This window comes from Bos grunniens, chromosome 3, assembly GCF_055505025.1.
Source record: "Bos grunniens cultivar Pamir isolate PY7600 chromosome 3, Bosgru_T2T1.0, whole genome shotgun sequence".
In the NCBI taxonomy this organism is placed as follows: Eukaryota; Metazoa; Chordata; class Mammalia; order Artiodactyla; family Bovidae; genus Bos; species Bos grunniens.
Window position 1 is genome coordinate 50324210 of NC_141167.1, and position 144179 is coordinate 50468388.

The 144179-nt window shown below is 38.2% G+C and overlaps 1 long non-coding RNA gene across 2 annotated transcripts; it reads left to right on the forward strand.

Moving 5' to 3' along the window:
* Positions 1–44361: 44361 nt before the first annotated feature.
* On the forward strand, positions 44362–114749 carry LOC147375606 (uncharacterized). 2 transcript variants are annotated; one of them, XR_015161398.1, is made up of 4 exons: positions 44362–44513; positions 70137–70202; positions 97881–97956; positions 114424–114749. It is a non-coding gene; the product is annotated as an uncharacterized LOC147375606 (long non-coding RNA). The 2 variants fall into 2 exon arrangements; XR_015161399.1 differs by lacking the exon at positions 70137–70202.
* Positions 114750–144179: the final 29430 nt, after the last annotated feature.

Here is a 144179-nt window from a genome sequence, read left to right on the forward strand (position 1 = left end):
TCCAACTTTTTCCCTATCAAAGAAAAACTATAGAATTTCAAATTTTAACATTTTTAGAGCTGGTTTTCATCAGGTATGAGGCTTGATGATGTGATTTCCAATGTGAAAAAAAAAATACCTGCTCTGAAGAGATTACAGACTAACAGAAGGAGATGAAACTCACAGTTAATTACAAGTCACTGTAATTTATCTGAAACCATATAAAATTCCAAATGTATTATTTTCCTACATTAAATATTAAATATTATAAACTTATATCAGTCAACCTATGATTATGCTAAAACAGAATGATTAAAATGCTGCTGAGTCATAGAAGTAAAAAAAACAGTGTGGTTCCCCAAAATAAGTGAATATTTCATTTTATAAAATTACAGACCAAGCCATGAATCTCAAAATTTTGAATACAAAAAAGAAATTAGAACTTTTTAACAATAAAGTTCTGGTAGTTTGGTACACATTTCCAGATGGAAGATGCTGAGGGTCCACCATGTTGCATCACCATGAAATCCAGAACATGAGGTTGGAGTTTAGGATTTGAACTTGGGGATCAGGAAAGCATGAACACTTAAAAAGAAATCAGGAAGGCAGGAGCATTCTCAGCAGCAGCCCCAGAAGCCTGTGTCAACTACTCTCCAGCCTAGAATTCTGCTTGAAGACACACAAGGCCTTGGAAATATGTTCTTGCTGCCTTTCTGGGTGAGATGCTCCACCAAAACAAAAGAATTAAACCCCAAAAAGTGGGACATCTTAGTTCAGGAGAGGGGCCCAGCAATCTTGGAAGAAAGAAACCCATTTAAGTTGGAGCAGGAGATGGAAGCTTACAAAAAAAAGAAAAGAAAAGAACTGGCATCTGGTTATACAGAAAAGGGTTTTCTAATTTAATCAGAGAATTTAGGGAAAAGTGGTAAGAAGATTGTTAAAAAATGAAAACTTAAGGCAGGAAAAAAAAAAGCAGTTGTGAGAGGAGAGTTGACTATTGATTATGCACATGTGTTATTTAAATACAAATAAAAGTTAACATGAGGGCATTTCCAGATGACAAACAGATGAGGAAAAAGTGGAAACAGTGACAGATTTTATTTTCCCAGGCTCCAAAATCACTGTGGACAGTGACTGCAGCCATGAAATTAAAATGCATGCTTGCTCTTTGGAACTAAAGCTATAACCAACCTAGACAGAGGATGAAAAAGTAGAGACATCACTTTGCTAACAAAGGCCTGTAAGTCAAAGCCATGGTTTTTCAGTCATCATGTATGGATCTGAGTGAGAGTTGAACCATAAAGAAGGCTGAGTGCCAAAGAATCGATTCTTTTGAACTGTGGTATTGGAGAAGACTCTTGAGAATCCCTTGGATATCAAGGAGATCAAACTCATCAATCGTAAAGGAAATCAGTCCTGAATATTCATTGGAAAGAATAATGCTAAAGCTGAACCTCCAATACTTTGGCCACCTGATGGGAAGAGCCAACTCTTTGGAAAAGACACTAACGCTAAGAAAGACTGAGGGCAATAGGAAAAGGGGGCAACAAAAGATAGGATGATTGAATGGTATCACCAAGTCAATGCAGATGGATATGAGCAAACTCTGGGAGATAGTGAAGCACAGGGAAACCTGGCATGCTGCAGTCCGTGGGGTCTCAAGAGCCAGACACAACTTAGCAACTGAACAGCAACAGGTGAGTCAGCAGTAAAGACTCTGTCTGCCAACACAGGGAAGGAGAAGGAAATGGCAACCTACTCCAGTATTCTTGCCTGGAAAATTTCCTGGACAGAGGAGCCTGGCAGACTACAGTCCATGTGATCACAAAAGAGTCAGACATGACTTAGTGACCAAACAATAACAAACTATAAAACTTAGGAATTTATGGAATACCCTCTGGAGTCTTCCTTCAACACATATGTATAAATATGTGCATGCACAGACATTTGGACTTTTTTCATGCTAAAAATTTATTATGCTTTACTCATTCAGAGATACCAGTCAGTGTTTCCTAATCAAAGTAAAGACCATGAAAAAATAGTATGCCTCAGAACTTGGTAATGACTATTAAATATATACTTTATAATATTATTAAATGGTGGATTCTAGCTGATTAAGCAAAATCCTCTTTAAGATATATTACCCAGCTGGAATACGAAGCGTTTATAGATTTAATTAATTTTAACTGAATTTTAATGAACTATATTTATTAGCTTATTTATTTTTTAACACCATAAACATTCTTTTCCTCATCTGTAACTCAAAAAATAAATAAATAAAGGCATCAGTTCAGTTCAGTCACTCAGTCATGTCTGACTCTGCAAACCCATGGACTGCAGCACAACAGGCTTCCCTGTATATCACCAACTCCCAGAGCTTGCTCAAACTCATGTCCATCTAGTTGGTGATACCATCAAACCATCTCATCCTCTGTCATCCCCTTCTCCTCCTTCCATCAATCTTTCCCAACATCAGGGTCTTTTCAAATGAGTCAGTTCTTCGCATCAGGTGTCCAAAGTATTGGAGCTGGAGCTTCAGCTTCAGCATCGGTCCTTCCAGTGAATATTCAGGACTGATTTATAATCAAAGTTAAAATGTATTTTCTTTTATTTATTTATTTTTTGATGAATGTATTTTCTTTTAATATCTGAAGTATATTTTTTAGTTCTCAAATGTTTAGAATTTTTTTAGATCATTGTTGTTATTTAGTTCTAGTATAGAATATATTCTGTATGAATTTAATCTTTGAAAATCTGTGGATTCCTAAGAATTCCTAAGATTTCATTTTCTTCCACACTGTCCTTTAAAAAAATGTTTCATGTGTGCTTTAATAGGCTTTAATAGGTGGTGTATTTCACAGATTTTCGGTGAGTGTTCTTTAACTATCCAGTGTTCTTTAACTACAGCACACATTAACTCTGTTGTTCAAATTTCCTGTATCCTTATTATTTATCTATTGGTAAATTTATCTACTGAAATCTGGTATTTATCTGGTATGTATCAACTGAAACAGACGTTTAAAAATAAAATGGACAGAATGATCTCTGTTCCTTTACAAGGCAAACCATTCAATATCACAGTAATCCAAGTCTATGCCCCGACCAGTAATACTGAAGAAGCTGAAGTTATATGGTTCTACGAAGACCTACAAGACCTTCTAGAACTAACACCCCCCAAAAATGTCCTTTTCATTATAGGGGACTAGAATGCAAAAGTAGAAAGTCAAGAAACGCCTGGAGTAACAGGCAAATTTGGCCTTGGAGTACAGAATGAAGCAGGGCAAAGGCTAATAGATTTTTGCCAAGAGAACACACTGATCATAACAAACACTTTCTTCCAGCAACACAAGAGAAGACTCTACACATGGACATCATCAGATGGTCAACACTGAAATCAGATTGATCATATTCTTTGCAGCCAAAGATGGAGAAGCTCTATACAGTCAGCAAAAACAAGACCAGGAGCTGACTGTGGCTCAGATCATGAACTCCTTATTGCCAAATTCAGACTTAAATTCAAGAAAGTAGGGAAAACCACTCGGAGAAGGCAATAGCAACCCAGTCCAGTACTCTTGCCTGGAAAATTCCATGGATGGAGGAGCCTGGAAGGCTGCAGACCATGTCCAACTCTTCGCGACTCCACTTTCACTTTTCCCTTTCATGCATTGGAGAAGGAAATGGCAACCCACTCCAGTGTTCTTGCCTGGAGAACCGCAGGGACTGGGGAGCCTGGCAGGCTGAATCTATGGGGTCGCACAGAGTTGGACACAACCGAAGCGACTTAGCAGCAGTAGCAGCAGCAGGGAAAACCTCTAGGTCATTCCAGTATAACCTAATTCAAATCCTTAATGATTATACAGTGGAAGTGAGAAATAGATTTAAGGGAATAGATCAGATAGAATGCCTGATGAACTATGGAGACAGATTTGAGACACTGTATAGGAGACAGGGAGCAAGACCAACCCCAAGAAAAAAAAATGCAAAAAAGCAAAATGGCTGTCTGAGGAGGTCTTACAAATAGGTATGAAAAAAAGAGAAGCGAAAGGCAAAGGAGAAAAGGAAATACATACCCATTTGATTGTAGAGTTCCAAAGAATAGCAAGGAGAGATAAGAAAGTCTTTCTCAATGATCAGTGAAATGAAATAGAGGAAAAAAATAGAATGGGAAAGACTAGAGATCTCTTCAAGAAAATTAGAGATACCAAGGGAACATTTCATGCAAAGATGGACACAATAAAGGACAGAAATGTTATGAACCTAAAGAAGGAGAAAATATTAAAAGAGGTGGCAAGAGTACACAGAAGAAATGTACAAAAAAAGATCTTCATGACCCAGATAATCACGATGATGTGATCACTCACCTAGAGCCAGATATCCTGGAATGTGAAGTCAAGTGGGCCTTAGGAAGCATCACTATGAACAAAGCTAGTGAAGGTGATGGAATTCCAGTTGAGCTATTTCAAATCCTGCAAGATGATGCTGTGAAAGTGCTGCACTCAATATGCCAGCAAATTTGGAAAACTCAGCAGTAGCCACCGGACTGGAAAAGGTCAGTTTTCATTCCAATCCCAAAGAAAGGCAAGGCCAAAGAACGCTCAAACTAACTGCACAATTGCACTCATCTCACATGCTAGTAAAGTAATGCTCAGAATTCTCCAAGCCAGGCTACCACAACATGTGAATGGTGAACTTCCAGATGTTCAAGTTGGTTTTAAAAAAGGTAGAGGAACCAGAGATCAAATTGCTAACATCTGCTGGATCATCAAAAAAGCAAGAGAATTCCAGAAAAACATCTATTTCTGCTTTATTGACTATGCCAAAGCCTTTGACAGTGTGGGTCACAATAAACTGTGCAAAATTCTGAAAGAGGTGGGAATACTCAACCACCTGACCTGACCCTTGAGAAATCTGTATGCAAGATAAGAAGCAACAGTTAGAACTGGACATGGAACAACAGACTGGTTCCAAATAGGAAAAGGAGTATGTCAAGGCTGTATATTATCACCATGTTTATTTAACTTCTGTGCAGAGTACATCATGAGAAACGCTGGGCTGGATGAAGCACAAGCTGGAATCAAGATTACTGGGAGAAATATCAATAACCTGAGATATGCAGATGACAGCACTCTTATGGCAGAAAGTGAAGAAGAATTAAAGAGCCTCCTGATAAAAGTGAAAGAGGAGAGTGAAACAGTTGGCTTAAAACTCAACATTCAGAAAACTAAGATCATGGCATCTGGTCCCGTCACTTCATGGCAAATAGATGGAGAAACAGTAGAAAATGTCAGACTTTATTTTCTTGGGCTCCAAAATCACTGCTGATGGTGACTACAGTCATGAAATTAAAAGACACTTTCTCCTTGGAAGAAAATTATGACCAACCTGGACAGCATATGAAAAAGCAGAGACATTATTTTGCCAACAAAGGTCCATCTAATCAAAGCTATGGTTTTTCCAGTGGTCATGTATGGATGCAAGAGTTGGACTATAAAGAAAGTTGAGCACCGAAGAATTGATGCTTCTGAACTGTGGTGTTGGAGAAGACTCTTGAGAGTCCCTTGGACTGCAAGGAGATCCAACCAGTCCATCCTAAAGGAGATCAGTCCCGAATATTCATTGGAAGGACTGATGCTGAAGCTGAGACTCCAATACTTCGGCCACCTGATGCGAAGAGCTGACTCATTTAAAAAAACCCTGATGGTGGGAAAGATTGAAGGCGAGAGTAAAAGGGTATGACAGAGGATTAGATGGTTGAATGGCATCACCGACTCAATCAACATGAGTTTAAGTGAACTCCGGAAGTTGGTGATGGACAGTGAGGCCTGGCAAGTTGCCGTTCATAGTGTCGCAAAGAGTTGGACACAACTGATTGAACTGAACTGAAAAATAAAATATATCATACTATGACTTTACATTTGTATACTTCCCCTTGTGGATCTGTCAATTTTTTGCTTAAGCATTTGAAATTGAGAATAACTATATCTTTTTGATTATTCAGACCTACTATCATTTTGATTTGATCTGACTTTAACATTTTTGCCTTAAAGGCTTGTTGTAATCTAACATAATAACCAACTTTATCTTGATTAGTTTTTGCATGGTATATATCTAATTCTTTTTTTTTTTTTTCTCACTATTCCACTCCACTCAGCGTGTGTGCTCATATACTCAGTCGTGTCCGACTCTTGGCGACCCCATATACTGTACCCATGTACCCACCAGGCTCTTCTGTCCATGGGATTCTTCCAGCAAGAATACTGACGTGGGTTGCCATTCCTCCTCCCATACATTTTCCTGACCCAGGGATCAAACTCATGTCTCTTGTCTCTGGCATTAGTGCCATCTGGGTGGCCGCTTGGAATGCAGAATCAAATCTCTGACCAGGGACCACACCCATCCCCCTTGAAGCCTTAACCACTGGACTGCCACAGAAATACTATTCTTTTTAATTTAATTCTTTCCTCTCAACTTCAGGGGATTCTTATGCTTTCAACGTGTCACTTGTTTAAAAATGTATATTATTTATATACATGTATATGTATATATATGTAAATAATTCATTGCGTTTTTTGAAAAGGTCTGGCAATCTTTAACTGAAAGTTTGTCCACCTGCCTGGAATGTAATAATATTTACTTTAAATAAAAATCTGATGGTTTACTTACTCCTTATCTCATTGCTTTTATATTATTTTTCCTTTTTTTTTTCTTTCAAGCTTATTGAAAATTGTTTCTTTCTTTTTTTCTTTTTCTATTTAGTCATCTCATGATAACCTAAGATACTACAGAATGTATCCTTGACTTGTAAAAATTTGGAGTTGATTGGTAGTTCCTTTTTCTTCTTATTCTTCATACACTATGAAAGAAACACATATCTCTTACTCCACTTATTTCCTTTTCATCTTACGCTTTTAGTGCTATGAACTTTATTTTTCTATATACGTTAAACCCTAAAAGACTATAGCTATTGCTGTACAATCAACATCTTTTCAGTTTAACCCACACATTTATCATTTTATTTCTTCCTTTCCTTCCCTCCCTAAATTTTCCTTCTTTCCTTCTTTTTCTTTCCTTTCCTTTCCATCTGGAGTAATTTTCCTTCTGACTGAAAAACATATTTTAGAGTTTCCTGTTGGATTTTCCAGTCTGGGGTGTGCTGGCCATAAATTCTAACTCTCACTTTTGTTATTCTAAAAAGTCTTTATTTTGCCTTCATTTTTGATGGATATCTTTGCCGATTGTTAACTTTTAAGCTTATATTTATTTTCTTTCACTGTGTAGAGCATATAAACATTTTTACTAGCTTCTTGTTTCCTTGCTGATGTGGAATAATCAATTGACTGCTTTTTTTTTTTTTTTTCTTTTTTCTAGCAGCTGCATTTTAGATATTTTTATTTCTTTGGTATTCAGAACTTTCACTGATATGGATCAATATGGATTTCAGTCTATTTTCTCTGCTAGGAATTCTTTGGGCTTTCTAATTCTTTAATTAGTTCCAGGAATTTTTTAGCCATTATATCTTTGATTATGGATTCTTTTATTTCTCTCTTCTCAGCTGGATCTCCAATCAAACCTATATTAGATCATGTTTGTTGTAAGATTTTATTTTTTGTGTTTTCCCTCTTTATCTGTGCCTGTGATTCACTGTGGATAATTTTTTTTTTCTCCTCCTGTCTTTTTTGGTCAGCTTTGTGCAATAGAAGGAGAAGGAAATGGAAAGCCACTCCAGTATTCTTGCCTGGAGAATCCCAGGCATGGGGGAGCCTGGTGCGCTGCCATCTATGGGGTCGCACAGAGTCGGACACGACTGAAGCGACGCAGCAGCAGCAGCAGCAGCAGCAGCAGCAGCAGTGCAATAGAAACTGTCTGCATTTATTGAAATGTTCTCTATTTGCATTTTCCAATACAGTAGCTCTAAACATGCATGACTATGGAGCACTTGAAATGTTGCTAGTACAACAGAAGAGTATAATTTTTTCCTGAATATAATTTTATAAAATTTTTAGTTTGAAATATTTTTAGATTTACAGAAGAGTTGCAAAGTTGGTATAAGGACTTTCTGAGTAAGTTTCATCCAGCTTTCACTAAAGTTAACTATGAAACATTGATCAAAACTAAGATGTTAAGTAGTAGTAAAACAGTATTAACTAAGCTACAATCTTTACTTGATTTTCACCATTTTTTCCATTAATGTCCTTTATCTATTCTAGAATTCATCCAGGATACTATGTTCCATTTAATTACTTTATCTCCAGTCTGTGAATTTCTTACATGTCTTTGTCCTCCATGACCTGGGCACTTTCAAAGAGAACTGGCAAGCTATTTTGTGGAATGTTTTATTTGTAGGATGCTTTTTGTAATTGGATTGTGAATATGAATTTTGGGGAATAATATTGCACAGGTGGTACACCCTCCTCATCTCATCATATAAAGCAAGTTGATACTGATTGCATAGCTAAGGACGTGCCTGTCATGTTTATCCACTGCAAAGTTATATCTTTCCACATGCTTTGTGTTAGAATACAGACCAAATACAAGGGGAAGAGTTAAGTCCTACCTCATGGACAGAGGTCCATCAAAGAATTTGTGGACATATGTTAAAGCCATCAGAGTAATTAATAAATTGGGGGAGGTGAGTAATACATTCAGAGTATGCAACAATCCTGTTATTCCTTAGAATTTCACCTACTAATGTTAATATTAATCAGTGGTTCTGTCCTGCAGCAGTTATTACTATGATATACTAATGATGATTTAAAATTTTCCTTACTCCTTCTGCATTTATTAACTGTATTGCTTCTGTAAAAAAGAGTTGTCCCTTCACATATGTTTATTTATTCATTCATTCATTCATTTGTTCACTCACTTATCTATAACAGTATGGACTCATGGGTATTTATTTGTTTTGTTTTTGTACTGCATTACTATTTATTTTGTTTCCATTGTTCTAGTTTTGGTCAGAAGGAGCTTTTCCAAGTTAGCTTGCATGTCATTTGACATACCCCATCTGTGTGTGTGTGAAAGATAGAGGGAGGGAGAGCGAGAGAGCAAGAGAGAGATAGAAGGCTCTTTTTTTACTTTCTGGCGTTATAAAATGTTCTAGACTAATGACAGATTGAAATTATAATGGGTTAATATAGTTCAGTGGGCTTCCCAGTTGGCTCAGGGTAAAAAATCTGCCTGCCAAGCAGGAGATGCAGATTTGATCTCTGGGTCAGAAAGCCCACTACATATCATTCCACTATTCTTGCCTGGGAAATCCCATGGATAAGGGAACCTGGCAGGCTACAGTCCATGAGGTTGAAAGGACTGGACATGACTTAATGACTATACAACAGCTGAAATACAGCTCAGACATACAAAAACAGAGTTAGATGGCCATTGAATGTCTGATCTTAGGTGGATCTTGAAGACCAGATACTCACCACTGAAAACCTGAACTTTCTTTGAACTACATCAGATGCAAGGACACCGCCAGCCCAGCCACATTCAGAACAACACCTGCCAGCTGCACCTTTATTGTCTCAAGGTCTCCCTTTGTAACTATATACTCATTTCAGACCCCAGTAAATCCTAAATTAGCAAGCACCCTTACTACTGGCCAGCTCTAACTATAGTTCCTGTAATTAACTGTATCCTTAGAGCTTGCCTTTATAAGCCTCTTTCATTTTGTAGTCCAGCAGAACATAATTCAAGTGCTTCTTGAATCTGTGTGTCCCAGACTGCAGTCCTAACAAATCCCAATTACACATCTTTTTATTTAAATCAGATTTCTGTCTCTGAAATTTTGTTTGATAATCTCATTTTCTTTTTTTGTTTGTTTTTCCTGTCCCAACCCTAGAATCAGACATTTCTTTCAGGATCTCTAGCTCCATTTAATAGAGAATTGTATTCAGGAAAAAATTTGTAATGAACATAATTTTAATTTGAAGTAGCTATTTCTTATTAATGTTTACCATATTAGACAGCATAGTACTAGATCATCCATTCTTTTTACAGTTTTTCTTAGTCAAAAACTATCATTCCCGTATCTTATCATTACCAGTAATTGCAACCCTCCATATATCAATATTATGCCATAATCTGACCATCATCTCTTTTTGCCCAGGTCACTCTCTCCAGTACCATGACTCCAACTATCCTTTATCACCTTGAATCTATTATAGAATTAATAGAAAAGTCTTAGAATATACTTTTCACTGCATCTATCTTAAATTTCCTGATTAGTTATCATAACTACTCCCTTGAGTCATTTGTTCCTCTCTCCATCATACTCTGAACTCTGCCATCTTAGCACTCCTTCCATGAAATTTAATGTAGAAAGGAAAAAGATAGCCATCACAATGACCAGTCTCATTTTGAACATGAGATTACAAACTGCAGTGCTCCAGGGAAACATTACACATATTGCTAATCTACTTTATCATTCTTTGAATGACTATGTACAACTTCTTTTCTCCAATAATTCCTTTCCCATTTTTAATAATTCCTACATCAGTTCTACCAGGATCATTCCTCAGAGAACTTTGAAAAGGTTGTATAACTTTAGAGAGAAATTTCTTGGTAGTGGCTATACCAAGTCTCCAAATTCCTCAAGAATTTTCATTATCCAAGATTAGTATGGACATTGTGATGTTTTTTCCTTAGAGAAATAGAAAAGATGAATCTCAGAAACAACTATTAAGAACTGAAAATTAATGATTTTTTTTTTCTGGTCAACTTGTATGTAAATCTTTTTCCTTCTCATATAACTCTAGGTGGAAGGAAGGACCACCACAAATAAAAGTTTTATATTCTCACCATTCAAACTGGTGGAATTTCACAGAAAGATTTAATTTGATTTAGAAAAAAATCAATTTGACATTTCTTGAACTAAGATGTAGTGATGGAAAATTTATACCTGGCACATATATGGAATGATACTTCAGTTCAGTTCAGTTCAGTCACTCAGTCATGTCCGACTCTTTGCAACGCCATGAATTGCAGCACGCCAGGCCGCCCTGTCCATCACCAACTCCCAGAGTTCACTCAAACTCACATCCATCAAGTCAGTGATGCCATCCAGCCATCTCATCCTCTGTCGTCCCCTTCTCCTCCTGCCCCAAATCCCTCCCAGCATCAGAGTTTTTCCAATGAGTCAACTCTTCACATGAGGTGGCCAAAGTACTGAAGTTTCAGCTTTAGCATCATTCCTTCCAAAGAACACCCAGGACTGATCTTCTTTAGAATGGACTGGTTGGATCTCCTTGCAGTCCAAGGGACTCTCAAAAGTCTTCTCCAAGACCAGAGTTCAAAAGCATCAATTCTTTGGCACTCAGCTTTCTTCAGAGTCCAACTCTCACATCCATACATGACCACTGGATAAACCATAGCCTTGACTAGATGGACCTTTGTTGGCAAAGTAATGTCTCTGCTTTTCAATATGCTATCTAGGTTGGTCATAACTTTTCTTCCAAGGAGTAAGCATCTTTAATTTCATGGCTTCAGGCACCATCTGCAGTGATTTTGGAGCCCCAAAAAATAAAGTCTGACACTGTTTCACTGTTTCCCCATCTATTTGCCATGAAGTGATGGGACCAGATGCCATGATCTTAGTTTTCTGCATGTTGAGCTTTAAGCCAACTTTTTCACTCTCCTCTTTCACTTTCATCAAGAGGCTCTTTAGTTCTTCTTCACTTTCTGTCATAAGGGTGGTGTCATCTGCATATCTGAGGTAATTGATATTTCTCCCGGCAATCCTGATTCCAGCTTGTGCTTCTTCCAGCCCAGCGTTTTTCATGATGTACTCTGCATGTAAGTTAAATAAGCACGGTGACAATATACAGCCTTGACATACTCCTTTTCCTATTTAGATCTGAAAATTTTCATTCACCACATAATGACATCACAGATAGAATAAAACTCTAGCATGGGGGCTAACCAATGTAAAACAACAGCCATTACCTGAGAGAGATCCACTGTGTAAAGGTGAATGGAGCTCCCAAAACTCACTAATGATTTGGTGACTAAAAGAAAACTTTAATGATTCTGAGTCTGCAAAAATACATCAAAATGCCAACCAAGATGACAAGGGAAATTTTCTCTTCAAAATGGCAAAGAGTATGAATGCTTCCTTTTCAGAACTTTTTTCACAATACTAATTTCTGTGTAATTCCCTGTTTTCTCAGTCACTCTGGTGTCTGGCCCTTTGTGACCCCATGGACTTGTAGCCCACCAGGCTCTTCTATCTATAAAATTTCCCAGGCAAGTATACTGGAGTGGGTTGCCATTTCCTTCTCTAGGGTATCTTCCAAACCCATGGATCAAACCCATGTCTCCTGCAGCTCCTACATAGGCAGGCAGATTCTTTACCACTGAGGCACTAGGGAAGCCTGTAGCCAAAATAGAGATACACAACATACTTAGTCTTGACTCATTCTAGTGAAAAAAAAAAACCAAAAAAACAGTGCTTGTTTTCCTAATTCTGAACTTAACACTAAGTTTTGCATAGGTGGTAGAGAAAGTTGTTCTATCTATTTTAAAAAGTGACAAATTTCCCCTGAATCAAGATATGTTTTAGGAATGAAATGGCTACCATGGGAGAAGAGTAAGTTAAACATTAAATGGGGCACATAATGGCATTGCTGCAGCAATGGTGACTCTCCAGGGCTAAGCAATGGTGACAACTGATAGAGTGTCTAATTTTCCCAGACTTGGTGGCCATTCATAGTCACAGAGCTAACAATAGTTCACCGACTCTAGCTGAACAGCTGAATATATTAGAATAGGCTCCTGGAGTTAGTAAAATCTACATCATTTATACTTCAGATCAAATATTTGACCCAATGGTGTTGCCCTGGAGAACTTCATACTATGGAAGTATGTACCTCTGGTACATTAAGACCAATAGGTGGGAGGACAATGTAAGTAGCATTCTCTGCTTCTAGCTCAGTCACACTGCACCCCACCATGCTCCCAAATTCTCTCAGCTACTAAAACTGCTGGGGCCAGATGGGGGAAAGATGGGGGTGGGGAGAAAGGAGAAGAAAGATGAGAGAAAAACGTTGATTGATTGCCTCCACAATAAGGCCAGTCACACACAGATAACTTCAGTGGAATCAGCCTAAGCCTTGTCACCTGAAGACTTCTACCAGCAGAAAGTCTTAACTAAATAGTTAAGCTTTTGAGAGGTCAGGTGAGAGCAGCTTTCTATCTGCCTCTCAAAAGTTTGCTACTCAAGGTGTTGCCCATTGATCAGCAGCATGAGCATCACTGGGAGATTGCTAGAAACTCAGAATCTCTCAGAGGTCTCAGAGGTATTAATATTAAAATAGAATCTGAATCTTAACAAGATCCTTAGTTATTTCATATATACATTAAAGTTTGAGAATGCTTTAAAATGTGCATTCCAGAACAAGAGAACCTGCATATCATCTTAACTATTAAAGGCTCTTGATCATCTATGCATTTGGTTGCCTAGTGCCTAAGCGACTTGGAGAAAGAGAATAGACTGTGTAGCAACATGGCCCAAAAGCAAACCAATGTCAACATTTTTCAGAGTAGCACTAGTTTATGTCATGGTGATATACAAACTCAGAAATCTCAATGGCTTTATGCCATAGTAATTGGGGATTTTTGTTTTTTGTCACACATGTTGCAACTCAGCATAGGAATAGTGATCTTCTGCTTTATAGGGTTGCCATTTGGAACAAGTGGTCACCAAAGTCACTGTGGCAGGAAAAGATGAAAGTGGCTCACTAGCTTGTTATTATCTTAGCCTAAAAATGACAAACATCAGTCCTGTTTATGAGACACTGGGCAGAACTGGTTAAATAGTGAAGTTCATGAATATTTAGTGACTGCTGCTGCAATCTCCCTATGTGCTCTCATAATTATCATTTAAAAATTTTGGTTCACATTTTCATGTTTCTTCTATAGCAGCTCAGATTCATTAAAGGCCATCTGTTTTGGTTATTCTGCTTATTTTTCCTCTCACTTACTATTGGATTCTTGTTAGAATATGTGTTTTTGTTTGTTTGTTTATTTGTTTTTATAGGCTTACTGGGGCTCAAGTCCAGCTTCTGGGATATCTTACGTGGTCTCCAGTGAATTATGGAAGTGCAAATGCCCCTGCCCTTGTGAACTGACATGTCTAAGTCATCAATATATCAGTCTCCACTTGTCACCCAGCAGAAAGCTCTCAGTTCCACCCAGACCCCCAGACTCAAAGGAAAATTGAATTCAGCCCATCTTTGCAATTTCTTTTAGTTCTTCATGTACCATAAGGACACAAACACATTAAATTCCACTTCCCATCATCATCCAAGATAATTTGCGATCTCTGTAGACCAAGCTATTTCTAGAATCTTCTAGGTACCAATGCTCACTCCTTGGATTCTTGGATGCTATCTCCCCAGGCTCTTCTTTCATGAAGACATGAACTCCTGAGCTGGGCTTCCCTGATGTCTCAGATGGTAAAGAATCTGCCCACAATGTGGGGAACCTGGGATTGATCCCTGGGTTGGGAAGATCCCCTGGAGAAGGGAATGGCTATATTTTTGCCTGGAGAATCCCATGGACAGAGGAGTCCATGGGATCACAAAGAGTTGGACATGGCTGAAGCTACTTAGCATACACACACAAACTCCTGAGCCAGCTTTTCCTACCAGTAACTGGACAGACTGGCCCCATTAGCATTACCTGCCTGTTAAGCCTTGCTGCCACTGCTCAGCACCATAAAGATATACAGTAATATGAGGGAACTAGGGTGCACCTAAATTATAATTTACCCAGAATTTTTACTTTCTCATTTCATAGGAAACAAACTTAGCTTAAGATATTTTATACTCTTTGTACTAAGTCAATTAGGCAGTAAAATGCAGAGATTAGAGCCAAGGTTAGTGGCTCCAGCTTCCAAGGTATTTGTATTGAACAGGTTCAATTTACTCACATCAGCTTCAGTATCAAGGACAGGTAAATGGGAAACAGTCTATACTGGAATCACAAAAGCAAGAGGAACACACATGTATCCATGGATATAGTTACCTCAAGGTCAGAGATGGGGAAGTGGGGTTTGAGAATCAGGTCTTGACAAAGGGCCTTCTGGCTGGTGTCCTTTGAGCCAATAGAACAAGACCAAGTTTGGTTCAGAAGTAGTTTTATTTTTCATCATAGAATGGGAAAAGTGCACATTGGCACTCAAGAGTACAAGCTCTCCTGGAAAGGCGATGAGCAGGGTCTTGTCAGCAGGGAAGGCGTGGAGTCCTTGCATCTTAAGTACAGCTGTGATACAACAGCTTCATAAGGATCTAGTCAGTGGGGAAGGAGTGGAGTTCTTGCAAGTTTGGTACAGCCTCATTGCTCACAGCTCTTATTCCAGATTGCAATGTGAGAGGTGCAGCATTTCTGCAGACAGCTCACCACCACATTTTTGTATTGAAGAGTCAGTTGGGTGTATCCACTTTGCACTAAGAGTCCTGGTCTGCAGTACCAGGGGGCAAGGTCCCTGCACCCTACAAGCAAGTGAAACTAGATGAAACACAGAGGAAAAGAAAAGGTTATATTTTATTTTTATTTCCCAGAGTATTGTTAATGGGCTTTGCTGGTTGACAAATCCTTCTTGTGTTGTTTGTCCTGCTCCTCATTCTTGAGAGGTGCTCTGGGTTCAGGTCTGTTTTTTGTAACTATCTCTGCTGATTTGAGGCATCATCATAACTCAGGGAGAGGAGCAGTACTTCTCCCCAGCTGCCTTTAGATGTCTTTGATTGTTCCCAGGCCTTAGCCCTGAGCATTTACCCTGACAACCATTTGTCTAACGTTTTGGACACAAAGGGTACCAGACAGTTTAAGATGCATGACCCAAATATTAGAAGAGAATAATGGTCACATGTCAGCTTTTTCCTGAAAATGAAGGTATTCAGGTTTATTAATTTTTTTTGCTGTAGGCAAAAGTATGCCCTGATGCTGAGGCTCACTGCCTTGGCCTAAATCTCCCTGGTCTCACTTTTGTTGTTTTCCAGAAGAGAAGCTGCAAATTAGAGTGGAGCTCACAAGCATAGTCAAGGGGGTCTGTTGCCCTAGGTTAATTCTCCCAGGGTTGAGGCTCTGGAGCCTCTTCACTCAAGTGAGATATGCCTATGGAGTGATCTCATGTAACTTCAGACATAGTGGATGGTTAGAACCACCAAGTGAGGTCTATTTCACTTAGCAGTAAGCTGATCTTAAGGGCTACTGTTTCTTCAGGTTTTCAGCTTTACCCAGCCTCCTGGCTGGGAGGGGTGGAGGGTCCGAACAGTGGATGCAAGCAGCACCTGGTTACCATATTCTGTGAGAGGTTTAAAGATTTCTCCTACCTGGAGGGCATACTTGAGTTGTTCCATTTCAAGGGGAGATATGGGATTGGTTTACCCTTCTCTTGGTTGTGGGGAATGGGTCTACCTTATGGGAATTAAAATGGGCTTAACTTTAACTTACTCCTTGGGGCTAACCACCCATGGAACAGGGCAATAGAAGCAACTTAATCGTTTTCTTGAGTGTCCTGGCATAGCTTGGTTAACACTCATTTCAAGGTCTGATTGCATCTCTCTACTTTCACTTGAGACACAAATGCTGGATCATCATTACTTTGCAGGGATCCTGGGCACCCAAACCTGAAGATTATAGTAATATCTTAGCCACTTCAGCTGCTGTTTCTGTTCTAGCAGAGAATGCTTCTGTCCATCTAGAAAATGTGTGTACTAGGACCAAGAGTTACCTGAAATTTCCCAGTAGTCCCGACAGGCAGAGAAACCAATCTTCAAATTTTGGTCAGGATATAGCTCTCTGGTTTCAATGGGCCTTATCTGGGGGCCTTTGGGGAGGCTGGTTTTGGGGTTGTTCATTGTACGGATGGTGCAGGTCTCAGCTATCCCATTGATTAAACTTTTCTTGCCAGAAGTTACCATGACCACAAGTAACCAATTATATAGGGATTCCCACCTGGACTGAGTTCCTTGATGAGCCTCCCAGATGGCTTGACAAACTGCAGTTGGGGAATTAAGTATTGTCCATGATCATCAACTAACCACATGTGGCCTCCTAGGCCTCTACCGGAGCCCCCTTTTTTTCAGCTTTGTCTAACTCTTCCTTCGAACAGGCTAGGGAGTATTGGATAGATCTACCCTTGGAGGTATGAGGGATAGTTGCCAAGTTACTGGTTCTAGGGCTGTCCTTTCAGCATTTGCTTCCACCTCATTATTCCCCTTTATTATCTCTGTGTCCCTCTTTGGTGACCCTACAGTGAATCACTGCCACCTATTTGGAAGCTGTATTGTTTCTAAGAGCTTCAATATGCTTGGAAGCCATGTTTCACCTGTTTATTCTCTGCAGTAAGCATACCACTTTCCTTCCAAATAACCCTATGTGCTTGTAGAATGGTGTATGCACATCAAGAATCTGTGCAAATATTCAGTATCTTCCCTGTCCCAAGATCTAAGGTTCAGGTGAGGGCTATCAGTTCTGCCTTTGGGGTAAAAGTCAGCTTTGTGATTTTATGACTTAGATCTGGGAACTCACTGTGTATCCAGTTGGCTTTTTTCCCTTCTCTCATATAACTGTGCCTATCTGTCTTGTTATTCACTGGGCCCAGGTTAGGACAAGGCATGAGCAAGGAAGCTGGATGAAACTCTCAAGGAGCTGGAGGAACTGCAGTCAAGTCAGGAGAAGGGGATGAGAGAGGATGAGACAGTTGGATGGCATCACCGACTCCATGGACTTGAGTTTGAGCAAGCTCCATGAGTTGGTGATGGACAGGGAAGCCTGGCATGCTACTGTTCATGGGGTCACAAGGAGTCAGACACAACTGAGTGGCTGAACTGAACTGAGGAACTGCAGACATGTTTATTCTCTCTTGGCTGGTACAGCACCGGTTCAGCAGATATAAGTACATTGTGATGCATGTGTGCAGTGCTATAAATGATCTCACCTGTTACATAACCATGCAGAGTCATTGTTTACAGAACATGGGGCATGAGTGAGACAGCATGGGGCAAGAGAGCCTGACCACCACCATCTTGGCTAATTACTATTTCCCTACACCATCTGTGAACAATTCCTCTTCTGCCTTTGGGGGAGGCTTGTTCCTAGGCTGGGGCAACTGAAATAGATCCTGTCTATGGTTTCTGTATAATAATGCTTCAGAGGCCCCATTTCTGTGGGTGGCAGGATTTCATGTGTGACAGGTTTTTTATTTTGTTTTGTTTTTATTTTTTTTATTGAAGGATAATTGTTTTACAGAATTTTGTTGTTTTCTGTCAAACCTCAACATGAATCATCCATAGGTATACATATATCCCTTCCCTTTTGAACCTCCCTCCCATCTCCCTCCCCATCTCATCCCTCTAGGTTGATACAGAGCCCCTCTTTGAGTTTCCTGAGCCATACAGCAAATTCCCATTGGCTATCTATTTTACATATGGTAATGTAAGTTTCCATGTTATGCTTTCCATAAATCTCACCCTCTCCTCCCCTGTCTCTCCACATCCATAACTCTATTCTCCATGTCTCTTTCTCCATTGTTGCCCTGTAAATAAATTCTTCAGAACCATTTTTCTAGATTTTGTATATATTTGTTAGAATGCAATATTTATCTTTTTCTTTCTGACTCACTTTACTGTGTATAATAGGTTCTAGGTTTATCCACCTCATCAGAACTGACTCAAATGTAGTCCTTCTTATGGCTGAGTAATATTCCATTGTGTATATTTACCACAAATTCTTTATCCATTTATCTGTCAGTGGGCATCTAGGTTGCTTCCGTGTTCTAGCTATTGTAAATAGTGCTTTGGTGAACAATGGGATACATGTGTCTTTTTCAATTTTGGTTTCCTCAGGGTATATGCCTAGGAGTGGGATTGCTGGGTCATATGGTGGCTTTATTCCTAGTTTTTTAAGGAATCTCCATACTGTCTTCCATAGTGGCTATATCAATTCACCTTTCCACCAAAAGTTCAAGAGTTCCCTTTTCTCCACACCCTCTCCAGCATTTATTGTTTGTAGACTTTTTGATGATGACCATTCTCCCTGATGTGAAGTGATATCTCAATGTGGTTTTAATTTACTTTTCTCTAATAATGAGTGATGTTGAGCATATTTTCATGTGTTTGTTAGCCATCTGTATGTCTTCTTTGGAGAAATGTCTGTTTAGGTCTTTTCCCCACTTTTTGATGGGGTCATTTGTTTTCCTGGTATTGAGTTGTATGAGCTGCTTGTATATTTTGGAAATTAATCCTTTGTCAATTGTTTCACTTGATATTATTTTCCCCCATTCTGAAGGTTGTCTTTTTACCTTGTTTATAGCTTCCTTTGCTGTGCAAAAGTTTTAAGTTTAATCAGATCCCACTTGTTTACTTTTGTTCTTATTTCTGTTACTCTAGGAGGTGGGTCATAGAGGATCTTGCTTTGATTTATGTCATCGAGTGTTCTGTCTATGTTTTCCTCTAAGAGTTTTATAGTTCCTGGTCTTACATTCAGGTCTTTAATCCATTTTGAGTTTATATTTGTGTATGGTGTTAGGAAGTGTTCTAATTTCATTCTTTTACATGGAGCTGTCCAGTTTTCCCAGCACCATTTATTGAAGAGGCTGTCTTTGCCCCATTGTATATTCTTGGCTCCTTTGTCAAAAATAAGGTACCCATAGGTGCATGGGTTTATTTCTTGGCTTTCTATCTTGTTCTGTTGTTCTATATTTCTGTTTTTGTGCCAGTACAATACTGTCTTGATGACTGTAGCTTTGTAGTATAATTTGAAATCAGGAAGGTTGATTCTTCCAGCTCCATTCTTCTCAAGACTGATTTGGCTATTCAAGGTCTTTTGTGTTTCCATATGAATTGTGAAATTTTTTGTTCTAGTTCTCTGAAAAAATGCAATTGATAATTTGATAGGGATCACATTGAATCTAAAGATTGCATTTGGTAGTATAGTCATTTTCACAATATTGATTCTTCCTACCCAGGAATAAGGAATCTCTCTCCATGTCTGTTTATGTCATCTTTGATTTCTTTCATCAGTGTCATAATTTCTGTGTACAGTTCTCTTGTCTCCTTAGGTAAGTTTATTCCTAGATATTTAACTCTTTTTGTTGCAATAGTGATTGGGATTGATTCCTTAATTTCTCTTTCTTATTTTCCATTGTTAGTATATAGAAATGCAAGTGATTTCTGTGTATTGATTTTGTATCCTGCAACTTTGCTAAATTCACTGATCAGGTCTAGTAATTTTCTGGTACTATCTTTAGGGTTTTCTATGTACAGTATCATGTCATGTGCAAACAGTGAGAGCTTTTCTTCTTTTCCAATCTGTATTCTTTTTATTTCTTTTTCTTCTCTGATTACTGTAGCTAGGACTTGCAGAACTATGTTGAATAATAGTTGTGAAAATGGACAGTCTTGTCTTGTTCCTGATCTTAGGGGGACTGCTTTCAGTTTCCCATCATTAAGAATAATGTTTGCTGTAGGCTTATCATTTATGTCCTTTATGATGTTGAGGTAGGTTCCTTTATGCCCATTTTTTGAAGAGTTTTAATCATAAATGGGTGCTGAATTTTGTCAAAGGCTTTTTCTGCATCCCTTGAGATGATCCTATGGTTTTTATCTTTAAGTTTGTTAATATAGTGTATCACATTGATTGATTTGCATATATTGAAGAATCCTTGCATTCCCGGAATAAACCCAACTTGATCATGGTGTATGAGCTTTTTGATGTGTTGCTGAATTCTGTTTGCTAAAATTTTGTTGAGAATTTTTGCATCTATGTTCATCAGTGATATTGGCCTGTAGTTTGTGTGTGTGCGTGTGTGTGTTGTCTTTGGTTTTGGTATCAGCATGATGGTGGCCTTGTAGAATGAGTTTGGAAGTGTTCCTTCCTATGCAATTTTTTGAAAGAGTTTTAGAAGGATAGGCATTATCTCTTCTCTAAATGTTTGATAGAATTCTCTTGTGAAGCCATCTGCTCCTGGGCTTTTGTTTTTGGGGAGATTTTTTTTTTTTTTAATCACAACTTCAATGTCAGTGCTTGTAATCAGGTTATTCATAATTTCGATTTCTTACTGGTTCAGTCTTGGAAGATTGAACTTTTCTAAGAATTTGTTCATTTCTTCCAGGTTATACACTTTATTGCAATATAGTTGTTCATAATCATCTCTTATAATCATTTCTATTTCTGCGTTGTCTGTTGTAACCTCTCCTTTTTCATTTCTAATTTTGTTGATTTGATTCTTCTCTTTTTTTATTGATGAGTCTGGCTAAAGATTTGTCAATTTTGTTTATCTTCTCAAAGAACCAGTTTTTAGTTTTATTATCTTTACTATTGTTTCTTTCATTTCTTTTTCATTTATTTCTGCTCAGTTCTTATAATATCTTTCCTTCTACTAATTTTGGGTTTTTTCTTTTCATTATTCTTTTTCCAATTGTTGTAGGTGTAAAGTTAGGTTGTCTATCCAATGTTTTTCTTGTTTCTTGATGTAGGATTGTATTGCTATGCACCTCACTCTTAGGACTGCTTTTGCCGCATCCCATAGGTTTTGAGTATTTGTATTTTCATTGTCATTTGTTTCTAGAAATTTTTTTATTTCCCTTTTGATTTCTTCAGTAACCTGTTGGTTATTTAGAAATGTGTTGTTTATTCTCCATGTGTTTGTGTTTGTGTTTCTTACAGTTTTTTTCTTGTAATTGATATCTAGTCTCATAGCTTGTGGTCAGAGAAGATGCTTGATATAATTTCAGTTTTCTTAAATTTACTGAGGTTTGATTTGTGACCCAAGATGTGGTCTATCTTGGAGAATGTTCCATGTGTACTTGAGAAGAAGGTGTATTCTTCTGCCTTTGGATGGAATGTCCTGAAGATATCAATGAGATCCATCTCATCTAATGTATCATTTAAGACTTGTGTTTCCTTATTAATTTTCTGTTTTGGTGATCTGTCCATTGGTGTGAGTGGGGTATTAAAGTCTCCTACTATTATTGTGTTACTGTCAATTTCTCCTTTTATGTCTGTTAGTGTTTGTCATATGTATTGAGGTGCTCTTATGTTGGATACATAGATATTTACAATTGTTGTCTTTCTCTTGGATTGTCTTCCTCTTCCTCCCTAGGTCATTATATAGTGTCCTTCCTTATCTCTAGTAATCTTTATTTTAAGGTCTATTTTGTCTGTTATGAGGATTGCTACTCCAACATTCTTTTGCTTCCCATTTACATGGAATATATGTTTCCGTCCTCTCACTTTCAATCTATATGTGTCTTGAGGTCTGAAGTGGAATTCTTGTAGACAGCATATATATGGGTCTAGTTTTTGTATCCATTTGGCCAGTCTGTGTCTTTTGGTTGAAGCAGTTAATCCATTTACATGTAAAGTAATTATTGATATATATGTTCCTATTGCCATTTTCTTAATTGTTTGGGATTGATTTTGTATATCTTTTTTCTTCTCTTGTATTTCTTGACTATATAAATCAGTTTAACATTTGTTGCAAAGCCGGTTTGGTGGTACTGTAGTCTCTTAGCTTTTGCTTGTCTGAAAAGCTTTTTTATTTCTCAATCAATTTTGAATGAGATCCTTGCTGGATACAAGGTACAACGCATAAGATTACCTTGCTGGGTAATCTTGGTTGTAGATTTTTCCCTTTCATTGCTTTAAATATATCCTGCCATTCCCTTCTGGCCTGCAGAGTTTCTACTGAAAGATCATCTGTGAAGTGTATGGGGTTTCACTTGTATGTTACTTGTTGCTTTTCCTTTGATGCTTTTAATATTCTTTCTTTGTGTTTAGTCTTTGCTAGTTTGGTTAGTATGTGTGTTGGTGTGTTCTTCCTTGGGCTTATTTTGTATGGGACTCTTTGTGCCTCTCGGACTTGACTGACTATTTCTTTTTCCATGTTGGGGGAATTTTCAACTATAATGTCTTCAAAAATTTTCTCATACCCTTTCTTTTTCTCTTGTTCTTCTGGGACCCCTATTATTTGAATGTTGGTGTATTTGATATTGTCCCAGAGGTCTCTGAGACTATCCTCAGTTCTTTTCATTCTTTTAACTTTATTCTGCTCTTCAGAAGTTATTTCTACCATTTTATCTTCCAGCTCACTGATTCATTCTTCTGCTTCAGATATTCTGCTATTGATTCCTTCTATAGTATTTTGAATTTCAGTAGTTGTGCTGTTTGTCTCTGCATATTTATTCTTTAATTCTTCTAGGTCTTTGTTAATTGATTCTTGCATTTTCTCCATTTTGCTTTCAAGGTTTTTGATCATCTTTACTATCATTATTCTGAATTCTTTTTCAGGTAGTTTGCCTATTTCCTCTTCATTTATTTGGACTTCCGTGTTTCTAGTTTGTTCCTTCATTTGTGTAGTATTTCTCTGCCTTTTCATTATTTTTTTTTTTTAAACTTATTGTGTTTGATGTCTCATTTTCCCAGGCTTCAAGTTTGAATACTTTCTTCCTTTTGGTTTCTGCCGTCTAAGGTTGGTCCAGTGGTTTGTGTAAGCTTTGTATAGGGTGAGATTTATGCTGAGTTTTTGTTTGTTTGTTTTTCCTCTGATGGGCAAGGCTGAGTGAGGTGGTAATCGTGTCTGCTGATGATTGGGTTTGTATTTTTGTTTTGTTGTTGTTTTGATGAGGCATCCTGCATAGGGTGCTATTGGTGGTTGGGTGATCCCAGGTCTTGCATTATAGTGGTTTCCTTTGTGTGAGTTCTCACTATTTGATAGCCCCTAGGGTTAGTTTTCTGGTAGTCTAGGGTCTTGGAGTCAGTGCTCCCACTCTAAAGGCTCAAGGCTTGATCTCTGATCAAGAACAAAGATTCCACAAGTGGTTTGTTATGGCATTAAGTGAGATTAAAACAAATATCTAAAAATGAGATATCAAAGCTGAACCCCAGACAAATGGCAGTTACGAAATCAGGCAAATAATAATTAAGATAATGGAATATACACATATACCTAAATACCCATGAGCAAAGTCAAAACAGTCCAATGAAAATAATGTGCAATAGATTGACCCAGCAAACAAAGGAAATTAGAAATTATATTTACCAGTTAAGAACGAAACTAAAGCACAAACTGGAAAACAAAACTAAAGCAAGGTGCCAAATGGGGAATAAAGTAATGAAAACAAAACTAACAAATATGTTGAGAGGAAAGGAAAGAAAGAATACATATGCAAAGTTAAATAGAGTAGATGAAGAAGATTTATAGACATTAAAGATTAATTGCAAGGAGAAAAGAACAATTGGAAAGGCAAACAAAGGAATAAATGTAGAAAAAATATAATAGGTTTAAAAAAATTAAAAGTTAAAATTATAAAAAAAGAAAAGATTTTTAAAAAGGGGGGGGAGGGGTGAGAAAGAAGAAAGAAAAAAAGGAAGAAAAACCAGAAAACTCCACAGAATTGCAAAAGTCCAATGTAGATACAGAGGTTTATAACAACAATAAAATGTGTGACTGAATATACACATATACATATACCCCCATAAGCAAAATCAAAACAGTCCAACAAAAGTAAAGTGCAATAGATTGACCTGGTGAACAAAGGGAACCAAAAATTATGTCTACCAGACAAAACTAACTACAGCACAAACTGGAAAAGAAAACTAAAGCAAGGTGCCAACTGCAGTATAAAGCAATGAAAATAGAACTAACAAATATGTTGAGACTAAGGTAAAGAAAGAAAAGAAAGAATAGATATGCAAAGTTAAATAGAGGTAGATAAAGAAGATTTATATATATTAAAGATTAACTGCAAGGGGGAAAGAACAGTAGGGAAAGCAAACAAAGGAATAAATGTAGAAAAAGTAATAATAGGTTTAAAAAAATTAAAATTAAAAAAAGAGGAAAAAAAAAAAAACTCCCCAGAACTGCAAAAGCCCAATATAGAGGCAAAGGTTTATAATAACAATAAAAAAGTGACTGAGAAAAGAAAGGAAAAAAAAAAAAGCCCCAAAGCTTAGTTAGATTTCATAGTGCCAATAAAATCGACAACTACAACTGATGGTGGGGAGGGAAAAAAAGAGAAAAAAAAATCTACAGAACAAATCAAAACATAAGAATAATAATTTTTTTTTCCTTGGGTCACTGCTGTCAGAGTCCTTTCCCTCACTGGGAGTCACAGTCTACTTCACCTTCCTAGTGAAAGTGAAAGTCTTTCCGTTGTTTCTGTCTCTTTGCGACCCCATGGACTGTATATAGAGTCCATGGAATTCTTTAGGCTGGAATAATGGAATGGGTAGCATTTCCCTTCTCCAGGGGATCTTCCCAATCCAGGGATCGAACCCAGGTCTCCTGCATTGCAGGTGGATTTTTTACCAGCTGAGCCACAAGGGAAGCCCAGGATGGCCTCTAACACTGTGCTGATCTCTGGATCTGCTGTGAGGGCAGCTCAGACTCTAATCTGATCCTACTCTTCTGTGTTCTTGCCTCCGATGTCCACTGCTATCAGAACTAGTGTGTTTTCTTTTGAGGGAGCTCTCAATGACCTTTTATATATTCTACAGACATAGAGTCTGCCTGTTGATCGTGTAGATTTAATCTGCAGCTTGTACAGCAGGTGGGAGGGTTTTGGGGTCTTCTTCAATAGTCACACTGCCCCTGGGTTTCAACTGTGGTTTTATATCCACCTCTGGATATGGGTCATCCACTGGGGTTTGCTCCTGAGGCTGCCCTGGAGGACTTGGGTTTGCCCCTGTGAGGGCCAGGTGTGGAGGTGGTACAGCTGCTTGAGTCACAGGGGTTCTGGCAGCACCAGGTACTCAGAGGAGTTGGCAGCTAGGACAGCAGGAAATATAGTGCTCTAGAAGGGTATGGCAACCAGTATTGGCCAATATACTCCAGTATTCTTGCCTGGAGAACCCCCTCCCAGACAGAAAAGCCTGGCAGTCCACCGTCCACAGGGTCACAAAGAGTCGGACACTACAACAGCGACCCTGCATGCATAGGTGCAAGGCGTTTTTTGCCTGTGGCAACTCTGCCCCAGGGACAGTTGAGAGTGAAGGTAGCTGCTTGCCTTGCAGGGACCCTGGTGGCACCAAGTGCGCAGGGACAGGGACTGCCTCTGCCACAGGAGTTATGGCCCTGTCAGAGACTTTTTCTGAGCCTCTTGTAGCTGGTGATCAGAAGGCCTTGCCGGCCAGTATTTCTCCAAAGCTCCACCCATTCAGGCACTTAGAGAGCTTCCTTACCTGGGGTCCTTCTCTGTTGTTCGGCTCATCAGGAACATAAAGGGGCCCCCTGCCTGGGGTCCTACTCTGTAGATTGGCAAGTCAGGTACTTAGAGGCGTACCCTGGGTGGGGTCCTACTCTGTAGTTCAGTGCATCAGGAGTTTGATGGGCCAGCCTCTCTATTGTTCAGCTGCCAATGCTGGCTTGTGCAGGGAGAGAGGCTATAGTGATGGCTACACCCCCTACCCACGACTCAGCAGTATCGCCTTGCTTCCATGGCTGCCCGACTTTCCTCCACAGACATTTCCCACCACAATCTCCTCCCTCACATACCCTCCATCCATTTCTCTGCAGTCAACAGCAGCCCTCACCCTGGAATTGCTCCACAATCCCTAAATTCCAGCTCCTAGCCACTGCACCATCTAGGATATGTATGGCTGTGGCAAGGACTGTCGGATTCTCATTCCATTTAGGCTGCAGCAGATCAGCTGTTTCCCTTGCAGCCTTAACTGTTTTTCCTCTGACTTAGATGCACTGATGTGGAGATTGGACCCCTGCTCCCGTTTCCCAACCCGCCGAGGGCAGGTCCAGTCCTGTTAATACTCCCATTCCCCCCACTAGTTCCTTCATCCTACTGAGTTTTGCGTGGATCTATATATTCTTTTCTGCTGGTCAGCTACTCCTGTCCACTCTCAGCTGGTGTTCTGCATGCACTCCTGAGTCCGAAGGTGTATTTCTGATGTATTTGTGGAGAGAGATGTATTCCATGTACATCTACTCCTCCGCCATCTTGTTCCTCTCATGTATGACAGGTTTTTATGGTGACCACTGGGTTGTCTAAAAGCACAACCTGAATTTTAATTGACTTCCTGGGGGATAACAATTGTGTTCCCTGAGAACTTACTAAAGCCTAGACCATATCCTGACTGACTGACTTTTCAGACTGGGTTCTTAAAACTGCAAGGAGACTATCTCTTAGTGGTTTGATCTTATAGTTTAGAGAAATAAGCATCCACCTGAAAAGAGGTCTCAGCACTTGAGCTAATACCCTAGGGGCAATTCCTCTTCTTTCAGGAATGTAAAGGTCAAAGAGTTTGGCTAAATCTGGGAGGGCCAGGGCAAGGGCTTCAAGTAATTGCTTTTTCAATTCTTAAAAGGTCCCTTTGCATTCTTTATGTATGTGTGCTCAGTCTGACTCTTGCCACCCCATGGACTGTAGCCCACCAGGCTCCTCTGTCCATGGAGTTTTACAGACAAGAATACTGGAGTGGGTTGCCATTTCCTGCTCCAGGAAATCTTCCTGACCCAGGAATCAAATCTGCTGTCTCTTTTGGCAGGTGGATTCTTTACCACTGTGCCACCTCAAAAGCTCATCGTCCTTTCCTTTGGACTTTTCATATAGAGGTCTACCTAATGGATCAGAGTGAGGGATCTAGATCCAGCAAAACCAGCCATCCCCAGGAAACCCCCAAGCTGTCTTCTAGTTTTAGGAGGGGAAAGTTTGCAAATGGCTCTTTTCTTTTCCTGGGATAGTCTTCTCTGACCCTCTGTGAGAATGTAGCCCGGATAAGTCACCCTATTTTGTGATATTTGAGCCTTTTCTAGACATCATATATCCTTTTATAAATTAGGTATTTCACGGTGGTTACAGTATTTTAGTCAGAGGTCTCCTTAGTTATGCTTGGTGATCAGACTGTTGTCTCTTCTTCAGATGTGGATTTTTTAGATCTTTTGCTAGTTTCCCCAAAGATGGTGGTGGAATTTTTGAACACTTGGGCCAGTACTGTACAGCAGTATTGTTGCTTTTGTTGCATATTTGGGTTCTGCCACTTAAGAGCAAGACTTTCTTGTGACTCTGGGCTAATATAGTAAAGAGGTTTTATTTATTTAAAAAAATTTGGCCACACTGTGTAGCATGTAGGATCTTTGTTCCCAAACCAGGGATCAAACCTGTGCCCCACTGCAGGGAAAGCACAGAGTCTTATAGACAGGACCTCCAGAGAAGTCCCTGGAAGACATCTTTTAAATTTAATACAGAATACTAGATTCTGTGGCCAGCAGGATGTAGGGATTAGGGACACTTATATCCTAGGTGCCTTCATGGACTGCTATGAGACCCTGTACCACCCAGTATTCCTCCTTGGGTTTCTTTCTAGAGAGAATGGGGGTATTACAGACTGATTGGTGTGATCTAACAAGGTCCTTTTCAATGGTTTTTGTTCAGTCCCTAAGTTGTATCCAAGTCTTTGAGACCCCATGAGATCCTATGGACTGCAGCATGCCAGGCTCCTTTGAAAGTGAAAGTGAAAGTCACTCAGTCATGTCTGACTCTTTGCGACCCTGTGGACTATACATCCATGGAATTCTCCAGGCCAGAATACTGGAGTGGGTAGCTTTTCCCTTCTCCAGCAGATCTTCCCAACACAGGAATCAAACTGGGGTCTCCTGCATTTCAGGTGGATTCTTTACCAACTGAGCTATCAGGGAAGCCAAGGCTCCTCTGTCCTTCTCTATCTCCTGGAGTTTGATCAAACTTATGTCCGTTGAGTCAGTGATGCTGTCTAGCCATCTCATCCTCTCCTGCCCTCTTCTCCTCCTGCCTTCAATATTTCCCATCATCAGGGTCTTCTCTAATGAGTCAGCTCTTTGCACCAGGTGGCCAAAGTATTGGAGCTTCAGCTTCAGCATCAGTTCTTCCAATTAATATTCAGGGTTGATTTCCTTTAGGATTGACTGGTTTGATCTTCTTGCTGTCCAAGGGACTCTCAGGAGTCTTTTCCAGTACTACAGTTCAAAAGCATCAATTCTGAGGGAAGGCGCCAAGATGGCGGAGGAGTAGGACGGGGAAAACACTTTCTCCCCCACAAATTCATCAAAAGAGCATTTAAACGTCGAGTAAATTCCACAAAACAACTTCTGAAAGCCGGCAGAGGACATCAGGCACCCAGAAAAGCAACCCAACTCCTCGAAAGGAGGTAGGAAAAAATATTAAAGACAATAAAAGAGACAAAAGAGGGAGGGACGGAGTTCTGTCCCGGGAAGGGAGTCTTAAAAAGAGAGAAGTTTCCAAACACCAGGAAACCTTCTCACTGCCGAATCCGTGCCGAGCTTTGGAAGCACAGAGGACAACATAACAGGGAGAAAAAATAAATAAACAATTAAAACTCGCAGATTGCGAGCCCTACGGTAACTCCTCCAGCGGAGAAGCAGCGCAGACGCCTGCATCCGCCATTAGCAAGCGGGGGCTGGGCAGGGAGGCGCGGCACGGGCTGCATCGCTTAGAGTAAGAATCTGGCCCGAATACCCTGAGCGCTATCTGAGCGAAATAATTTGGGCTAGCAAACCAGACTGTGGGATATCTACCATGCGAAAAGCCAGCCCTAACCTAAGACACCGCCAGCCCGCGTACGGAACAAAGGACCAAACAGAGGTAGCCGGCTGCAAACCTTCCCCCTCCGCTGACAGGCAGCCAGAGCCAGAAGGGGGCAATCGCAGCCCCAGAGAGACATTATCTATAAAACTGGCTTCTTTGCTAACTAAAACTTATTGGGGGTCTGGACGGTCAACGTCTGCCTGAGAAGGTGCGCCGGTTTTACACCCAGATAACTAAGTGGCGGGGAGGCGATAAGTCGCAGCATTGGCGCTTGCCAAACACCTCATCACCTGAGCTGCTCGGACCTGGGAAGAGCACAAAACGCAGCCCCAGCTGAGTCTGCGCCTCTGAGGACTACCTGAGTGCCTGAACCTGAGCGGCTTGGACCTGGGAGGTGCATGCAACCCAGGGCCAGCCTCGGATTGTTCCCAGCGGAACAACCTAGAGCCTGAGCAGTGTGGGCAGGGAGGCTACACGCGCCGTGAGCGGGGGCAGACCCAGTGTGGCTGAGGCACTGCGAGCGCACGCCAGTGTCATTTGTTTGCAGCATCCCTCCCTCCCTCCCCATAGCGCGACTGAACAAAGAGAAGAAATACAGCTCCACCCACCAGAACACCGACACAAGCTTCCCTAACCAGGAAACCTTGACAAGCCACCTCTACATACCCACACACAGCGAGGAAACGCCACAGTAAAGAGAACTCCACAAACTGCCAGAATACAGAAAGGACTCCCAAACTCAGCAATTTAAACAAGATGAAGAGACAGAGGAATACCCAGCAGATAAAGGAACAGGATAAATGCCCACCAAACCAAACAAAAGAGGAAGAGATATGGAATCTACCTGATAAAGAATTCCAAATAATGATAGTGAAATTGATCCAAAATCTTGAAATTAAAATGGAATCACAGATAAATAGCCTGGAGACAAGGATTGAGAAGATGCAAGAAAGGTTTAACAAGGACCTAGAAGAAATAAAAAAGAGTCAATATATAATGAATAATGCAATAAATGAAATTAAAAACACTCTGGAGCCAACAAATAGTAGAATAACAGAGGCAGAAGATAGGATTAGTGAATTAGAAGATAGAATGGTAGGAATAAATGAATCAGAGAGGATAAAAGAAAAACGAATTAAAAGAAATGAGGACAATCTCAGAGACCTCCAGGACAATATTAAACGCTACAACATTCGAATCATAGGGGTTCCAGAAGAAGAAGACAAAAAGAAAGACCATGAGAAAATACTTGAGGAGATAATAGTTGAAAACTTCCCTAAAATGGGGAAGGAAATAATCACCCAAGTCCAAGAAACCCAGAGAGTCCCAAACAGGATAAACCCAAGGAGAAACACCCCAAGACACATATTAATCAAATTAACAAAGATCAAACACAAAGAACAAATATTAAAAGCAGCAAGGGAAAAACAACAAATAACACACAAGGGAATTCCCATAAGGATAACAGCTGATCTTTCAATAGAAACTCTTCAAGCCAGGAGGGAATGGCAAGACATACTTAAAATGATGAAAGAAAATAACCTACAGCCCAGATTATTGTACCCAGCAAGGATCTCATTCAAGTATGAAGGAGAAATCAAAAGCTTTTCAGACAAGCAAAAGCTGAGAGAATTCTGCACCACCAAACCAGCTCTCCAACAAATACTAAAGGATATTCTCTAGACAGGAAACACAAAAATGGTGTATAAACTCGAACCTAAAACAATAAAGTAAATGGCAACGGGATCATACTTATTAGTAATTACCTTAAACGTAAATGGGTTGAATGCCCCAACCAAAAGACAAAGACTGGCTGAATGGATACAAAAACAAGACCCCTACATATGTTGTCTACAAGAGACCCACCTCAAAACAGGGGACACATACAGACTGAAAGTGAAGGGCTGGAAAAAGATTTTCCATGCAAATTGGGACCAAAAGAAAGCAGGAGTCACAATACTCGTTATCAGATAAATTAGACTTTAAAACAAAGGCTGTGAAAAGAGACAAAGAAGGTCACTACATAATGATCAAAGGATCAATCCAAGAAGAAGATATAACAATTATAAATATATATCCACCCAACATGGGAGCACCGCAGTATGTAAGACAAATCCTAACAAGTATGAAAGGAGAAATTAACAATAACACAATAATAGTGGGAGACTTTAATACCCCACTCACACTTATGGATAGATCAACTAAACAGAAAATTAACAAGAAAAAAAAAAAAAAAACATGTATCTATAAAGCTCACTAAAGCAAAGCACAATAAAATGAGGTATGGCAATAAAAGGCATTAAATTTATCAAATAAAAAAATAAAAAAAAAAAAAAAAACAAAACAAAAGCATCAATTCTTTAGTGCTTAGCCTTCTTTATGGTCCAACTCTCACAATTAGGCCCTGTATAATGGGGCAGTGCCCAGCAAGGCTGCCCAATAAAGCCTCTGGATAGAGAGGGTACTGTATTCTATTGAACCATAAATGTCTGGGTTTTATTTAGATGAATTATCAAGGGACTGGCTCCTACAGCTCTTCCTCCCCATCACATGCCTGGGCTTAGATCTCAGGATTTACTCTAGGGAGATTAATTTACTCTATCTGAAGACGCTTGTCCTCCAGCATGAACATCATGATTTTGTGCCCTTTGTCTAAGAGTACATTGCTCTATAGTTTTTCTCCCTTTAGGGGGACAATAGGCACCAATTTATATATCTCTTTCTAGCATATTATAGGTCTTTGGGGGACATACAGGAAGGGATGGGTGAATGCATATTCATCCAATGTGCATTCTAATGGCTTTGTGAATGTCAATTCTTGAACTTTCCCTCATATTCCATAATTTTATAATTCTTGTGATCTGATGTTCAGAGATTAGTAAGTGGCACCAATGGCATCAGTGTCAACTAAGAATTTAACACGCTTTTCCCCTATGTCCAATGTCAGCTGGGGTTCCTTGTGGGTCAATTGGAATGCCAGCTTAGGACACCGCTGGCCCTATCATTCTTCATCTGTTTGCACCATATTCCTTCAAGGGTTAAGGCCAGGCTCTGTCATCCTAGTTGCCCTTCAGGGGTGACAATAGCATCCTCTTTTCTAGTGTCCCTCATTTTTACACATGGCACAGTGATTGGGTTCTTATTTCCCTAGCTTACTATCCCTTAGTGGGGAATGAGGGTCCCACCAGAATAGAGAGTCTTGTGGACACATAGTCCATATTTTCATGCTAATCAGTTGATGTTGGGAGGCAATAGCCAATAGGTTGGCATGCACCGGGTCCTGTCATCCTCTGATTTTTCCTCCTCTATATTTGGGTTATTAAAAATCCAGTAGGCAACCTCCACCAGATTCGAGAGGTAGTGGTATCTGGATCTATTTATAGTTTCCAAAGTTTACACCTAATGTCAGGGATATTGGGAAATGAAATTCTCACCACAATTGAACTCCCTTCCAATTACTTGGGGTTATTGATAAGATAGACTTCGAGACATTCAAGGCACTGAAGCACTCAAGAAATGCTGGAGAGTTTTCCATTCAGTTTGGTTCAGTCACTCAGTCGTGTAGGACTCTTTGCGACCATATGAATCACTGCACGCCAGGCCTCCCTGACCATCACCAACTCCCAGAGGTCACCCAAACTCATGTCCATCGAGTCAATGATGCCATCCAGCCATTTCAACTTCTGTCATCCCCTTCACCTCCTGCCCCCAATCCCTCCCAGCATCAGGGTCTTTTCCAATGAGTCAACTCTTCGCATGAGCTGGCCAAAGTATTGGAGTTTCAGCTTTAGCATCAGTCCTTCCAATGAACACCCAGGACTGACTTCCTTTAGGATGGACTGGTTGGATCTCCTTGCAGTCCAAGGGACTCTCAGGAGTCTTCTCCAACACCACAGTTCAAAAGCATCAATTCTTCAGTGCTCAGCTTTCTTCACAGTCCAACTCTTACATCCATTCATGACCACAAGAAAAACCATAGCCTTGACTAGACAGATATTTGTTGGCAAAGTAATGTCTCTGCTTTTGAATATGCTATCTAGGTTGGTCATAACTTTCCTTCCAAGGAGTAAGCATCCTTTAATTTCAAGGCTGCAATCACCATCTGCAGTGATTTTGGAGCCCAAAACAATAAAGGCTGACTCTGTTTCCACTGTTTCCCCATCTATTTGCCATGAAGTGATGGGACCAGATGCCATGATCTTAGTTTTCTGAATGTTGAGCTTTAAGCCAACTTTTTCACTCACCTCTTTCACTTTCATCAAGAGGCTTTTTAGTTCTTCTTCACTTTCTGCCTTAAGGGTGGTGTCATCTGCATATCTGAGGTTATTGATATTTCTCCCGGCAATCTTGATTCCAGCTTGTGCTCCTTCCAGCCCGGCGTTTCTCATGATGTACTCTGCATATAAGTTAAATAAGCAGGGTGATACTATACAGCCTTGACGTACTCCTTTTCCTATTTGGAACCAGTCTGTTGTTCCATGTCCAGTTCTAACTGTTGTTTCCTGACCTGCATACAAATTTCTCAAGAGGCAGATCAGGTGGTCTGGTATTCCCATCTATCTCAGAATTTTCCACAGTTTATTGTGATCCACAGAGTCAAAGGCTTTGGCATAGTCAATAAAGCAGAAATAGATGTTTTATGGAACTCTCTTCCTTTTTCCATGATATAGCAGATGCTGGCAATTTGATCTGTGATTCCTCTGCCTTTTCTAAAACCAGCTTGAACATCTGGAAGTTCGTGGTTCATGTATTGCTGAAGCCTGGCTTGGAGAATTTTGAGAATTATTTTACTAGCTTGTGAGATGACTGCAATTGTATGGTAGTTTGAACATTGTTTGGCATTGCCTGTTTTAGGGATGGAATGAAAACTGACTTTTCCAGTCCTGTGGCCACTGCTGAGTTTTCCAAATTTGCTGGCATATTGAGTGCAGAACTTTCACAGCATCATCCTTCAGGATTTGAAATAGCTCAACTGAAATTCCATCACCTCCACTAGCTTTGTTCATAGAGATGCTTTCTAAGGCCCATTTGACTTCACATTCCAGGATGTCTGGCTCTGGGTGAGTGATCACACCATTGTGATTATCTGGATTGTGAAGATCTTTTTTGTACAGATCTTCTGCATATTCTTGCCACCTTTTCTTAATATCTTCTGCTTCTGTTAGGTCCATACCATTTCTGTCCTTTATCGAGCCCATCTTTGCATGTAATGTTCCCTTAGTGTCTAATTTTCTTGAAGAGATCTCTAGTCTTTCCCATTCTGTTGTTTTCCTCTATTTCTTTGCATCGATTGCTGAGGAAGGCTTTCTTCTCTCTCCTTGCTATTCTTTGGAACTCTGCATTCAGATGGAATATCTTTCCTTTTCTCCTTTACTTTTCACTTCTCTTCTTTTCACAACTATTTGTAAGGCGTCCTCAGACAACCATTTTGCTTTTTTGCATTTCTTTTCCATGGGGATGCCCTTGATCTCTGTCTCCTGTATAGTGTCACAAACCTCCATCCATAGTTCATCAGGTACTCTATCTATCAGATCTAGGCCCTTAAATCTATTTCTCACTTCCACTGTATAATCATAAGCGATTTGATTTAGGTCATACCTGAATGGTCTAGTGGTTTCCCCTACTTTCTTAAATTTAAGTCTGAATTTGGCAATAAGGAATTCATGATCTGAGCCACAGTCAGCTCCCAGTCTTGTTTTTGCTGACTGTAAAGAGCTTCTCGATCTTTTGCTGCAAAGAATATAATCAGTCTGATTTCAGTGTGGACCATCTGGTGATGTCCATGTGTAGAGTCTTCTCTTGTGTTGTTGGAAGGGGGTGTTTGATATGACCAGTGCATTCTCTTGGCAAAACTCTATAAGCCTTTGCCCTGCTTCATTCCATATTCCAAGGCCAAATTTTCCTGTTACTCCAGGTGTTTCTTGACCTCCTACTTTTGCATTCCAGTCCCCTATAATGAAAAGGACATCTTTTTTGGGTGTTAGTTCTAAAAGGTCTTGTAGGTTTTCATACAACCATTCAACTTCAGCCTCTTCAGTGTTACTGGTTGGGGCATAGGATTGGATTAGCATGATATTGAATGGTTTACCTTGGAAATGAACAGAGATCATTTTGTTGTTTTTGAGATTGCCTCCAAGTACTGCATTTCAGACTCTTTTGTTGACCATGATGGCTACTCCATTTCTTCTAAGGGATTCCTGGCCACAATAGTAGATGTAATGGTCATCTGAGTTAAATTCACCCATTTCAGTACATTTTAGTTCGCTGATTCCTAGAATGTCTACCTTCACTCTTGCCATCTCCTGTTTGACCACTTCCAATTTGCCTTGATTCATGGACTTAACATTCCAGGTTCCTATGTAATATCACTCTTTACAGCATCATATCTTGCTTCTATCACCAGTCCCATCCACAACTAGGTATTGTTTTTGCTTTGGCTCTATCCTTTCATTCTTTCTGGAGTTATTTCTCCACTGACCTCCTGTAGCATATTGGGCACCTATGACCTGGGGTGTTCCTCTTTCAGTATCCTATCATTTTGCCTTTTCATACTGTTCATGGAGTTCTCAAGGCAAGAATACTGAAGTGGTTTGCCATTCCCTTCTCCAGTGGGACTGCCCTGGTGGCTCAGATGGTAAACCATCTGTCTACAATGTGGGAGACCCGGGTTCAGTTCCTGGGTTGGGAAGATCCCCTGAAGAGGGAAAAGGCAATCCACTCCAGTACTATTGCTTGGAAAATCCCATGGACAGAGGAGCCTGGTAGGCTACAGTCCATGGGGTCGCAAAGAGTCAGACATGACTGAGTGACTTCACTTTCACTTTCTTTCACTTTCACTTTCTCCAGTGGACCACATTCTGTCAGTCCAAAGTTTACACTTAATGTCAGGGGCACTTTGGGAAAAAAATTTTTCACCAGGATTGCACTTCCTTCCAATTACTGGGGGTCATTGATAAGATAGATTTGGAAATATTCAAGGCACTGAAGCACTTAAGGAATGCTAGAGAGTTTTCCATTGGCTCCTGATTGATATCTTGTTCCAACTGCAGGGTTCCTTCCTTTTACCAGGATTCCTATTGTTATTTAGTCACCAAGTTGTGTCTGACTCTTTTGCAATCCCATGAACTATGGTCACCAGGCTCCTCTGTCCATGGAATTGAAAGAGTCAATTCCTAGGTAGGTTGATAAGAAGTCCAGGGTCTCCAAGTAGGAGAAAGGGGTCTGTGGTTCTCAAAGGGACAATAAGGATATTTTTTTTTTCTATATTGCTTTGCCTTAGTATAACAATGTATCTTGCTCAAGAACATGTTTCTCCTTAACAAGAACCTTCTGACTAATCTTGTTATCTTAAGAGGTTTGTTGTGGGAGTGGATCTGGTAAGACCTTTTTGTTATTAATTCTAATCATCATGACTGCAGCCATGAAATTAAAAGATGCTTACTTCTTGGAAGGAAAGTTATGACCAACCTAGATAGCATATTGAAAAGCAGAGACATTACTTTGCCAACAAAGGTCTGTCTAGTCAAAGCTATGTTTCTTCCAGTGGTCATGTATGGATGTGAGAGTTGGACTGTGAAGAGAGCCGAGTGCCAAAGAATTGATGCTTTTGAACTGTGGTGTTGGAGAAGACTCTTGAGAGTTCCTTGGACTGCAAGGAGATCCAACCAGTCCTTTCTAAAGGAGATCAGTCCTGGGTGTTCATTGGAAGGACTGATGCTAAAGCTGAAACTCCAGTACTTTGGCCACCTCATGCAAAGAGTTGACTCATTGGAAAAGACCCTGATGCTGGGAGGGATTGGGGGCAGGAGGAGAAGGGGATGACAGAGGATAAGATGGCAGGATGGCATCACCGACTCGATGGACATGAGTTTGGGTGAACTCCAAGAGTTGGTGATGGACAGGGAGGCCTGGTGTGCTGCAATTCATGGGGTCACAAAGAATTGACATGACTGAGCGACTGAACTGAACTGAACAGCTGTCTGAGGCTGGGGTTTCCTCTTCCTCCTTTTGGCTGAAAGGGAGGAGTTTTCAGATTTCTGCTGCTAAAACCATAAGAGTTCCCATGGGGTACTCACTAGATCACTGGGGAAGCTGCTACTCTCTGTTGATAAAGGAAGAGATACTGTGGAACCTCCATTAAGGTCCCCCTCAAAAGCAAAGGAAGGAGGAGTTGGGTGGTGATATTTTCTATTATCACTTGCAGTTTACAGGGTTTCCTAATAATGGGATTCCTGGTCTTGAGAATGGCTTACAGGGCTTCTTGATCCACTTCAGAGAAATTAGAGCCAACCTGAAGAAGTTAGATAAGCAATCATGTACTTATCTTGGGACCCTTTTGGACTCAGCCATCCCCTGTGCTTTTTTCTGAGCTTAGATATAGTATTATCACCCTATTTTGTCAGGCAGTCCTCATTTATTGGACCCTATACTGGTCTTGCCTCTTGGTTCACAAGGCTAGCCACTTTCCTTTAGCAAACTAAAAGTGACTGTGGAGAATAATCTTGTTGACCCCTGTGGGGTCAGCTAGGAGAATAAAAAGTCCTGGTACAGCCCCTATGACCTTTACAGGGATCAGGAGGACAGCACTACTAGCCAGACAGAGAGCAAGAGTGCTATGGCTCCTTCTCATCCACAGGTCCCCATTGTCCTGTGGCAGTTGGTACCACAGGCGGGCCAGCCAGAGGCAGTGGGCAGACATTCTATATGAGTTTTAGTTTCTGATTCCCAATAATGTTGTAGTATAATCCCCTCACGGGGGTTCAGTACATATTACTCTGGGGGTTATGCTGTGTGTGAACAAAATCCCACAGTATTCAGTTCCTGGGCAGAGTTGCTCTGAATTCTGTTGAAGGCTGCTGTCATTCTCTCCATCAGTTCAGTTCAGTTTAGTTCAGTCGCTCAGTCGTGTCCGACTCTTTGCAACCCCATGAACCACAGCACGCCAGGCCTCCCTGTCCATCACCAACTCCCAGAATCCACCCAAACAGAGTGAGCTCAAAGATTACAGTCAGTCATTTTCATCAAACCTCCCAAAGCCTCCACCACTGTCTCACTGGAGCTGGGCAATCTTAAAGCCTAGTGAAGAAGTGCATGGTCTATATCATCTGGGTCACTGAAATTTGTTACATAAGCTTTCAAGTTGGGCCTAGCAAGGGTCCCCCTTCCTGGTGTTATTCAAGCCAACAGAACAAGAGTACATTCAGTTCAGAAGCAAAGGAAAGTTTAATTTTTGACCAAAGAATGAAGAGGTACCAGCTTGCACTCTAGAGTACATACTCTTGTAACAAGCCATTGGTGGAACTACTTTATATGGTTTTTATCAACAGGGAAGCAGGTGAAGTTCTTGAAGGTCAGGCACAACTGTGCTGCTCAGAGCTCCAGATCAGTGCAGGGCACAGCAACTGCACACAGCCTGGAATTGAGGGGTTGTGTCCTGTGTCTCTGCATATGGCCTGCCATCCTGAAATGTTGGGTGCAGCCACCTTGCCCTAGAAACTTTGGTCTGAAGCGTCAGATGTAAGGCCTCTACATAGAATACGCAATGAACAAATGAAACTAGACTAAGTGCAAAGGAAATTTTTTTAAGGTTACACTTTATTACCCAAATTTCACTTTTATGGTCTGGGAATTGTTAATGAGATTTTTTTCAGTGACACTGTCATACGGTTAACCTGAGACATGCTCTGGTTTCACCTTTGACTTGGCCTCTTTCCTGTCCCCAACCTTAAGGAATGAGATGGATGAACATCTAATTTACCCCTACTGCATTGCTGGAAGGGCTAATTGAAAAGGCCAAGTGTCTCTGTAGGAGGGTAGACCAAGAGCCCAGGTACATGATCACAACATGAAACCTGCCTGGATTTCTTATACATAATTAATAAAAACCTCTATGTCTACCTAAGTCTTGTTTATCTTAAAGTTTCATTCTGACAAGAAGAGCAGGATTTCAGCCAGGTTTTGAGAAGAAGGGAAATTTTGGTATGTCAATACTCCAATCAATCCAGAAAGACTGTCCAGGCTAATAACTATTACAGATAGACAAACAAATCCAGTCATACTCTGTGTATAGACACACAGGTTAGCAAGGATACACAAACAATCTGAGACTACCGATGCCTCACAGAGTTAGTCTTTGTGGTTACAATGATGGCCTAGATATTTAGAATGTTTCAGAAGACCAACTAGCTCAACTAATCTTAATGTACAGGTTATACAGTGTAGAGTCACTGATCACCCCAGATCTGACTAATTAAGATCAGTGACACAAAACAGATAAAACAGTTATACCACCATCTTGGACCTGCTGACCCTTATGCCCCTACTGTCTTCCTCAGTAGCATCCAGGAAACCATTTGCTATACCATATTGGCTGCCCTTGTAAGTAGAGCCGAGGGAAGGCTGGGATTGCTCACAGATTCTAGTTCAGGGCCAAACTCTCCCTACATTTCAGTTTGATATGGTTCTTCTAGGAATGTATTTTCTCAACAAATACAAATGTATTTTACAAAAACTACTCTAAATTTTGACAATAAGAGATAATAAGGAAGTTTTAACTACTTTTGAGATTTTTATACACTATTTAGGGTTGTATAGACCTCTGAGTCTGACACAGAAGCAGGTACTGGACCAAATCTTAGATATTTTCTGATCTGTTTTTATATCAAGTATATGATGCCCTCTCAAAAATGTCACTGTTATATTCATTGTGTTATATCTGAAAATTTTTAAATATAGAAAATGAACAAAATAAGGTAATATTTTAATAGTAACTTAAACATACTCATTTGCATATATTATACTTTGTAAAAAAAAAAAAAATCAAGCTAACCTGAAGGATAAGAGAGCGAGTAAGAATCAGTAAGAAATCTTGGAAGTAGCTTAAACCAACCAAAAGGCCTTTTCAAGAGATAAATTCCTCTGCATAAAGCAATGAGGCCAACCTTTGAGCATTTCCTTCATTCACTTGATCATTCACAATAAACCTATATTAAATGACTACTTCTAAATTTCTGTTTGTTCTCCCTATGATAAGTTAAGCCCCAAGCAGGTAATAGGAATACTATAGTAAGATGACTTGTTTTCAGAAGAAATAAGAAATGGGGTGAGTCAGGAAAGACACAGCAGTGCTACAGAGCTAAGTGAATACTAGATTGAAGGCTATAACTGCTGTTTTGAGTTATAATTGGTGTCAAAGATAATTTTCATTTGATCATCTACATGACAGTGGAGAATTATGAAAGACATTGATAAGACAGGATACAGAGAAAATAAACGTAAAAAGTTATTTTGTCAGTGTTTAGTTGCAGAGGGTATTACGAAAATGAAAGACCAAAATCCTAAACATTGAGAAGTATAATGAACTCTTAATAGTGATTTTGGATAAAAATATATTCCTAAAGTTACATCTCTGGAGAACTGTTATAAACAGGCAGCTAAATAAATCAACCCATGTTTAACAAATATCTTTCAAAATACAGATTTTATTTTTAACTGGGCAAAGCAGTTCTGCAGCTGTCAATGAATAACTCAGGAAAGTCTTAGCAACAAAAGAGCCATTACAAGGATAAGAGAAATTTCAGAAGAATAATAGAAGGCTTACTTAGGGAAAAAATAATAATTTTCACTACATTTAAATACATATTTAGATTTCTCAGCTGTCTGCATAAATGAGAAGACTAGTTTGATGATTCCTATAAAGAGTTTATATAGACTCTGAAAATTAAATAGATAAATAAAATATGAAGATTTTTGCTGCTATTTTCAATGAGAAAAGGAAGCCAAGAAAACCAATTGACAATCTTCCCCAATCTTTTAAATTTACGAGAAGTGACATTTTCTAAGACTGTGCTCCCACGTGATTATAATACTTTGTTAAATTGCTTGATCTTTAGGAAGAGTAATTTTCTTCTTATTCTATGGAAGACTCCATAGCATACTTATTAACGTTACAGACTCTGCAGCCAAGTTACCTGGGTTCAAATTCTAGTGCTACCCCTTACCAGCTCTATGACCTAGTTTTTCCTACCTCAGTTTCTCATATATAATACTGTAGGAGATAGGAAGAATAAAAGAAAAGCAGGCCCCAGCAATGGCCACAAAAGAAATTTATAATTATTGATAAAGTGGGTGCTATAAGGCATGAGTCTCTTGGAACAAGTCCAGAGGGAACAGTTCATAGTCTTGAAAACAAGATATGATACTGGGGTTGGAAAACCGACCCCAGACTGCTTCTCAACTGGCATCTCAGAGTCACATGTTTTACGTATCTGGTGGAAAATCTATAGATAAGAATACTAGTCTTAGTCACTGATTTGTTACATATTACTGTTTCTTAGTTCAGTTCAGTTTAGTTGCTCAGTCGTGTCTGACTCTTTGTGACCCCATGAATTGCAGCACGCCAGGCCTCCCTGTCCACCACCAACTCCAGGAGTTCACCCAAACTCATGTCCATCAGGTCGGTGATGCCATCCACCCATCTCATCCTCTGTCATCCCCTTCTCCTCCTGCCCCCAATCCCTCCCAGCATTAGGGTCTTTTCCAATGAATCAACCCTTTGCATGAGGTGGCCAAAATATTGGAGTTTCAGCTTCAGCATCAGTCCTTCCAATGAACACCCATGACTGGTCTCCTTTAGGATGGACTGATTGGATCTCCTTGCGGTCCAAGGGAATTAGTTCAGTTCGGTTCAGTCGCTCAGTCATGTCCAACTCTTTGTGACCCCATGAATCGCAGCACGCCAGTGTTCCCTGTCCATCACCAACTCCAGGAGTTCACCCAGACCCATGAGTCAGTGATGCCATCCAGCCATCTCATCCTCTGTTGTCCCCTTCTCCTCCTGCCCCCAATCCCTCCCAGCATCAGAGTCTTTTCCAATGAGTCAACTCTTCGCATGAGGTGGCCAAAGTACTGGAGTTTCAGCTTCAGCATCATTCCCTCCAAAGAAATCCCAGGGCTGATCTCCTTCAGAATGGACTGGTTGGATCTCCTTGCAGTCCACGGGACTCTCAAGAGTCTTGTCCAACACCACAGTTCAAAAGCATCAATTCTTTGGTGCTCAGCTTTCTTCACAGTCCAACTCTCACATCCATACATGACTACTGGAAAAACCATAGCCTTGACTAGACAGACCTTTGTTGGCAAAGTAATGTCTCTGCTTTTGAATATGCTATCTAGGATGGTCATAACCTTCCTTCCAAGGAGTAAGCATCTTTTAATTTCATGGCTGCAGGCACCATCTGCAGTGATTTTGGAGCCCAGAAAAATAAACTCTGACACTGTGTCCACTGTTTCCCCATCTATTTCCCATGAAGTGATGGGACCAGATGCCATGATCTTCGTTTTCTGAATGTTGGGCTTTAAGCCAACTTTTTCACTCTCCTCTTTCACTTTCATCAAGAGGCTTTTTAGTTCTTCTTCACTTTCTGCCATAAAGGTGGTGTCATATGCATATCTGAGATTATTGATATTTCTTCCGGCAATCTTGATTCCAGCTTGTGTTTCTTCCAGTCCAGCATTTCTCATGATGTACTCTGCATATAAGTTAAATAAGCAGGGTGACAATATACAGCCTTGACGTACTCCTTTTCCTATTTGGAACCAGTCTGTTGTTCCATGTCCAGTTCTAATTGTTGCTTCCTGACCTGCATACAGGTTTCTCAAGAGGCAGGTCAAGTGGTCTGGTATTCCCATCTTTTTCAGAATTTTCCACACTTTATTGTGATCCATACAGTCAAAGGCTTTGGCATAGTCAATAAAGCAGAAATAGATGTTTTTCTGGAACTCTCTTGCTTTTTCTATGATCCAGCGGATATTGGCAATTTGATCTCTAGTTCCTCTGCCTTTTCTAAAATCAGCTTGAATATCAGGAAGTTCACAGTTCACGGATTGCTGAAGCCTGGCCTGGAGAATTTTGAGCATTACTTTACTAGCAGGTGAGATGAGTGCAATTGTGAGGTAGTTTGAGCATTCTTTGGCATTGCCTTTCTTAGGGATTGGAATGAAAACGGACTTTTTCCAGTCCTGTGGCCACTGCTGAGCTTACCAAATTTGCTGGCATATTGAGTGCAGCACTTTAACAGCATCATCTTGCAGGATTTGAAATAGCTTAACTGGAATTTCATCACCTCCACTAGCTTTGTTCGTAATGATGCTTTCTAAGGCCCACTTGACTTCATATTCCAGGATGTCTGGCTCTAGGTCAGTGATCACATCATCATGATTATCTGGGTCATGAAGATCTTTTCTGTATAGTTCTTCTGTGTATTCTTGCCACCTGTTCTTAATATCTTCTGCTTCTGTTAGGTCCATACCATTTCTGTCCTTTATCGAGCCCATCTTTGCATGAAATGTCCTCTTGGTATCTCTAATTTTCTTGAAGAGATCTCTAGTCTTTCCCATTCTGTTGTTTTCCTCTATTTCTTTGCATTGATCACTGAGGAAGGCTTTCATATCTCTTCTTACTATTCTTTGGAACTCTGCATTCAGATGCTTATATCTTTCCTTTTCTCCTTTGCTTTTCGCTTCTCTTCTTTTCACAGCTATTTGTAAGGTCTCCCCAGACAGCCATTTTGGTTTTTTGCATTTCTTCTCCATGGAGATGGTCTTGATCCCTGTCTCCTGTACAATGTCATGAACCTCATTCCATAGTTCATCAGGCACTCTATCTATCAGATCTAGTCCCTTAAATCTATTTCTCACTTCCATTGTATAATCATAAGGGATTTGATTTAGGGACTTAGTTACTCAGTGGTTAATGATCACTTTGTTCTTTGGACTTAAAAGCCACATGAGTTATAGCTTAACTCCCCACACATTCTTTCCTTCACAGCTGAAAGTATTAATAAAACTGGCTTGGGTTCATTTTCAGCATCTTCAACTTGGAGCGGTGTTGGTCCCCTGATCCTCACTTTTCACTGAATTCTTGTGTCTTGTTTCTCATTCTCTCACCATGTTGTGCTTTCGGTCACCCTGCTTGTCAAGCCAGTCTCGACATAATACAAAGTGAGTATGCTAATTATACTATCCATGTCCTGTGGTTTTTATAAGGGAAAAAGTCAAAATACTGAGCACAGTGCCTCATAGTATTAGACCTTACTATATATGACCAATTCTACATGGCTCAGCTCTAGAGATAGTGTTAATTATTCTTAATATAATAACTAAAGAAATAGACATTCAAATATAAAGGAGAAAAAGAGAGTGGGAGCAGATGATGGACAGGGAGAAAATGCAGAAAAAAGAAGGGAAGATGAAGGTAGACTTTACGGTGAATTTGGATGGAATAAGGGAAAGAAAAAGATATTATCCTTTCTAGAAAAGAAAAAAGTGATGACATCGTGGACATATAACATTTACCCCATTCTCCAGTCTTTTTCATTAGAATTTATATAGGCAGATCATGGCTACCTTGCATTTTAGATATAAAGCTACAACTAAGCCAAAATTCAGTTTAGTTATTGAACTAAAAGCATGATACAATTAATTGTGTAGCTGCACAATAATGCATAAATTAGTCCTTCCTCCAGCAGTCACATGGACTGTTTAGTGGTGACTAGACATAAGATCTGCCAACAATCAATATAAGGAAAAGCTATTATTTCTGAGCTGTGTCACACATTTTTGACTGATTTATTTTCTTCTTTCATCGTACTCAAGTAGTTCATAGAAATCAATCCATGGTATGAAAGTCTATAGAGATAAAAACCAGATCATGAGCTTCTAGAGCAAGGAGTCATCAGTGACAGCTGGGGTGCCCACAGAAAAATCATAAAGTAGAGATACTATTGGAAGTTGGGAGCAGAAATTAAAAATAATATGGCTATTTCATTTTTAAGTTCTTCAGTGTGGTAAATCTGCTTGCAATATTTGTTCTTACTAACACTGAGATTCATCAATGATGTGTGTGTGTTGATCACTCAGTCATGTCCAACTCTTTGTAACCCCACAGACTGTAGCCCACCAGGCTCCCCTGTTCATGGGATTTTCCAGGCAAGAATACTAGACTGGCTTGCATTCCCTTCTCCAGAGGGTCTTCCCAACCCAGGGATCAAACCCTAGTCTCCTGCATTGCAGGCATATTCTTTACCTTTTAAGCTACAGGGAAGTCCTTATCAATGATGACAAAGAATAATTAGAAGTTTTATTTTCATGAAGCTTCAAATTCATAATTCATTAATTCTTTTGACAAACTTCGAGCATCAATCAATAATTCAAGGTAATTCCAAATTAAGTCCTTAGTGACTTTTCAGTGTGTTAAGTGAGTAATGTCTATCTATTACTTGAGTTACTACAGCTTCTTTTTCCCACAGGAAGGAAAATCATTCAGCCATTTATCCTTCTGAGCATTAGTACAAACCTTATTTTCAGGCTAACTTTATCTTCTGGTTCATTGTAAAAATGAAAACACTTAAATATTTATTAAAATATATGCAAAATTCCAAATATTACCAAAAGATTAAAATTTTTTAACAATGGAGTAAATTATCTTGGAACAACTCCTGGGATTCCCAGGCAAGTCCCCTGAAATATGAAGATCAGGCTTATTTAAACCAGTAAACAATTGAAGAAGAGAAAATCAACAAAGTCCTTCAAAGGATAATACTTTGAGATTTAAGGCATAAAAAGTGGCTCTTGGAAAAACTTAAGACACTCATATATTTTGTAGCATTGATCCTTTTTATGATATTGCAATCATCAAAGTTGAATCTAATGTATTAATATCACACAACTGTTTTGTCTAAATGTAAAAAACAATGATTAAGAAGTCTATATTTTAAGAATATTAGTTGTGATTTTAGCCCAGATTTTACTAAGTTTTTTTTAGAATTAAGTTACATATTTTATTTTTCAGAAAACCTCAATCACACCCCACCTCCTCCAAAATTATTTTTGCTTTAGGAGATTCACTTTGTCTATTATTTTTTGTTGTTTCCTTGTATAACAGAGACCCTGTGTTGGAGGGATGGCACTAAGAATTTTGTTTATAGTACTGACTTTACCTTCCTGACAATTTGTTACATTTAATTGTGAAAGTAAGAGGATTTCTGAGGGATTCAGAAATTTAGCCAACTAGAGGTTACTTGGTATTCACCTTTCCAGAGAATACAGTAATTATTTGAAGTAGGAAAACACAAAGCCCATGTATCTCAGAACAAAGAACTCTTTTGTATTAAAACTGTGTTAAAGAAATGTTTCTGAAACATACTATTCTGCCCTAATTCTCCAAATGTGTGAACAACCAGGAGCAAATAAAAGTTGTGTCAATACCTTCATTATCTGATATACCAATGAGAAGGCGAATTTTGGAGTTAGTGAAGATATGGTAATTCCTGAGGTTTAACATTAGACTTTTAAAATAACAACTATTCAAGCATACTCGTGGAAATCATTGCATATATTAGGTGCTTAAATCCATGTTATTTATGCTCAAGTATTAGTACAAGACTGCTGAGGCTTTCTGGGTAAATGTCTGTGGCTAATAGGAAATATTTTAATAATAGTCATTTCTATACCCTTTCCATTTATGTTTTAGCATTCTGTTTGCAATTGGAAACTTTGTCTTTTAATCTCTGAAGTGATAAACTGATTTTTTTTTATAAATGATCAGCTATTTTTTACATTATTCAGTACATCAATGCATTTTTTTCTGAGTAGAATCTCATTTCAGTGTACTATGTTTGGACAGCCTGTGCAGGACCCTGCTATGGTCATAAGCCCATCTTTGCATCCAATGCTATTTGTCTAATAAGAATAAAATGGCCTCAGGTGCTAACAGCATCTAGAAGTTTATCAGCATCTAGAAGTTACAGTCAACTCCACCACTCATTTAAAGATGCTTTTGTTGTGTTTAGGCTTGGCTTAAATATCTTAATAATTTATCAGAACTCTCAAAGTGGTTGAGAGTTAATGAACATTTAAGATGACTCAATTAGACTATGCCGAGCAGTTTGCAACCTACACAGTTACAGGAGAGAAACAAATAGACAATCAGCCTGAGTGAGTTGATGATTAACGGCAAGATGATTAACAAAAAATAAAGTGTATCTATTCTCTCTGTCCAGTATAAGAAATAGTTTAAACACAAACTGAGGACAGTTTAATATACTCTTCTTTACAAAAATAGAAGTAGGAACAGGATAAAAACAGAACACAGAGACAGGGGCAGAAAGACAAAAAAAAATGAAAAGACAATTCTGATACATACACTTTTCATCCAAACAATTGTAGGTAAAATGTGAATGGATGATTAAATTGTATTCTTATATGAGCTAGGATCTTTGGCAGGGAACTGAAACCAGTGCTTGCCAAGAGTATTCAAAGGATGAGTACTGGGTAGAACATATAATTAAAGGAAATTTTTTTAAAAAATTCAAATATTTCAGGAACAGCAGCTATAGGAACCTGGAATCAAGAACTAGTGAGACATCTCTCTGGGCCACCACCAACAGGACCAATTAGCTCCAATCATATCTTTTCTTTGTGATTCTCAGTTTAGGAAAAAAAATTCTAGAAAGACGGAATCCAACTAGCTTAACTTGGATCATGGGCCATTTGCCTGGAGAAGGGAAGGCCCTTTTATAAAGTCTCATTGCATCATATTCAATGGGATAAGTCCCCCAAAGCAAAGTCACCGTGCCCATCTGTAGGAGGAGGGATGCATGTTGAAAGTGCAAACCAACAAACATCCACAATATGATTCTGTGCAAGTTAGACAGGTAGAAAAAAAATTGAAACCTGGATAACTTAAGAAACCTAGTCTGAACTGGAGTCAAAAAATTGTCTTTGGCAAAAATGGGGGTGGGGAGGCTTAGCTTAAACAATTTCACTAATCCCTTAGTAAGAAAGAAGACTGTTGACCTGAAATTAATAGAAAGCCAGATATTTATCCAGCAAAGATGAGTTTATTCAAGATCAGCAGAGACTGCAATTCAGAATCTGCAACCTTGTACAGACCCCAAGGGCAAGGGAAAGTGAATACTTTTGTCAAGAGGTAAAGGACATTAGGAGGGATATAATAAAAAAGAAAAAAGTTTGTGGCTTTTCATTGGTGGTATCCTTTCCAGAAATGAAGAGGAATTTTTCTTGTTGGGCTCTGCCTTATCCCTCTTGTCTTCCAAATTTGTTTAATTGAGGCTTCTGTATATTAATTTAAAAAAAATTTTTCCCTTTTGATCAAAATCTTTATCTGAGAGTAGCACTGATCAAGGGTCAGGTTTTCCAGTTTCAATGGCTTTTTGTACCTAAGTGTCAGAAAGATCTCTCCTGGATATAATGTCTCACCTTGAAGTGTACAGACTGCAAACTATGAGAGTCATATTCAAGTAACAAGGAGGGTTAGGAAGGAGAACTTTCAGATGCTTTTTAATCTAATGCCCACATGTTATCACGACCATGACACTGAAGATCATCTAAAGGGTTGTTGTACCAATATCAAATGTTCGATGACAAAATTCCAACTGGTCTTGTCCAGATATATTAGAAAATCTGTTTCATTATACGTCATCTGCTTAAATTCTAAGAAATCAACTTTTGTGTGCAAATGATGTGCAGTTTCAGTCAGAGTTTGGTGCCTTCTTTGACTATATCACATGAACCCAACAATCTATCCTTAGAGTTTGGCAATACAAGGGTTGGTTAGCAGTTAGCAGTACTTGATAGTGGCCTTTCCATTGAGGTTGAAGAGAGTTTCTCTAGAGATGTATTTTCTAATAGACAAAATATTCAAGCTGCAAAAGTGTGATTCTAAGGGCTTTGTCTCCCAAGACTGCAATGTAAAAAGATTGCTGTTACATATCATGGTTATGGAACTTTACAATATTTGAGTATCTCTCCTTTTCTCAGTTGTGGGTCAAAAGAAGCAAAAGCCAAGTCACTGGGAATCCTGAGACTATCTCAAAAGGTGGAAAATTATGAGTTCCAAAAGGGAGTAGATCTGAGATTTAGAAAGACCAATGGCAATGCTTTTAACCAAGGTATTTGGAGGGCCTCTACAAATTTTGCCATCTGAGTCTTAATAATGCTGCTAAGTGCATTCGAATAAACCAGAGGGCATACTGAAAACATTGTGAAACCAGTCAAACAGCACACAGCCTTATTGAAACATTTGGCAAAGTAAAATGGGTTCCTCAATCACTATGAGGTTTGAGAAGAGTTCTCCAGGTATAGGGTAATCTTTTCCAAAAGGGCCTTAGTCACGTTAGAGGCTTCTGTCCAGTGTGAAAGCATACAGACCATGGCTAAAACATAGTTATATCCATTACGTGAAGGAAGTTGTATGAAATCCACTTGCCAGAACTCCAATGGTCCATTCAGCAGTTTAAGATGTCTGAAAGCAGTACAAACAGGCTTCCCTGGACTGTAATTTGAATGCGTGGAACAAGTGAGGTGGGCACGTTTTGCAGACTTGTTAATGCTTCTCTACCAATATTGGTTCATGAAGGCTATCATTTGTCAGAAGGCTGATGATTTAGTACACATACAATAGTGACAAATGAGAGTTTTAGAAGGATTGGTTTGTTATTTGATCCAAACCAGAGCTTTTTTATTTTATCAAACCAACAAGTGTTGGTTTTCCAATCCTGATTTTCCTTTTCTGAGGCCAATTATTTGGCCTTTCTTGTCAGTCTTTCTAAATTATTATTTGTGGAAATATCCCATTGGACTATACTAGTGGTTTAGCTGTTACTGGTCCCTTTAAAAGCAGCAATTTTTTTTTTTTCAGAAATATCAGAAGAATAATTTCCCTTAGCTTCCAAAGAGTCAAGTTTAGCATGTCCCAGAATCTCAAAAGCTAAAGTAGGATGCAAAATTATTGTATTTGGTAATTCCCAAGTATAGGGCCATTTATGATTTTACTTACTCTGGAAGGGAGACATGTTGCTTCTACAACACTTTAAAACTCTGTGCTCTCTAAAAGCATATCTACTATCAGTATAAATGTTGGCAGCTTTGTCCCTTGCTAATGTACAAATCTATTTAAGACCATAGAGTTCTACTTGTTGGGCTGAAGTAGCCATAGGTAAAGATGCTGCCTCAATACCAAAAAGAATTACAACAGCATATACAGTACAATATTTGCCATGGCATCTTTTAAATAAGAACCATCAATTAACCATGAGAAGTCAACTTTATCCAGTGGAATTTTTTATGGATCATCCAGAGGAGTCAGACGTGGTCCATCAGTGTTAAGTAGTAGTAAGGGCTTCATCAGGGCTTCCTTGGTGGCTCAGATGGTAAAGAATCTGCCTGCAATACAGGAGACCTAAGTTCAATATCTGGGTCAAGAAGATCCCTGGAGAAGGGAATGGCTACCCACCCTAGTATTCTTGCCTGGAGAATTCCATGGACAGAGGAGCCATGCAGGCTACAGTCCACAGGATTGCGAAGAGTCAGACACAACTGAGTGACTAACACTTTCACTTCACTTCACAAGGGACTTCATCACTGATGAAGGAGAGAAGAGTAACTGGGATAGGTGATTACAACATAAAAGAGTTATGTGAGTGGCAATTTTTTTTTTTTTAAAGGACTTCATAGGAGGTGAGGTGGGCTGGCTGAGAAATGTTGAGTTTAACGAGAATTTAGGAGAGCTGCTACTATATGGGATACAAAAATAGTTACAGGGGATCCCACAATAATTTCTCACTGGTCACAACCAAAAGGGCAGTTTTAGGTTTGGGGAAAGTAGGACAACATGAAGCCTATCTGGACCTATGGGTAGCCCTTGTTCCAATCATGGATGCCCTAAATATTAAACCTGAGTTTGAGAAAACTGCAATTTCTCCTTGGTAGACTTATGTTCCTTTAAGATCAAAAGCTTTCGCAAGGGGATACCAACTTCTTGAGAGGTTTGAGAAGGAGCGAAAAGAAGCAAATCTTCGCTATTTTGCCACAGAGTAGAGCCTCTAGGGAACTTTGTGTCAGGCAGATCTCCATCAAGATTGTGAGAAATAAGAAGAGCTAACAGTGTAACCCCAAGGCTTTACATCTAGGCAAGTTAGGGTTTCTCCCCAAGTAGAAGTAGATATTCTTCTGGAACTCTCTTGCTTTTTTGATATCCAACAGATGTTAGATATTTGATCTCTGGTTCCTCTGCCTTTTTAAAATATAGCTTGAACATATGGAACTTCATGGTTCACGTGCTGTTGAAGCCTGGCGTAGAGAATTTTGAGCATTACTTTGATACAGTGTAAGATGAGTGCAATTGTGTGGTAGTTTGAGCATTCTTTGGCATTGCCTTTCTTTGGGATTGGAATGAAAAATGATCTTTTCCTGTCCTGTGGCCACTGCTGAGTTTTCCGAATTTGCTGGCATATTGAGTTCAACACTTTCACAGCATCATCTTTTAGGATTTGAAATAGCTAACTGGAATTCCATCACCTCCACTAATTTTGTCCATAGTGGTGCTTCCTAAGCCCATGTGACTTCACATTCCAGGATGTCTGGCTTTAGGTGAGTGATCACACCATCATGGTTATCTGCGTCATGAAGATCTTTTTTGTACAGTTTTTCTGTGTATTCTTGTCACCTCTTCTTAATATCTTCTGCTTCTGTTAGGTCCATACAGTTTCTATCCTTTATTGAACCCATCTTTGCATGAAATGTTCCCTTGGTATCTCTAATTTTCTTGAAGAGATCTACAGTCTTTCCCATTCTATTGTTTTCCTCTATTTCTTTGCATTGATCACTGAAGAAGGCCATTTTATCTCTCCTTGCTATTCTTTGGAACTCTGCATTCAGTTGGGTAAATCTTTCCTTTTCTCCTTTACCTTTCACTTTTCTTCTTTTCATAGCTGTTTGTAAGGCCTCTTCAGACAACCAATTTGCCTTTTTGCATCTATTTTGGGGGATAGTCTTGATCATTGTCTCCTATACAATGTCATGAACCTCTGTCCATAGTTCTTCAGGCACTCTATCAGATGTAATCTCTTGAATCTATTTGACTTCTGCTGTATAATCGAAAGGGATTTGATTTAGGTCATTTATGAATACTAAAGAATGCCCTGCATAAGTCAATTCTACTAAAGAATTTACTTCCAGTGGGAATCGACTTTAATGATGTATTAGGGTTCAGTCAGTTCACTTCAGTTGCTCAGTCGTGTCTGAATCTTTGCGACCCCATGGACTGCAGCATGCCAGGCCTCACTGTCCATCACCAACTCCCAGAGATCACTTAAACTCATGTCCATTGAGTCAGTGATGCCATCCAGCCATCTCATCCTCTGTCATCCCCTTCTCCTCCTGCCCCCAATCTGTCCCAGCATCAGAGTCTTTTCCAATGAGTCAACTCTTCACATGAGTCAAACTCACACGAGTATTGGAGTTTCAGCTTTAGCATCAGTCCTTCCAAAGAACACACAGGACTGATCTCCTTTAGAATGGACTGGTTGAATCTCCTTGTAGTCCAAGGGACTCTCAAGAGTCTTCTCCAACATCACGGTTCAAAAGCATCAATTCTTCAGCACTCAGCTTTCTTCACCATCCAACTCTCACATCAATACATGACCACTGGAAAATCCATAGCCTTGACTAGATGGACCATTGTTGGCAAAGTAATGTCTCTGCTTTTGAATATACTATCTAGGTTAGTCATAACTTTCCTTCCAAGGAGTAAGCGTCTTTTAATTTCATGGCTGCCATCACCATTGCAGTGATTTTTGAGCCGCAAAAAATTAAGTCGGACACTGTTTCCACTGTTTCCCCATCTATTTGCCATGAAGTGATGGGACCAAATGCCATGATTTTAGTTTTCTGAATGTTGAGCTTTAAGTCAACATTTTCACTCTCCTCTTTCACTTTCATCAACAGGCTTTTTAGTTCCTCTTCACCTCTGTCATAAGGGTGGTGTCATCTGCATATCTGAGGTTATTGATATTTCTCCTGGCAATCTTGATTCCAGCTTGAAACTTCTTCCAGCCCAGCATTTCTCATGATGTACTCTGCACAGAAGTTAAATAAGCAGGGTGACAATATACAGGCTTGACGTACTCCTTTTCCTATTTGGAACCAGTCTGTTGTTCCATGTCCAGTTCTAACTGTTGCTTCCTGACCTGCATACACGTTTCTCGAGAGTCAGGTCAGGTGGTCTGGTATTCCCATCTCTTGAAGAATTTTCCACAGTTTATTGTGATCCACACAGTCAAAGGCTTTGGCATAGTCAATTAAGCAGAAATAGAAATAGATGTTTTTCTGGAACTCTCTTCCTTTTTCGATGATCCAGTGGATGTTGGCAATTTGATCTGTGGTTCCTCTGCCTTTTCTAAAACCAGCTGGAACATCTGGACGTTCACAGTTCACATATTGCTGAAGCCTGGCTTGGAGAATTTTGAGCATTACTTTACTAGTGTGTGAGATGAGTGTAATTGTGCAGTAGTAGTATTAGGGTTAGGAACTATAAAGTGTTGACAGATAATGTTTGCTGAACAGAGGTCCTGGGCAAATCTTCATTTCTGCCCTAATGTTTTCTCACTGATGAAATGGCAGTGTTCCAACTATGGGATAATGTGGCCTCGAGCCTGTAATCTACTATGGGCTTTATGCCTTGAACAGCTTCTATATTTATAAGGCGTTAATCTAGGCAAGAGGTTTTGAGGGGTTTGTTTGAATCTTGACAGGAGGTGCTCTGTAACTTTTGCCAAAATCATTTGGAGATTTTGACATAAGGAAGGTAGTAGATGGTTCAGTAGGGAAATGATCAGCAGTTCCCAGAATCTGCTCTAGTACTCTCAGAGATGGAGCAAATAAAAGATGTCAAAACAAATATGTAGTTCACCTGTTTGGTTACTTTGACTACTACTGTCAAATTCTAGAATGCTTTCCCCCTTTTGGGAGAAAAAGACTCTCTCATGATACTTCTTTAAGAAGTCTTGGACTAATAAATGGACAGGGGTAGAGGTACTTGGAGAAGGCAATGGTACCCCACTTCAGTATTTTTGTCTGGAGAATCCCAGGGATGGAGGAGCCTAGTGGGCTGCCATTTATGGGGTCGCACAGAGTTGGACACGACTGAAGCGACTTAGCAGCAGCAGCAGCAGAGGTACTAAGGAGAAAAGTGTTTGTACTTCTTAAAGGGCCTAAAGAAAAGGGAATAGGTCCAGAGAAAGGAAACTCTTGAGGGTCACTGGAGAGACCCACAGTATAAACATTTTTGATATTCTAAGACAGAGGCTCGCTGCTTATAGTAGTGAGATTAAACATCAAGAGTGTGGCTCCAGAGTCAGTTAGGACTGGAAGAAATTCATTCCCAATGTAGCAAAATGTTTCTCCAAGCTGATTAAGAGGAAAGATTGGGAAGACCTCCCATAGATCCTCAGAACTCTGAGAACTGGAAGGATATTGGAAAGGCTGGTTAGAGGTCTGAAGGTAAATTTTAACCATCTGAAGGTACTGTTAAATTTGCAGTAGTCTCTTGTCAACTGTCCTGTCATCTTTTTTTTTTTTTTGTTTAACAAATAACAGAAACTAGGAGAGTTTTGTTTTGGGGGTCTTCATTTGCTGGACTTGAAGATTAAGAATTTGGGTGGTCTTTCATTTAGGTGACTCATCTAAAGTGTGAATTGGTTTGCCAGATTAACTAAATCTAAAGTAGACAGTTTCCCATTTCATCCTGGTCCTTTTTACTCGGAGGGAAAGATCCCAGTTCAACAACACATTAGTAAATACAGAGTTAAGAGCTACCTGAGTGGAATCAATATTTGAAGGAAGACCAGAATTCCCTTTAATAACATTCCAAAGTGGATTGTAATAATCATGAAAAAGTTCATCAGATTTTTGTTTGCAAGCTTGTATTTTGTTCCAAACAATAGGCTTTGGAAAAGCCCTAGGAATTGCTCCATAAAGTTGACTCGTGATTGCCCAAGCCTGGTCATATAAGTTAGTGGACTGGTCTCTAATTTGTAATTCCAGAGAGCTTTTTAGGATTTTCCCACTTTGGCAGTTTTCATCCAATGCTTGTCCTGGCCTTCACCAACAAGCATATAAACTGGCTGATAAGAGTCAGAGAAATCAGGCTGATAAACTTGAATGACTTATATTAAATCCCTCAGCAAATCTGTGAGGAATTACCTTGAGAAAATCTTTGACTATGGCTTGCAATTCATCCTTAGTCCAGGAAATATAAGAAATTAAGTGTTTCACTTCTGGATCCTCTGATGCTTACTTTTAAAGGGACAGATTCTGACAGATTCAGCAGAAAAGGAGTATTAGAGAAAAGGGGAAGTTTGGAGGGAGAATTAGTTTGGAGGGTCTTAAGGTATAGTGGAGGCATATATGGATGGAGAGGAAGAAGAAGAGATGAAGGCAGAGCATGAGACAAAGAAGTCAAGGAAGACGAGCCTGAAGATTTGCAAGCCATTTTCTCTTTCTTTCTTTGTCTCGGTCTTAAAATCTTATTTTGCAGAGAAGCAATTTTAGACTCCTGATATTGGAAAATCTCAAAATACAATCAAAATAAGCACTCCACTCAATTCTGGAAGTTTTTGAGCTTTAGTACTCCAATTCAGTTCGAAGAAAATTAAGTTTTTCTTGATTTCAAAAGGATTTCAAAAGTTCCTCATAATGGCTATTGATATTCTAAATTGACTTTTTCCAGTTTAGACCATTTAAATTAGAAATGAGTGTGAAGAAAGACAAAGGTTTTAAAGATAAAACTAGCCACAGTCCTTGGGCAGGCACCCTAAAATACTTAGATAGGGACCCCGTTTCCTAGGGAGTTTTCCTCTAGAGTAAAGAACAATCTTCAACTTGCAAGCCAATCCCAGCCAGTCCTAAAAAGACTGCTTAGGCCTGGAAGAGCCAGGCTGAAGGCTTTTTTTTTTTTTTCCAGCCAGTCTCCAGAAAACAGACTTTCCAAAGGAATAGGCTAAAGGCTGAAAAACTGGCACAGCTTTATTTGAAGCAACACTTTCCTGAAGAAATTGAGCTGAAGCATTTTCAGCCAGCTTTGGTTGAAGCAGTCTGATCTCAAGATCAGACTGAAGTGCCAAACAAGCACGTATATACAGAGCAAGGCCTTAACCAGAAAAACAAAACCTTTAAACCTTTATTCAGATCCTGAATAAACCCTGGAGAGCTTCAAACTCAAAGAGGGCATGAACTCAGATCCAAGAGAAAGATGTACCTTCAAACTCTTCAGTGAGAAAAGCAGTGAGTGAAAATGGGCTGAGTTATGAGTCTTGTACCTGTCTGCTCATCAGCTCTAGAGCCATCAGGGGTCTTCTCTGGTCCCCATATAGGCCACAAAAATGTTGACCTGAAACAAATAGACTCTCAGATATTTCTCTGGCTAAGATGGGTTTATTTAGAATCAGCAGAGAGTTGCAATTTGGGGTCTGCAATCATGGTGAGCCATAGGCAAATTCTCACAGGCAAGGGAAAGAGAAGACTTTAATGGAGGATAAAAGGAGGTTGGGAGGGCTGTAGTGAACAATGAGTATGAGTTTTCAAAGGTGGAGTCCCTGCCTAGGAAGAAAAGGAGTCTTTATTCTTGTTACTGGATTGCTGTCATCACAGGATATAGGAGCTCCTGCTTCTTGTCACCCAACTCTATTTAACTGAGGTTTCTGCTTGTTAATTTTACAAGAACAAAGTAGAAGTTGATTTTCAAACAATTCTTATTAATTTTGTAAAGTCAGATGGTAAAATATCTTCTCCAGGTATGCTTATAGTACTGAACTTGGTATATACCACCAGGCCAGGATACTGAAGTAGGTAGCTGTTCCCTTCTCCAAAGGAGCTTCCCAACCCAGGGGTCAAACCCAGGTCTCCCACATTGCAGGTGGATTCTTTACCAGCTGAGCCACCAGGGAAGCCCAGGAATACTGGAATGGGTAGCCTATTTCTTCTCCAGGAGATCTTCCCAATCCAGGAATGAACCAGGGTCTCCTGCATTGCAGGCAGATTCTTTACCAACTGAGCTCCCAGGGAAGTCATACCACTAGTTATATGCTGGCAAATTAGATAAATAAGATCACTTATAACATCTTTCTGTGGTTCAACTTCTGTGTGCCTGACTGGGCTCCCTATGGTTTGTTCAATTGTGGTCACGACGGCACTGTAACGAAAGAAAGATGTAAGAGGTCTCCCATTGTTCATGTGTGTGTGCTCAGGCCTGTGACTCTTTGCCACTCCCTGGACTGTAGCCCACCAGTCTCCTCCATCCTTGGAATTTTCCAGGCAAGAATACAGAAAGGGTTGCCCTCTCCTACTCAAGGGGATCTTCTTGATCCAAGGATCAAACCCATGTCTCTTGTATTTCCTGCACTGGTAACCAGATTCTTTACTACTGAGCCACCTGGGAAACCCCGTACTCAAGATCTTGGTAGAACTAGGGGGCCAACACTTAGGTTTTCTGCCTCCAAGTCCAATTGTTCCACTGAAAGAAAAAGGCCCCAATACTCAGTTGGAGGAAAGTTAACATGAGCATAGAATAAACTCCAAGGGAAGAATTCCATTGGCAATTTCCACTGGCAAAAAGGAGAAGCAATTGGAGGATGTGCATGACAATCTGAATAGGAAACCCAAAGTAGAGTCCAGCACAGCTGCTCTGCTTTTTTGCTATTTGAGTCTAGTAACAATATTCAGTTAACAGCAGTTTAAATGTACAATTTGTAATACCATCAAAGAAGACATCATATCTTAGAAAGTATTATTGGAAGGATGGATTGGACTGTATTAAATTGTTTTCCAAGTGTAAGGCCAAATTTAGCTTTCTTGCAAAACATGCTATTTTCCCTCTTGTATTTACAATTTTGAGATTTTTGGATATACTAAGAAATACTATAGTGATTAGCATTCTTGGAGGATTTCCCTGGTAGCTCAGACAGCAAAGCGTCTGCCTACAATGCGGGAGACCCAGGTTTGATCCCTGGGTTGGGAAAATCCTCTGGATAAGGAAATGGCAACCCACTCCAGTACTCTTGCCTGGAAAATCCCATGAACAGAGGAGCATGGTAGGCTACAGTCCATGGGGTCGAAAAGAGTCAGACACGGCAGCGACTTCACTTTTACTTTCACTAGCATTCCCAGAGACCAACAGTTTACTCCTAGAAGAGTGCTCTTAGTGCTGAATCATACTTCCATCTTCTCACTAGCAAGAAAACACTGGTCAGGAGCAAAATGGGGTGTAAGAAAATAGCATATTGTTCCCAGTTGAAGCTGTTTGTGAGCTGTGCATGCATGCTCAGTCATGTCCAACTCTTTGCGATCCCATGAACTGTAGCCCACCTGGCTTTAAATGGTAGAATTCAAAAGGGGATTTTATGAAAACTAGTGCTATGAACAATGGAACCCCACTCCAGTACTCTTGCCTGGAAAATCCCATGGACGGGGAAGCCTGGTGGGCTGCGGTCCATGGGGTCGCTAAGAATCGGGCACGACTGAGCGACTTCACTTTCACTTTTCACTTTCATGCATTGGAGAAGGAAATGGCAACCCACTCCAGTGTTCTTGCCTAGAGAATCCCAGGGACAGAGGAGCCTAGTGGGCTGCCATCTATGGGGTCGCACAGAGTCGGACACGACTGAAGTGACTTCACAGTGCTATGAACATTGGGGTCCATGTATCTTCAATTAGAGTTTTCATCTTTTCCAGATATATGCCCAGGAGTGGGATTGCAGGATGATATAGTAGCTCTATATTTAGATATTTGAGGAAACTCCATACTGTTTTCCATAGTGGCTGTAACAGTATACATTCCTACCAACAGAGTAGGTTTCCCTTTTTCCTACACCCTCTCCAGCATTTAAAGCTCGTAGATTTTTTTGTGATAGCCATCTGACAGATGGGAGGTGATAGCTCAGTGTAGTTTTGATTTGTATTTATCTAATAATTAGTGATGTTTAGCAACTTTTCATGTTCCTGTTAATAATTTATGCCTTTAGAGAAACATTTCTTTAGATCTTCTGCCCATTTTTTGACTGGATTTTTCATTTTATTGTTATTGAGTTGTATGAGTTGTTTGTATATTCTGGATATTAACCCCTTGTCAGTCTGTCATTTACAAATATTTTCTCCCATGCTATAGCTGTTTTTTTTTTTCTTGTTTGTTTGTTTTCATAGCTTCCTTTGCAGTGCTAAAGCTTTTAAGTTTGATTCAGTTTCATTTGCTTATTTATGCTTGCATTTATTTTGACTTGGGAGTCTGATCTAAGATATTACTATGATTTATGTCCAAGAAACTTTTGCCTATATCCTTTTCTAGGAGTGTTATGGATCATGTCATATTTAAGTCTTTAAACCATTTTAACGTTGTCTTTATGATGTGAGGTAGGGTCCTAATTTAACTGATGTACATCTAGCTGTCCAGGTTTCCCAGCAATACTTGCTAAAGAGAATTTTCTCCATTGAATATTTTTGCCTCCTTTGTCATAGATTAGTTGATCATAGGTGTGTGGGTTTATTTCTGGACTCTCTATTCTGTGCTATTGATCTCTATGTTTTTCTGTATGTGTGTGTCAGTATCCTGCTGCTTTGATTGCTGTAGCTTTTAGTATTGTCTGAGGTTTGAGAATGGTAATGCTGTAGCTTTGTGATTTTTTTCCTCAGGATTGCTTTGGCAATTCTGTCTTTTATGGTGCCATATAAGTTTTAGTATTATTTGTTCTAGTTCCATGGAAAATATTGTGGGTATTTTGATAGGGATTATATTAAATTTGTAGATTGCTTTAGGGTAAGTATAGCCATTCTCACAACATTAATCCTTCCATCCAATAGCATGTGATATCCTTCTATTTCTTTGAGTCATCTTTAATTTCATTTGTCAGTGTTTTAATGTTTTCAAAAAAAGGACCTCCTTGGCTAAATGTTGTTGTTGTTTTTCAGTTGCTAAGTCTTGACTCCTTACAATCCCATGAACTGTAGCGGGACAGGATTCCCTGTCCTTCATTATCTCCTAGAGATTTCTCAAATTAATGTATATGAGATGATACTGCCCACTTCTCTTCTTACCCTCAATCTTTCCAAGCACCAGAGTCTTTTCCATTTAGTCAGCTCTTTGAAATAGATGGCCAAAGTACTGGAGCTTCAGCTTCAGCATCAGTCCTTCTAGTGAATATTCAGGGTTGATTTCCTTTAGGATGGACTGGTTAATCTTGCAGTACAAGGGACTCTCAAGAGTCTTCTCCAGCACCACAGTTCAAAAGCATCAATTCTTCGGTGCTCAGCTTTCTTTATGGTCCAACTCTCACATCCATACATGACCACTGGAAAAATCATAGCTTTGCCATATGGACCTTTGTCAGCAAAGTGATGTCTCTGCTTTTTAATATGCTGTCTATGTTTGTCATAACTTTTCTTCCAAAGAGCAAGTGGCTTTTAATTTCCTGGCCGCAGTCACTGTCCACAGTGATTTTGGAGCCAAAGAAAATAAAATCTGTCACTGTTTCCACTGTTTCCCCATCTATTTGCCATATAGTGATGGGACCAGATGCCATGATCTTAAGTTTTTTGAATGTTGAGTTTTTGAGCCAGCTTTTTCACTGTCCCCTTAACCCTTATCAAGAGGCTCTTTAGTTCCTCTTCACTTTCTACCATTGGGGTGGTGTCATCTACATATCTGAGGTTATTTATATTTCTCCAGGCAATCTTGATTCCATCTTGTTAATTACCCAGCCCAGCATTTCACATGATGTACTCTGCATATAAATTAAATAAGCAGGGTGACAATATACGGCCTTGATGTACTCCTTTCCTAATTTAAACCAGTCCATTGTTCCATGTCCAGTTCTAACTTTTGCTTCTTGTTTTGCATATAAGATTCTCAGAAGACAGGTAAAGTGGTCTGGTATCCCCATCTCTAAGAATTTTCCACATTTTTTTGTGACCCACAGGTCAAAGGTTTTAGTGTAGTCAGTGAAACTAAAGTAGATGTTTTTCTGGAGTTCCCTTGTTTTCTCCATGATCTGGCAGATGTTGGCAATTTGATCTCTGGTTCCTCTGCCTCTTCTAAATCCAGCTTGTATATCTGACATTCTGGTACTGTAATTGCAATAAAATTGCAATTACATTGGAGTTTGAACATTCTTTGGCATTGCCTTTCTTTGGGATTGGAAGGAAAACTGACCGTTTCCAGTCCTGTGGCCACTCCTGAGTTTTCAAATTTGCTGACATATTGAGTGCAGCACTTTCACAGCATCATCTTTTAGGAATTTTGTTGAAATAATTCAGCTGAAATTCTATCACCTCCACACTAGCTTTGTTCATAGTAATGCTTCCTAAGGCCCAAATGACTTCGGACTCCAGGATGTCTGGCTCTATGTGAGTGACCAGGCCATTGTGGTTATCTGGGTCATTAAGACCCTTTTTTGTACAATTCTTCTGTATATTCTTGTCACTTCTTCTTAATATATTCTACTTCTATTAGGCCCTTTCCATATCTGTCCTTTGTTGTGCCAATTTTGCATGAAATGTTCCCTCGGGTCTCCAATTTTTTGCAAAGGTCTCTAGTCTTTTCCATTCTACTGTTTTCCTCTATTTCTTTGCATTGTTCAATTAAGAAAACTTTCTTATCTCTCCTTGTTATTCTCTGAAACTCTGCATTCAGTTGGGTGTATCTTTCCATTTTGCCTTTTGCTTCTCTTTATTACTCACCTATTTGTAAGGCCTTCTCAAACAAATATTTTGCATTCTTGCATTTTATTTTCTTGGGGATGGTTTTGGTCACCATCTGCTGCACAGTGTTGCAAACTTCCGTCCATAGTTCTTCAGGCACTCTACCAGATCTAATCCTTGAATCTATTTGTCACCTCCACTGTATAATCATAAGGGATTAGATTTAGGTCATACCTGAGTGGTCTAGTGGTTTCCCCTACTTTCTTCAATTTAAGTATGAATTCTGCAATAAAGAGCTCATGATCTGAACCACAGTCAGCTCCAGGTCTTGTTTTTACTGACTATATGAAGCTTCTCTATCTTTAGCTGCAGAGAATATAATCCATCTGATTTCAGTATTGACCATCTGGTGATGTCCATGTGTAGAGTCATCTCTTGTGTTGTTGAAAGAGGCTGTTTTGCTATGACCAGTGTGTTCTATTGGCAAAGCTTTCTTAGCTTTTGCCCTGCTTCATTTTTTACTTCAAGGCCAACCTTGACAATTTTTCTGTATATTTCTTGACTTCCTACTTTTGCGTTCCAGTCCCCTGTGACAAAAAGGACATCTTATTTTGGTGTTAGATCTAGAAAATCTTGTAGGTCTTCATTTAACTATTCAGCTTCAGCTTCTTTGCCATTAGTGGTTGGGGTGTAAACTTGGTTTATTGTCATGTTGAATGGTTTCCCTTGGAAAGGGACTGAGATCATTCTGTCATTTTTGAGATTACACACAAGTACTATATTTCAAACTCTTGACTGTGAGGGCTACTCCATTTCTTCTAAGGGATTCTTGCTCACAGTAGTAGATATAATGGACCTCCAAATTAAATTCACCCATCCCTGTCCATTTTACTTCACTGATTCCTAAAATGTCAATGTTCACTCTTGCCATCTCCTGTTTGACCACATCCAACTTACCTTGATTCATGGACCTAACATTCCAGGTTCCTATGCAGTACTGTTCTTTACAGCACTAGACTTTATTTAAGTACCAGACACATCCATAAATGAGCAAAGTTCAGTTTTAACCCTACCTCTCCATTCTTTCTGGAGCTGTAACTCTCCTCTGCCCCAGTAGCATATTCAGATCAGATCAGTCTCTCAGTTGTGTCCGACTCTTTTCGACCCCATGAATCGCAGCACGCCAGGCCTCCTTGTCCATCACCAACTCCTGGAGTTCACTGAGACTCACGTCCATTGAGTCAGTGATGCCATCCAACCATCTCATCCTCTGTTGCCCCCTGCTCCTCCTGCCCTCAATCTTTCTCAGTATCAGGGTCTTTTCTAATAAGCTGGCTACTTGCATCTGGTGGCCAAAGTTTTAGAGCTTCAGCATCAGTCCTTCCAGTGAATATTCATGGTTGATTTCATTTAGGATTGACTGGTTTGATCTTCTTGCTGTCCAAGGGACTCTCAAGAGTCTTCTCCAGCACTAGTTCCAAAGCATTGATTCTTCATTGCTCAGACTTCTTTATGATCCAACTCTCACATCCATACATGACTACTGGAAAAACCATAGCTTTGACTATATGGACCTTTGTCGGCAAAATGATATCTCTGATTTTAATATGCTGTCTAGTTTTGTCATAACTTTTCTTCCAAGGAGCAAGTAGTTTTTATTTTCATGGCTGCAGCCACTGTCTGCAGTAATTTTGGAGCACAAGAAAATAGTCTCTCACTATTTCTACTTTTTCCCCATCTATTTGCTATAAAATGATGGGACTGGATGTCATGATCTTAGTTTTTAGAATGCTGAATTTTAAGCCAGCTTTTTCACTCTCCTGTTTCATCTCCATCAAGAGTTTCTTTAGGTCCTCTTTGCTTTCTGCCATTAAGGTGGTGTCATCTGCATATCTGACAATACTGATATTTCTCCAGGCATCTTGATTCCAGCTCATAGTTCATCCAGCCTGACATTTTGCATGATGCACTCTGCATATAAATTAAATGAGCACAGTGACAAGATGCAGCCTTGATGTACTCCTTTCCCAGTTTTGAGCCAGTATGTTGTTTCATGTCCCTTTCTACCTGTTTTTTCTTGACTTGCATACAGGTTTTTCAGGAAACAGGTAAGGCAGTCCAGTATTCCCATCTCTTTAAAAATTTTCCACATCTTGTTATGATACACACAGTCAAAGGCTTTAGCATAGCCTTTCAATGAAGCAGAAGTAGATGTTTTTCTGAAATTCCCTTGCTTTCTCCATGATCTGGCAGATGTTGGCAATTTGATCTCAGGTTCCTCTGCCTTTTCTAAATCCAACTTGAACATCTAGAAGTTGTCAGTTCACGTACTGTTTAAGCCTAGCTTGAAGGATTTTGAACACTATTTTGCTAGCATGTGTCAGTTGTTATTTCTCCCTTTTCATTTCTTATTTTATTTGGATTGTCTCTCTTTTCTTTTTGGTGTGCCTGACTAGGCTTTTGTTGATATTTTTTATCTTTTCAAACAACCCTCTCTCGGTTTTGTTGATGTTTTCCATTGTCTTATTGATCTATTTTACTTATATCCTCTCTAAACTTTATTGTTTCCTTCCTTTTGTTGACTTTGGGTTTTGATTCTTCTTCTAATTCTTTTAGGTGATAGGTTAAGTTCTTCATTTGAGATTGTTTTTATTTCTTGAGGAAGTCCTGTATCACTCACTGTAAACTTTCCTCTTAGAACTCCTTTTGCTGCATTCCATAGATTTTTGTAAGGTTTTTGTTTTTATTGCCATTTTATTGAAGTATTTTTAAATTTCTTCTTTGGTTTTATCACTGACCCACTGAGTTTTTTGGGTAGCTTGTTTAGTCTCGATATGTTATTTTACCTTTTTTCTTTCTCCAGTTGATTTCTAGTTTCATACAGTTATTGTCAGGAAAAAATGCTTAACAATATTTCTATCCTCTTGAATTTGTTGAGGCTTACTTTGTGTCCTTGTATATGATCAGTCTTAGAGACTATTTCATGTGCACTTGACAAGAATGTATATTCTGTGTGTGTGTGTTTTAAGTAAAGTCCTAAAAGTATCAATTAAGTCTAACTGTTCCATTGTATTATTTAGGACCTCTTGGTGCCTTTTTAACTTTCTGTCTAGAAGGTCTGTCCATTGATGTCAATGGGGTGTTAAATCTTTTACTATTATTATATTCCTGTTAATTTCTCCCTATATGTCTGTTAGCATTTGTTTTGTATATTTAGGTGCTCCTGTATTTGGTGCATACATGTTAATGACTGTATTGTCCTCTTCTTGAATTGATCTCATTATTATATAATGTCTGTTATTATCTTTATTGGTTTTAATTTAAATTTTGATTTTGTCTGATATGAGCTTTGCTACCCCCCCCCCCACTTTCTTGTCATTTCCATTTGCATGAAATATCTTTTTCCATTTTCTTAATTTCTATCTGTGTCTTTCAGATAGAAATCTCTTCTAGGCAACATATTGTACAATTGTGTTTTTCTTTCTAATCCAGTCCACCACTCTGTTTTTTTGTTAGAACATTTAGTCCATTGACATTTAAAATGATTATTGGTAGATATGTATCTATTGCCATTTCAACCTTGTTTCCTAGTTAATTTCATAGCTTTTTTTGTTTTGTTTTTTACCTTCACAATTTGATATTTGTCTTTTGTTTATGCTTGGATTCATTTCTTCTTCTTCTTTTTTTTTTTTTTTAGTCTATTACTTTTTAATTTGTAGTTACCCTGGTTTTCCATTATGTTGACCCATAACTTTATCTGCTCGCTGTATTTTTTAAAAATTTTTGCAGAAGTATAGTTGATTTACAATGTGATATTAGTTTCTACTGTAAACAAAGTGAATCAGTTACACATATACATATATCTACTCTTTTTAAAGCTATCTTCCCATATAGGTCATTACAGACTATTGAATAGTTATAGCACCTGTGCTATAGGTGCTTATTAGTTATTTTATATATAGTCGTGTGTATATGTCAATCTGAATCTCCCAATTTATCCCTTCTCCTCCCTTCCTTCTCGCCTCCACCATTAACCATGTTTGCTTTCTACATCTGTGACTCCATTTCTGTCTTATAAATAAGTCCATTTGTACTATTTTTTTTAGTTTCCACATATAAGTGATATTATATGTTACTTGTTTTTCTCTGTCTGCCTTACTTTATTCTGTATGACAATATCTAGGCACATCCATGCTGCTGTAACTGACATTCCATTATTTTTATGGCTGTTTAATATTCCTTTGTATATACGTGCCACTTCTCTTTATCCTTTCTTCTGTTGATGGAGATTCTTTAGGTTGCTTCCATGTTCTAGCTATAGTAAATAATGCCACATTGAACATTGGGGTATATATATCTTTTCAAATTACAGTTTTCTTTGGGTATATTCCCATGAGTGGGATTGCAGGATCATATGGTAGCTCTATTTTTACTCTTTCAGGAATCTCCATACTATTCTCCATAATGGTTTTATCAGTGTACTTTCCCACCAAAAGTGTAGGAGGGTTCCTGTTTCTCCACAACCTCTCTAGCCTAGCATTTATTATTTGTATATTGTTTGGCCATTCTGACCGCTGTGAGATAATACCTCATTGTAGTTTTGACTTAATTTCTCTAATGATTAATGATATTGAGCATCTTTTCATGTACTTTTTGGTCATCTGTACGTCTTCTTTGGAGAAATTGTCTTAGATCTTCTACCAATTTTTTGATTGGGTTGTTTTATTTTTTTATATTGAGCTCTATGAGCTATTTTTATATTTTGGAGATTAATCTCCTATCAGTTGTTTCATTTGCCAATATTTTCTCTCATTCTGTAAGCTGTCTTTTCATTTTATTTATGGTTTCTTTTGCTATGCAAACATTTTTAATTTTATTTAGATCTCTTATTTAGAAAGAGATTCTACTTTGACATATGTCAGAAGTGTTCTGCCTATGTTTTCCTCTGAGAATTTTATAGTATTCAGCTTTATATTTAAGTCTGTAAACCACTTTGAGCTTATTTATGTGTATGGTTTCAGAGAACATTTTAATTTCATTCTTTTATATGTAGCTGCCCAGTTCCCAGCACCACTTATTGAAGAGACTGTCTTTTCTCCATTGGATATTCTTGTCTCCTTTTTATAGTTTAGGTGATGATAGATGCTTGGTGTTTATCACTGGACTTCCTATCTTATTCCACTGATCTTTATTTTTGTTACAGTACCATGCTGTTTTGATTACTGTAGCTTTGCATTATAGTCTGAACTTGGGGAGCTTTATTTCTCCAGCTCCATTTTTCTTAAGATTGCATTGGCTATTCAAAGTCCTTTGTGTTTGCACACAAAAAGTAAATTTTTTCTATTCTAATTCCATGAAAAAGGCCACTGGTTATTTGATAGAAATTTAATTGATTCTGTAGATTGTTTTGGGTAGTATAGTCATTTTGACAATATTGTTTATTCCAATCCAAGAACATATGTCTACTTGCTTTAAGCTCATAGTCATACAATTTGAGCATATTCTAAAAGATCTACATTTTTAACCTCCTCCCTACATTTTGTGATGTTGACAGTCTATTTTACATCTTCATATTTATCCTTTTGCAAATAATTATAGTTATAATGACTTTTAGGATTTCCCAGGCGGCATACTGGTAAGAATCCCACTGTCAGTGCAGGAGTTGCAAGAGACATGGGTTCAATCCCTGGGTTGGGAAGATCCTCTGGAGGAGGAAATAGCAACTCACTCCAGAATTCTTACCTGAAAAATTCCATAGACAGAGGAGTTTGGTAGGCTACAGTCCAAGGGGTCACAAAGAGTCAGACGTGACTTTGCAACTGATCACACATGAATGCATAGTCATTTTTACCAAAAAAAGTTATTGTTTTTGTAATCTATGTATTGGCTTATTTAGGGGATCTTCAATTCTTTTATATATTTATTTTCCCTTTGTATTATGATTTTCCCTTTTCTATAGGTTCTTCTTTTCTGGTTAAAGAGTACCTTTTAAGCTCTAGGGTTTTCTCTATGGCATGTGCCTTTAAATAATGTGTAACTAAAGTATAATATAAAATTACAAAAGTAAACAGTATAAATTATATATATATAAAAATTATAAGTATTTATAATTGGTCGTATATATAAAGAGAATTGTGTAGCCAGTAAATATTTTTTTTCCACAAGTAAGAAAATTATAATCACTTAAAGGCTTAAAGTTCTTATATAAAATCACCCAGCAGACCTCAGTATTAATTATAATAATTTAGTTTCTCTCACAAGTAGGTTTCTGGGGCACTTTAATCAAAGGAGAGTAAAGCTGTACAAATACTTTTATTTTATTGTTGTATCTTTTTCCAGTTCTTTATATCTTTCTCCACTTGGTTTAGTTCAAGAGAGTGGCTGGGTTTTTACCACTAAAATGAGCACTCATTATTGGTAAAAGTCAAAAGAGATTTACTCTGTAATAATAAATATGATAACAAACAGGCTATTCACTGGGGAAAATATCTACATGTGAAATTAATAAAATTAATACTCTTTTATCAGTTGGAATTGTACAGTATAGAGGACAGGGTGAGACAAATATAGAAGATCTGACTCAGGGGGAAAAAACATTTTTAATAGCCACATAAGATAATGAAAAATAGGAGTTTAATATACTATAATTTAAGCTTTTATATATATATATATATATATGTGTGCATACACATATATATCTATATACACAGTTGATTCATTTGGTTAATAATATGTAATAACATACTGCAGCACATTACTAGAGGATATAACTGTTGACTTCTATCAAACAAATGCAACTTCTATCGTATTTGTTTTCTCCTCTAAAATGATATCAGAACTCTTTCAGCAAGGGAAAACAGTCTCTGGGAACAAAAGAAGATATGAGCTCTATGTATTAATTCTGTATGTGCTGTCTCAGAAATCCTGAAAACTACAGGGCAACCGGAATAACCAGAAAGAACAAGATATCCATATATTTAGTTTCACTTCAGAAAGTGAAAATATTGCTGGGCTACAGAGAACTGTTCATGAGCAAACACCAATGCAAATATTAACATTTTGAATCTTTTAGGCCTCAGCCCACCATGAAAATTGGAGAAGGAAATGGCAACCCACTCCAGTGTTCTTGCCTGGAGAATCCCAGGCACAGGGGAGCCTGGTGGGCTGCCATCTATGGGGTTGCACAGAGTCAGACACAACTGAAGCAACTTAGGAGCAGCAGCAGCCACCATTAAAACAATGAAAATATTCTTAGTTGTTCTTTGTCAGTGAGATTCACTGAGGGTCGAGTGCTTTATATATTTTCAATGAAAAATTATTCTGAAACTATTCTAAGTTAATGAGATCAATGAGTAATTCAAAATATATATCAGTGAAATCAATGGTATATGTATTTTATTGGATAACTCTGGAGTTTTTCTTTCTAGCTATTTTCCCATAATTATAAATCACAGAGCCACACAATTTGATGTACTTCTTAATTAAAACTGCAATTACTCACCAAACAAAAAATTGTAAGAATAGATTTTAGAAGCACAATAAATATCATTACATACTTAAAGATCTTTAGAATAAAATGAAGAATATTATTTACCTTTCATAGCTTAAAACATTAGAGATATTAAAATATTTGCTACTTTTGACAAATGCTAAAGTTTTCTGAAATTAATATATAGACACTTATAATAATTACATTTATATTGTTTATGTTTACAAGATAAAGATTCAAAGCCTGCTTTGTTCATTCATAGCAAATTCATAAAGATTTCTATGATTGATAATTGTTGAAACAATTGATAATAGTTTCTTATAGCCATCTGTGGTTTTAGTAGGCACATTGGATTTCTCACAATATTCTCCAAAATCATCAACCAAGAGTAGGATGTAGTAAGAGCTTTACAACAACACAAAAATATATTCTACCATTGAATTATACCCCTGTTGATGTAAAAACAAGTATTTCTAATGTCAGAGACTCAAAATGCCCAGTGTACATGTTCATTAAGAAAAGAACATTATCACATTACTGAAGGGATCCAAAAACAACCTTTTATGCTCGCCATCTCTCTTCTCTTTCAGGAATGTATGTATTAAGCATATTCTATGTCCCAGGCAGTGCTTTACAATGTCACTCTTCTTCCAAAGGTAACTATGGTTCAACCACAAGATCCTATTTACAAGTTCTTGAATGTAACCTATGTCTGTTTGCCTCTGGCTTTCTTCTATACTCAGCCTAGAATTTTTTCTAAATATTCTCTTTTCTTGCATCCCTATCTGGCCTTTATAAATGCTGCTCATTCTTCAAAATATAGCTAAAATTGTATTTCCCCCTGAAGTCCTCAGTCACTACAAGCAGGAATTAATCATACCTTCCTTGGGGCTCCCTAGCGTTATGTTTATACTTAACTTTTGACACCTGTCACTTCATGCATTTTGTTATGGTAATTCTGGAACACATTTTTCTTCCCCACTAGATTGTAAAATCATTTAGGTCAAGTACAATAGCTTCATAAACATTGGCTGAATTTAATTTAATTCTTAATGTTCTGCAAGAAATGCACAGAAAAAAATTAAAATACTTATTTTACTCTTATTATTAAAATATATTCCTCTCCAACAATTACTCCCAGCAGTAAATGAATTTTGAGGTACTGTTTATGAACATGGGTGCCTAATAAATATTTTTTGATGAACTCTCCCTTAATGTGAGATTACTAAAAGAGATACAAAAGCTCTGAAACAATTATTTTCCTTTTTGTCCCGGAATCCAGATACAAAATCACAGTGGATAGTTTTCTTTATTACCCCTGAATTAAGTAAATTAAAAATTTTATAACTCTGTCTAGACTGATGGTTATGAGCTTTCTGGCAAATAGGGGTATCATTTCACTATCAAAAATATTAACAATCTCTACATCATTTTGTGTGCTGCTGTATCCTTAGTACTTGGAACAATGTCTAGCTTATTGGTATTCTCTTCACTCCTCTGTCCCTTACTCCAATATTTCTTAGAGCCCAGTTAAATTTCCAGTTACAGACACTACCACTTAATCACTTTGCCCCCCTGCAAACCCTTCCCCCCCGCCAGACACACATATACACATTCTCTCCCTTCTGTTCCCTCCATCTCCTCCCTCTCTGTCTCTTTCTGCATGTTTGCATTTTCCTTCCCATCAGGTTCTAATATTTCTTCATGAAATTTCTTCTTTGCTTATATCCTTGACTCACTTCATCTTACCAGTTGGGCTAAATCTCAGCCATGGCTAAACCCAGCTAGCCTCATATTCTACTCCTGCCTCTGAACAAATGAAAATGGCTACAGAAAAACATTCCTCCATGCTGAGCTTTCACATTTTTGTTGCTGTTGTTCAGTCACTAAGTTGTGTCGGACTCTTTGCAACCCCATGGACTGCAGCACGCCAGGCTTCCCTGTCCTTCACTATCTCCCAGAGTTTGCACAAACTCATGCCCATTGGGTCGGTGATGCCATTCAAACATCTCATCCTCTGTTGCCCCCTTCTCCTTCAGCCTTCAATCTTCCCAGCATCAGGGTCTTTTCCAGTGAGTCAGCTCTTTATATCAGGTGCCCAAAGTATTGGAGCTTCAGCTTTGGCACCAATCCGTCCAATAAATATTCAGGGTTGATTGCATTTAGGATTGACTGGTTGGATCTCCTTGCTACCCAAGGGACTTTCAAGAGTCTTCTCCAGAACCACAGTTCAAAAGCATCAGTTCCTTGGTGCTCAGCTTCCTTATGGTCCAACTCTCACATCCATACATGACTACTGGAAGAATTTGTTATGATGAATCACTAGTGAAGCCATGGGACCAACACTGAGCCACCCAGCCCTTATTCTCAACGGAGGAGCTAGCTTCATATTTCACTGAGATTTTGCACTTGCTATTCCTCCAAATTTACCAAATAACCTTCATCTTACCCTTTGCATGCACCTCTGTTACACTGGAAGACCTGTCTGTACTGCCACACAGGAGATGACCTATATGTACTCCTACATAGGCCTGTAACAGGAGAAAAATTAGGCTCAGAAAAGTTTCAAAGCATGCCCCTATGAAGGGGTTAGCATTTGAACTTAGGCATCCTGATGCTCATAAATTCCCAAAGTAGATGTTTATTTGCTTGGATGGAAGAATGGCATATAGCATTAGAAGAAAAATTAGATGAGCATGGGGTCTAGTTATGATGCTAATTTTTCCTAGTTGCCTGAGTTTTCTCATGTTATCAAGGTTCTCAAGGCCTGTGCTTTCTCATCTGCAAAACTGGAGCTAATAAAACTTGTTACACATAATTGATTGTATGTTATTGAAGTTTTAGTAGGTACCCCATAAATGTGTTTTCCTCTTCCATTGATACAGAGGCTGAGACTTAGTATTATACTGCTTTATATTTTCCACAGTAAAACATGGCAGAAATTCTATAACTACATGGGAGAAAGAAAAAGAGAAATATTGACTAAAACACGTATATTTGTGTTCATTTCATTGTACTTTGAAATTTTACATTAGGAATTACTATTTTAACCCAAATCTAAGATATAAGCATGGGCTTCCTTGGTGGCGCAGATGGTAAAGACTCTACCTGCAATGCAGGAAACATGGGTTCAACCCCTGGGCTGAGAAGATCCCCTGGAGAAGGGGATGGCAACCCTCTCCAGTATTTTTGCCTGAACAGAGGAGCCTAGTGGGCTACAGCCTGGCAGAGTTGGACACAACTGAGCAACTAACACTTGAATACATGAGCATAAACTGTAAAACAGTTAATTTTATAGCTGCTGCTGCTGCTACTGATGCTAAGTCGCGTCAGTCGAGTCCAACTCTGTGCGACCCCATAGACAGCAGCCCACCAGGCTCCTCTGTCCCTGGGATTCTCCAGGCAAGAACTCTGGAGTAGGTTGCCATTTCCTTCTCCAGTGCATGAAAGTGAAAAGTGAAAGTGAAGTCGCTTAGTCATGTCCGACTCTTAGCGACCCAATGGACTGTAGCCTACTAGGCTCCTCCGTCCATGGGATTCTCCAGGCAAGAGTACTGGAGTGGAGTGCTATTGCCTTCTCTGATAAGTGGACCAAGGGTCCTATTATAAGGAGCCTGTAATTTCTTCCTTACACTTGCTTGTCATTGTTCCAAATGCCATCACCAGTTTATCATAATATGTGCCTACTGTTTATTTCACTGTTCTGACTTAACTATATAGTCATATGGTTGGCAAAGCAACCTACCTTCTCAGTTATTAATTATTATAAACGTCTCCTTCAAATCATGGCAAAGATAAAAGACAGGCAGCAAGCTCCGCCCACCCCCACACGGTGACACATGAAAAGTTGGCCACTTAGAAATATTGTCAATAAGGAGATTTTGAAGCCATCTTTCAAATTCTGATGCCTAGCGTTACCATATTGTGACAGGTGACTTTAAAAGAGAGAATAAATCTTCCAAGCTACTGTTCTTTCTGCAAGTTGCAGATTTATTTCCCTCTCAAATTACAGCCTTCACTCTTGTTTAATTTTCATTGTCCTAATAATTCATCACAGTAGGCTTCATCTCAATGTGACAGCAAAAAAAAAAAAAAATTGAATCTTTGCTGGTGCTCAACAAATTCACATTTGAGAGACGAATTTATTCAGAATAAATGTTAATAAAATGCAAGCCCAGATTGCTAGATAATATTAAGATACAGCTATATATAGATAATCAAAGAAGTCTGCTTCAGATATAAACCTATATTATCTATGATTAGAATTTAATATTTCAGCTCCAGATAATTTACCATGACTAAACTGGCTATGATTAAAGCTGACCTCAGTGTCCCTCTTACTTTACTAAGAGCGCAAATAAATATATAATTGTAAATATCAAATAGTTATCATTCTATTGATAGAATTTGAAAGTTAATGATAAAATGACAGTGAATGATACTACCTTTTAAAAAACTTAGCACATCCACTTTGAACTCTAGTACATAAATGAGGGAGAGAAGACTAAGATCTGCAAAAGCAAATCCAGGATATTAATTTGAACTTGGCTTTCATTGATATGTCTTCTTCCTCTAGTCCAAATATGTAAACTTTGTGTACACAAACGAAAATAAAGTTGCAGTCAAGGGGGCAAGTGTATGACAGAGACCTCACCTTTCACTTCCTTTGACATCTGTCTGACCTTCTAAGAATGTACCTTTTTAGATAACTGTTAAATACAGACATATCCCCATAATAATCTTGGCTAAATCAGGGTAGAGAAATCCTGAAAGCTGTACACATGTTTTAATTGGTGATTATTATAGACATAACATATAAGCTTTGGTTTCCACCTCTCTAATGAAAGGGTAGCTTCCCTGGAGGCTCAGATGATAAGGAATCTGCCTGCAGTGTAGGAGACCCAGGTTTGACCCTTGGGTTGGGAAGATATCCTGTAGAAGGGAATGGCTACACACTCCAGTATTCTTGCCTGGAGAATTCCATGGACAGAGGAGCCTGGTGGGCTACAGTCAGGGGGTTGCAAAGAGTCAGACACGACTGAGCAACTAACACTTTCAATGAAAGAGTAGCAAACTCAAATAATTGTAAGGGCTAGACAGAAAATGCAAATTTAGGATTCAGAACAGTGGACACTGTGAGGGATTACAGAGTGCATGACCTTTGAGAAAATATTCAAATTAAAAAATATATGAAACACTATGCCAACAGAGAAGTCCTCTTTAGTTACCAGGTTTAACCCCCAGGCAACATTATTCTAGTTTTATTTTCTACCATGAAAGCACAGAATGAGCATCACATTCAGGAGTATTTATAATGGGCAAAGAGCATGAAAGGTCAACTATAGCCATTGGGATTGTCTCCTGGTCATTTCTTAAGGTTGGATAAGCTTTAAATTGCATTTATAAAGACAGTGTTGCAAATGAAAATACAGATCAGTAAAGACATAAAAGATATTCCTCACCTTAAATAGAATGACAGTATTCACCTCTGAATGATAGCTGTAGCAGTCATATTTTTTGATTATCACTGAGTTCCACAGATTATTTCTGTGGTCTCAAGAGTTCCTGGAGTTCACAGTTTCCTTAAAATGTGTGCTCCAGGAATCCTTATAAATCCTCCAGAACTACTAAATAAATCCTAGCTTTGCTCATTTTGGATAAACACAAATACCACACGTGGACATTCAAATATTTAAACTTGCTTACATTGGGCACAGGAGTTTAGGCAAGCTTACTTTAACATTTATAAAAGCAAGTAAAATTCATGACTTTTATAATTTTAAAGTGATATTTCAGCATAATATCAACTCATATACTTGCAAATTCTTTTCGAGGCTATTGAACTCTCCCTAACCTGCTGGCTGATTTGTGTGAATTTCCTTATTGTGCTTGTTTGTAAATTATCCAAAAGCTGGAAAGAGGCTGTAGATCTTGGTACAGCAAGTTATGTTCTCATAACTAGTTAGATAAGGTCCAGGAAGTAATTTGTTCTCAAGGCTTCCAATTGAATTTTAAAAGAATAATTTGTGGTTTCAACTTTCTGTATTTTCATCCCATGTTAACAGGTGCCTGCTTAATCCATGTGAGCTTGTCATGCTCACTTGTGATGTGACTGATCTAGGATTGCTTCCAAGCTCTGTAGACAGCACATTCCACCCAAAGCACTCCTTTCTTAAAGTGTAAACTTTGTAAATAAAAACCAGAAATCAATCTCTGTGTTTACTATGAACATGACTAGAAATAAATACCCATATATTTACTAGACAAGTTCTTCATTTGTGGCCAGCTCAACTCAACATAAAATTAAATGGAATAGAAAAAATTTTTGAAAATGTGCATGCTCTAAGAGTTTACATTAGAGTTAATGATGTAAACATTTTTCCCCCAAAGGAGAAAAACATCCAGAAAAGACAAAATTCTAAATATGAAAATTACTTAGAGAAATAGACTTCTGGTATATCCCAAATAATTTAATTAAAAATGCCTAAAGCCATTTGTGTTATAGGAATATATTTGGTCTTTAACCTTGGTACCAGGCAAAGAGTTTTTAAAACCCTGGGAATTCCATGAGTGATAAAGGTGATGAGTATCTTTTGTTCTCTTTTGTTTAAATGATATAACTCTTGGCAGTGCCCCTAAATAGCTCCAAGATAGCTTTACAGAAAAGACCAAGCCTTAATTATAAGTTTGGAACTTTCAACATCACCTCCCAACTTCCAGGTTTGTGAGATAGGGCTGAAATCAAGATTGCCAGGAGAACTATCAGTAACTTCAGATAGGCAGATGACACCACCCTTATGGCAGAAAGTGAAGAAGAATTAAAGAGTCTCTTGATCAAAGTCAAAGAGGAGACTGAAAAAGTTGGCTTAAAGCTCAACATTCAGAAAACTAAGATCATGGCATCAGGTCCCATCACTTCATGGGAAATAGATGGGGAAACAGTGGAAACAGTGTCAGACTTTATTTTTGAGGGCTCCAAAATCACTGCAGATGGTGATTGCAGCCATGAAATTAAAAGAAGCTTCCTCCTTGGAAGGAAAGTTATGACCAACCTAGATAGCATATTCAAAAACAGAGACATTACTTTGCCAACAAAGATCCGTCTAGTCAAGGCTATGGTTTTTCCAGGGGTCATGTATGGATGTGAGAGTTGGACTGTGAAGAAAGCTGAGCGCCGAAGAATTGATGCTTTTGAACTGTGGTGTTGGAGAAGACTCTTGAGAGTCCCTTGGACTGCAAGAGATCCAACCAGTCCATTCTGAAGGAGATCAGCCCTGGGATTTCTTTGGAAGGAATGATGCTAAAGCTGAAACTCCAGTACTTTGGGCACCTCATGCGAAGAGTTGACTTATTGGAAAAGACGCTGATGCTGGGAGGGATTGGGGGCAGGAGGAGAAGGGGATGACAGAGGATGAGATGGCTGGATGGCATCACTGACTCGATGGACGTGAGTCTGAGCGAACTTCGGGAGTTGGTGAGGGACAGGGAGGCCTGGGGTGCTGTGATTCATGGGGCTGCAAAGAGTCGGACACGACTGAGCGACTGATCTGATCTGATCTGATGCTGTACATTATATTGCATGGCTTATTTTATTGGAAATTTGTTCCTCTTATGTCTTCACCTATGTTGCCCATCTCCATGTCTCTCCCCTCAGTCAACCACCAGTTTGTTCTCTACATCTATGAGTCTTTGTTTTGTTTTTTCCTTCATTTTAATTTTAGAGTCCACATACAAGAGAAATTGTATAGTATTATCTTTCTGGTTTATTTTACTTAGTATAATACCCTCTAGGTTCATTCATGTTATTGCAAATGTTATGTTTTTATTATTGAATAATATTTGATTATACATATAGCATATATATGTATATATATATTTTATCTATTCACCTATTGATGGACATTTACATTGCTTCCATATCCTGGTTTTTGAAAATATTTACACAAAGAACATTGGAGAGTAGATATCTTTTCTGCTAAAAGTAATGTTTTTGTTTTCTTCAAATGAAAACCAAGAAGTGAACTGCTAAATCATATGGAAGTTTTATTATTTTATAAGGTACCTCCCTACTGTTTTCATAGTGACTTCACCAACTTGCAGTTCCAATAACAGTTCACAGGGTTCCCTTTTCTTCACATCCTCAGCAAAACACTTGGCATTTATTGTGTCTTTGATGATAGCCATTGTAGATTTTATTTGCATTTCCCTAGTGATTGGACTTCCTGGTGGCTCAGCTGATAAAGACTGAGAGACTCACTTCCCTGGTGATTAGTAATGTTGAGCATCTTTTCATGTGTCTACGGCCCTCTGGAAAACTTTAGAAAAGTGTTTTTTCAGAGCCTCTACTCATTATTTAATGAGTTTTTTTAATATTGAATTGTATGAGTCCTTTATTTATATTGGATATTAACCCCTTATCAAATATAACATTCAAAATATCTCCCATTCAGTAGACTGCCTTTTTATTTTGCTGTACAAAAGTTTTTAGCTTGATATTATCTCATTTATGTTTGCTTTTGTTTCCCTTGTCAGAGGAAAGAGATTTTTTAAAAATTGCTAAGATCAATGTCAAAAGCATACTCCTTATATATTGCTCTAAGAGTTTCATAATTTCAGGTCTTACATTTACATCTTTAACACATTTTGAATTTATTTTTATATATGTTATGAGAATGTGGTCTAGTTTTGTTTTTTGTTTTTTTTTTTTGCTTGTAGCTGTACAGTTCTCCCAACGTCATTGAAAAGTCTGTTTTCTCCATTTTATATTCTTGCTTACTTTATCATAAATTAATTGAACATATAAGCATGAATTTATTTCTGGGCTGTCAATTCTGTCCCGTTAACTTGTCTATTTTTGTGCCAGTAGCTTTGCAATACAGTTAGAAATCAGAAAGCCTGATACCTCCAGTTTTGTTATTCCTTCTCAAGATTTCTTTGGCTATTTGAAGTCTTTTGTGATCCCACACAAATGATAGAATTATTTGCTCTGCTTGTGGGAAAAGCGTCTAGGGTACTTTGTGATGGCAGTGAATCTGTAGATTTTTTTTGGTATGTATAATAAGTGCATCTTAATAATATTAATTCTTCCAGTTCATTAGCATGGGTTATCTTTCTATTTGCATTATCTCCAATTTCTTCTATTATTGTCTTACAGTTTTCAGAGTATTTAGGTCTTTCACTTCCTTGGTTAAATGTATTCCTAAATACTTAATTCTTTTTGATGTGGTGGTCTTTAGGGTTTTCTATATATAGTATCATGTCATGTGTGACTGTTTTGTTTCCATCCAATTTGGATGCCTTTTATTTCTTTTTATCATCTGATTGCTGTGGCTAGTATTTCCAAAACTATGTTGAATAAATAAAAATGGCAAGAGTGGACATGTTTTCTTGTTCCAGGTCTAAAAGGAAACACTTTTTAAGTTTTTCACTGTTGAGTATGATGTTGGGTTTGGCACATATGGCCTTTATTATGTTGAAGTTTATTTCCTCTCTACGTTGTTGAGAATCTCTATCATAAATTAATGTTAAATTTTGTTTTATGCTTTTTTTCTGCATCTGTTGAGATAATCATAAAATTTTTATTCTTCCTTTTGTTAATGTGGTATGTTACACTGATTAATTTGTAGATGTTAAGCCATTATTTCACCCTGGGATAAATTCCATTTGATCACAGTATAAGATCCCATAAGTATATTGCTGAATTTGATTTGTTAATATTTTTTGAGGATTTTTGCATCTATAATAATCTAGTACATTGACCTGTTATTTTCTTGTAGTGGCTTTGTCTGGTTTTGATATCGGGTTAATGCTGGCCATGTAAAATAAATTTGGATGCAATCTTGTTGGTTTTTGGAATGGTTTGAGGAGGATCAGTATTAAATCTCCTTTAAATGTTTGGTAGAGTTCTCCTGTGAAGCTTTCTTGTCCTAGACTTTTGCTGGTTGGGAGTTTATTGATTAGTGACTGAATTTTATTACTGATAATCAGTCAGTTCAGGTTTCCTATTTCTCCCTGCTCCCTGATTCTGTTTTAGAAAATTGTATTATAGAATAATTTCTTATTTAATAATTTCTTACATTTTCCAGTGTGTTGCTGTATAATTCTTCATAGTAGTTTCATGATTCATGATTGCTTGCATTTCTGTGATACTGGTTATAACTTTTTCTCTCTCATTTCTGATTTTATTAATTTGGGTGTTCTCTTTTTAAATTTTTGTGTCTGGCTAAAGGTGATCAATTTTGTTTATCTTTTCAAAGAACCATCTCTTAGCTTCATTGATCTTTTCTATTGCTTTTGTGTCTCTGCTCCATTTATTTCCACTCTAATCTTTTCTTCTGTCTTTTCTAACTTTTGGTTTTACTCTTGTGTTAGATTGTTTATTTGAGATTTTTCTTATTTCTTGAGGTAGGATTGTTTTGCTAGAGAATTTCCCTCTTAGAACAGCTTTTCCTGCATCCCATAAATCTGAATGTTGTGCTTTCATTTTCATTTGTCTCCAGAATGTTTTTTATTTCCTCTTTGATTTCTTTGTTGACCCATTCGTTGTTTAGCAGTATGTTGTTTGGTCGCCATGTGTTTGTGCTTTTTCTTTTTTTTTTCTTGTAATTGGTTTCTCATTCTATGCTGTTTTGGTAGAAAAAGATGCTTGATACCCTTTCAATCTTACTAGTTTTTTGAGGCTTGTTTTCACATGTGATCTATCCTGGAGAATGTTCCATGAGCTCCTGAAAAGAATATATATTCTGCAACTTCTGGTTGGAATGTTCCATACATATGTGTGCATGTGTGCATTGCGTTTATTTGGCCAAATGGCCAATTCTTCCATGTTGATTTCTGTCTGGATGATCTCTCCATTGATAAATGGGGTATTAAAGTTGCTTAATATTATGTTACTGTCAAAAGTACTATATTACATAAAAGGACTATATATTTCTCCCTGCTCCATGTTTTATGTTTTTTACATCATAGTTTGTCTTTTTTTAAAGGAAAGATTTATCTGGAACATTTTAAAATGCATAGTCATTTAATGTATGAAATGTTATTAATGAAACTAAATATTTACATTTGCCTCATTTATGTGCTAATTGTGTTCTAAATGATTTTTATAATAGTTTTAATGAGATATCATTCACATCATGCATTTAAAGGATACAATTCAGTGGCTTTTGGCATATTAAGAGTTATGTAGTCATCACACATTCATTACCACAATGAATTTTAGAATATTTCATCACCCAAAAAGAAACCTCATACAAATTAGTACTCATTCTCCATTTCTCCCCAACCCCAGCCCTAGACACCCACAGATCTATTTCTTTTTCTATAGATTTGTTTATTCTGGACATTTCATAAAGATGTAATTATAAAACAGGCTGTCTTTTGTGTCTGCCTTCTTTCAGTTAACATGGTGTTTTCAGGTTCATCCATGTTGTCACATATATCAGTACTTCATTCTTTTTTGCTGCTGAATAACATTCCATTGTGTGGATATATCACATGTTTTTTTTCATTCATAAGTTTCCATTTGCAGCTATAATGAATAATGCTAGTATGAACATCAGTGTACAATTTTTTTGTGTGGATATATTTTCATTTCTCTTGAGTGCAACTTCTGGGTGATATGTTAACATTAGATCTAACTAATTAAGGAACTACCAGACTATTTTCCAAAGCAACTACACCATTATACAAACTCACAAGCACTTTATGAGTGCTCCAATTTCTCTACATCCTCACCAACATTTGTTATTATCTGTCTTTTTTATTACAGACATTCCAGTGAGTAGGAGATGGTATCTCATGGTGGTTTTGACGTGCATTTCCCTAGTGGCTAATAATATTGAGCATTTTTCCATGTGTATGTGTTTACTGGCTATTTGCATATCTTATTTAGAAAAATATCTGTTCAGATCTTTTGCTCATTTTAAAATTGGGTTGTCTTTTTATACTTGAGTTGTGAGTTTTCTTTATATTTTCTATATACAAGTACCATGGGATATGTGATTTGAAAATATTTTCACTCATTCTGTGGGCTATTTTTTCTTTTTTGATAGTATTCTTTGAAGCACAAAAGATTTGGCTTTAAGTCCAATTTACCCTTTTTTTTTCCTTTGATATTTGTGCTTTTGGTGTCATACCTAAGAAAGCGTGGTGTAATTCGCCTAACAAAGGTTTAAACTTGTGTTTTCTTCTAAGAGTCTTATAGTTTTAGCTCTTACATTAAGTTTTTTGATCCATTCGGTGTTAATTTTTGTAAACAATGTGAGATTGGATTTGGCATCATTCTTTGGCATATGGGTATCTGGTTGTCTCAGAAACATTTGTTGAAAAGGCTATCCTTTCTCCATTGATTTATTTTGGTACCTTTGTTGAAAATCAACTGACTGTAACTGAACATTTATTTCTGGACACCCAGTTCCATTTCATTTATCTATATGTGTTTTTCTTTAAACCAGTACCACACAGTCTTGATTACTGTAAATTTGAAGCAAATTTTGAAATCAGAAAGAGTGAACCCTCCAAATTTATTCTTTTCAAGACTGTTTAGGCTATTCTCAGTTCCTTGAATTTCCACATGAACTTTCACATATATTTTTATTTCTAGTTGTGGCTTTTTTTCTACTTAAAGAAGACTCTTTAAAATTCCTTGTAAGGCCAGTTTAGTGGTGATGAACTCCTTTAGTTTTTGCTTGTCTTGGAAATTCTCTCTCTCCTTCAGTTCTGAGTGATAATCTTACCAGGTAGAATATGCTTGGTGTTAAGGTTTTTTTTTTTTCTTCTTCTTCTTCTTTCAATGCCTTAAATATATTATGTTACTCCTTGCATGTAAAGATTTTGCTGAAAAATCAGCTCTTATCTTTTAGTGGCTCCTTTGTACATAACTAGCTGTGTCTTGCCTTTAAAATTCTTAAACTTTTGCCATTTTAATTATGGTATATTTTGGTGTTTTTTTCTTTGTGTTCATCTTATTTGGGATTCTCTGTGCTTTCTGGACCTGGATGTCTGTTTCTTCACCAGGTTAAGAAAGTTTTCAGCTATTATTTCTTCCAATAAATTTTCTGTGCCCTTTACTCTCTCTTCTCTTTCTGGGACACCAGAAATGTGAATGTCAGTGCATTTGATGTTGTCTCAGAGATCCTTTTAAAATATTCTCATTTTTTAAAATTCTTTTTATTATTCTGAATGGGTGATTTCTATCATTCTGTCTTCTAGATAGCTTATCCATTTTTCAGTATCATCTAGTCTGTATATTTTTCACTTATTGTATTCTTTAGGTATGATTGGTTCTTTCTTATATTTTCTAACTCTGTTGAAGTTCTCACTTTGTTCTTCCATTTTTTGAACTCTTTATCAGGTAAATTACTTATCTCCATTCATTAGGATTTTCTCCTGTGGTTCTTTTTCTCTCTCTCTCTCTCTCTTTTTTTTTCAGTTAGAACATATTCCTCTGCTTCCTAATTTTGAGTTCTTGTGTTTATTTCCATGAATTAGGTGAAACAGGTACCTCTCCTAATCTTAAGGATGTGGACTTATATAGGAGGGTCCACTGCATAAACTGTTTGTGCCAGGCAGTTTTTGCAGGGTGTGTGTGTGCTAAGTCACTTCAGTAGTGTCTGACTCTGTGTGACTCTATGGACTGTAGCCTGCCAGGTTCCTCTGTCCATGGGATCCTCCAGGCAAGAATACTAGAGCAGGTTGCCATGCCCTCCTCCAGAGGATCTTTCCAACCCAAGGATCAAACCCACATCTCTAAAGTCTCCTGAATTGGCAGGCAGGTTCTTTACCACTAGCACCACCTGGGAAGCCCCTTCGTCAGGCTAGATGCAGCTAAAGCAGAAATGATCCAGAGGTGCCCTAGGGCACTCCTTGCCCAAGTCTCCTTGGTAAGATGGCTGGAGTTGGGTCAGTCTTGGGTGTGGAACTGGGGTCATTCTAGTTGGACAGCTGGAGCTGAAATGGGTGCTGCCCAAGACCACTCTGGTGGTGCAGATGGAGCTGAAACAGGCTTAGGCTGGGTGTCCTGGTATGCACTACACCAGCACCACCCTGGTGGGACAGGTGAAGTTGGAGTGGGCATGGGTAAAACCAGTGTAGGCTGGATCTCCAAGGTGCACTTGGACAGTCTTGGAAGCTGGCTGGAGCACCTGGATTATGTTCTTGGCAGCACTTATGCACAGTAGAAGGGGAGCTCAAAAAATGGCACTCTTTGACACTTACAGCTCCAAGGAGAGTTGTAGCAGTTTCCCATCAGTTTGGCAGACCTTCTAGTGTTGGTATACAGATTTATTTCATGTACAGGTGCCTAAAATGGGAGATAGGAAACAAATCCATGTGGAAGAATTCCAAAATATCTATGTAGATCCTCTGCATTCAAGGAGGTAGAACCTAATTTCCCACTCCTTAATCACTAACTATACATAATGACTTCCCTTGAAAGAGTCCATTATGGGGGGTTGGGAGTTTAAGTGTATGGTGAAGAATCCTGAAAAATAATGCCTCAGTCTGCTGATCAATGTCAAAATCAGTAATGTAAAGTCATAGTAAGGGTATGTTCTTTTTGTGATGAAAACATTATTTTACCTCTGTGGTATTTTTCCCAAGAATATACAACACCTGTATAATCATTAGAAAAACATCAGGCAAATCTCAATTGAGGAACATATAAGTGACCTATACTCTTCAAATCCATCAGTGATAAAAAAAAAAATGAGAAAAGTTTGAGAAACTGTCATATTTGTGACAGTTTTAGTTAAGAATCATATTTCAACATTTGTTCATCAATTATTAGAAATGCACCTACTGTTAGATGTTAATAATTAGGTAAACTAGTGTGGTATATATGGAGACTCTGTAGTATCCCCACAATTATCCTGTAAATCTAGAATTATTCTAAAGTTAAAGAGTTTATTTTTAAAACTATGATCATTTCATCCAGTAGCTAATGGTAAGGAATGAAGACAATTAATATAAATGTTTCTTGGTTTCCCAGGGAAAACTATTTCACTGTAGTTATGATGATAGAGGACATAATATCATAGTGTAACCAATAATATATTCAATATTTAAACACTTGATAAAGCTGTTTGTCTTATTTGATATGTTAGGCCTCTACTTATTCTTAGTAGTCGTAGTTGTTGTTGCTCAGTCATCAAGTCATGCCTGACTCCTTGTAACACCGTGAACAGCAGCATGCTAGGCCTCTCTGTCCTTCACCAACTCCCAGAGTTTGCCCAAGTTCACACCCATTGAATAAGTGATGCCATCAACCATCTTATCCTCTATCACCCACTTCTTAAGCCTTCAATTTTTCTCAGCATCAGAGTCTTTTCCAAAGAGTCAAAGATTTGTGTCAGGTGACCAAAGTATTGAAGCTTTAGCATCAGTCCTTCCAATGAATATTCAGGGTTGAGTTCTTTTAGGATTGACTGGTTTAATCTCCATGCAATCCAGGGGACTCTTAGGAGTCTTCTCGAGCACCACAGCGGGAAAGCATAAATTCTTCGGTGCTCTGCCTTCTTTATGATCCAACTCTCATATCTGTACATGACTACTGGAAAGGCTATAACCTAGACTGTAAGGACCTTTGTTGGCAAAGTGATGTCTTTGCTTTTTTTTTTAATATAAATTTATTTATTTTAATTGGAGGTTAATTTCTTTACAATATTGTATTGGTTTTGCCATACACCAACATGAATCAGCCACACGTATACACGCGTCCCCCATCCCAAACCCCCCTCCCTCTTACCTCCACATACCATCCCTCTGGGTCGTCTCAGTGCACCAGCCCCAAGCATCCAGTATCATGCATCAAACTTGGACTGGCGATTCATTTCATATATGATATTATACATGTTTCAATGCCATTCTCCCAAATCATATCACCCTTTCCCTCTCCCACAGAGTCCAAAAGACTATTCTATACATCTGTGTCTCTTTTGCTGTCTCGCATACAGGGTTATCATTACCATCTTTCTAAATTCCATATATACGCGTTAGTATACTGTATTGGTGTTTTTCTTTCTGGCTTACTTCATTCTGTATAATAGGTTCCAGTTTCATCCACCTCATTAGAACTGATTCAAATGTATTCTTTTTGATGGCTGAGTAATACTCCATTGTATTACCACAGCTTTCTTGTCCATTCATCTGCTGATGGACATCTAGGTTGCTTCCATATCCTGGCTATTATAAACAGTGCTGTGATGAACATTGGGGTACATGTGTCTCTTTGCTTTTTAATGCACTGTTTATGTTTGTCATAGCTTTCCTTATAAGAAGCAATTGTCTCCTAATTTCATGGCTGCAGTCACCATCCACAGTGATTTTGGAGCCCAAGAGGTAGAAATCTGTCACTGCTTCCACCTTTTTTCCTTCTATTTGCCATGAAGTGATGGAACTGGATGCCATGAACTTTGTTTCTTGAATGTTGTTTTAAGACTTTTTCACTATCCCCTTTCAACCTTATCAAGAAGTTCTTTCATTCCACATTGCTTTCTGCCATTAGAGTGGTATCATCTTCATATCTGAGGTTTTTGATATTTCTCCCAGTAATCTTGATTCCAGCTTGTAACTCATTCAACCCAGCATTTTACATGATGTGCTCTGCATATAATTTAAATAAACAGGGTAACAATAAACAGCCTTGTAGTATTCCTTTCTCAATTTTGAATCAGTCAGTTGTTCCAAATAATGTTCTAGCTGTTCCATCTTGACGCACATATAGGTTTCTTAGGAGACAGGAAAGATGATCTGGTATTCCCGTCTCTTTAAGAATTTGCCAAGGTTTGTTATGATCCACACAGTCAAGTGGAAAAAGGAAGAGAGTTCCAGAAAAACATCTATTTCTGCTTTATTGACTATGCCAAAGCCTTTGACTGTGTGGATCACAATAAACTGTGGAAAATTCTGAAAGAGATGGGAATACCAGACCACCTGATCTGCCTCTTGAGAAACCTGTATGCAGGTCAGGAAACAACAGTTAGAACTGGACATGGAACAGCAGACTGCTTCCAAATAGGAAAAGGAGTACGTCAAGGCTGTATATTGTCACCCTGTTTATTTAACTTATATGCAGAGTACATCATGAGAAACGCTGGGCTGGAAGAAGCACAAGCTGAAATCAAGATTGCCAGGAGAAACATTAATAACCTCAGATATGCAAATGATACCACCCTTAAGGCAGAAAGTGAAGAGGAACTCAAAAGCCTCTTGATGAAAGTGAAAGAGGAGAGTGAAAAAGTTGGCTTAAAGCTCAACATCCAGAAAACGAAGATCATGGCATCTGGTCCTATCACTTCATGAGAAATAGATGGAGAAACAGTGTCAGACTTTATTTTGGGGGGCTCTAAAATCACTGCAGATGGTGATTCCAGCCATGAAATTAAAAGACGCTTACTCCTTGGAAGGAAAGTTATGACCAACCTAGATAGCATATTCAAAAGCAGAGATGTTACTTTGCCAAAAAAAGTCTGTCTAGTCACGGCTATGTTTCTTCCAGTGGTCATATATGGATGCAAGAGTTGGACTGTGAAGAAAGCTGAGCACCAAAGAATTGATGCTTTTGAACTGTGGTGTTGGAGAAAACTCTTGAGAGTCCCTTGGACTGCAAGGAGATCCAATCAGTCCATTCTAAAGGAGATCAGTCCTGGGTGTTCTTTGGAAGGAATGATGCTAAAGCTGAAACTCCAATATTTTGGCCACCTCATGCGAAGAGTTGACTCATTGGAAAAGACTCTGATGCTGGGAGGAATTGAGGGCAGGAGGAGAAGGGGACGACAGAGAATGAGATGGCTGGATGACATCACCGACTCGATGGACTTGAGTTTGAGTGAACTCCGGGAGTTGGTGATGAACAGGGAGGCCTGCTGCTGCTGCTGCTGCTGCTGCTGCTGCTAAGTTGCTTCAGTCATGTCCGACTCTGTTCGACCCCATAGACTGCAACCCACCAGGCTCCCCCATCCCTGGGATTCTCCAGGCAAGAACACTGGAGTGGGTTGCCATTTCTTTCTCCAATGCATGAAAGTGAAAAGTGAAAGTGAAGTCGCTCAGTCATGCCCGACTCTTAGAGACCCCATGGACTGCAGCCTACCAGGCTCCTCCATCCATGGGATTTTCCAGGCAAGAGTACTGAAGTGGGGTGCCATTGCCTTCTCCGACAGGGAGGCCTGGAGTACTGCAGTTCATGGGGTCGCAAAGAGTCGGTCACGACTGAGCAACTGAACTGAACTGAACACAGTCAAAGGTTTTCCATAGTCAATGAAACAGAAACAGATGTTTTTCTGGAATTCCCTTGCTTTCTCTTTGATCCAGCAAATGTTGGCAATTTGATTGCTGGTTTCTCTGCCTTTTCTAAAACCCAGCTTGAACATCTAGAATTTCTCTGTTCATGTGCTGCTGAAGCCTCACTTGAAGGATTTTGAGCATAACCTTACTAGCCTTGGTGATTTAGTTGCCAAGCTGTATCTGTGTCTTAAAACCACATGAATTGTAGCCCATCAGAGTGCCTCTTCCCAGTCAAGAACACTGGAGGGGGTTGCCATTTCCTTCTCCAGAGGATCTTCCCAACCCAGGAATTGAACCGGGATGTCCTGCCTTGCAGGCAGATTCTTTACTGACTAAGCTATGAGGGAATCCCTACTAGCATGGGAAATGAGTGCAATTGTCCCGTAGTTTGAACATTCTTTGGTACTGCCCTTCTTGGGAATTGGGATGAAGACACCTTTTCCAGTCCTGTAGCCACTGCTGGGTTTTCCAAATTTGCTGCAATATTTACTGCAGCACTTTCATAGCCTCATTTTTTAGGATTTTTAATAGCTCCTCTGGAATTCCATCAGCTCCAACAGCTTTATTGGCAGCAATTCTTCCTAAGGCCTACTTGACTTCACACTCCAGACTATCTGGCTCTGGATGAGTGATCACACCATTGCAGTTATCTGGGTCATTAAGATCTGTTTTGTACAGTTCTTCTGTGTATTCTTACCATCACTTCTTGATCTCTTCTGCTTCTATTAGACCTTTACCATTTTTGTCCTTTATGTGTCCTATTCTTAAATTGATTTAAATTCCGAATTGTTCTTATGTCACATACTTAAAGAACTAAGCTTAAAAATTAATTGTAACTCTTTCTTTCCAAGCTATAATCTCAATTTAAGGATGAAAATTTGATATATCATAATTTATGTTAGGTGGATACATCAAATTTAAGTTTGTTCTTGGGAGTTTCTGCCCATGAACATAGAGGGGAAAAAATGACTTTCTATATATATCCATTCACTTGAGCTTTCATAAACAAAGTCCTCAAATACAAAATGAAAATATTGACAATACTTCATATGCATACCTATCCCTCTAATCTCCATTAATTTTCCTAAATTGCATTTAGTAGTAATAATATTTGGTCATGTGACATTTCTTATAAGTTAGATTTCTAAAGTTAAAGAAAAGTATTTTAGTGCAGTTTGGGTAATTTTTAAATGATGGTGCTTCTTAAATTGAGAGAATAAAGTTATTGCAACTTCTTTCTCTGAAGTATTTGTGTGTTTTATTTCATTTTTAGTTTAAAACCATATTAGAATTTATTCTTGGTCTCCATAATAGTAAATTGGATGTTAGCTGTAGAAAATGTATTGATTTATCTTATCTATTGCTTTATAACAAATTAGTCTAAAATTTAGCAGCCTAAATCTAGGAACATTTATTATCTTGCAGTTTCTATAGGTCAGCAATTTAGTAACACTGCAGCTGCATAATTCTGCCTTAGAGTCTCTCAGGAAGCTGTAATCAAGTATACAACCAGGGGCACATTCCATCCTAAGGCTTGAATGGGGAAAGATCGACTTTCAAGCTCACTGTCATTGCTATGAGCAGGATAAAACAGATCCATTGCCAAGCTCACTCACGTGAGACTTTCATAGTGCTACATCACAGTAAGGTACTTGGCTTCCCAAAAGTGAATAATCAAGTTGATAGTAAGAGAAAGAAAAGACTCAAAATCAAGCTATATTATTATATAACATAGTTTTAGAAGTGACAACCAATCATTTTTCCAGTGGTATTTTATTAGAAGCAAGTCAGTAAAGTCTAGCCTGTGCTCAAGAGGAAGGCATTTCACAGGGGCATGAATATAAGGAGGCAGGGATCAGTGGGTACTATCTGAGAAGCTGCCTTACAACAGTTAAGAAGTACCATCTTTCCCTTTTCATTATATGTATATAACACATAGGGGAAAGCAATAGGGGATTACAAGTAAAATAGAACAAAACAAAACATTGCAACTTTCATTTTTTGTGAAACTGGAAGACATGTTCTTCAGTTGCTAAATCAAGTCCAAATCTTTGCAAATCCATGGACTGCAGCACACTAGGCTTCCCTGTCCTTCACTATCTCCTGGAGTTTCCTCAAATTCATGCCCATTGAGTTAGAGATGCCATCCAACCATCTTATCCTCTGCCACCTCCTTCTCTTTTTGCCCTCAATCTTTCCCAGCATCAGGGTTTCTCCCCCACCCCCAAATGAGTGGGCTCTTTGCATTAAGTGGGCAAAGTATTGAAGCTTTAGCTTCAGTTCTTCCAATGAATATTCAGGGTTGATTTCCTTTAGGACTGACTGATTTGATTTCCTTGCTGTCCAAGGGACTGTCAAGAGTCTTATCCAGCACCATATTTGAAAGCATCAGTTCTTCAACACTCAGCCTTCTTTACTGCCCAACTCTTATATTCATACATGACTACTGGAGAAGCCGTAGATTTGACTATATGAACCTTTGTTGGTAAAATTTGTCTCTGCTTTTTAATACACTGTTTAGGTTTGTCATAGCTTTCCTTCAAAGGAGCAGGTATCTTTTAATTTCATGGCTGCAGGCTCCACCCATGGTGATTTTGGAGCCCAAGAAACTAAAGTCTGTTGCTGTTTCCATCTTTGCTCTATCTATTTGCCATGAAGTGAAGAGACAGGATGCCACAATTTTAGTTTTTTGAATGTTGAATTTCAAGCCAGCTTTTTCACTCTCCTCTTTCACTTTCATCAAGAGGCTCTTTCGTTCCTCTTTACTTTATGCCATCTTAGAGTGGTATCATCTCCATATCTGAGGTTGTTGATATTTCTCCCAGAAATGTTGATTACAACTTGTGATTCACCCAGCCTAGCTTTTTGCATGATGTACACGACATAGAAGTTAAATAAGCAGGGTGACAATATAAAGCCTTTTCATACTCCTTTCCCAGTTTTGAAGCAGTCATTATTCCATGTCTGTCTGGTTCGAACTGTTGCTTCTTGACTGACATACAGGTTTATCAGGAGGCTGTAAAGTGGTCTGGTATTCCCATCTCTTTCAGAGTTTTCCACAGTTTGTAGTGATCCACACAGTCAAAAGTTTTAGCACAGTCAATGAAACAGAACCAGATGATTTTCTGGAATTCCCTTGCTTTCTCTATGATGCAATGAATGCTGGCAATTTGATCTCGGGTTTTTCTGCCTTTTCTAAACCAAGATGGTACATCTATACTGCTAAAGCCTAGATTAAAGGATTTTGAGCATAATCTGAAAGACATATAAATCCATATATTACAAAGTATCCATAAGGATTACCAAAATCAGTGGCCCTCCCAAATCTACAAGGAAATTGAGAGGAAAATTAAAGAACAAGGGTTGGGAATGTAGAGATTGCAGCAAAATTAGAATGACCATACAATTTATCACTGAAACCAGAATAAATTTTGTGTTATTTCACTCATTGTGAGAAAGTCATATTGAAGTGCATGCGGGAATATTATTCATTTTCAATACTGGCAAAATTACCTAGATTTTACAACTATTAATAGCATTTGGCACAACCTCTATGGAGGAGAATAGGACAGCAGAGGATGAGATGGTTGGATGGCATCACTGACTCAATGAACTTTAGTTTGACAAGCTCCAGAAGATGTAAAGGTCAAGGAAGCCTGGTGTGCTGCAGTTCATGAGGTCTCAAAGAGTCAGACATGACTGAGTGACTCAACAGCAACTATGGAGAGTACTATTTGGGTGTCTATTAACATTAAAAATATATGTACTCTCTGACTACTTCCACCTCTGGAAATTTACCTTATGGATATCCTACACACATATCATGCTGTTTTTTGCAGCATTACCTTTAGAGCAAAAGCTTGGACTGCATAAATATCCATCAATAAATAAAGTAAGATTGATACCAAAAATGAAATTCTATGAAGCTGTTAAATAAGATAAAATAGAGAATGATGATGTTGTTTATGTGCTGATATGGGGAGATCTCCAAGATATATTTTTAAGTGAAAAAAACAAAGTTGAAATCAGTATTTATAATATATATTAATATGATAAGTTTGTACAGAAAAGGGAGATGCATTCATTTTCTATTGTTGCTGTAACAATTTAACAAAAATTTAGCAGTTTAACACTACACACATTTATTATCTTACAGTGTTGTAGGTCAAATCTGACACAGGTTAGGATAAGGTGTCGGCAGGGTGTTCCTCTCTGGGGTTTCTAAATAAAAATCTGTTTTCTTGCTTATTTAAGTTAGCAGAATTCAGTTCCAGCACTTATAGGACTGTTTCTTACTAGCCGTTATCTGAGAGCAATTCTGAGATTCTAGAGGCTGTTGAGTTCTTAGGCTCACCATCCACTTCCTCCATAATCAAAGCCAGCAATGGCAGGTCAAGTCCCTGTCATGCTTTGAATCTGTTGCTTCTCCTTCCCTGGTTGTATCTCTCTCTGACAGCTTTTCTGCCTCCTCCTCCTATTTCTAAGAGTGCATGTAAATATACAGGGCCTATCAGAATAATCCAGGATCAGTTCAGTTCAGTTTAGTCACTCATTCATGTCCAGCTCTTTGCAACCCCATGGACTGCAGCATGCCAGACTTCCTTGTCCATCACCAACTCCTGAAGCCTACTTAAACTCATGTCCATCGTGTTGGTGATGCCATCCAACCATCTCATCCTCTTTTGTCTCCTTCTCCTCCTGCCTTCAATCTTTCCCAACATCAGGGTTTTTTCCAATGAGTCTGTTCTTTGCATCAGGTGGCCAAAGTATTGGAGTCTCAGCTTCAGCATCAGTCCTTCCAATGAATATTCAGGACTGATTTCCTTTAGGATTGACTGGCTGGACCTCCTTGCAGCCCAAGAGACTCTCAAGAGTCTTCTCCAACACCACATTTCAAAAGCATCAATTCTTCTGCTCTCAGCTTTCTTTATAGTCCAACTCTTACATCTATACATGACTACTGGAAAAACCATAGCTTTGACTAGACAGACTTGTTGGTAAAGTAATGTTTCTGCTTTTTAATATGCTGTCTAAATTGGTTTTAGCTTTTCTTCCAAGGAGCAAGGGTCTTTTAATCTCGTGGGCTGCAGTCACCATCTGCAGTGATTTTGGAACTCAAAAAAATAAAGTCTCTCATACTTCAAAATTTAAAGCCTTAATTCTATCTTCAATGTACCTTTAGCCTGGTTCTGTAAAATAATACACTCATGGGATCCAATGTATTTGGGGGCCCATAGGAAATAAATTGGAGAAGGCAATGGCATCCCACTCCAGTACTCTTGCCTGGAAAATCCCATGGATGGAGGAGCCTGGTAGGCTGCAGTCTATGGGGTTGCTAAGAGTCGGGCACGACTGAGCAACTTCACTTTTACTTTTCACTTTCATGCTTTGGAGAAGGAAATGGCAACCCACTCCAGTGTGGGTTGCCTGGAGAATCCCAGGGACGGGGGAGCCTGGTGGGCTGCCATCTATGGGGTCGCACAGAGTTGGACATGACTGAAGCAACTTAGCAGCAGCAGCAGCAGGAAATAAATATTCAACTTTGTTTATTACATATACAACAAAACTAGGGAAAGATACTTACAGAACTCAAGAACAGTGGTAACATGGGAAGAGCTGTTGTGATTAAAAGAAAAATGTGGTAGACAGATTTATACTATTTGTCTTTTCACATATGCTATAACCATCTAACTGTAGTACCCACTTAATCATTCACAGAAAAGTAAATAAAGGTCCAATAAATAGTGAAATTATATAAATACATGTTAAGCAGTTTTAACCCTCTCTTCCCGAGTCTCTGTTATCCAATTCTCATTCTGACTATTCTGATTTATAGTTTGCTTTGGAGATACTTCAAAGTATTTGGAGATACTTTGGGCTTCCCTGATAATTCAGTAGGTAAAGAATCCACTTGCAATGCAGGAGAGCCCAGTTCAATTCCTGGGTTGGAAAGATCTGCTGGAGAAGTGATATGTACCCACTGTAGTATTCTTGGGCTTCCCTGGTGGCTCAACTGGTAAAAAATCTGCCTGCAATGTGGGAGTCCTGGGTTTGATCCCTGGGTTAGGAAGATCCTCTGGAGAAGGGAAAGGCTATGCATTTCAGTATTCTGGCCTGGAGAATTCCATGAACTGTATAGTCCATGGGGTTGCAAAGAGCTGGACATGACCGAGCAACTTCACGTGAAGATACTGGTGGCAAGTATCTCAGTGAGACCTGCTTTGTTCCCTCATGTGACGTCACAAACGGACAGCCTCCTCTTTTCACACAGGATATCTTATTTTCCTTTCAAATTGATTTTTTAATTTATTCAAACTCGTTTCTTTTTAAAGAACTCCCCAGGTCTTTTCTCTTTGGCTATCCAGAAAATATTCTGCCACTAAACTTTGTTAGCAAATTGAATTTACTGACCTCTTAAATTCAGGAAAAATGTCAACAGTCTTGGGGATTAATACTCATTTCACAATTTGACTTTGACCTGAGTTTCTTTAAATTCATTTCATTTTCCATGTTATATTGTGGTTTAGATTCCTCTTGATTGCTATATCCATAACCACCTGGGTTCAAACATTTTGGTTGCTATTAAACTGTTACTGAAACAATCTTTTAAGCCTATTGTACAGAGCAGTATTTGAAAATGCACTTTCTTCTTCAAAAAGCCCAAATTTGCCCTAATTTAATTCTTACAATCTTTCTACTGGCCAATTTCATCATCCTTCAGTTTGATCAATTCCAGCAATCCCTTATGTAAAAATGTGAAAATGCCTGTGTCTGATCAATTCATCAAGTGAGTTTTCTGAATAAACTAGAGTCTGGGATGGTCTTAAGAGTCACAAAATTGAAGCATCTACATACATGAATCACTTAGTTTTACAATTTAAGATAAATGGATCATATTTGCTGTGAATTGGTAGTTATTATACTATTGAATGGAGTGAGTATGAAATAGTTCTATCTCACTTTTATGCTGAAATTTCCAGAACTCTCAAACAAATGTTTTTCTATATCTTAAAAGAGTCTGAACCCCTAGCACAATATTCAATAACTAAAAAACAAACAATGCAAACAAACATACACAAAGACACACATACAAACAGCTTCAGATAGAAACTGTGCCTAGTGGGGCGTTTAACAAAGTTATCAGTTTTGTACTTAGGCCACTAAAGACAAAACACAGACAACAGTATGCATAAATTGAAAGACTGTTACACAGCACACTTGAAAATGTTATATTTACATGGCAACCAGCTTATTATATTTACATGAACATATGGCACAGGTTCACTAAAATCTTAAAAACAGATGGACATGAAGAATGAACTAGTAATTAACAAAGCTATATGTTGATTAAAACAGCATGTGGTTAATTTTTAAAGATTGCTGATCTTTATTAAGGATGGTGAGGCTGAAAAATCAAATATTTTTGGCTAACATATCAATTGACCAGAGAGGCAGTGATAAATACTCTGGTCATTAAAATGCTATTTCAGTCTTGTTACCACAAACCTTGACTGCATGAAACATAGTTATAGAAGTAAAATTCAAAAATCTATTAGGTCTCTGAAGCTCTCTGTTTCTTGTTATCTACAGAGGGGAGCTGAGAAGTCACATTATAATTTGGGAATAATAACATACAAAGATGTATGTTATTTGAATATTGTTTCTATGTTCAGAATCATTTCAGTCAACTCAGTGCCTCCCATTGCCCTTCATCCATCCTAAAGTCACATTGTGTACTTCTCTGAGCTCTCCAAATAGGCACCCTCTTGTTGCCAAGCAACCACAGATTTTCTACAAGTGCCTGTGCCATGTGTACTTAAACCGCAGTTGGCCTTTTTTCTCCTTCAACTTTTCAAAGTTTAGAAAAATAAATATATGACAGTCAGGTAGAGCTGTGGATATTGTAAAGGACTGTACTGGGAAGTCAAACAATTAAAAAGAGATACACACACATATATACACATATCCCCTTTTAAAAAGCTTTTATAAATATATTAGCAATTATATATGTAATAATGTATATGTCTGCCTTTTTAAAACGCCTTTATAAATAATTTAAAAATCAATTCAAACAGGTGAAGAAAAACTATTTCTTTTTCCTAAGATAGTAGGTATTTTGTATTTTATACAAAATATTTTTTTGGATAGATATTTTGTATTTTATATCCAATAGCAAGTAAGTCGATAGCTATTCCTGTGATTTTCTATAAAGCATTATAGAGCTTCATTGTGGATACACAGAATGTCAGTTCTGATGGCCAACTTACAATCGATGAGCTCTAGTTACAGTCCTTTTTTCCAGATGGAGTTTTTCTAGGTTGAATGGCCTTGATTTCCAGGGACAATTATTGAAAACAGTTGCTATTAGCACCAATTTGCAAAAAGAGGATAATTTTAGAAAATAGATCAATTATGGCTGTGTCAAAGAATGAGCCCTTGTGGAGGATTTAAAAAAATACTAAGGACTTAATCAACATTCAAGAAGTAATACATCTCACTATAAATTTTCTCTCATTTAAAGTCAAAATTTTTCCCCTTTGTAAACGTTTTTTTTTTTTTTAATTTTCAGGACAAAATAGGCAATTTTATTTTCATTTTGTTATATATTCCCAGTGGGGTTCAGGATATACTATCCCAAAAGATGGCACTTGGTTTGCTGAATATTGTAAGCTGAAGGAGTTTGAGAAAATAGCAGAAGCAGGAAAGTCACTCAGAGTAACTTTCCCCTGCCCTTCTGCCCTGAAATAGGCCATAAAATCCTCGTGTGACAGTGGCTTTCCACCCAGAAGAGAGCAGCATCTTTCTCTCTGAAGACAATGGGACCCAGAGAAGGATCCAAACAGGCCTTCCTAAGGTTTTCCCAGATTGCTACATTTACCTCATATTCCTTGATTATTGTATTTCTCCACAACTATCTGCTCTTTATCAAACCCAGCATAAAAACAGTTTTAAACATTTCTTATGGTCTTCATTTTTTTAACTTGTGTCAAGTAAAACTACATATGTATATATATATACTTTTTATCCTGCTAATCTGTCAGTTTAATTTCAGACCCACCCAGGGACCATAACAGTGTAGAAGAAACTTTTTTCTCCCCGCATCGCTAAGTTAACTGTCTTCCATAAATATTGACTGATAATTACCACTGAGAGATTTAGAGTCTTAAGTAGAATCTTTTTCGGGAAGCTGAACCGAACTGGGTAACCTGTGAATTTCAGAGGAAACATGTATCTTCATCAAGCATGGTATAAATGGCTCTTATTGGCTAACCCAAGACTAGGAAGACTCTGGAACCATATTGCCTTGCTCATTGTCTTGTCTTCATCACCTGCCAGCTGAGTGAACTTGAAAACACTTTTCTTTGTTATACCTCAGTTTTCTCTCATAGATAGAGAAGATAATAGTACCTATTACATGGCTGTTGTAAAGATGAAATGAAATAGTGTAAAGTATTCACTACCTTATACATTTAAGTAACATATAAACAGTAATTATTCAGTGAGGCTCCTTTGACTTTGTCTCTGAAGTCACTCAGCAGGCTCATGTCTCCATTATTATGAATTTATGAATGGATTTCTCCTTTTGTCTGTCTTCTACTGGGAACTTAACAAGACACCACCTCTCCTGGAAACCCAAAATAAATATTTTACCAATAAGAGGAGCTGAAACATTCTGTTACTGGCACCCAGCTTATAACACTTGTTTTACTATTTAAGTTCAGTTTTTGCTTTTTTTTGGGAGGTGAGGGGTATTATTTTAGATGATGGATTGGTTCATATTTAATTTGGTCATCCAAAAATGCTGAAAATGTGAAATAATTAGGAAACAGTCAGGGTCCAAGGTTGTTGGGAAAAGTCCCAAGCCACTTAGCATTGAACTGTTAGTGATGGCATGACTGAAAATGGAAGCAGGGCCACCATTTCAAGTATAAGAATGAGCCTCTGCTGTTTCCAACCCTCTAATTGCCTCAGGGTCATAAACGAACCCTGTGTAAACCCCTCATGAAAAAATATTCAATGATAACAAGAGAATCATTTCTTTAATCTTACAGAACTGAATTGCACTATATGAGTTACCTGATAAAGATGAGTAAATTCAAGGGAGAAAGAATGAAGAGATGCAAAATGGTGAGTAAATCTACCTCTTAGACTATTCTCAGCATACTTTCCATCTTTCTCTACTTTTCAATAAAACTCATTAACAAAACATATAATTAAAATTTATATTGTTGATTATTGTATTTTTAAAGGTTTAGAATATTTAACTTCTCTTTCAAGTAATGTTTTTGCCTTGGCAACTAAACTTAGAAACATATTCTTTACCCTCCATAGTGAGTGAGTGAAGTCACTCAGTTGTGTCCTACTCTTTGCAACCCCGTGGAATGTAGCCCACCAGGCTCCTCCATCCATGGGATTCTCCAGGCAAGAATACTACAGTGGGTTGCCATTTCCTTCTCCAAGGGATCTTCCTGACCCAGGGATCGAACCCAGGTCACCTGCATTGCAGGCAGATGCTTTAAACTCTGAGCCACCATATCTCTTATTTAATATTAGTGAAAGTTCTCTTCTGTCAATTACCTACAGATTTTAACCTTCTCTTGCAAATTTTTTCTATTTAATTCAGTGTTAAAGGATGAGACTAAATTACAAATAGTTAAAAAATCTATAATTCTCAGTTCAAATTTACTGAGTCAATGTCCAGATTTAATTTTCTTCCTTTTTCCTATCATTAAAAGCATCTGTATCCCTAAATAATTTTAGAGAATAAAACATCATTCTTCGATTGAATTTTGATATCCTGTATTAACAGTTAAATTTGCAGAGTAGTTAATAGAAACGTGATCTAAAAGTATAATAAATACTTCCTGACACAGAATGCCTGAAAAATTACAGAAAAAGACTGCTATACACACCCACACACACACACACACACACACATACATCACTTCAGTTCAGCCACTTAATCGTGTCTGACTCTTTGAAACCCCATGAACTGCAGCACGTCAGGCCTCCGTGTCCATCACCAATGCCTGGAGTTCACTCAAACCCAAACCCATGTCCATTGAGTCGGTGATGCCATCCAACCATCTCATCCTCTGTCATCCCCTTCTCCTCCTGCCCTCAATCTTTCCCAGCCTCAGGGTCTTTTCAAATGAGTCTTTTTGCATCAGGTGGCCAAAGTACTAGAGTCTCAACTTCAGCATCAGTTCTTCCAATGAATATTCAGACTGATTTCCTTTATAATGGACTGGTTGGATCTCCTTGTAGCCCAAGAGTCGTCTCCAACACCACAGTTCAAAAGCATCAATTCTTTGGCACTCAGCTTTCTTCATAGTCCAACTCTCACATCCATACATGACCACAGGAAAAACCATAGCCTTGACTAGATGGACCTTTGTTGACAAAATAATGTCTCAGTTTTTGAATATGCTGTTTAGGTTGGTCATAATTTTCCTTCCAAGGAGTAAGCATCTTTTAATTTCATGGCTGGAATCACCATCTGCAGTGATTTTGGAGCCCCAAAAAATAAAGCCTGACACTGTTTCCACTGTTTCCCCATCTATTTCCCATGAAGTGATGAGACCAGATGCCATGATCTTAGTTTTCTGAATGTAGAGTTTTAAGCCAACTTTTTCCTCTCCTCTTTCACTTTCATCAAGAGGCTCTTTAGTTCCTCTTCACTTTCTGCCATAAGGGTGGTGTCATCTGCATATCTGAGGTGACTGACATTTCTCCCAGCAATCTTGATTCCAGCTTGTGCTTCCTCCAGCCCTGCGTTTCTCATGATGTACTCTGCATATAAGTTAAATAAGCAGGGTGACAATATACAGCCTTGACGTACTCCTTTTCCTATTTGGAACCAGTTTGTTGTTCCATGTCCAGTTCTAACTGTTGCTTCCTGACCTGCATACAGGTTTCTCAAGAGGCAGGTCAGGTGGTCTGGAATTCCCATTTCTTTCAGAATTTTCCACAGTTTATTGTGATCCACACAGTCAAAGGCTTTGGCATAGTCAATAAAGCAGAAATAGATGTTTTTCTGGAACTCTCTTGCTTTTTGATGACCCAGCAGATGTTGGCAATTTGATCTATGGTTCCTCTGCCTTATCTAAAACCAGCTTGAACATCTGGAAGTTCATGGTTCATGTATTGCTGAAGCCTGGCTTGGAGAATTTTAAGCATTACTTTATACCCATGTATAAAACCTTAAAGCTGAAATAATGTTTTAATTGTTTTCATATAGAATATTTTCTCTGACCACATGCAATTATCTTAAAAATTAATATCAAGCAGATAATGAAGAACCTTTAGAAATTTAGGAATTAAACTTTAATGACCTCTAAATCATAGAAGAAATAACAATAGATATCAAAACTACTTAGAACCTAGTAACAATAAAGCATTAAAATTTGGCCACATAATCAATGTGATCCTTAGAGGGAAATTTAACATTTAAAATATAAATGTTAGAGAAAAAGAAAGGCTAAAAATAATGTGGTAAGATTTAATTTAAGAAATTAGAAAATAAAGACAAAATAATTCCAAAGAAATTGAAGAACAAAAATGATATGCAGAAAATGATAAAATTGGAAGTTGAAGCTACACAAAAGAGAATCAACTAAGTCAGAATATAGTTATAGTTTTCTAGTTTCTTAAAGCTTTGTAAAATAGTTAAATCTGTGGGAATATTGGTAGAGCAGGGAAAGGGAAAAGAGAAATAACAACAGATTGAGAAGAGGTATATCGTAATAAGAGAATAGTATTGACTTTAGGTATACTAAAAGTGTTATTTTCAGTTGTAAACACTAATGAGAATGAAAATTCATAGCTATATCAAGTTGCCTTTATTATCACCTTAATAGAGTGTGGCTCAGATGGTAAAGAATCTGCCTGCAATGCAGGAGACTGGGGTTCCATCCCTGTGTTGGGAAGATCCCCTGAGAAGGAAATGGCAACCCACTCCAGTATTCTTGCCTTGAGAATTTTATAGACAAAGGAGCCTGGTGGGCTACAGTCCATGGGGTTACACAGAGTCAGACACAACTGAGCAAGTAATACATTTACTATCACAAAGAGAGATAAGAATACAAGTAGATGAAGCTCCCAATGCTAATTCCTCCAGAATATGAACCACACACCTGCAGTGAATAAGAAACCCGCCAAGTGTGAGAAGCCCAGTCCAGAAATCAGCTGCCTTTTATACCATTAGGTTGGAAAGATAGACAAGTTAGTGCTTAAGGACTGACCTGCTGCTGCTGAGTTGCTTCAGTCATGTTTAACTCATTGTGACCCCATGGACTTCAGCTCACCAGCCTTCTCCGCCCATGTGATTCTCCACATGAAAATACTGGAGTGGGTTGCCATGCTCTCCTCCAAGGAAGGACTGACCTGCTGCTGCTGCTGCTGCTAAGTCGCTTCAGTTGTGTCTGACTCTGTGCGACCCCATGGACTGCAGCCTACCAGGCTTCTCCGTCCATGGGATTCTCCAGGCAAGAACACTGGAGTGGGTTGCCATTTCCTTCTTGAATGCATGAAAGTGAAAAATGAAAGTGAAGTCACTCAGTGCTGTCCGACTCTTAGCGACCCCAGCCTACCAGGCTCCACCGTCCATGGGATTTGCCAGGCAAGAGTACTGGAGTGGGGTGCCATTGCCTTCTCTGAGGACTGACATACTACCATGTAATATGATTGACTGCTGTGCCACATCTAGGTATATCTGTGTTATACTTCAAGTTTACAGTGAGTGTGGCCATGTCCTTAATAAATATAAATAAACTTAGGAGAGAAAATTGGAAACTTTAAGACAATAGAAATAACCAAGAAGACTATAACTTCCCAAAACCGCTCAAAAGAAATCGAAGGAATCTATAATCATTAAAAAACTTGGTAGCCATTAAAAATTGATCACATACCAACAGTTTTACATGCAATTTTAACCAAAAATTCAAGGAATTGACATCTGATATATATAAATTGTTCCAAAGAATATAAAAAGAGTAACATACCTTTATTCTGTAAAGTTAATGTGACCTTATTACCATATAAAGAATAAATATGAAAGGGAAAAATTACAAGTGGACTTCACTTATAGATGGCCAAATTCTAAATAAAATAATATACAATGATAGAACAAATGTAAAATGAAACCATATAAAGATATAATTTTAGCACAGTACAATAAGTTACTGAGGAATCATGTAATGTAAAATAGATCATTATAGAGAAAAAATTAGATAAAAATTTAAAGGTGTACTAAAATAGATGAATAACTATGACATCCACATTGATAAAAAGACTCAATATTATAGATATCTCAATTATTCAAAAATATTACACCAATCAAGCTAAATATAATACCAATTGATATCCTAACAGAAGGTTTGGGAACTTGATATGTTGGTTTTAAATTTTATATTGAAAAGGAAAAGATCAAGAATAGTTATTGTATTGTTCACTCACTAAGTTACGCCCACTCTTTGTGAGCCCATGGACTGCAGCATGACAGCTTCCCTGTCCTTCACAATCTCGTGGAGTTTGTTCACACTCATGTCCATTGAGTCATTGATGCCATCCAACCCTTTCATTGTCTATCTCCCTCTCTTCCTGCCTTCAATGTTTCCCAGCATCAGGATCTTTTCCAACAAGTTGGTTCTTCATATCAGATGGCCAAAGTATTGTGGCTTCGGCTTCAGCATCAGTCCTTCCAATGAACATTCAGGGTTGATTTCCGTTAGGATTGACTGCTTTGATCTCTTTGCAGTCTAAGGGACTCTCAAGAGCCTTCTCCAACACCACAGTTCAAAAGCATCAGTTCTTCAGTACTCAATCTTCTTTATTTATATGAGAGTCCAACTCTCACATCCATACATGACTACTGTAAAGACCATAGCTTTGACTATACAGACCTTTATCAACAAAATGATGTCTCTGCTTTGTAATACACTGTCTAGGTTTGTCATAGCTTTTCTTCCAAGGAACAAGTATCTTTTAATTTCATGGCTGCAGTCACTGTCCCACATTGATTTTGGAGCCCAAGAAAATAAAATCTGCCACTGGAATTAGAATTGGAAAAGGAACCAGAGATCAAATTGCCAACATCCATTGGATCATCAAAAAAGTAAGAACAGCTAGGATACTGCTAACGAAGGTCAGTGAGGAGGATCTTTCCGTACAAGGTATGAAGATTTATTACAAAGCCATTGGTATTAGCACAATGATAACAATTATACTTCTTAATAAAAAAAAAAAAAACTCAGAAACATACACATGTACGGAAACTTGATAAATATAGTAGAAAAGGACAAGAAAGACAGAAAGACAATTTGTGATTGGTTCTCAAAACTAATTAAAGAATACATGAATAAACAGATATACTATGGTTAATAAGCAAGTGAAGCTGAAAAAATAAGCAAGTTTAAGCTATGAATTATCTTTTTTGGCTGTCTAAATATCAATTCAATAAGCCAGGTAAACTGAATCTCCACTTGACTTTTTGCTGTGTAAACGTAGTCTGGAAGACATTTTAAAGAAAGGAGGATGTTGTGAGTAATTGACCTTTTCTCTAGAAAGGAAATAGTGATATTTTCAACCACTACAGTAACATCAAGCAGGCCACACAAAAGGAAGGTCACTTTTTTATTGAAAAGGAGGGGAAAACACGGTGGAGAAATGTATTTTCTTCCGTAAATAATTGGAAGTCTTGTGTAGAAAATGAAAGGCATGAAGCTTTTAAGGGGACTATTAATGCTCCTTTCCTGAGCTTCACATCATATTAACATAGTATTATGTGGAAAAATGCACTGCATAGTGTCCTGTCACCAAGGACATTTTGGCCTGTGAGCCTCTCCACCTTAATTACAAGGTTATCTGAATCGCCAAAGGTGACTCCTTTGGATCAAGTTTAGCCACACCTTGTCAGTTTCAAGCATTATGAGCCTCATAATAAGTTTTAAAATGTAAAGTTGTACCCTGCAGCAGTTCGTAATGACAAAGTATGATTTTTCTGAATCTCTTAAAGGTAGTTTTGTCAAGGACTGAACATGCAAAACTGACCTTATCAGAGAGGTAAATGCAGCTCCAATTAAAACTGAACTGGGAAAAAAAAAAAAAAAAACTGAACTGGGGAGGAGATTTTGGAGGGGTGTTCAAAATGTTTAAGCCTCATAGATAAGGGACACTGCCATATGCTGCAGCATCTTTATTCTCATCCTGCAATTACAGGGATCAACAAAACATTGTTGGAAATCATTTCAGTTAGCATGGATGCTACTGTTGAGATTAGATTAATTAAACTGATAAATCCCAAGCATGGATCAAAAACATCTAGTAACATGAAAGCAATAAAAATATGAGACAGGCTAGGGCTGCCAAGAAGTTTTTCAAAGCTCCCACTGGCCTAGTATGATTGGAAAATCTACAATTTTGAAGAAAAGAAAATAGATCAAACGCCAGGTAAATATAAGTCTGAAGGTCTGGCATTCACCAGAAATGAGGCTTCATAACCAAGAGGAGCTTATCATAGCCAAAGCAGGATGCACAGTACATCAAAGTGAATTAGGCAGTTTCACCTCGGCATCCAATCTAATAACAAATAACATTGGGTCTTATTGGCAAGTGCTCTGTGCCTTCATAATTGAATGCTGAATATCAGTAACTGACCATGTAGTAGGAGCAATGACCTAAGGATGTAGAGATAGGACTGATTTAGATTATATCTGCATGTAAGAAAAATTCAGGCTCTTTTCCAGTGAAGAATTAACCTGAAAAATACACTGTGAAATCCCAAGAGAGTCAATTCCTAGATAGGTTGATAAGAAGTCCAGGGTCCCTGCGGAGGAGAAAGGGGTCTGGGGCTCTCAAGGAGTGATAGGGGTCTGGAATATTTAGGGAGGAGAAAAGGACAAACATCTTTTTTTTTTTTTTTCTAAACATTTCTAAGTCTTAGTCACATAAAACATTTTTTTTTCTTTAAGCCCACAACTGATGATTACACAGAATCATGGTCCACTGGAGAAGGGAATGGCAAACCACTTCAGTATTCTTGCCTTGACAACCCCATGAACAGTATGAAAAGGCAAAATAATAGGATACTGAAAGAGAAACTTCCCAGGTCGGTAGGTGCCCAATATGCTACAGGAGATCAGTGGAGAAATAACTCCAGAAAGAAGGAAGGAATGGAGCCAAAGCAAAAACAATACCTAGTTGTGGATGTGACTGGTGATAGAAGCAAGGTCCAATGCTGTAAAGAGCAATATTGCATAGGAACCTGGAATTTCAGGTCCATGAATCAAGGCAAATTGGAAGTGGTCAAATAGGAGATGGCAAGAGTGAACGTCGACATTCTAGGAATCAGCGAACTAAAATGGACTGAAATGGGTGAACTTAACTCAGATGACCATTATATCTACTACTGTGGGCAAGAATCCCTTAGAAGAAATAGAATAACCATCATGGTCAACAAAAGAGTCTGAAATGCAGTACTTGGATGCAATCTCAAAAACGACAGATTGATCTCTGTTCATTTCCAAGGCAAACCATTCAATATCACTGTGATCCAAGCCTATGCCCCAACTAGTAATGCTGAAGAAGCTGAAGTTGAATGGTTCTATGAAGACCTAAGAGATCTTTTAGAACACCCAAAAAAGATCTCCTTTTCATTATAGGGGACTGAAATGCAAAAGTAAGAAGTCAAGAAACACCTGGAGTAACAGGCAAATTTGGCCTTGGAGTACAGAATGAAACAGGGCAAAAGCTAATAGAGTTCTGCCAAGAGAACGCACTGGTCATAGCAAACACCCTATTCCAACAACACAAGAGAAGACTCTACACATGGACATCCCCAGATGGTCAACACCAAAATCAGATTGATTATATTCTTTGCAGCCAAAGATGGAGAAGCTCTATACAGTAAGCAAAAACAAGACTGGGAGCTGACTGTGACTCAGATCATGAACTTCTTATTGCCAAATTCAGACTTAAATTGAAGAAAGTAGAGAAAACCATTTGACCATTCAGGTATGACCTAAATCAAATCCCTTATGATTATACTGTAGAAGTGAGAAATAGATTTAAGGGACTAGATCTGATAGACAGAGTACCTGATGAACTACGCACGGAGGTTCATGACATTGTACAGGAGAAAAGGATCAAGACCATCCCCATGAAAAAGAAATGCAAAAAAACAAAATGGCTGTCTGAGGAGGGCTTACAAATAGCTGTGAAAAGAAGAGAAGTGAAAAGCAAAGGAGAAAATGAAAGATATTCCCATTTGAATGCTGAGATCCAAAGAATAGCAAGGAGAGATAAGAAAGCCTTCCTCAGCGATCAGTGCAAAGAAATAGAGGAAAACAACAGAATAGGGGAAGTCTAGAGATCTCTTCAATAAAGTTATAGATACCAAGGGAACATTTCAAGCAAAGATGGGCTCAATAAAGGACAGAAATGGTATGGACCTAACAGAAGCAGAAGATATTAAGAGGTGGCAAGAATACACAGAAGAAGTGTACAAAAAAGATCTTCATGACCCAGATAATCATGATGGTGTGATCATTCACTTAGAGCCAGACATCCTGGAATGTGAAGTCAGGTGGGCCTTAGAAAGCATCACTACGAACAAAGCTAGTGGAGGTGATGAAATTCCAGTTGAGCTCTTTCAAATCCTGAAAGATGATGCTGTGAAAGTTCTGCACTCAATATGCCAGCAAATTTGGAAAACTCAGCAGTGGCCACAGGACTGGAAAAAGTGTTTTCATTCTAATCCCAAAGAAAGGCAATGCCAAAGAATGTTCAAACTACCCCACAATTGCACTCATCTCACACGCTAGTAAAGTAATGCTCAAAATTCTCCAAATCAGGCTTCAGCAATACCTGAACTGTGAACTTCCAGATGTTCAAGCTGGTTTTAGAAAAGGCGGAGGAACAAGAGATCAAATTGCCAACATCTGCTGGATTATCAAAAAGGCAAGAGTGTTCCAGAAAAACATCTATTTCTGCTCTATTGACTATGCCAAAGCTTTTAACTGTGTGGATCACAATAAACTGGAAAATTCTGAAAGAGATGATAATACCAGACCACCTGACCTGCCTCTTGAGAAACCTATATACAGGTCAGGAAGAAATAGTTACAAATGGACATGGAACAACAGACTGGTTCCAAATAGGAAAAGGAGTACGTCAAGGCTGTATATTGTAACCCTGCTTTTTTAACTTATATGCAGAGTACATCATGAGAAATGCTGGGCTGGAAGAAGCCCAAGCTGGAATCAAGATTGCCAGGAGAAATAGCAATAGCCTTAGATATGCAGATGACACCACCCTTATGCAGAAAGTGAAAAGGAACTAAAAAGCCTCTTGATGAAAGTGAAAGAGGAGAGTGAAAAAGTTGGCTTAAAGCTCAACATTCAGAAAACGAAGATCATGGCATCTGGTCCCATCACTTCATGACAAATCGATGGGGAAACGGTGGAAACAGTGTCAGGCTTTTTTTTGGGGGGGGGGCTCCAAAATCACTGCAGATGGTGATTCCAGCCACAAAATTAAAAGATGTTTGCTCTTTGGAAGGAAAGTTATGACCAACCTAGATAGCATATTGAAAAGCAGAGATATTACTTTGCCAACAAAGGTCTGTCTAGTCAAGGCTATGGTTTTTCCAGTGATCATGTATGGATGTGAGAGTTTGGCTATGAAGAAAGCTGAGCACCAAAGAATTGATGCTTTTGAACTGTGGTGCTGGAGAAGACTCTTGAGAGTCTTGGACTGCAAGGAGATCCAACCAGTCCATCCTAAAGGAGCTGAGTCCTGGTTGTTCACTGGAAGGACTGATGCTGAGGCTGAAACTCCAATACTTTTTTTGGCCACCTCATGTGAAGAGTTGACTCATTGCAAAAGACCCTGATGCTGGGAGGGATTGGGGGCAGGAGGAGAAGGGGATGACAGACGATGAGATGGCTGGATGGCATCACCCATACGATGCACATGAGTTTGGGTGAATTCCTGGAGTTGGTGATGGACAGGGAGGCCTGACAACTGTGATTCATGCAGTCACAAAGAGTTGGACATGACTGAGCTACTGAACTGATGATTACACAACAAACAATTCAGTTTAAGCTCTGTACTAGGGATTATATAACAACAATGTATCCTGCTTAAGGACAGTTTCTCCTTCCTGAAAACCATATGACTAATCCTGATATTTTAGAATGTATATTATGGGAGTGGATCTGGTAGGATCTTTCTATTGTTAAATTCTAATCCTGTTATCCTAAAATGTAAATTATGGGAGTGGGTCTATTAAGATCTTTACAACCTTGAGACAGTCTTTTGATTTATTATAATAACCAATTTAAAAAGTATATAACTCCCTTGCTAACACTAGTGAGTGGAGCACTCTCCATCCCCTTTCTGATGTCTATGTGAGACGCTTTCTCTGCCCCTTTTCATACTTTAATAAAACTCTGCTATACAAAAGCTCTTGAGTGATCAAGCCTAGTCCCTGATCCCAAAGCTAAATCTTCTTCTTCAGAGATCACAAATCTGACATCATTCACCATGAGCTATCAATCCCAAGATTTATTCTAATAACATATGAATTAGAAAAAACAGAAATATAGCTACTGGCTGAAATTAAAGAAAGAGATGATGGATGGAAAGGCAGTGGAAGGGAAAGAAGGAAAAGAGAAGGATGAAGGAGGGAAGGAACAGTTGATTATTCTGTAACTACTCTAGGTAATGGAATATGCTTCATGCCCCAAGAAACAGATATACAATCTCAAAGGAAGCCTTCTATTTTATAAAAGCCTGTATGGGCTCATGAGGCCAAAATCAAATCAGTCTCTTTTAAGGGATGTTATTGGACAGTGCTACTCTCAAAATTTTCCTCTGAAAGATATCCTAGGGTTACTTGTGCCATTTATAAGTAAGCCATATATATACTTTATTTACAGAATTATTGTTAAAGACTAGAAAACTATCACAAGAATAGCAAAATGGTCTTTGTACATGATACACTACCTCTCCTAAAATCAGTTTTCTTATTATATCTATCATGGGTTCTAACCTTGGAAAAACCTTCTTATTATCCTTCAAGCCCTGCTAAAAATGAGGTATGTGGGGTCAAGAAGACAAAGAAAAAAAGACCCACTAGTAATGCTCAGACTTTGGGAATAAATGATCTCCAGGATGCAATTAGCACAATCCTTCACCTGGGAGATGGCAAGAACTAAGAGAAAAGAAAAAAGTATGCAGGTTCAAGTGATGACTTTTAGAATAATTTTCTGTTCCAGCCACATTTTACCCTAATGACCATGCTAATCTAGTCTTGATTAGCGTGACCATGAAAATAATTATCATTTATATGCAATTTTAAATCTTAAAAACCTTTGTTAAAAATGTTCTTTCCTGCTATAGGACATCCAATATTGTCTGGAATAATGAGTTCATTATAGTGTTTGCCTTTTTTTTCCTGAAGTCTATAAATGTATAGCTTATATCCAAGTGCTAATATTAGCACATAGACTCTATTGAACCTCTAATGTGTCTTTCTGACAATTAATATCTTAACATTTTAATTTATATATTTGCTGAGATATGAGAGGAGACATTTCTGTAGTGCATATATATTATAAACTTTTTACATAGAAAATTATACTATTCCTAGTTTGCATTATTTTTTCACTTATATCATTCTGTGTCAAGAAGGCAAAAATCACTTACACCTAAGTACTCACTGGCTATTATTGTCCTGAAGATAGAAAAAAATGTGCTTGTCCTCAACATATACACTGAAGATTTGCTTCTATATTTAAATGAAAGGATATATTTATATCTTTAATGCTTTAGAATTATACTACCAATGGACATATTTGAAATATAGAAATTATGAGAAGATTTCAATGTCACAAAATATATGCAATATAAAAAGGCTGTGATTTAAAGAAAGTAACCTGACATTATTTTTAAAGTGTTCTGTACCAAAAGTTCTTTGTGAAAATTTAAAAATAAAACTAGATATATTCTGTGGGCAAGGACTGGGTCTGCTAGAAGCATCTTTCAGCCTTAATAAAGAAGATTTAAGGTATCTTCTACATTTGCAAAATCACACTTTTTCTTGATTTTATTAATAACTATCAGAAATTTATAAAAGATGTTTTAATCCAGATATATGCCCAGGAGTGGGATTGCTGGATCATACAGTTCAGTTGAGTTCAGTCACTTAGTAATGTCTGACTCCTTGCAATGCATGACTGCAGCACACCAGGCCTCCCTGTCCATCTCCAACTCCCAGAGTTTATCCAAACTCATGTCCATTGAGTCGGTGATGCCATCCAATCATCTCATCCTCTGTCGTCCCCTTCTCCTCTTGCCTTCAATCTTTCCCAGCATTAGGATCTTTTCAAATGTGTCAGTTCTCTGCATCAGGTGGCCAAATTATTGGAGGTTCAGCTTCAGCATTAGTCCTTCTAATGACTATTCAGGACTGATTTCTTTTAGGATTGACTGGTTGGATTTCCTTGCAGTCCAAGGGACTCTCAAGAGTCTTCTCCAACACCATGGTTTAAAAGCATCAGTTCTTTGGTGCTCAGCTTCCTTTATAGTCCAACTCTCATATCCATATATGACCACTGGAAAAACCATAGCTTTGACTAGACAGACCTTTGTTGGCAATAAATGTCTCTGCTTTTAATATGCTGTCTAGGTTGGTTCTAACTTCTCTTCCAAGGAGCAAGTGTCTTTTAACTTCATGGCTGCAGTCACCATCTGCAGTGATCAAAAAATAAAGTCTGTCACTGTTTCCACTATTTCCCCCTCTATTTGCCATGAAGTGATGGGACAAGATGCCATGATCTTAGTTTTCTGAATGTTGAGCTTTAAGTCAACATTTTCACTCTCCTCTTTCACTTTCATCAAGAGGGGCTTCAGTTCTTCTTTGCTTTCTGCCATAGGATCATATGGTAGTTCTATTTTTAGTTTTTTTAAGGAAGCTCTGTATTGTTCTTCATAGTGGCTATACCAATTCACATTCCCTCCAACAGTATAGGAGGGTTCACTTTTATCCATACCCTCTCTGGCATTTATTGTTTGTAGATTTTTTTGATGGCCATTCTGACTGGTGTGAGGTGATATCTCATTTTAGTTTTGATTTGCATTTCTCTAAGAATTAACAATGTTGAGCATTTTATAATGTGCATCTTGGCCATCTATAAGTCTTCTTTGGAAAAATGTCTATTTCAATCATCTGTCCATTTATAATTTGGTTGTTTGTTTTTTTTGTTACATTGAACCATGAGCTGTTTGTAAATTTTAGAGACTAAACCCTTGTCAGTCACATAATTTGCAAATCTTTTCTCCCATTTTGTCAGCTGTCTTTCCATTTTGTTTATGGCTTCCTTTGCTATGCAAAGACTTTTGAATTTAATTAGGTCCCATATGCTTGTTTTTGTTTTTATTTCCATTACTCTAGGAGGTACATTGAGGTATGTGCTCTGCCACTTACTGGAGAGTTTTTGGAGGTTTTTTGGGTCATAAATGGGTGTTGAATTTTGTCAAAAGTATTTGGTGTCAAACACACTAGATCATACCCTAGCTCTGCCACTTTATATTCTGTAGCATTGGAAGTATTAATCTCTCTCATGCCTTAGTTTCCTCATCTATAAAATTAGGATGCTAATACTGTTTCATCCAATGAGATTATTGTAAAGATAAAGCAACACATAAAATGCTTATTATATTTTATGAATTGTATGATAAACTTTTGTTATTATTAACATCATTCTATTATTATTCATCTAGTACCATGATAAATGCTGATAAGCAAAAAGTACTTATAAAATTCCAACTATGATAGTACTGGGCTTCCCTGGTGGCTCAGACAGTAAAGCGTCTGCCTGCAATGCTGGAAACATGGGTTCAATCCCTGAGTCAGGAAGATCCCCTGGAGAAGGAAATGGCAACCCATTCTAGTACTCTTGCCTGGAAAATCCCATAGACAGAGGAGCATGGTAGGCTATATAGTTCATGGAGTTGGAAAGAGTCAGACACAACTGAGCGACTTCCCTTCACTTCTACTTTTCACTGTTGTAATAGTCAGGGTCCACCTAGAAAATAAATAACTCTAGGTCTTTCAAACAGAATATAATACAAGAAATTAGTTACACAAATGAGAGAAAAGCTGAGAAACAGATCAAGGGCAGCAATATAACACAGAGATTAGCAATATAAGGAAATAGCTATCAGCTTTAGAGCTGAAAAGGCAATGGAAGGAGAGGATATTATAAGACTCTGGAAGTCAGGCTGTCCAGCTAGTATTGGAGGCATGGAGGAGACAAACCTGCTGCCTAAACAAGCAGAGAAAGAAGGGAATAAATATATGGTGTCTCTCCTCTTCACATGTACTCAGTCTTATGCCACATCTTTCCTGGAAATCAAAGGACAATGAGACTGATAAATTTTGGGTTTTATAATCTAAAGGAAAACAGTGGAAGACAGGAGCATTGACCTGAGGGCAAACAGGAGTTGGCCAGCATTCAGTTCAGTTTAGTTGCTCAGTCATGTCCAAGTCTTTGTGACCCCATGGACAGCAGCACACCAGGATTCCCTGTCCATCACCAACTTCCAGAGCCTACTCAAACTCAAACTGCGTTGGTGATGCCATCCAACCATCTCATCCTCTGTCATCCCCTTTTCCTCCAGCCTTCACTCTTTTCCAGCATCAGGGTCTTTTCCAATGAGTTTGTTCTTCACATCAATTGGCCAAAGTATTGAAGTTTCAGCTTCGGCATCAGTCCTTCTAACGACTATTCAAAACGGATTTCTTTTAGGATTGACTGGTTGGATCTCCTTACAATCCAACGAACTCTCAAGAGTCTTCTCCAACACCACAGTTCAAAAGCATCAATTCTTTGGTGCTCAGCTTTCTTTATAGTCCAACTCTTACATCCATACATGACTACTGGAAAAACCATAGCTTTGACTAGACGGACCTTTGTTGGCAAAGTAATGTCTCTGCTTTTTAATATGCTCTCTAGGTTGGTCATAACTTTTCTTCCAAGGAGCAAGTATCTTAATTTTATGGCTGCAGTCACCATATGCAGTGATTCTGAAGCCCAAAAAAATAGTTTGTCACTGTTTACCCATCTATTTGCCATGAAGTGATGAGACCAGATGCCAGGATCTTAGTCTTCTGAATGTTGAGTTTTAAGCCAGATTTTTCCCTCTCCTCTTTCACTATCATCAAAAGGCTCTTTAGTTCTTCTTCGCTTTCTGCCATATGGGTGGTGTCATCTACATATCTGAGATTATTGATAGTTCTCCCAGTAATCTTGATTCCAGCTTGTGCTTCATCCAGCCCAGCATTTCTCATGATGTACTCTGCATATAAGTTAAATAAGCAGGGTGACAATGTAAGGCCTTGACGTACTCCTTTTCCTATTTGGAACCAGTCTGTTGTTCCATGTCCACTTCTAACTGCTGCTACTTGACCTGCATACAGATTTCTTAGGAGGTAGGTCAGGTGGTCTGGTATTCCCATCTCTTTAAGGATTTTGACCAGCATAGTTAATTTAATTAGAATGATTTAAGATCTACAACAACACATGCAGTTAAATCTGAAAGCAAGCTTGCTCTGCCTATACCTACTATTGGTAGACTTTCAGGTAGAAGGGCACATGGAGCACTTCCTTAAAACCAGTAAGGAGTTCACTGAAAGAGCATAACAGCACAGGTTTTAGATTTTCATTCTGACTCTGCTGCACTCCATTTAGTCAAGGCTATGCTTTTTCCAGTGGTCATGTATGGATATGAGAGTTGGACTGTAAAGAAAGCTGAGCGCTGAAGAACTGATGCTGTTGAACTGTGGTGTTGGAGAAGACTCTTGAGAGTCCCTTGGACTGCAAGGAGATCCAACCAGTCCATTCTGAAGGAGATCAGCCCTGGGATTTCTTTGGAAGGAATGATGCTAAAGCTGAAACTCCAGTACTTTGGCCACCTCGTGCGAAGAGTTGACTCACTGGAAAAAACTCTGATACTGGGAGGGATTGAGGGCAGGAGGAGAAGGGGACGACAGAGGATGAGATGGCTGGCTGGCATCACCAACTCAATGGACGTGAGTTTGGGTGAACTTCGGGAGTTGGTGATGGACAGGGAAGCCTGGCATGCTGCGACTCATAAGGTCACAAAGAGTCGGACATGACTGAGCTACTGAACTGAACTGAACTGCTGCACTCAAACTAAAAGCCTTTTTTTAATTTACATTTTTAATCCATGTAATGTGGATAGTAATGTTTGACTTACTGAATAATCTCTAGTAATAAAGGACATAATAAAAGATTAGCACAATTCTTCAACTGATAGCACACAATAATGATGGCTTATAATATTATCAGAAATTAGAAAAAATGTAAGTTGTAGCTTCAATAGCTTAATAAAAATCTTGCTTTAGTCCATATATTTAGCAGTATATTTTTATTACCATAATTCTTTAAATCTAGATGTCATCTCTAATGTAAGATCTATCATTATTATATGTACACCTATGAAAGAAAAAACTCAGCTATAACACACAATATCTCATTATCTTTTTCACTGAATTGCATGTCCCTGTAGGTTGAGCAGCTTCTGTCTAAAGTCGGCTGGAAGTTTCTGACATAGTATGTATAATGCTATATCAACACTGTCCTGTACAATGCATGAATGGATCATACTAGTCTCTTGCTGCCTTGAAATTTTTCATCTGCTCCATGGAATTGTCAGCTTTTTCTGCTTTTAATTACTTTGCTTAATATATGGTAGACAATCTTTTTTATTTTTTTTTCACGTTTTCTCACAAAGTGTAGCTAACATCATCTCTTTACAAATTAACTAAAAAGTTAACCAAAAACTTCTGTATAGCAATGAAAACCATCAACAAAATGAAATGGCAATTTATAAAATGGAAGAACATATTTATAAATCAAATCCAATAAAGGATGAATATCCAAATTATAAAAATAATTCATATTGTTTTATTGTTGTTGTTTACTCACTAAGTCATGTCCAATCCCGTGGACTGTAGCCGTGGACTTTGTGACACCATGCACTGTAGCCTGCCAGGCTCCTCTGTCCATGGGATTCTCCAGGCAAGAATACTGGAGTCAGTAGCCATTTCCTTCTCCAGGGGATCTTCCCAACCCAGGGATCAAACCCAAGCCTCCTGCATTTATAGGTGGATTCTTTACCACTAAGCCACCAGGGAAGCCCAAAGAATTCATATAGCTCAATAGAAACCAACAATCTATTTTTAAAAATGGGGAGAGAATCTGAATAGATGTTTCCCCAAAGAAGTTGTTCAGATGGCCAACAGTTACATTAAAAAAATGCTTAATATCAACTGCTGATGCTGAGTCACTTCAGTCGTGTCCGACTCTGTCAGATCCCATAGACAGCAGCCCACCAGGCTCCCCCATCCCTGGGATTCTCCAGGCAAGAACACTGGAGTGGGTTGCCATTTCCTTCTCCAGTGCATGAAAGTGAAAAGTGAAAGTGAAGTCGCTCAGTCATGTCTGACTCTTAGCGACCCCATGGACTGCAGCCCACCAGGCTCCTCCATCCATGGGATTTTCCAGGCAAGAGTATTGGAGTGGGGTGCCATTGCCTTCTCAACTAATCATCATTAAAATTCAATTTAAAACCACAATGAGATATTTTAATAGAGAAGAATAAACCTGACTCTGTATTGGGTCTCTAACTCTAATCTTTGTGCTCAGTTGCCTGCACTTAGTCAGGCTGGTTCTGTACCTTTGTCTCCTCAATTGGTGAAAGAATGTTATCTATAGACTGAAATATGCATAGCAATGCTTTCTCAAGGTTCTGCCTCCCACACTTGACCTTTCATTCATACAGAGATAAAAAGCTACAGAGGAGAAAACATTTGTCTTGCTGAAGGTTTGCAGGAACATCATTATTAGATCTACCTGGACAGCTCTAAGAACAAAGATTATCACATCTGGCTAGCACCAAGAAGTCTATAACAACCAGCCACACCCCCTTGTCCCATTTTAGTATAAAAGAAGCCTGAATTCTAATTCAGATAAGACTGTTCTTTGGGACACTAGTCCACCATCTTTCTGAACTGAGTTATTGGGAAAAGGAATAGTGACTTATCTCTCAATTTATTTGCCTATTGTTTGTTGAACAGTATGAGCCTGGTCTTGATAGCAATATCATCTCACACCTCTCAGAATAACTATTTCAAAAAGATAAGAAATAGCAAATTTTGGCAATGAAGCGGAGAAAAAAAAAACCTTTGTGAACTGTTGGTGGGAGTGTAAATCAGTACAGACACTATGGAAATTCTGAAAAACAATAAAAACTTCCTCAAAAACTTTAAAATACAGATACCCTGTAAGATATTCCATAGTTTCCACCAATGGATAAATGGTTAAAGAAAATGTGATAAAATTATTTAAATGTGATAAATATATATAAATATTCTAAATACAATGAAATATTATTCATCCATAAAAAGGATAGCCAACCATTTGCTATAGCATGGATGAATCTTGAGGGCATCTTCCCAAGGGAAATAAGTCAGACAGAAGAATACTTATATGTGAATTAAAAAAAAAAAAACAACCAACACCCATAAATATAGATAACATTGTGGTGGTTTCTAGAGGAGGTTGAGGGGATGGGCCAATTGGGGAAGGTGATCAAAAGGTACAAGATTCTGCTTAGTCACTCAGTCATGTCCAGCTCTCTGTGACCCCATGGACTATAGCCTACCAGGCTCCTCTGTCCATGGAATTCTCCAGGCAAGAATACTGGAGTGGGTAGCCATTTCTTTCTCCAACAAGATTCTAGTTATAAAATAAGTCCTGGGTTGTAATGTATAATCTGGTGACTATAGAAAACAATATAAGTTTTTAAGAGTAAATCTTAAAAGTTCTCATAAGAAAAAAATTTGTAACTGTGTGTAATGGAATGTTAATTACACTGTGATGATCACATCACAATACATACAAGTATCAGCCCATTATGTTGCACAAATATCATAAAAAACAAGATAAAAGGAAGTACTTTGGGACCAAAAAAAAAATTCTTGAATATTGGAAAGCATTTCAGTGTTGCTTTATAAGAAAATAATAAACTGTTTTCATCCCTATAAAGAAAAATTTCCCTTTAAACATGTCAAATTAATGTCACACTCTAATTGGAAACTTCAATACATAAAGTAATGTTTTATTAAAATACTGATAGTGTAACCTTCTTAAATTTAATTGAAATAGCAACTAAACTCAAACAGATTATTGTTTAAAATGTTTGAACTCAACTTATGTGATGACAGCATGAACAAATATGATCAAGTTGACATGCTATGTGATGTCTGTCATCTGATCAACACAAGTTGTAAAATAACAGATTGTAAGATGCATCCCAGTTTCAAATATGATCCTTAGAACCTATCAGTATAAAACATGATCATATTTACTCAGGTCCCATTATCAGGGGAAGTGAAAAGGAAAGAAATTAGAGAAAAGGAGAGTCAGGTACAGAATTTGCCATAAGAAAAGTCAATTTTTAATACGTAGAAATACAGTACCTATTTAATTGGAAAAGGAGTACATCAAGGCTATATATTGTCACCCTGCTTATTTAACTTCGATGCAGAGTACATCATGAGAAATGCTGGACTGGAAGAAACACAAGCTGGAATCAAGATTGCTAGGAGAGAAATATCAATAACCTCAGATATGCAGATGACACCACCCTTATGGCAGAAAGTGAAGAGGAACTAAAAAGCCTCTTGATGAAAGTGAAAGTGGAGAGTGAAAAAGTTGGCTTAAAGCTCAACATTCAGAAAACGAAGATCATGGCATCTGGTCCCATCACTTCATGGGAAATAGGTGAGGAAACAGTGGAAATAGTGTCAGACTTTATTTTGGGGGGCTCCAAAATTACTGCAGATGGTGACTGCAGCCATGAAATTAAAAGACGCTTACTCTTTGGAAGGAAAGTTATGACCAACCTAGATAGCATATTCAAAAGCAGAGACATTACTTTGCCAACAAAGGTCCATCTAGTCAAGGCTATGGTTTTTCCAGTGGTCATGTATGAATGTGAGAGTTGGACTGTGAAGACAGCTGAGCGCTGAAGAATTGATGCTTTTGAACTGTGGTGTTGGAGAAGACTCTTGAGAGTCCTTTGGACTGCAAGGAGATCCAACCAGTCCATTCTGAAGGAGATCAGCCCTGGGATTTCTTTGGAAGGAATGATGCTAAAGCTGAAACTCCAGTACTTTGGCCACCTAATGCGAAGAGTTGACTCATTGGAAAAGACTCTGATGCTGGGAGGAATTGGGGGCAGGAGGAGAAGGGGACGACAGAGGATCAGATGGCTGGATGGCATCACTGACTTGATGGACGTGAGTCTGGGTGAACTCCGGGAGTTGATGATTGACAGGGAGGCCTGGCGTGCTGCAATTCATGGGGTGGCAAAGAGTCGGACATGACTGAGTGACTGAACTGAACTGAAATGTTTATCAAAACCCAGAACATATTTTCAATATTTAACTAATTATTGGATGCTTATAAACTTTACCTTACCAGAAAAATACAGTGTTTGCCTTTATTTTAAAAAAAATACATACACATAAGTTCTGGAGATTTTTTCTAAAATCAGCAAAAATTTTTTTATTAATTAATTTATTTTAATTGGAGGTTAATTACTTTACAATATTGTGGTGGTTTTGCCATACATTGACACGAATCAGCCACAGGTGTACATGTGTCCCCCTGTCTGAAACCACCCTCCCACCTCCCTCCCCATCCCACCCCTCTGGGTTGTCCCAGTGCACCAGCTTTGAGTGCCCTACATCATGCATTGAACTTGGATTGGTCATCTATTTCACAACTGATAATATATATGTTTCAATGCCATTCTTTCAAATCATCCCCACCCTCACCTTCTCCCAGAGTCCAAAAGTCTGTTATTTATATCTTTGTCTCTTTTGTTGTCATCGTTACCATCTTTCTAAATTCCATATATATGTGTCAATATACTGTATTGGTGTTTTTCTTTCTGTCTTACTTCACTCTGTATAATAGGCTCCAGTTTCATCCACCTCATTAGAACTGACTCAAATGTGTTCTTTTTAATAGATGAGTAATATTCCATTGTGCATATGCACCACAACTTTCCTATCCATTTGTCTGCCTAAGGGCATCTAGGTTGCTTCCATGTCCTACCTATGGTAAACAGTGCTGCCATGAACATTGGGGTACACGTGTCTCTTTCAATTCTGATTTCCTCAGTGTGTATGCCCAGCAGTGGGATTCCTAGGTCGTATGGCAGTTCTATTTCCAGTTTTTTAAGGAATCTCCACATTGTTCTCCATAGTGACTGTACTACTTTGCATTCCCACCAACAGTGTTAGAGGGTTCCCTTTTCTCCACACCCTTTCCAGCTTTTACTGTTTGTAGACTTTTTGATAGCAGCCATTCTGACTGGTATGAGTTGGTACCTCATTGTGGTTTTGATTTGCATTTCTCTGATTAATAAGTGATGTTGAGCATCTTTTCATGTGTTTGTTAGCCATCTGTATGTCTTCTTGGGAGAAATGTCTGTTTAGTTCTTTTGCCCATTTTTGATTGGGGCATTTATTTTTCTGGTATTGAGCTGCATGAGCTGCTTGTATATTTTTGAGATTAATTCTTTGTCAGTTGCTTCATTTGCTATTATTTTCTCCCATTCTGAAGTAAAATCAGCAATGTATTTTTTAGATATGTGTTTGAAAACCTGCATTTTACAGCAATGCTAGGATGAATAATTATTAAAATGTTTTATTTTAGAGGAATCATCTGTCATTTTAAACTTAAAAAGAGAAAGGAAACATGACATATGATTACTATTTGCTCAAATGTAGTGAACAGGCATGAAAATTCTAAATTTGAACTTGGACTGTGGGTGTGAAAAAAAAATCAAGACAAAAACTATCTACAATGTGTGGAGGAATGTGATGACTCATGGAATTAGCAATATGTTGCTAACAGTGCCTAAAGTAGCATTGAATTACATTTTTGTATCATATATATTCCTAGCTAAACCAACACTCCTGAGAGATGAATCAGTGCATGTATGTCTAGCTTACCCAGAAAGGAAAGATTCAATAATTAGCTATTTTCAGGGCACCACAGACAGAGTGTAATAGAGATAACAATTAACAAAGAAGTTTATTGCTTCTATCTGAGCTTGGTTCATCCTGACTCCAGGATGAGATGAACCACATGTTGTTACAGCTCCACTGTAGCCAGTTGTAGCCACAGTCTGACAGATAAGAATGTGGAAAGATATATTAAATCAACCTGAAGCAAAGAATGGTTGTTGAATGTTTGGGTTATGATACACAAAGCAAAGTAAAACCTTGGGGTTCCAGACGGAAGAGATGATAGCAGAGGCCCTGGCCTTTATGTGCATTCTTGCATCTAAAGACAGAAGCAAAATTATCAGAAACATCATAGAGTCTGGGAGCAGAAGGATCCAATTGGGATGAAGATTTAATTCTTTCTGAATCTTCAGATGTAGCAAGAAGCCAGGATTGAATCTAACCACTAATAAGCAAGGATTTAATTGGACAAATAAAGTGGAAGTCTCTCAGTCGTGTCCGACCCTTTGTGACCCCATGAACTATACAGTCCATGAATTCTCTAGGCCAGATCCTGGAGTGGGTAGCCTTTCTCTTATCCAGGGAATCTTCCCAACACAGGGGTCAAACCCAGGTCTCCTGTATTGCAGGTAGATTCTTTACCAGCTGAGCCACAAGGGAAGCCCAAGAATACTGGAGTGGATAGCCTGTCTCTTCTCCAGGGATCTTCCCAACCCAGGAATCAAACTGGGGTCGCCTGCATTGCAGGTGGATTCTTTACCAACTGAGCTATCAGGGAAGCCCAGTAAAGATTAGGAAGCTTTTATAGAAAATCATTCTCATGTGTATTGGGACTGATTGGATCAGAGAAGAAGACATACATTTCCTCTCCCTGTAATATATTAAATTATCTAGACCTAAATCTCCTACATTTTCCAAAACTTCCCTCAGTTTGCTTCATTCCATTCACCTCTACCTGGAACCTAGCTGATAGGCTCTGAGAAGTTGAAGTCATTTGGTCAGGCCACATGTAGGGATTCCTGTTGACAGTGTCATGTGGCCCACTCAGCTGAATCAGCCTAGCCCAGTTCCAGACATGTGACTGCAAAAGCCATTTTAGAATTAAAATCTCTAGCCTCAGCTATTTCAGCATCCCTTTCAAGTAACTCCCAGACATCTGACTGAGTCTGACCTGCAGAAGTCATAGGCATCTGGGGCAGAGGATAGCTCTCCCTGCTTTCCTAGCTATCCTTTCTATATTAATGACCTACAGAACCTGTGAGCATAATAAAACAATGTTTCATGCCACAAAATTTAGAATTATTTATTAGGAAGCAATTATAACTAAAATACAGTTCTTTTCCGAATAAAGAAGTTATAGCTTGGACATGGTTGTATAGTTAAGTCTCTATAGTTCACAGCCTCCCTTACAACTTAATGGGGATGTACATGTGTTGTAGACAATGGAATAAGAACAGAAATGCTATCATCACTTCTCGATATGTCCCATAACTTCCTGCAGTGAACTCCTATATAAACATGGACTGTCCTGCAAACTAAGCCATCAAATAAGAATAATGCCCTTTGAGGCAATAAGCAAATAAGGTAATAGTAACCTATGATTTTGAATGGTACTCTAGTTATTCTAAAAGTGAAATGTATATTATTTGGGGAGCTCTTTGTTATAGTAGCCTAATATTACAATGACTCTACCACATGCAATATAGAATCCTTCATTTTTTCTTCTAAAATAGAGGTCATAAGCAATGCAAGCTGTAACATAGAATTGTGAGACAGTTTCAATCATCTTGTTTTGGATAAAGTTTCTCAGTATTATATGAAAAGATAGCAACGTGGCAAAGGGATTGGAGAGTTTAGATTTGAAGCTATTCTCTTAAGGAAACACTTGCTGTAACCTCAAATAATTTTGAAAATAAGTGCAGTATAAAGATGGAGTGAAGATTTACTATTTCAAGTATTATTAAGAACTTGCTGCTACTGCTGCTGCTAAGTCACTTCAATCGTGTCCGACTCTGTGCGACCCCAGAGATGGCAGCCCACCAGGCTCCCCCGTCCCTGGGATTCTCCAGGCAAGAACACTGGAGTGGGTTGCCATTTCCTTCTCCAGTGCATGAAAGTGGAAAGTGAAAGGGAAGTTGTTCAGTCGTATCCGACTCTTAGTGACACCATGGACTGCAGCCTACCAGGCTCCTCCATCCATGGGATTTTCCAGGCAAGAGTACTGGAGTGGGGTGCCATTGCCTTCTCTGTAAGAACTTGCTGCCCACTTTCAGATTTAGGATAATAAAAATGATCCTCTTCACTTTCTCCTTCTAGGGAAGGAAAAAGAGAAGCAAAAACTCTTTTAATAAAACAAAGAGGCATTTATTAACCTAAGAAATTATGAATAAAGGTTGAAAAGAGAGAAATATTAAATAGTTAGCAAAGAAAAGGAAAGTCAAGCCTATGTACAATTAGGCTTGTAGTGCAAGTGAAGTGAAAAAGAGGGTTGGTTGGCTTCAAGAAGAAGCACAGCAACTCAAAAGCATGAAAGTTTATGGAAATTGGGAGAAACAGTATCACATAAAGGGGGATGAGATGAGGACAGAAAATAGGATAAGTTAGGAATTTGTTTTAGGAAAATGAAAGCCTGTCATCTCCACCCTGACCTTTACAACTAGGAGTATATTTAATCCTAATTCTTGTCAAAGTTATTAGAGACTCTTTGGACCTCAGCCTCTATAACATCAGCCTTTTTTTTTTTCTATCTCCTGTATGCTATCAACTAGGTTTATATCCCCATGTAGAATATTGAAAAATATCAGAATTGCCAGCAGCAAGGTACAGAGTTCTCAGAACATTAGAAAGTTCTTTTTCTCTAAAAAACTGAATGTCTAGAGCACAGATGGGAACATGTGAGAGTGTATATGTATTGTTATTTAAAATCCAAGTAGTTATCTTACATATAGCGATTTCTACCAGTCCATTAACCTTACCAAGTATAGAGATTCCAATAAGCATTTTACTGTCCCATTCTTAAGTGTGAAGAGTGGAATCAAAGGTTACAATATATAAATATTTTAAATGGGTTATACAGATAAAAGAAAGCCAATATATGACAAAAGGACTCAAATGAAAAAAATTATTAAATTATTACTTTGTCTCATATAATGAGGATAATGTATACATAAAAACAAGATGTTATAAAGGAGGCACAAAAAATAATTTTTTGAAATTAAAAATATAGCTAGTTTTGGGCTAAAAAATAATTAGAAGATAAAACTGAGTACAACAAAGACCAAAAAAAAATGAACAAATGAGAAATGAAAAAGAATCCAGGAGATTCAACCTTTCAGTTGAAATGTTGATAATATGAGCTTCAATATGAGATATCACAAAAAAACAATGAGGATAAAATTGCCAAGAAAATACAAGAATATTTCATACAATGTTATAATGTGAGACTACATAATAAAAGGGTTCATCAGTGTATAAGGGCAGAAAGTGAACAGGAACTAAGGAGCCTCTTGATGAAGGTGAAAGAGGAGAGTAAAAAGCTGGCTTAAAACTCAACATTTAAAAAACAAAGATCAAAGCATCCCGTCCCATCACTTCATGGCAAATAGATGGGGAAATAATGGAAACAATAACAGACTTTATTTTCTTGGGCTCCAAAATCACTGCAGATAGTAAGTGTAGCCATGAAATGAAAAGACGCTTGTTCCTTGGAAGAAAAGCCATGACAGGCTTAGACAGCATGTTAAAAAGCAGAGACATTACTTTGTCAACAAAGGTGTGTGTAGTCAAAGTTATGGTCTCTCCAGTAGTCATGTATGGATGTGAGAGTTGGACCATAAAGAAGACTGAGTGCCAAAGAAATGATGCTTTTGAACTGTGGTGTTGGAGGAAACTCTTGAGAATTCTTTGGACAGCAAGGAGATCAAACCAGTCAATCCTAAAGGAAATCAACCCTGAATATTCATTGGAAGGACTGATGTGGAAGCTGAAATGCCAATACTTTGGCCACCTTATGCAAAAAACTGACTCATTTATATGACAAAACCAATACAATATTGTAAAGTTAAAAATAAAATAAAATAAAAAATCTGACTCATTGGGAAAGATCCTGATGTTGAGAAAGATTGAAGACAGGAGGAGAAGGGGATGACAGAGGATGAGATGGTTGGATGGCATCACCAACTCAATGGACGTGAGTTTGAGCAAGCTCCAGGAGATGGTAATGGACAGGGAAGCCTGTCATGCTGAAGTCCATGAGGTCACAAAGAGTCAGACACAGCTGAGTGACTAAAAAACAATAATAACAAAGTCAATGCATAAAACAACAAATTTTAAAGAATCCAAAAGAAGGCAAACTATCATAAATTTCTTAACACCAAAGAAAAAGAATCTCTAACTTTCTAAGAGGAAAAACCATCCATATAAAGGCTAATCACAATGACTTCATAATTCCCAACAGAAAATTTAACAACAGGAATATTTACTGGCCAAACAGTGTTATTTAACTTAGAGCAATGAAGTGAGAGAATAAAGAAAATTTCAGATTGGTAATGTTTTAAAATGTATTTCCTTCCCATCAGCAGATGAATGGATAAGAAAGCAATGGTACATATATACAATGGAGTATTACTCAGCCATTAAAAAGAATACATTTGAATCAGTTCTAATGAGGTGGATGAAACTGGAGCCTATTATACAGAGTGAAGTAAGCCAGAAGGAAAAACACCAATACAGTATACTAACGCATATATATGGAATTTAGAAAGATGGTAACAATAACCCGGTGTATGAGACAGCAAAAGAGACACTGATGTATAGAACAGTCTTATGGACTCTGTAGGAGAGGGAGAGGGTGGGAAGATTTGGGAGAATGACATTGAAACATGTAAAATATCATGTAAGAAACGAGTTGCCAGTCCAGGTTCGATGCAGGATACTGGATGCTTGGGGCTTGCGCACTGGGACGACCCGGAGGGATGGTATGGGGAGGGAGGAGGGAGGAGGGTTCAGGATGGGGAACACATGTATACCTGTGGCAGATTCATTTTGATATTTGGCAAAACTAATACAATTATGTAAAGTTTAAAAATAAAATAAAATTTAAAAAAAAAAAGAAAAAAAGAAAATAAAATGTATTTTCCATGTAGCCTTTATCAGGAAACTACTAGCTGATGAAAAAGCAATCCAAGAAAGACAAAATGGAATTGAAATTATAGAGGAATCAACAGAGGAGAGATGAGAATTCCAAGCACAATAGCAGAAGGAAGTCTCAGACAATAGAACAGCTGGAGAACAACTTTTAACATGGGAGCAATAGGCCAAAGCCTCCAGAAAGAATGTCTCCAAAGTAAAACAATGACTAAGTAAATGAACTGGTAAGTTATATAACTATTTTGACCATATATATTTGGAGGTAATTTATGGAACTGTGAATGTGTTTGAGAACTGTTCATCATATGTTCTAAGAAAAACAAGCAACTCAGAAAAAATTATTAAACCTTGGAAAATAAAATTTTATGCTAAAACAAGTTATAACCAGAGCATATACCTAGACTCAGTAATGAACAACATGTGCTTAATTGTAATGAAAACACTGACAATGTATTTAACAAGAACTGAGATATAAACATATTAGGAAAATGTAGAAAGAACTAGGGCTAAGTTTTATAAAGAATCACTAGACTTGATTAAAAAATTATTTTACACAATTTTTTTGCATTTAATCCTTTGAAAAATAAAATTTAATATAAAATAGCTAACTAGAATATCCTATAAATGAATTTTTTTTTATCTTCTCCATTTCCAAATCAGTGAATCTGGGCTTATCACATGCATACACATACACACACACACACACACACAGCATCATAAAATAACTGGCAGGCTGACTGGATCACTGAGATGTCTCCAGAAGTCATAATATTGATGAACTCTAGCATGGACTGCAAATTTGTTTCCATTTTTTTATGTTCCTCTTATCAAGAGTTGACATTTATGCACTCTTTGATTTGGGTTTAGCCTTATTATTTGTCCTGGCCAATTAAACGTAGAGGAAACAATATTGTATGAAGCCTGGGCCTCGGCAGGTTTTTTGCACTTCTGTTCTTGCAATTGGACCATACCCTCTGAACTAGTCTTCTGAAGAATGAGACAGGACATAAGCAGAGATACAGTCTCATATTCGAGCAACCTTTGACCAGTCAGACCCCAGCTGATGAAGCAGCTGACTCCAGACAGGAGTAAGCCCGGCCAATGGCAGGCAAGCCTGCTGTAGATCTGAGAACTGCTTCCTACTGACTCTAGTTTTGAAACAAATGGTTTTCTAGTTTTGAAATAAATGGTTTTAAATCTCCCAATTTGGGGGTGATTGATTACACATAAGAGTGAGAAATCCCAAGGGAGATTATAAGCCCTTAACAATATACTGTACCAAAAATTGAGATCCCTTAGAAAGATACTGAAATAACCCCAAATTATAGGCCAATGGAACTTAAAGACCGAATGAGATGTAGTTGGTTCAGTGGAAGAAAATAACTAAGGACAAATGGAATGTGCCTTTGTCAGTTCAGTGTGCTATAACAAAATATCACAGACTAGATGGCTTAAACCACAAACATTCATTTCTCACAATCTGGAGGTTGGGAACTCCAAGATCAAGACGCTAACAAGTTTGATGTCTGATGAGAGTGATCTTCTTGGTTTGCAGATAGCTGCCTTCTATACGGTACCCGAGAGCCATTTTTGTTTCTTCTCTTCTTCTAAGGACACTAATCATATCATGTGGGCTCTATCCAGTTATTTTATCTAATCCTAATTTTCTTCCAAAGGCCTCATCTCTAAACACCATCATGCTGGGGTGGAGGACTTCAAAATATGAATTTTGGAAGGACACATTCAGTCCATAGCTGCATGATTGTGTTAGTCCCAAGATTTAAACGTTGCTAAAATCTGTGTCTGCCTTCAAATTAGAGCTCAATGAACAACCTGTAAAATAACTACCAGAGTAGTAATTCGGATCACACAAGACAGTGAAGTATAAGACTGCACAATGGTTTTAGAGGCCAGTTCTATCTGACATTTCTATCTTTAAAATGTATCCAACAGACGTATATACCCATATTCACAAGAAGATCTATACAATAATACTCCCAGAAACATGAGTTGTAATAGAAAGAGAAAGGAAATACAAATGTCAATTTAACATATTAAGATGTGTACTATGTAAAATAATGTCCATTACATATTTCTGAGTTTAAAAAGGCAAGCCACGAAACTGATAATATCCTCAATAGAATATAAGCGTATTCTGTAATAATGTAATTCAATTAAAAGTAACTTTAAATTTTATGAGCACATAATTCCTCAATATTCTGAAGCCAAGAATTTTGAGAAAAACTGTTGATTGGATAATATTTGGGAAGAGGATCAAAACCAAAAAAATGCTACATTAAAGGTAGAAAAAGTTTTTTACTAATTGAAATAGTATCAACTTAACCATACAGTAAGACATCATTTTCTTTTTCTGTACTGTGACAAGGTTGAATCTATGAATCTAATGCAGGTTCCACTGATTCCTCTGCATCACCTTGGACCATCGGACATTACATTTAGAAGCATGTAAATATTTTATAACCTCAGCTCAAAAAATTAACTTTTTTCCAAATTTAGAATTAATTTCAAGATCTATTAAGAAAAATTAGGGTTTAAGATAACTTTATCTAATACATTGTGTATACCTGTACATGTTAAGTTGCTTCAGTCATGTCCAACTTTGTGACCCTAAGGACAATAGCCCCCCAGGCTTCTCTGTCCATGGGATTCTCCAGGCAAGAATACTAGGGTGGGTTGCCATGCCCTTCTCCAGGGGATCTTCCCAAACCAGGGACTGAACCTATGTCTCTGTCCCTTATCTCTCCTGCACTAGCCATTAGGTTGTTTACCACTACTGCCACCATATTGTAGGTTTTCTAAATTGTATTTTATGTGGTGGGAATTTAAACCTCTTCTCTTAAAATTTGGCACTTATGTGTATGTGAAAAGAAAAAAACACCTGGAAAAATACATGCCCAGCTATTATCAGTAGCTACACTGGAAGAATAAGAGTGGAAAAAAGATCGGGGTTGGCTAGATTTTCACTTTTTAGTTATACTTTTAAAATATCTACTATAATACATGTTTAATACATGCTATATGCTTTGTATTGTTTAAGTATACTTTAACAATATACTTGGAATATTTTACATATAATTTTTCCATGAGCTTAAATAATCAAATAGAAGAAAATTATTCTTCATCTATGGAAGGAGAAAGAAAAAATTCAATTTGTAACACCTGATAAGGGCAGAGACAAGGCAAGCACAAATATTACTGAAAACTTTGAAATGGGAAGAAAGAAAGAAATAATTTGTAATGTGGGAACTCCTTTACCACATCAACTAACCTCTCTTTTATGCCATAAAAAAAATAAAAAAACAAAAAATGGAAACATCTCAGATAATCAGTATCTAGAGATGCATTATAAAAAACTTGAAGAAAGAAAATGATAAATATTTTTTCTAATTTAAAAATGTATTTGTCACTTAAAAAGAGCATACACATGTGTACATTTTAAAGAAGGCAATAATTTTTTTTCATACACTGATTTTTGATGTGTTAGGTGCTGCGCAAAAGCTTGAACACTAACTATTTTTCTCTATATCTTCTAATGATAAAAATTAAAAATGGAACATATGGGGAACATACGATTTACGTGTGTAAACACATTTTTCTATGACTCCATAAGTTCAATTCCAGATCCTACAGAAAGATCTAATGTCCTATATTAGGCAAGGTGGTAGAGTCATATGCCTCTAGTAAATTGATGGTTTTCCTTTATATAGACTTTTTAAAAATTCAGCGTGTGAACTTCCCTGATGACCCAGTGGATTAGAATCTGCCTGCCAATGCAGAGAACACGGGTTCAATCCCTGTGTCTGGGAAGACTCCATAGGCGTGGAGCAACTAAGCCGGTGTGCCACAACTACGGAGCCTGTGTTCTACAGCCACGAGCCCACTACTGAAGTGTGTGCACTTTAGGAACTGGGAGCCACAACTAATGAGCCCCTGTGCTGCAACTACTGAAGCCCGCAGACTGGAGAGCCAGCAAGCCGAAGCTCCTGAAGCGGAAGTGCCTAGAATCTGCACTCTGCAATGAGAAGCCCGCGCACTGCAACTGGACAGGAGCCCCTGCTCACCACAAACGCACGACAAAGACCCAGACGCCAAAAATAAATAAAGAAAATTCAGCATGTAGGAAAACATTTCCACAGAGATTATTCAGTGGAATATACATAAAGCTGAAACGGTCTTCTCTCTGTTAACAGATACATATAGAAATAAATTTTCTGAGGTGAGAAAATTTGTATTTGTATTCATTTTTGTGAAATGGGAGCATGTTTTGTCTATGATAGTATGGTTATTCTTAACGTTGAATTAAAAGCTTCTGGGTTACATTAAAAAAAAAAAAAACAACTTGAGAAAGAACATAGATGAAAAAGCAGACAATATCCATTTGCCCTCATGGTGTGAGCTACATTGCTTCAGTTGTGTGTGACTCTTTGAAACCCTGTAGACTCTAGCCCACAAGGCTCTTCTGTCCATGGGTTTCTCCAGGCAAGAATACTGGTGTGGGCTGCCATTTCCTTCTCCAGGGGATCTTTCCCATCCAGGGATCAAACCTGTATCTCTTATGCCTCCTGAATTTTCAGGTGGGTACTTTACCACTAGCACCACCTGGGAAGCAAGCCCTCATAGGGTCATGTAATAGGGGAGTCAGTATGCTGAAAACTTTGTAAATTTCCCATATCCAGGAAGAATGTTTTCACAATTCTTTTACAGTAAGTCCCCTATATATGAGCCTTCAAGTTGTGAGCTTTCAATGATGTGAATGTATTCAGAGAAAGGACAGAGAGACAAGAGGAAGAACTGGAGAACCAAAGAGATTCAGAACGCAGGAAATGGCAGGGGCATTTTCTTTATTTGAGGAGACACTTAGTTTCTGAGGCACAGGATGCAAAGGTACCTCAGATATATGGATGACACTACCCTAGTGGCAGAAAGTGAAGAATTAAAGAGACTCTTGATGAAGATGAAGGAGAAGAGTGAAAAGGCTGGCTTAAAACTCAACCTTCAAGAAACAAAGATCATGACATCTGTCCCATCACTTTATGGCAAATAGGGGAAAAATGGAAACAGTAACAGACTTTATTTTCTTGGGCCCCCAAATCACTGCAGACAGTGAATGCATCTAGGAAATTAAAAGACAACTGCTCCTTGGAAGAAAAGCTATGACAAACCTAGACAGTGTATTAAAAAGCGGAGACATCCTTTTGCCAACAAAGGACCACATACTCAAAGCTATGTTATTTCTAGTAGTCATGTACAAAGTGAGAGTTGGGCCATAAAGAAGGCTGAGTGCTAAAGAACTGATGCTTTTAAACTGTGGTGCTGGAAAGACTCTTGAGACTATTTTGGACAGCAGGGGACCAAACCAATCTTAAAGGAAATCAACCCTGAATATTCATTAGAAGGACTGAAGCTCTAATACTTTGGCCACCTGATGTGAAGAGCCAACTCATTGGAAAAGACCCTGATGCTGGGAAAGATTGAGGGCAGGAGGAGAAGGGGATGACAGAGGATGAGAAGTTTGGATGGCATCATCGACTCAATGGGCATGAGTTGAAGCAAACTCCAGAAGATAGTAAAGGACAGGGAACCGTGGGTCCCTGGGGGTCGCAAAGAGTCAGACACTACTGAGTGGCTAAACAGTAACAACACTGGAAGACTGCAGTAGCCATTCAGAATTCAGTCTAGTGCTACGCCGTCAGCTATGATGAGAAATAAAGAGCTACTTCTCAAACATCACTGGATACTCGTTTTCAAGAGGGCAGGTAGAATTGAATCCAGCAAGGAACCAGAACCTGTGCCATCGACATCAGGCCTGAGTGAAATTGCAGTTTGCCCTCCTTCTCCTATTGCTGACAATCCTTTGGCTTCACCATCTCCCCCTCCTCTCCCTCCTCCAGTCAGTAACTACTCTTGCTTGTTCATTCAATGCCACCTCTGTGTGCCAGCTGTTGTACTGTACTTTTCAAGGTACTGTTTTGTAAGATTAAAAAATGTTTTATTTTGTGGTTTGTGTTTTATGTATTATTTATGTGAAAAGTATTATAAACTGTTTACAGTATGGTACTATATAGCTGATTATTAGTTGGGGACCGAGGCCAACTTTGTTGGACTTGTGAACAAAGTGAATTTATGAATGTACTCTTGGAATGAAACACAAGGGGGCTGTCAGGAGAGCCAGAATCTCCTTTTTGGACTTTTAAGTCCTTCTGTGTTGTAACTGGAATGGAAATTAGAGACAGTGTTCAACTGTATGATGATCTCTACCATAAATATTTTCAATGTTTGGTTTTAAGAGGGTAAATGATAATAACATGAAAATCTAGTAACAAGACTTTTCCTGAAAGGATTTCTTTAATGATAGATAAGGTTATGCTTATAATCACACACTATCTTCTAAAGTTATTTGTAAACTCCTACCCTCATGATAAAGTTACGGTGAATAGAAACGAATGCTATACTAACAATAATATTAATATTATAATATTTAGGCACTGTATTGCTGCTGTTGTTGTTCAGCCACTCAGTCATTTCCAACTCTTTGTAACCCCATGGACTGCAGCATGAGAGGCATCCCTGTCCTTCACCATCCCCTGGACCCTGTTCAAACTCATGTCCATTGAGTTGGTGATGCTATCCAACCATGTCCTCCTCTGTCATCCCCTTCTCTTCCTGCCTTCAATCTTTCCTAGCATCAGGGACTTTTTTATGAGCCAGTTCTTTGCATCAGGTGGACAAGGTATTGGAGCTTCAGCTTCAGCATCAGTTGTTCAATGAATATTCAGGATTCATTTCCTTTAGGATTGACTGGTTTGATTTCCTTGCTGTCCAAGAGACTCTCAGGAGTCTTCTCCAACACCACAGTTTGAAAGCATTGATTCCTTGGCACTCAGCCTTCTTTATGGTCTAACTCTCACATCCATACATGACTACTGGAAAAGCCATAGCTTTGACTATACAGACCTTTGGGGATTGGAACGCAAAAGTAGGAAGTGAAGAGATACCTGGAGTAATAGGCAAGTTTGGCTGTGGAGTACAAAATAAAGCAGGGCAAAGGCTAACAGAGTTTTGCCAAGAGAATGCACTTATCATAGCAAACACCCTCTTCCAACAACACAAGAGAAGATTCTACACGTGGACATCACCAGATGGTCAATATTGAAATCAGATTGATTATGTTTGCAGCCAAAGATGGAGAAGCTCTATACATTGAGCAAAAATAAGACCAGGAACTGACTGTGGGTCAGATCATGAACCTTTTATTGCCAAATTCAGACTTAAATTGAAGAAAGTAGGGAATACCACTAGACCATTCAGGTATGATCTAAATCAAATCCCTTACGATTATACAGTGGAAGTGACAAATAGATTCAAGGGATTAGATCTGAGAGAGAGAGTGCCTGAACTATGGCTGAAGGTTCACAACATTGTATAGGAGGTGGTGATCAAAACCATCCCCAGTTAAAAGGCATTATATTAGCAGCTGGTAAAGTATCCACCTGCAATGCAGAAAACCACCTGCAATGCAGAAGACCTGGGTTGGATACCTGGGTTAGGAAGATCCCCTGGAGAAGGAAATGACAATCCACAGCAGTATGCTTTCCTGGGAAATCCTACAGACAGAGGAGCAAAGCAAGCTTCAGTCCATTGGGTTGCAAGAGCTGGATATGTCTTAGCAACTAAAGCACTACCATACTTGGAATAAAGGACTAAGAATAAAATTTCTAGAAAGTATCATTTAGAAATTAATTTGATCATGTTTGGCTTAAAACAAGTTTCTAAAATAAAAATAAGAGAATAATACTACTAGCAAAGGATTTTTGTTTTTAGCCACACCACACAGCTTGTGGGATCTCATTTTCCCAACCAGGAACTGAACCCAGACTATGGCAGTGAAAGCCTGAATCTTAACTACTAGGCCACCAGGGAACTTTCCAGGAATGGGTAATCCTAACTGAGGCTAGGCTAAGTGAATATGTTTCTCCTAGAACGTTTTGAATGTTGCTTTTCCCAAACACTGTAGCAAAAGTGTCGGGGGTGGGGGGCGGGGTGGAGGGGGTGCTGAAAATTAGTGTGCCCTCTCTTACCTGTTTTGTGGGAGTACCCAAATGCAAATATGAGCTTTACTCCCCAGCTCAGCAACAATATTTTAAAATTCACTGAACCATGGCCAGATGGCAAAGCAGAAATATTAGAGAGAATTGAGCTTATCATTAGAGTCCAAAATAAGATTTAATAGCAGGCTTAAAACAGAATATTTTTTGAAAAAGAAAGGATTTTCTAAATTGCTTTGTGTCTTTAGTCTGCTCAGGTCACTGTAACAAAATATCATAGATTGGGAAGATTTTAAACAACAGAAATTTATTTCTTATAGTTCTGGAAGTTTGGAAGTCCAAAATCAAGGTGCTAGCAGATTTGGTGTTTTATGAGAACCTATCTCCTGGTTCACAGACCACCATCTTTTCACTATGTCCCCACATGTTGGAAGAAGTGAGACAGCTCTTTGGTGTCTCTTTTATAAGGGCATGAAACATATCCATGATAGTTCTGCCCTCATGACCTGATCTCCTTCCAAAGGTTCCATTTCCAAATACTATCACATTAGAGGAACATGTTTCAACATATGGATTTGGTTTGGGTATATACCAATGTTTAGTCTATAGCACTTTGCCATCCCCTTTAATATGTTAAGCTGCATATTCAACTGGTGATAAAATTTTTCAACAAGTGATCACATTATCCAAATGGAACCAATGGATTGGAGATGGATAAAGAAGACAGAAAAAGGGAAACAGATGTCAGGTCATTATCTCAACCTATGTATTTGAGAGGTTTTGGAGGGAAACGCTAAGGGAGGACTTTGTGTTTTGCATTGGGAATTCTAAGACAGTAATTCTAGCCGAGTTTGGGATAAGGTATATCTAAGCAAACAGATCCCCTGGAGGAGAGCATGGCAACCCACTCCAGTATTCTTGCCTGGAGGATCCCATAGACAGAGGAGTCTGGCAGGCTACAGTTCATAGAGTTGCAAAGAGTCAGACACAACTGAGTGACTTAGCATGCATGTAAGCGAACAGGGCAGTGCACTATAGTTGGGCAGACTGAGGGTTTGAACTGCGTGAAATGAACTTGGTCCCTGTGTGGAATAAGAAGACACAGACATTTATGCATATCCCCAAAGTTAAGCATGAAAATTTATAGAGTGTCTGGTTGGGGAGCTTGCAGAAGGACTGACCGTACCAGAAACAGAGGCAAAGGCCACAGCAGATAGCTTGTATAAGGAACACACATGAGTTACTCCCAGAATTTTAGAGGGATCCAAACACCAACTGCCACTCAAAGATGTAGGAAGGTATTGGGGCTTTTAAAATCTCCCCCAGGGGATTCTAACCTGCAGCCAACATTGAGAACCACTGCCTTTGAGAAAACTTTCTAGCAGTCATGAAAATCTCCATATTCAAGAAAGCATTGTATAATGTGCTTTTATCTATAATATGTTTAATTTTCATGCTAATCCCTACAGTAGAGAGTATTAATCTATTTTACTGGTAGTAACCTTGAACTTAAAGTAAATTATTTGCACAGATTAGCTTGGCAGTAGAGATGGAATTCAAACTTTCTCCTCATTCAAACTTGCTTTCTCATTTAATGTGGCCTGTAACACATAGTGTTTCCTGTGCTCTCCTTCTATCCTTGTATAGGCTACATAATTTATGAAAGGCTTCTTCTGGATATTATCTTTGGAAAGGGCATTACACAATGCCTTCTATTCAATCTGGTAACATGTTTGCCCTCAGAATTACAAGTGGATATGTAATTGAGGACTTGATATGGTCTCTTAAGACTGCCATTGCCCTGAAAAAGGATCATAACACATTCTACTTTCATATCACTCTGTAAGAATCTTCCAGGTTAAAGAATTTCCATAAGTTAAAAGGAAATTCTTCCTCTAACAGATTAGTTTAAGCAACAAAACATCTTATCACCATTTTTACCTAAAAGATATTGAGATCTAGGACAGAGACGTAATTAAGTTAGGCCTAGATTTATAGAGATACTACCTTATGCAAGGTGCTATTCCTGACACCAGGAAGTGCATAGACTTACAGGACAGCCAAACAAAATAATGATCATAAATCACTATGTGTCAGATACTGTGCCAGACACTTTATATGCAAAGTTCAGTTAGCCCTCAGAGCACAGTCATGAGTTAGGGGTCATTCTTTCTCTTTCACAAATGAGGAAACTGAGGAAAGAGAGGTTAAATTCCTTGTCCATAACCACATAGTTAATAAGTTATAAAGCCTGAACATAATGTGATCTATGTCAAGATAGTAGCAATAGAGTTGGATACGTTTATCTCTTATTTAAAACAGGGCAGAGAAAGCTTCAAAAAAACATGACACCCAAGCAGGTGTCATTTGGAATCCAAATAAGACTTTAACAGACAAATCAAAGAACCCACACAAAATGTGACATAATGCATAATGTGTCTTGCATATTAAACCCAGATTTATTTTCTGTGCATTAAGCTTAGTGATTTGTCATCAAAATCAATTGTTTAACCACCACAATGCCAATGTTATAATCAAATATATGCTTGGCGTATAACTAGAACTTCTTTAAAATGACACATATTGTTTTGCGAGTAGGGGGAAGGAAGGGTAACTTGAGTAGTCAATACCATAGTCTTTGGTAGACTTGGTCTGGGAAGAGACCTTGGATGCCCACGATGAGTTTGAAGGGCACAGCAACCCCACAGGGATGCTAGCGTTCAGGTTAGCAGTTCAGATCCCCAAACCTCACTCCTGGCATGAAGCAGAACACAGTCCAACCTAAGTGGTACTTTGATTTTCAAAGCATACTTTGTCAGCTCACATTATCTATCTATATCATAGATAGCATTTATCACATGATGTTGCACACATTCATTTAAACATCTGTTTTGTACTAAACCACTAACTTCTACAGAACAAGCAATTGTGTTCCACAGCAGCTACATATAGTTTCTGATACCTCTTAGGCACCCACCATTTGATGCTTGAACTAAACAGAAACAAGTCCACTTTGTGATAGCAAATATCATGCAAAACTAAAATGAATTAACTAAAATATTAATATTTCTCAAATACCAAATCACTCCCACTTGAGGATCTACTCACTTGATCTACTCACTTTTCCTTTGTGTTAGAACCAGAATGTGGTTCAGTTCAGTTCAGTCACTCAGTCGTGCCCAACTCTTTGCAACCCCATGAATTGCAGCACGCCAGGCCTCCCTGTCCATCACCAAATCCCGGAGTTCACTCAAACTCACGTCCATCAAGTCAGTGATGCCATCCAGCCATCTCATCCTCTGTCGTCCCCTGCTCCTCCTGCCCCCAATCCCTCCCAGCATCAGAGTCTTTTCCAGTTAATCAACTCTTCACATGAGGTGGCCAAAGTACTGGAGTTTCAGTCAACTCTTCACATGAGGTGGCTAAAGTACTGGAGTTTTAGCTTTAGCATCAGTCCTTCCAAAGAACACCCAGGACTGATCTCCTTTAGAATGGACTGTTGGATCTCCTTGCAGTCCAAGGGACTCTCAAGAGTCTTCTCCAACACCACAGTTCAAAAGCATCAATTCTTCTGCACTCAGCTTTCTTCACAGTCCAACTCTCACATCCATACATGATCACTGGAAAAACCATAGTCTTGACTAGACAGACCTTTGTTGGCAAAGTAATGTCTCTGCTTTTGAATATGCTCTCTAGGTTGGTCACAACTTTCCTTCCAAGGAGTAAGCGTCTTTTAAAATCATGGCTACAATATGGTAGTAGATGCCAAAAGAGCCAGATGTACTTCTCTATCCATTTTCCTTGGACTTTAGGCCATATGGTGTTCACCATTCCTATAAAGAGACTTCAAGTTTAAGATTCAGAAGTCCATCATTTCAAGAATGCATGGCTCTGACCCAGAGCCCAGGCTATTTTTTCCCTAAGTTGACTTGGCGCTGGATCATGGTGTGATGAATTTATTATGTGCAGCAGCAGTCATGGTGTTATTTTTTTGGAAGCAAGTGCCAGAAACAGAAGCCCATTGATTTTTTAAAAAACTGTTAAAACGTTGCCAATTTTCTCCAAATACCATCAGAGTAAACTATCATCAAATACAAGTCATTTCCCCGTAAATAACAGCATGGAGCAAATTTATTGCATTCCCAACTTCTTTGAAAAGGCTAAAAATAACCTCAGAAATCTGATCTAATTATCCTTCATACATACAGCATCATATGAACATTAGAGTGTAGCATTGACTAGCTGAACAGCTAAGACTACTGGAAAACTTTAAACAGAAGATTCCAAGAGTACATGAGTAATAATGATGGCATTGAAAGAATGTACTGATTTTTGCAATATAGTTTGAAGCCCATAAAACACTGTAAATGACAACAACTGCATTTTGATATGCAGATAAAGGTCTAATTATGGGAACTTTGCTTTCAAGCTCTTTATAATAATGTACCATAAACTCAGAGCTTTCTAGGTGGCTCAGTTGTAAAGAATCCACCTGCCAACGCAGGAGATTCAAGAGACGGGTTTGAACCCTGGATGGGGAAGACACCCTGCAGGAGGAAATGGAGACCCACTCCAACATTCTTGCCTGACAGAGGAGCCTGGTGGGCTACAGTCTATGGGGTCACAAAGATGTGGACACAACTTAATGACTGAGCACACACACACCATAAACTCAAGGGATCCTCTTCCATTTTTCTATGGAAATACAGATTTACTTAATTTCCTGACACTGAACCTTTGATTACTACAGAAAACACTCTATTCCTATCACACTCTAGTGAAACTAATTATACTAGCATTTTCCAATTTACACTGGAAGCATTACCATTAAAAGCCTGGTTTTTGTTAGCACAGTTTTGTACAAAAATATAGGTAGTAAATATGTGCAGTTCCATCAAATGTGAGTGCTAGATATGAAGCAAAATGAAATACCATTGTGACTAACCAATGATTTCCTTTAGAAGATGCTATTAAGTTTAGATGATAAAGCAATACATATCCATAGTGAAGTTGGGGCAGTGGCCAATACTCTTCAGGAAATTAAACACTGGAACCAAAGTACTGATTTGAATGCAGACCATTGACAATAAACACACTATCTCTATGCTAGTATGAAATCCAAACCTCTGACATTCATTAGATTTCTTGCTGTTAGATTTTTTCTTTCTTTAGCTAGCCAAATACATCTTTATTTTATTTTATTTTATTTGAATGGAAAGTATTGTTTACTGTGTGGTAAGGAAAAAAAGCTAAGCCATAAATCCAAACATGCTTCCATACTCTTGACCTGTATTTAACCCTTTGTCCAACTTTCCTAAAAGTGTTTTCATTTAAAAAAAAACAAAAACAAAAAACACGACTTTCTCTATAAATGTTTCAAGTATTGGAATTAAGAGCTTGTATTTAATTTCCCTAGCTAAGAGGTATATTGAAAGGCCATGAACAAGATAGGATTGATGTGAAAAAAGAAGGTAAGTCTGGAAGTAGAGCAAGACATCACAGAGTGGATAAAATCTGGAGTAGATAAGACTGAGTGAATACCTAATGTAAAAATCATACTAATAAATTAGACTGTCTGGTAATTATAGTAGGCAAGGATGTGAAAATTAAAATTGAATTAGCTAAACTCAGATATAAGTTTTAAGATTAAAATAGAAGTTTCAAACTGTTGGACTATCTTGAACAGAAATATATAAATTAAAAAAAAAAGTATTTTGAGGTCTTGACCAGTTTCAGTAGAAAAAAAAGGGTCATGATCAATTAATAATATAAGGTAATATGGACTTTTGGATATTTATCATGTTTCATTTATTTTAGATCCTTTATTTTTTTTTTTAATAATATCATACGCATGCATCATGTCTGACTCTTTGCAATCTAATGGATGGTAGCCTGCCAGGCTCCTCTGCCCGTGGGACTCTCCAGACAAGAATACTAGAGTGGGTTTCCATGCCCTTCTCCAGGGGGATCTTCCTGACCCAGGGATTGAACCTGTGTCTCCTGCAGCTCCTGCATTGCAGGCAGATTATTTACTGCTGAGCCACCAGGGAAGCCCCATAAGAAATAATAAAAGTGAAAAAAACATGCAGAAAGATTATTATGTCATTATTCAGCACAGACAAAAATAGAAGCAATCTAAATGTCCTACATACCAACACCAGATAAAAATATTTTTAAGACTATTTAGTAATGTGGAAATGTACAAATAATAATGTTAAGAGAGGAAAAGGGTATCTAATTATAAAAATTATATAGGACAAAAAGGTTAAGACATACTTCAAATGAACAGAAGTTATGACTTAAAATGAGATTATACATAATTTTAATTTTGTTCTTTGAATATTTTATATTTTCCAAATACATTAAAACTATTTTTTCAATAAGATATTAATGCATTTTAAAAGTTTTAAAATACTTATAACTCTAAAAGAACCCCCATAGAAATGATTTTCTTTCCATACAGAGGTACCATTTTATCTAATCTCTCATATAGGTATACTCATACTATTTCTTAGATATTACTCCCTATGGAAAGGAATTCCAAATTTCCTGTTTTCCAATTCTTTCTTAAAGAATCAATTCACCTTTCCATTTATTAATAAACATATTTTTTAAAAAAGTTATGGGGAGGGAGGAGGGAGGAGGGTTCAGGATGGGGAACACATGTATACCTGTGGCGGATTCATTTTGATATTTGGCAAAACTAATACAATTATGTAAAGTTTAAAAATAAAATAAAATTAAAAAAATAAATAAATAGAGCCCAACTATTCTCAGGAAAAAAAAAAAAAAGAAGAGACCTAAATTCATCTCATAGGCAGTGTGGGACTAAGGATGTCACCCTGATCTCCAGGGGCACACAACCAACGCTAAGGACATAAGAGACAGAAGAAAGGACTGGGGAATTCTTTAAGCATTGGTAGTCTGCTTTTTCAAGAAACGCATCAATATACAATGGGGACAAAATTTCCATTAGTTTCAATATGACTAAAAATAGGAATTGGTGAGTCTTTAAGTGACAGAACCTGTGCCAGATTATCTAAAAGGTACCGTGAGAATGACTGTGACCCTTCACTCCCAAATAAATCAAGATATACCTACTGAGCTCCAATTACATGCCTGATATGGGCGCAGGGGGAAAACATCTTCCACTTGCTTAAAATTATCAGAAATAACTATGTTGTAATTATAATTATGTAAATGCAACTGTGAGAGTTAAGGGCCAAGGGAACAATTCACAAAATTAAACATGCATAAACAATTTTCCAAATCCCCTTTAGTCTGACAATGAATAGCCCAGTGGAATAGAAATTGTGGATATCTTTTCCCTAAGGTGGTTTGTTGTCATACCCAAAGACCCAAAACCTTATGAATCTGTTTTAGTTCCATCCAATTTTAACTCAGCTAGCCTAGAGCTGTTACTAATCCAATTGTGTGTGTGACCTGGCTAAAGTGGACAGCATAATAGAGATGTAACTGTTTTGACAATATCTTCCCCATGATGTGTTCCAATTATGCAATTCCATCTATGTATTAGATGCTGAGTTCTCCATGGTTTAGTCATAATTCACCTGTTTTTATGATGCCAGGGGAATAAAAGATGCCTTGGGATCCATTCATGCCCTCCAGTTCTGCTTTAGATACTTTCTATCACTCTCAGAAATACTCCAGAGAAGGCAATGGCACCCCACTCCAGTACTTTCGCCTGGAAAATCCCATGGATGGAGGAGCCTGCTAGGCTGCAATCCATGGGGTAGCTAGAGTCAGACACGACTGAGCAACTTCCCTTTCACTTTTCACTTTCATGCACTGGAGAAGGAAATGGCAACCCACTCCAGTGTTCTTGCCTGGAGAATCCCAGGGACAGGGGAGCCTGGTGGGCTGCCGTCTATGGGGTCGCAGAGTTGGACACGACTGAAGCGACTTAGCAGCAGCAGCAGCAGAAATACTCTACTCCACTTCATCCAAGCCCTAAGAATATTTCATGAAAAATAAAGTTCAACTCAAATAAAACCAAAGGGTGACCCACAAGAGAAAGGTTTTTAAAATGTAGTGCAAATCCAACACTTCTCATAACTGAGGGACAACGCCACTTTTCAGTTTAATGGAGACTACAAAACCTGATATAAATTGCCTGCATGATCTAGCCCTTCTTAAATCTACAATCAAATATCTTCCTACATTTCACCTCCCAGCTTAAGCTCTAGTCATACTAAACTCCTTGCAGTTCCTCAAGTCTATATGCTGTCTTGGGCATACACCTGCTGTCTCCATCTGGAGACAGTCATGATCTCTGATAACTCTGTATCTTCCCCACACAATCCCAGATTTTCTTTGAATAATTTCTACTCAGTCACCAACATTCAACATAAGATTTCAGAATTAATAAATGCCCCCATTCTACAGGAAAATTTGTATATGCCTTGAGTTCCATAAGGCTTATACTCTTTTAGATAATTTAGTTTATTTAATAATTTTTTCTTGTACCTAAAATAATGCAGTAAACTTGTCATCCAATGTTGACCAATGCTATGTTCTAGAGGAGGCAAGTCAAGAACACCTGAGGCCATCACTTCCTCCCACTGTGCAGCTTGTAAAGAAGAAATGTCACTCTGGGACACTGTCCCACAACCAGTTCTGAAGTAGTAGCTCAGAGGTTTTGCTCAAGAGGTGTGTGTGCGTGTGTGTGCACACACACACACACACACATGCGCACTCAGTTGCTCAGTCAAGTCTAACTCTTTGTGACCCCATTGGCTGTAGTCCACAAGGCTCCTTTGTCCATGGGATTTTCCAGGCAAGAATACTGGAGTGGGTTGCTATTTTCATCTCCAGAAGGAAGGGTAGCAATAAGAAAAGAGAGCTCTGAATCTTTTCCCCAAAGGAACTTACTTTATTTGGAATTGATTGTGAAAAGTTAAAAACCTCGGAGAACTCCCCAAAACAATGGAGATTTTTGTGGTTAGCAATTAAGAGGAAGCTGATAGCACTTGCTAAATCATAGGCCAGCTAGTTGACCAGAAAGAAACAGAGAAAGAGACAGGGAGAAGTCTTCCTAAAGTTACAACCTATCTCAGAGAAAAGTCTTAAAAACTAAATCAGCAAAGGAACTTGAATTTAATTGCATCAGATTATTAAGCAATTTATGCCCCAGGGCACCGATGAAAATACTGTAATCAGACAGCAATTAACAGAGCCTAAATCTGAGTATGATACCAATAGAAGCAGCTGGTTTAATAGAGTGATCAGGACAAGAGACAGTCAAAGAGAACCCTGCTAAAGAGTCATTAATGTGACCTGCATAAATGAGTTTTTTTCCTCTGAGAGGTGATGTCAGAGGTTGTATGCTGTGGGGAAAACAGAAGGTCATGGAATAGTCAACCAAAGTCTTTAAACAAGTAAATAAGGAAACAGCAACAAGAAGTTCTGAAGCAGAGAAGAAAACACATAAATTTATTATCTAGTATTTCACTTAAAATTTTGAGCCAGGTAAAGAAGCAGGAAAATGTGACCCATATGCAGGGGAAAAAAATAGATGACAGGAATTGCCTGTGAAAGGGCTCAGATCTTGGACATAAAAAAGGTATTAAATCAGTTTTTAAAAATATATTAAGCATAGGCTTAACAAAATAAACAAAGGTATACTGTCTCACAAAAAGGGAATATTAATAGGTGTGAACAGTAGAAATAAAATTATAAAAAATAACCAAAAGAAAATTTGAAGTGAAAAGTTTAATAACTAAAATAAAAATTAAAATATCCCTAAAGGGGCTCAACTGTATGTTTAAAATGACAGACAAAAATAGAAAACATAAATCAATAGAGATATTACAATCCAAAGAACAGTGAGAGAAAAGAATAAAGAAAAATAAGCAGAACCATAAAGAAATGTGGGATACCACTAAGTACCAGAGTACCAGAAAAAAATATAAGGGTTAAAAAAACAGCAGAAAATATTCAAAGAAATAATGAGTAAAACCTTCCCAAATGTGATGAAAATCTTGAATCTGTACATTCAAGACACTAACTTCTTGATTTAAATTCTTGAATTTACCTCTTTGAACTCCAAAGAGGTAAATACAAAGTGATTCAAAACCAAGACACATCATATTAAAAACATAGAAAGCCAGTGACAAGCAGAAAATCTTGAAAGTAACAAGAGAAAAAGGACTTATGTACAAGGGAACTCCAATAAGGTGAAGAGCTAATTTTTCATCAGAAACAATAAAGACCAGTATACAGTGGGATAGAAGTGCTGGGAAAATAAATCAGAAAACAAGAATCTCATATCCAGCAAAGATATGTTTCAGGATTAAGGCAAAATAAAAACTTTTTGAAATAAACAAAGAAATTTTAAAATTCCATCTCCCGTAGGCATACCTTACAATAAATACTAAAGGAAGTTTTTATTACAGTCTGAAAGAATGTGAATCAGAGAGTAACTGAAATATATATATATATATATATATATATATATATATAAACACACAGAGGCATCAGTTCAGTCGCTCAGTCGTGTCTGACTCTTTGCAACCTCATGAATTGCAGCACGCCAGGCCTCCCTGTCCATCACCAACTCCCAGAGTTCACCCAAACTCATGTCCATCGAGTCAGTGATGCCATCCAGCCATCTCATTCTCTGTCGTCCCCTTCTCCTCCTGCCCCCAATCCCTCCCAGCATCAGAGTCTTTTCCAATGAGTTAACTCTTCGCATGAGGTGGCCAAAGTACTGGAGTTTCAGCTTTAGCATCATTCCTTCCAAAGAAATCCCAGGGCTGATCTCCTTCAGAATGGACTAGTTGGATCCCCTTGCAGTCCAAGGGACTCTCAAGAGTCACAGATAAAGACAATTATGGAATTATTCAATAAAACAAATACATATTTTATTACCTTTATGCTCTTAATTTAAAAACTAATTTTGTAAACTATATGATATTATTCTACAACTTTGACATAGTAGATAGAAATATCTGATGATAATAGCACAAAAGAGTACAATTCGACTG